Genomic DNA, 144,179 nt, shown 5'->3' with positions numbered 1-144,179 from the left:
AGAGGTATTTTGCAGAACACTAACAGGTTCAGACAAGATTTCAAAATGGCTTCTCCACATGCCTCTCTGTACTATTTGTCTATTTATTTTTGGGAGATAATTACACTGGCACTAAAGTGAGCAGTTGGAGAGGGATTGGAAGGATAAGGTCAGTGAAAGAGGTGATTTTGTTTATATGACTGTAAATCCTGAGGGAAGGCTACTAAAATGGAGGGATAAAAATGAAAAAAAAAAAGAAAAAAGAGATAATTATAATAATAATCTACTGGCAAATTTTGCATACATTTTTAGCAAAGTGCTGGATCCTCATGGATTTCATCTGATTCTTTTGACCTATGAAACTTGTCCCTGAACCACCTTCTCAGCAGGAGTCTGCAGGATGTTTTGGGTAGTGCCTGGGGCATGAAGTGTTCTTGTTTCTCCCAATATACACGTTCACTAATCATTTGCAAAGCCCACTCAAGATGATGGCAAAATATCTGTCCACTGAGGGGAGTGACTGTTGACCCAGTTTTCACTGCATAAATTACTGATTTCATCCTAGAGCTTGGCAAAGACACTCCATATTTTCCATGCAGAGCATACACACCGCTTATTTCTTCTGAATTGTTTTTGTGCTTTAAGTGGGAAAGTGGTAGGGATAAAGAGAAAGGAAATGAAAAGGACCAAACTCAGAACTCCTGCCAGCCAATACAGGATGGGCACCATTCCAGAGCAGTATGTTACCTGAAAAAGCCGTTGTCCCCACTGGTTCTGAAAAGACAGAGGGATTCAGGATCCAGAAAATGAAATTGTTATAGCTCCATAATTGCATCTTTCACAACTTTGGTATCATACTGAGTCTTGTGGACTTGGCATCGAGCCCAGCAGCAGATGTCTTGCACTGCATTGACATATAGTGTGATGAGGCCCAGGACGGAAGCATAATTTTGCAGCAGGCATGTGAAATAATTTTTTTGGTAGTCATTTTATGCAATCCTGAGGACTACATTTTGGAAGAAAGAGCAGGGCTGCTTTGATACCTGTGAGCCTATATGACTTAAGATGAAGACCAGGGCTGGGTTGTAGCACCCTTTTGTTGTGCTCAAGACTCACAGAAAGGATCTTGGATGGAGCGATGGCTGATAGCAGGCAACACAATTGTTTCAAATAACTCCTCTCTGTTTTTTTCCCTTCCCTTCCCTTCCCTTCCCTTCCCTTCCCTTCCCTTCCCTTCCCTTCCCTTCCCTTCCCTTCCCTTCCCTTCCCTTCCCTTCCCTTCCCTTCCCTTCCCTTCCCTTCCCTTCCCTTCCCTTCCCTTCCCTTCCCTTCCCTTCCCTTCCCTTCCCTTCCCTTCCCTTCCCTTCCCTTCCCTTCCCTTCCCTTCCCTTCCCTTCCCTTCCCTTCCCTTCCCTTCCCTTCCCTTCCCGGAACCTAACCTTCCCTTCCCTTCCCTTCCCTTCCCTTCCCTTCCCTTCCCTTCCCTTCCCTTCCCTTCCCTTCCCTTCCCTTCCCTTCCCTTCCCTTCCCTTCCCTTCCCTTCCCTTCCCTTCCCTTCCCTTCCCTTCCCTTCCCTTCCCTTCCCTTCCCTTCCCGGAACCTTCCCGGAACCTTCCCGGAACCTTCCCGGAACCTTCCCGGAACCTTCCCTTCCCTTCCCTTCCCTTCCCGGAACCTTCCCTTCCCTTCCCGGAACCTTCCCTTCCCGGAACCTTCACTTCCCCTTCCCCCTTTTTTTTTTCTTTTTTTACTCTTATTTGGATTGTAAATTTCTTTCTGATGATTATTAAGGACCAAATCTTCACAAGTATGCCTACTGATACGTTTTATTGGTAGTGCTGTGTTAATACCTTGGAGTTCTGTGTAACAGAATGTTCCTGTGTACAGCCAGTGTGTTCATTGTGTTAGTGAGCACTCCATTTACCAGCTTATGCAAACTAATCAGAACTAATCAGTTCTCCCCTGGGCTACAGTACTTTTGCTCCTACAGGTACTTAGTTTGCACAGGAAGGAGGAAAGGTTTGCCTTGCCATGTTTCAGGCACACCAGGAAGGCAAGTCAGAATTCCTGTTCCTTTGCATTACAAAAACCGTCTCTTGGCTAAGGAAGAGGACATGTTGGCTGTGGTCACAAACCTGCATTAACTGGTGCTGTCTCAGAAAACACAGTTTTGCCCTTGGCTCCCTTTTCCTTCTCTCATACCAGTGAATGCAATTCAAATATGGTTACTTGGCAGTTCTCCCCAGAGAGGTGAAGCAGACTAAATACTTCCTTGCTTTGGCCTCTTAGCTTCATATGGGACTTGCTTCACTCTGAGGTGAAAAACTCAGAGATCCACAGAATCACACCACAGGTAATGTTGGACAGGGCCAGTAGAGGCTGTTGAGTCCAACATCTCTACTCAAGGAGAGTTCCATAGAGCATGTTACTCAGGATTGTGTCCAGGCAGCTTTTGACTAACTCCAGAGAAGGAGATTCCATGAGATCTCTTGGCAGCCTGTTTCAGTGCTCAGTCACCCTCACTGTGAAGTTGTTCCTCATGTTCAGATAGAACATCCTGTGTTTCTGTTGTTCTGTCTTGAGGAGGTGGAGGGCTGAAAGGCTACCAAGCCAAGCAGTCAGCTTAAAGGCAGATGCAAAGCTGTTTATGCTGTTGAGAAATGGCAATGCCCATTTAACATGATGGTGAAATTCTGCCTGAGGTTCAGTCTTCAGTGCTCCCACAAATTGCATTACCTGTGACTGATAGCTTGTTTGATAAAGGGATGGTGATATTCCCCCACTTTTCTGTAATTTTTCAGTATAAATTTGAGAGGCTGAAGGTTGAGACTGTCTTCTCTTAGTTATTTGTACATCATCCTGCAAAACACAGCCCTGATCTAGGCTGGGCTTTTTCAGGCTCCTATGATGCAAAGACTAGAAGCCAATAAAAAGTGGGGAAATGGAAGTAGAGGAAGAGAGCTGTAATAATACACAGCACAGCTCTCCGCACTTGAAACAGCATTGGGGAAGATCTCTGAAAAGATTTTGAGGTAAATTTCTGTTTTGGGGACCTGTGCTCTTCTCACTATGCAGTCAGGAAGAAGAGATAAGTTGTACGTCCTTTGTGTCCAAAGAAAATATCAGGAAGCCTTTCTAGGAAGTACCCAAAGGGAAGTGACTTGACAGAGCACTTCACACATTAGGTGCATTCGGGAGCACAGGCACTGGTTTGCTAAGAGCTTGCACACGTATTGCAGAAATGGGCCATCATTAATTGCCTGTCTATTTCCAATATAAGGCAGCAGTTTCTAAAATCTTATGTGTGTGATGGGCAAAATGCAGAGTTCCTGCTTCTCTAGGGACAGGGCTATTACATTCTTCAATATAGTGTATAAGCAAGCTTCTTCCCATCCTGCATTGTTTTCTTTTCCAATGTGAAAATACATCTAATACCACATCAGGTCTCATAAACATTTCATAAGTAAAAACAGCAAGAAAGGTGAGGAAAAGAGGAGCCCTTGGTAAGCATTTATTTATTTAATGTGATTATTCAGATGTCCGATAGGAGAAAGCAAGACTTAACTTATCTGTACTACTATTGGAACATAAGTAATAATGTTAATCACATAGTACTTGAGAATAATTGAGACCTCAAGGGAAAGAATGATGGAGAAATATGTGGTAGGTAAATACAGAGTGAAAAAAATCTTAAATAAGATTGACAAGCAATAACATTTAATAATTTTTATGGGAAAAGTGAGAAATTACTTTGATACCATTTTAAAAGGAAAAAAATCCAATCTGATTTACACAGCTCAATCTCTTCAGGCATGAATTTTACCTGCTAAAAGGGGTATTTGAACTGGTGATTATTGTGGCTTCCAGCAAAAGTGTTATTTTGAAAAACCTAAATTAATGTTCCTTCTCTGTTGTTAATTTGATTTTACTGCTACTGAGCTGGCAAAATGTACATGTTGCTCTGCTGTGTTCTCTGCAAAGCAGCTGCGTATCTGCCAGTGAGAGAATTGTAAAAGCTGCTGATGTATAATGGCTGCTGAACTGGAGGCAGGTGGGTGTCCCTACCCTTGAGAGTCAAGTCCTGCACAAGCTCAAGAAGGGGCCCACAGGAATCCCATGAGGATCAACAAGGCCAAGTTCAAGGTGCTGCACCTGGGTCAGGACTACCCCAGTATCAGGGGACAGGCTGGGGATGAGCAGATGGAGAGCAGCCCTGTGAGAAGGACTTGGGGTGCTGGTGGGTGAGAGGCTGGACATGACCCAGCCAAGGGCACTCCCAGCCCAGAGAGCCAAACGTGTCCTGGGCTGCATCCAGAGCAGCGTGGGCAGCAGGGGAGGGAGGGGATTCTGCCCCTCTGCTCTGCTCTGCTGAGAGCCCACCTGGAACCCTGCATCCAGCTCTGGGGCCCCAGCACAGGGAGGACATGGAACTGCTGGAGTGAGTCCAGAGGAGTCCAGGAGTCCAGGAGAGTCCAGGACCAAGATGATTAGAGGAATGGAGCACCTCTCCTGTGAGGGAAGGCTGAAAGAATTGCTAGTTGGTTCCTGAAGCAGCTGGTTCCCACCAGGATGAATTAGATGAAACTGCTGGTGGAAAATATGGAATTGGGCAGACAATTGTGTGGTGTTGCTGGAGGAGACACTTCCATTCACCTCCAGACTCAGACAGCAGAGAGCAATCTTTTGACTTGAGGCTTATTTGTTTTGGACTCTCACAAATAATTTTTGATCTTTAACATAAAGGCTATATGCCTTCAGTGGACCAATGACACCGAAATACTTTTGTTTATAAGCAATAGGTGCAGTGTTTTGGTCATTATCTTGTTAATCTCCAAATATTCACTTAATTCACATCCTCCCCCTGGCTATGCTGGCAGGTAAGCCTGAGGCTGTGCATGGTATCCTTCAGCCAGGTGCACAGAGGAGAAGGGAGCCAGCTCCATTTCAGTCTCATTTTTCATGTGCTGTCCTGGGAGCTGGTGATATAAGCACAAATAAAGAAGCATTCTCAGGGCCAGAAAATTAATGTAAAACAAAAAATATACATCCAGACATGTACGTGACTCAATAGGAGTGAGTCCTTTCTTTCTCTGTTGCTTGATTTTGTAGAGATGCATGTCCAGAGGGGAGAGGCTGGCAAGATGGAAGAAAACACTTGAGGGACCTGTAAGTCATGCAACAACTTCCTCACAGTGATAGCTGGTGAAGACATCACCGGAGAGTCAAATGAACCCGAAACCAGAGTCCCTTTAGTCTGAGCTGAGGAAGCCAACCCTACCTGGATTGGAATTGAGTATTTTATGGGCTGGAAGAAAGGAACTTTGTGACAAGCAAATGAGAGATTTTTGGGGTGTTCTTGTGGTGCTGAACTGTAACACAAAACTGTCCAAGGAAAGCTGGTTTCAACAGATTGTCTTCTCATAGAGGCACACACAGCACAGAGATGTACAAGCCTGTAAAGGTATTTTACCTTCTGCTGCATAGGGCTAAGACACCTAATAACAGGTTACACATCACCATGAATTCTCTTAACAAAGGAATTGCATCTCAGGAAGAAAAATCCCACCTTCTTCATCTCAGGAACTCATATTTCTTTCTGAGCAAGTAGTAGTAATGAACAACCCTCTGCTCTGAGGGGCTGTTGAGTTACTGTGTGCAGCCAGGGCTCCCTCCCTCCCCAGTGCCTCTGTCTTGCCAGGGTTTGGAATCATATGGCCAGTTATTTCCTAGTGAGATCTGGGTGGCAGCCCCAGGAAGTACATGCAGGGATAGATGGAGGAGTGGTTGGAGGATGTGTAGCCTTAGTCAGAGCCTGTGCCCAAGAGGGAAAGCCTGGCCAGAGCTAGGGCCAGCCACGGCTGATCTGTCAGCAACTAAATATTCTGCAAAGCATCACTGGGACCAAGACAGAGGGGAAGCCCAGCACCCTCTGAGGGGCTGGTAAGAAGGGGCCTCAGGCCACACAAGAACTTAAGAATGCACAGCTCTATGTTTTCATGCCTGCCTTTCTTGTAAAACCAGTGAGTCCTCAAGGAGATTTGAGATTCTCTTAAGGTTAAGGTCTTTCTATAGGATAGAGGTGGTGAGAATAGGTACAGATGGAGGTGTGGCCTTCTATTCTGTAAAATATCTGGAAACCATCAAGGATTGATTGTCACACAAACCCATTTTTATTAGCTCTTTACCCCACCCCCCCCTTTTTTTTTTTCTCTTTTGATCTTTCTGATCTAGACTTCCTCTGAAGCTCTACTAAAGAAGGAGCATCTCCAAGCCTGGCGTCCAGCATTTTTTGCTCCTTGCATTACTGCTACATATCCTGAGGTGGCTTTTGGGGGTTGTTTGTCTATTTCAAGTGATAGCTGCAGTGCAGAGAGGCCAAAATTGATAAGTCATGGTCTCATAGTGTCAGTCTCCAAACGTGACCATGGTAATCCAGTGCAGACAGAAACAAGCTAGAACTAAACTAAACTAAAGAATACTGCCTTTGGAAGCTCCAGTAGGTACACAGATGTCAGCTGCAGAAACCAAAGTCTCATCTATCTCTGTATATTTCTGGAACTGATGGTTTTATGCAAAACCAAGCTAAATATAGCCTCTTCTAGCCTTTCTTCCACAACATAAATGATAAGGGCAACAGCAGAGGCTTGCTTTTATGAAGTTACTGACATTGAGAAAGATTATTACCTCAGGTTGCATGGATATTTCTGAGGCATTTTAGTTTCAACTTGAGTGAAAAAACAGAAATGAGGAGTATTTTATCCATATTGGTTCTACCCCATCTAGAGTAGTCCACCATGGTCAGTATAAAAATACTCCTGGGAGATACCATGGAGGAAAAAGAATCTTTTTGATTGCTGAATATCATTATTTAAGTATGCACAATGATACATACAGAATAATTGTAGCCTACGCACTAAATGTGCACATTCTAAATTCATTTCAGTGCAAAACTTAATGGAACTGTCCCTGGCAGTATGCATCCTCAGAATCAGTTTAGCTGTACCTGTGTGTCAATTAATCTCAGATTCATTACTCCCATTGACAAAAGTCCCTCCAGGCTAGCAGTGCCAAAGCTGGATAATGCAGGGGATTTTCTGTTGTGATTGTTGCCAGGTGATAACTCGAGCAAGTACAGGTCTCAACACTGTGTGTTCCCTTCTGTAGGCAAGAAAAGATTGCCAAAGAGAATTTAGATCACAAATTTTGTGTTCCAATATTTTTCCTTAAGTAACAGAGCAGATTAAAGGAGCCGGGATGACTTCCTGAAATTTAAGAGTTGGCTGCAGAGAAAACTTGTGAGTAACCACCCTCAGGACCTGTTCTTTAGCTCAGCTCCTTTGGCACTGAACCCCACAGGAATGGAGAAATGTCAACACTATTCTTCTCTGTGTATATGGAGCTCATGTCTGCTAATAAGGCTCTGTGTGGCTGCAGAGCCATTTGCTCCAGCCCTCCTGCTTTGCATTTTCAAACCATGTTGTAGAAGGATCACTCTCACTTGCAGGGAAACAAACTAAGTTCAATGCAATATCTTTTCCAAGGGGAATATGATATTTTTTTACACAGTCTTTAAGAAGTCTATTTTATAATTTCACTCTCCAACATTCACAAACTCATGAAGTTCCAAATATGTTAGTCCATGTGGTCTGGACAGCGAGGCAAAGGAGCACTTGCTGTCAAGTCCTCATCAGATTTTTGTGGTTGCTTTTGATAGGACACATCAAGCTTACTTTTGCATATTGCTCTTATATCCTTTACAAATCATCAGTTATTAAGAAACAGTCCTTTGGTTTGGATTCATGCTTACATTATCCTTCATAAATCTTAAATCAAATTGCTGCTTACTGTCTATTTTTATTTGAGTGAAATATGTTTGATATGTCTGTTCCTGCTAGACTAACAAAAAAGTTAGATATCTGTGATGCTCCACAGGTTTCTGGCCACCTTGCAGGTGTGCTGATTGCAGGGTCTGTAGGCTCATCAGGAGCACTGGGTTGGTGGTAGAGACAAAAATGGCACTTCCCTTGATTTTGCTGCCGGAAGTGGTGTCCTGAGAGAGATCTGTGTTTCTTCCAATAGTCACATTTGGAATGTCACGTACTCTTCATGCCTTCTTTAATTTTTTTGCCATCAGTCTTGACAAGCTTATATATAACTGATGCTTATGTAAGATTTTAGTGCTGGGTACATCTTTCAAATGTAATTGCTAGTTGTTAGGGAAGATGAAACAGGAAAGCCTTATAAATATGATTGTCTGGCAAAAAATTTTGAGAATATAGAAACTATAAGTGAGATTGAAACGAAAGCAAGCTTTGAGATCCCTTAGTTACTGAACAACTGGAAAACGATGGTGTGGCTGACTGAAGGTAATCTCCTTTTGATGAAACAAGACCCTCTGCTTGCAGGCAGCTCCAAAGGGCAGAGCAGACCCTGCCAGCAGTTTTTAGGGTTTAAAATGTAACACAGTATGGTAATGTAATGATTTTTATAGTCTGTATGTAAATACTATAGGATTCGTATATTGTACTAGATTGGTTAGTGAGAATTAGAATATTCAACACAGAAGAAGATTTATTGTATTGTAACGAGAACTTTGCTCTCTTACCCTTTTACTCTCTTACCCTTTTACTCTCTTACCCTTTTTACTCTCTTACCCTTTTTATTCCCTTATGCTTTTACACTCTTACCCTCTCATCCTCTCTACCCCTGTCTTCTCTCGGGCCTGCTCTGAGCTGTGGCTGGCGGCTCCCAGCGGGGCCCTGCACCCACGCCCTTGGCAATAAACCGCAAGTTCCACAGCCTGGCTGCAGAGATCTCCTGTCTCCGCCTGTCCCAACCGTCCTACCCTGCAACGCTCTGATGCTAGTGATCACTGAGGTCAAGAACCTAGGCAAAACATCATTTGAGGCCCTTAGGAACACGGCTACCAAAACTTTTATTGACTTTTTTGTATGCTAGTTCATTTTCAGAATCTGAAAGCTGTACTCTCTGATGAAGTAAACAAAGGCTGAGGAGTGTGGCTAATCACAGGACAGGATGGATAACTGAGTATATTCAAATGTAAAGTAAAGGAAAAAAAAAGCAAAAGATGTCCTGTGCTACTAAGTATGGAAAATAAAGTTAAACTTTTCTCCCCAGCTGACCTGAGTCGCAGTTAAACTACTTTTATCTGTACAGTTGTTTGAACAGAAAGGAACAGGAGTGGAAAAATCAATGATGAGGTTGTTCTGCATCATGTTCTGGAAGGTAATACCTCATACAATTATTAAGGACCTTTTAAGACAGACATAGGAAATCTCTAAAAATGGACTTTTCAAGATTATGAACCAGACAGCTATTGCTGGCAAGTACAATTATACGCTCAGAGGCTGCAACTGTGAATCTTTACAAGGTCAGTATCGACTTTCTTACTCTTTGTTCCATGCTGCTAAAACCCATTCTTCCACTCTGCTGGGTGTCAGCAAGACAGCTGGGTAGTATGACTCAAAAAGAGAAAGGATGAGAATGAAGCAAAAGTCTTGCAAAAATTTGCTCACATTTATCTGGCCTTCCAACTATTACAGCGTTACCTGATGCAGCTACTGTGCCTCTGGTCAGTTGTTTTAAAAATGAACTTTCTAATGTGAGCCAAAGTGTTTCTACTTGGCTACAGAAGGAATAGATCAAGCTCTCTCAGATGTCTAACCCTTACAACACTTCTTTTCACAGAAGTGTACAGAGAAAAACTCTGCAAAGATTCTTGAGTGATAAGGGGTTATTCTCATCTTTCACCACTGAACAACAGATATCCCTGAGGTTAAGACTGCAGACTGTAGTCTGGGCTGGATTCTTGACAATATGACTGAAAGCTTCTGTGGCCTTCAGTAAATCTGGGTTCAGTCCCAGTGTCTGGGTCCTGTGCCAAGGATCATCACAGGTGTTGTGTTTTGTCTAGCCCTATCTTCAGTGCTGGTATCTGCACATTCTGGAGTTAACTAAGCTTTCTGTTAGGCTGGCAGCACTGCTGAGCTAAGGCTAGAAGAGAGGTTTGTTACGAGAGGTATACTTTGTTTAAATGGCTTATGTGACTGGAAAACGCATGTAAACTTACAGACTAAAGACGCCTTTCTCAGTGATTAGGGAGACATGAAAAACTTGGAGCTAAAAATAAGGAAAAGTTATTTCCTGTTCAACGTTGGTTGCTGGAGTGGCAGGAAGTTACAAAAAAGGGAATTAGTAGTCATGGAAGTGAAAAATTATCAGCTCCTAGAGAAGGCAAAGGAGAGAAAGTAAACATCTATAGAATGGAAGAATACCCTAAATTCAGTTATTTCATTTACTGGATAATTCTGGGATGACATTTTTTTCCTTACATTTTCCATTCATAAAATGAAGATAGTAAGGACTTGGTAATGTACTGCAAATAAAAGAAATTGTAGAAGAAAAAATTGTTTTCTTCAATTATTCATTTGGGTATTGAAGCTAGTAATTTTGATCTGTAAATCTGGGAATAGTGTGTAATGGCTGCCTGAAACGCTGAGAACTTGGATTATTTTTATTGGAATAAACACACACCTTAATAGGGGGTTGCCAAGAAATGTTTCTAGTCTTTTGATCTGTTTTTAAATGTCAGGTATTTAATGCTTATGTTGTTAGATGAACTTGTGAGAGTCTGCGTGAGTTCAGCCTCTTGAGAGTTTTTGTTGAATTTGGAGGGATAATTATTTTTAAAATGTCAATTTTTAGTTATAATTTAACCAGGCTAAAACGCAAGCTCACATGGTTAAACTCTCTTTTCTTTGTCCCTTTACTGTGTTTTGAAATTGCTTCTTCCCAAAATGATGCTCAAACTTTGCCAGGTAGGGGGTGGTTGTCACCAGAAAAAAATGTGCCAGATAATGTTGTAATAGTTGAACAGTATCAATGTACATGTGCCATCCCTTAAGCCAACTCTGTTCCTCTTTAGGTTACAGCTATAGATGTAGCCAAAACCACCAGATTCCTATAATTATAATAGTAATAAGCTAGTTTAGTAAATGAGAACACATCATTGATAACCTTGTGAAAAGAAAAAAATGGTATTTGAAGGCAGGCACTACTACAGGCCAAGACAAATACATTGGATATAGGTGTGGAGCAATTGCCCAAGCTGCTTGGGCCTAATTCCTCAGTTCTGGCTTCTCCATGCTAGAAGTGCCTAATGAAGCATGGCAGAGTGGATTCATTCAGAGCACGGTCTCTGTATATTTCAGCTAAAACTCAGTCAACTACAACAATCAAATCTGCTAGAAATCAGTTCACGGGTTGCTCACGGGGCAATTTATTGTGCTATTGCCTATGTTTAGATGATTTGCAGAATAGACTTGTTGGTGCACAGTGGGTGGTACTGTCTGTCCTGAGGGGCTTGCTGAGGATGGTGGAAGTGCTGGAAGCCAAAGGCTAGGTTGGTGTGGGTGTCTCATCCCTCACCTTTCTGCTGTTTTTATTGTGCCTTTTGAGGCAACCTGGCTGGATGTGATAGGTGGTGCAGTAACCTGCCAGCTCTGCTTAGCTGCAAGAAATCCTGTGAGTTTCCAGGCATCAGCACAAGGCCTTGTCCATGCCAAATAATCCAGCTCTTCTGTCTCACTAGTAATTCCTGATCGCTGCGCTGGATAGAATTCTAAAGGCCCCATCCCAAACCTTGCTCCTGCTAGTTCAAATGGCATCATCAAGGCTCAGAGACAGAGTATTTAATTCCACATTCAGTGTTGCAAATTACTTCTGACTCTTTATGATACAAGCAAGATTATTCCAGAGCAAGTAGATTTGGAGAAAACCCAGTTTTCTACAGCAACGTGGCATTTTCTCAGTATCCTCTCACAGATCTTGGATTGTACACTGTCATGATGTTATTTACTTGGTCAAGAACCAGGAGGCCAGCACAGCCAATTACATTGACTGAAAACTACAATATAGGGTATGGGATCAGCTTCAATGTGACAAATCACCTCCAGAGTCAGATATTGCTGCCTGTCACCATCATATTTTTGAAAAATCCCCTTGCCCAGGATTCTTCTCCTGGGAAGTTGTGAAGCCACAGAGAAAAAGGAAAACAAGGTTTCATTTGCTTCTCCTGTGTTTTGCTGCTTTGGAATGTGGTCAGAGATTGTTTATCTAACAGATGGTTGTTTGATTGATTTCATGTGAATTGTTTTTCACTTAATGACCAATCACTGTCCAGCTGTGTTGGGATTCTGGCAGAGTCACAAGGTTTTCATTATTATCTTTTAGCCTTCTGTCTGTACCCTTTCTCTATTCTTTAGTATAGTTTTCTTTTTTTTCTTTTAGTATAGCATTCTTTTATATAATAAATATACCATAATATACTATAATATACTATAATATACTATAATATACTATAATATACTATAATATACTATAATATACTATACTATAATATACTATAATATAATATAATAATAAATTAGCCTTCTAAGAGCATGGAGTCAGATTCATCATTCCTCCTCCCTGGGGGACCTCAGAAAATACCACAGCAGCCTGTAACTATTGCAATTAAAAAAAATCACCATATCTCATTCTAACATAATTTCTAGCTTCTGCTCAGGATGACCTCCATACATAGCTAATATTCTAATAAAAGCTGAGGTGGTATCATGAAGATATTCTCAGATGTCTTACATAAAACACCTCTTAACAACTGTAAGCATATAAAACATGGTTTCATGGAGGAAAAATTGCTTTGTCTCTCAGAGTTAAGACCAGAGCTGTATTGCCTTTACACTACATGGAAAAGAGTTTATGTTATTTGCTTGGTAGAACAATCTGTTAATTCTGATCCTCAGGACCACTCACTGGATTGCAGTCTGCATGTCACAAAGATAAATTTGCGTTATATCAAATACTCATCTCATGTCACAACCCCTTACTTGTTCAAATCATAGATTTATGGAATCATTATGGTTGGAAAAGGCTGTCAAGGTCATTGAGTCCAACCTTTGGCCAAAACCCACCATGTAATCTAGACCATAGCACATAGTGTCATGTCCAGTCATTCCTCAAACTCCTCCATAAGTGATTCCACCACCTCACTGGGTGGCCCATTCCAATGCCTGATCACAATTTCAGTGAAGAAATTCTTCCTGATTGATGGAGATTGCAAGCTCTTTACCTGAGAGGAGAAAAATTAGTCATGCAAAAGTTGCATAAAAGGACCTGTGAAAACCATGCAAACCTTAAAGAGTTGGAGGCTATTATTTCTAGTTACAGGAAGAGCAATAGCACCTGTAACTTTGCCAGAATGGTGCTACCTCAGAGAAGATAACACTTGACATATATTTACATGTAATAGGAACACTAAAATAAAATATCGTGTGCTTTAGGAGACAAGGAAGTAATAGGAGATTCTGTGGCTGTCTGATAGCAAAACTTTAAAGGTTTTGGCAGAAGTTCAAAATAATGGTTATTTGAAGTTAGGGTGTTGAAATATGAACTGTTAGGTTTCTGGGCAATTCAGAAACATCAACTGCTTTAGGACCATAATGTTTGTGTAAATATCCAACAAATATAGCAGGTACGATGTGAACCGTGTTCAGCTGTGACAAGAAGCAAGAAAAGGATGAAACAAAAATAACATACTCCCATCTTTGGTTTTTGGCTTTAGGCTCCTTCCTGTTAGATAATTCAATCCTTCAAGGGAATGTCAAGAGACTACTTCTGGCCAATTACATTTCATACCTTTTTCCCTGGCTAACAAGGTCTGCAGTGCTGTGTCTTGCTTGGATTTTTCTCTATTATCATGTGACAGTTTAGACTATATACTGTGAAATATAGGCTAGAATTTCTTCTATGTTGAAAGTTGCAATGACATGTTTTGAACCTGAGTTGTAATTAAGTTTTAACTTGGTTTGATGTTTAGATTGACATTGAGGCCACTAGATAAGCCAAGTTAGAACAATGTAACTATCTGAGCTCAATAATGGAGTCACAGGGTCAACTGTATGAAATGTTTCAGAGCACACAATTTGTTAAAGTAGCAAGATCAAACAGAAGTGGATGCATTTCCAGAATACCTGAGAGGTAAAAAAATCTGTATGGAGAAGACTGGTGATGTATCAAGTAATGAGCTTATGAAATATTGAAAGCAAACAAGAATTTGACTCTTTTTTAAAAGTGACCAGGCCTAAGGGTGTTTGTGTACTATAGTGCCTGCTGCAAAAATTTAGTCTGACTGACAATTGGGCTATGGCCCATGTCCATTGTGCTAAATCTCTTACTATTGTTGTATCGGAAATCAGATTTAGATGCATGTGGGTAGCATATCTAATGAGTGCAGAAAGACAGCCAGGAGAAAACAGAGATATGAGTTATTATTGTATCTACTTTTTCATTTTGTTTTTCTTTGATTTCAACCAGAATTTGGCTGTTAAAAAAATTAATTTTAATATTATGTCTTTTTCCCCCTGTGGATTGTTGGTAGGTTTATAGAGCTTGAACCATTGTTTTGCTATTGGAGATTGCTATAAGGGGGCATACTGAAGGTGATTCACTTATAATTCTTAAGGCGCCTTTTACTAAAAGGAACATTCTTAAGTACTCTAATGCTTGCTCCCATTTTGTCACGTTTCTGGTGATCAAGTCTTTTGTCTGACTTTGTACCTTTTAGAAGGATTAATTTAGTTCTGATAATCACCTTTTCATTTTTAAGCTGCACTGCATTTTTCCTATCCATTTTCTTTCTGGACATCGCAAAGCTGCAATTAATTTATTCATACAGGTGCCTTTGCATATAGCCTGCCAGAGATCATGTCAAAAGTCTCCAGAAACTTTTACAATTAACAGTTGTAGCTATTTAGCAACCGACTATCATTAGTAGCCTCTCTGTTCAGGTTACTTAATTAGTTACAACCAATTACCAGTAGGTCGTTCTTCTCTTCTGTGCAATTTGTAGTTTAGTGAAGCAGCTTTTCCCTCACCCATTTAAAAGTCTGTTGTAGGTTGTTGTGCTTGAATGATTAATACCTGCCTGGTAGGAGGTCTGTAACAGGCACTTGATCCTGCTGTGGCAGGACTTGCTAGCAAGGCTTCCTCTAATGGCAGCACCAGCGCAATTCACTTCGCAGGCAGATCAGAGGGTGAGGCTCAGTGTGATGTACAGAGGCACTGGTGGGAGAGTCACCTTTTTCCCCTTGAACTGTGTGGATTTACGATAAAGCTGAGAGCTTTATCCTCCCATGCGTTTATAATAAAAACGACTTTAAACCAGCTCATTAAAATGTCATTGTGCTGCAACAGGAGCTCCATTTTTTCCTGGGCACATTCAAAAGATCAGACTTATCAGATCTGTGCAGGCAGCATAGAAAGAGGAAACTGATGCCTCTGGGGTGTGCTCCTCCCTGCCTCAGAGAGCATGTTAGAGGAGGGAAGAGAAGGCTCTGGGGAAATCTTATTTCTGCCTTTCAAAGGCAGCTTACAAGGAAGATGGAGACAGACTTTTTGGCTATAGTAATAGAATGAGAGGTAGTAAGTTTATATTAATTTAAACTCATTTTTTTTATGATGAGTGTGGTAAAGCACTGGAGCTGGTTTCCCAGAGAGGTACTAGACCCATTCCTGAACACATTCAAAGACAGGTTGGACAGGGCTCTGAGCAACATGATTAAGCTGAAGATATCCCTGCTCACTGCAAGGGTGTTGCACAAAATGACGTTTAAAAGTTCCTTCCAACTCAAACTCTTCTGTGATTCAACAATTCTATGATCTTTCCCTCTTCATCAGATATGTTTCTGCTTCCTGGAGAAGTCTGCTGTGACCACAGAAGCCTTTTCCTAACAGTGGCTAGAGGGCCTGCCAGCTTTATTTCTTGTAGGAGCCTGAAACTGAAATTCCCGTAAGAGGATGTTATACTTGCCTGAAGATGCCTGGTTCTCATCAACTAATTTGTATCACTGAACGAGCCTTCCTCTGTCCTGTGAAACACTAATTTCTTCAGAAAGCTGAAATTTTAGTGCTTTGATTTTAACTAGATATTCAGTGTGTAAACTTAGAAAAGCATTTTCTAGTGCCAGAAATGTGTTGGGGTAGATGTTTGGTGAGATTCTGCAGACTCCAGGCCTTTTTCAGGGAATGCTGCACAATAAAGAATACCGAACAGAAATTATTGAATACAGGTAAATTTTAATGAACAGCACTTGTGTGCTGAACATATGTAGAAAAAAGGTATATTTATGAAGGCTCACATGAGACTTGTTTATGGAGCTTCACTTGAGATTTGAACATCCCAATCTAAATGAACATTGCTGTTTTTGATATGTGCCACTTTGTCAAGATTTCTGAGCAGAGATGGGGGAGAGGAAAAGAAGCTTTCATTTAGCATAAAATACCAGTTTTATTATAATCCAATGAAACTGGTTGACCTTAAAAGCAAAGGGAAGCTTAGAAGAGAAGAGTGAAATGAAAAAATTGCAAATAATCACAGTAGTCTTTTTATATACTATGCCTATAGAGTGGCTGGATCCACTAATGTTTGCGCATTTCTTCTTGCAAGGCGGTAAGAACTTGCCTAGAACTAAAGAAACATTGGTGCTTTGCATGAGGTAGCTTTTGTAGCCTGATAACTTGCTTCTTTGTGTTTCTTAGCATATTATTTACATGGTATCTGTTTTACTTCAACTCATCAGAGCAAATGTTCTTTGTACTCTGGATGTGACTAAATAATATGTGTAAACTACATACAAAACAAATTATGATGTTAGGACTAATTATTGAGACAAGAAGTCAAATGGTACATATGTATAATTATTTTCAACATATGTATAATTATTTCAGAGACTGAAGTCATGGTACAGATTATGGTTAAATTATCTTCCTTTTACCCATTTATTTAGATATAAAACCAAAAAGGTTTTCTGAAAGTATACATTAAGTCTATTTTAGGCTCTCTTTGGAACAGTTTTGGATACTGAATATAAACTGGTATCAGCACTTTCCGTGATGCTGTATATGACTCAAGCTTGCAGATTTTTAAAAATTATTCTCTAACACAATAGATGCCCCTGTGTAATGACACTTGCCTGTATTTTCTCAAGTGGCACTTTGCAGACACATTTAGTTATAACACTAAATCTATCTTTTATGAATTAATTAAGATGGTATTTGTGTTTCTAACTCCCTCAGGGAAGAATGTAAATGAAGTATATTATACTTAAAGTATTATTGTTGAGTTGGCTTGAATATTTCAGTTTGAGATCCTGAATGTTGCTAGTGCTGTGTCAAGAAATAGAAGGTATCTGTAATCCCTTTCCTATTAAATACACACTCTACATTTAAAATAACTGACTGTAAATTTCTGTTACAGAAAAGAGTAAAATATTAGATAGAATGCGTATCGTATTCTCAGTAAAAATATATGTATTTGAAGAAGTTTTATAGTTAAGCACTCAAAAAATCAGGAAATCTGAAAACTGTTGACTGTATAGCTGAAATTTTCACTTTGTATTATATGTGGAGGAAAATTATTCCATTGTGTCTTGGTTACCTATAAAAATGATAGTGCTGAAGAGACACACACAGTACTTTAAACAGAACACATAAGGCAGCACAGAAGCTGAGATGCCAAACAATTACAACTATGTGTAGTTACATGGCCCTTCATACTATTCCTTTTTCTTTTTTAGCCCAGAATACAGACTTTTAAGTTCCTAATTTCTGTGCATATACCAGCCATATAGTACTCAGTTAAAATAAAATGGGTAAAGTTTATTGAAGAAGATGACTCCATGCCATTTTTGGTCATACAAGGTGTTTGTCTGTTACTAGATTAAGTGCTGTAATGAAAAAAAGCCCATTAGCCTTGACACTGTGACTGAATCAATTGTTTATAGATTTGTAAATGTGCTATCAATGAGTATCAAGGGATCAGTAGTACAGGCCTCTGCACTTGCACTCTCTTCTTCAATGGAAGTGCTCAAACACTTCGTGTGTAGATGAGTGTACCGTGGGTTTTAAAGAAGGAGAAATTAAGACAGGGGTCACTGGAGAATTTCCCAAGTAACTTTTAATTATTCATTAGTCTTGAGCACAGGAGCCTCAGAAGATGCTACAGCTTTAGAATACATCAGCCTTCTTGAAAATTCAAGTACGGACAATGGTTACATATCGAAAGGCACTCTTACAAATCTGGTTAAGGAATGGCCATCTGGACATGGCAACAACTTATTAGCAAGACCCTATTGTTTCTGTGTCTCAGGCTCTGACTGAGACATGTCCAAAAAAAAAGGGCATGCAATTATCTGTTTGACTGTAAATCCTAGAGTGTCTCTTTTTTTTTTTAAGATGTAGAAATGCAATCATGTTTCTCTTTTAACTGTGATTTAAGAAGGCTGAATTTTTCTATGACAGGCAATATCTTAGTCTGACCTAAATTCACTATTTTTGGAGCTGCTTTGCTGGAACAAGATGAACAAATGTCAATCCTTGTTTTCTGTTTTCATGGGAATAGATGAGAGTGGATATATTTCCACCAATAAGATTTGGAGGGTGATGTGTAATGTTAACATGCAAATCAGGCTGAGATGATATTTCTGTCAGGGGAAATAAAAACTCTTCCATGAATTTCCCTCATCATTCCTTTCATTTTCTGCATATAAGCTCCATGTAAAACTGTCAGGCTTGTAATTAGGCAAATTATAGGGACCTTCTCATATGAAAACTAATGCAATTTCCAGAGAGAATTTCAAATGAAGATGCCCACAAGGAAGGCAGAAGTCTGAGCTTGTTTTCCTTTATTGAGACTGATTTATAAGTATGCAGATTTTTCACTGTCTAAACTTGACAGCAGCAAGAGTATCTAAAGGTGGACTTTCTTGCAATGAATAGGTCTCTGAAAAATACTTGTCTTCCAGAAAGTAACGTATTTAAATGCAAGGTAAATTGTTGGAAAGTATTCCTGCTTAGCTCTGGTAAAATTGTGTAAGCTGTCTGCATATTGCATGATTTTTATGAAAAGTCATGAACTGGTGAAGGTTTATCCAAAATCAGCACAGACTTGTAAAGCTGGCAGCAATCTTTCCCGAGAGAGAGTTTGTGGGAAAAGCCAATTATAAACTAGGTTTCAGAATTTGCTACAAACTCTCTGTGCAGACCTCTACAGAGAAACAGAATTTCTCACTTTTAAGGACATGGTGCAATAATAAAAAAATGTGATCATCAGCCTTTGTCCTTTTAGAAGCAACAAATAACATTCAGTAAACAGAGAAGAGGCTGGGGAAAATGTAGTAAGCTGTTTAAGAAGGAGCCACCTCTCAAAAGAAGCAGGGGAAGGTTTTGGGCTGGTAGAGTCAAAAAGGTATACAATATATGAAATAGACTAATTTTTACAGTCAGAAATATATTGAAATTAATATTCTTATACTTCTGCTAGACATTTTTCTCAGTCCTGCATTATACCCATATAAAAAGATTAGCGTTTCTCAAAGTCAGTGTGTGTTGAATGAATCTAATTTAGAAGCTCGTTGTAAAACTGAGAAAGTTAAACCTGTTGGCATGTCATCCAGTTGACCATTCTTGGTTGAGGTGTCCAGGGATTGGTTTATAACCTATATTTAATACTTCTTCATCAGAGATGCAGAAGGGGGAATGTCAGCCGCATGCTTTGGTAGGTCTGTGAGGAAATCACCCTGGCCCTGAGAACTGACCTGCTCCATCTCCACTGTGCTGGGATGGAAACTCATCCCAGATCCTGCAGCCCACTGTTTCTGGTCCCTCTTTACAATTATTAAATCCTGTCTACCAAAATTTACAGCTCACACTGAGGTCACATTTTAAGCCAGCAAGAGGCTTTACTGAGGAGTGTGAAGGATGTTTGAGAGCAGGCCTTGCTGTCTATGTAATACAGTTTAAGCTTACTTTTTGAGCAGACATAGGATTGAGCTAGTGTCTGGGTGCCCAGAGACACTAGTGCTCCCTGTAGGGAAAAAAACTACCCAAGGCTAATGTCCTGAGGAGGGGACATCCCTCAATCACATTGTCTGGGTGAAAAGACAGCTAATTTAGACATTTAATCCATTTTCCTCAATCAAATACTCTTCTTAACCACTTCGGAAATTGTGAAGTGGAGCCTGAAAATACAATCATCTACTTCCAAATACTGGTCCCTGTGATCAGTCTGGGAACATCTTTGGTATTGGAAGATGGATTGCCATTTATGCTTATTATATTTCAGTGAAAGGTACTGAGGGCTGTTATGGAAACTAGATAGCCGTATTCTCATGAAACTGCTTGGACCAGTTGCTGGAGATGAAGTGCATTCACCTCAATTTATTAATGAACTCAAACCATGTAGAAATAACATAGGAAGGAAAAGCACAGCCAATATACAGGAGAAATATTTCATTTCCTTACTAACCTTTAATTAAGCTTTGAGCAAAATATCTAGGGACATCACAGAGTCCTAATTTCCTCATTGCTTGAAGGGTTAATCTAAGATGTGTCTGCAGAGTGTACTGCTGTTCAAGTGAAAGCTCTGAGGTGCAGGCAGGGATCAATGCATGAAATGATGTTATCTAGAGGGTAACATTAGACAGAGAAATATTTCTCTCATTTTTAACATGGCGTAAACCTATGCCTTTCACTAAACTGGAGTGATTTTATTTTGATGATTTGCATTTTGAACATTGGTCCAATTACCTCCACCATTAATGAATATGTTTACATTTTGACAGCTGAGTCAATAAAGTTAGGGTTTATAACATATTGTAGCTATGGCATTACATAGCATTTTCATTCTTAAATCCTTGGGTTTGGTAGAACTTGGATATAATGAAGTAGAATTTAATAACCACCTACAGCAGGAAGAAAGTTCACATTTTTATATCTATACAGCTGCAAGGATATGATGCCCTACTCACCTTTAAGTTTGTTACCTTAACAGCCAAATAGGAATGCCCTCTAGGAATAGTAATTCTATAAGCCTAGGGTAGTAAAGTGCTAGTTTTCATAATACAGCTATATTGTCTTCTCTTGGTGTTTTCATATATTTAGTTGCTGAAGAATCTTGCTGCTTTATCACAGTTTTTCTGGGAGATCAGAAAAACTGATTTCTTTCACAGATTTCCGGGAGATCTGCATCAGCATTAATATGTTTTTATTGCCAAAAGGTCTTACTCAGCACAGGACACTTAACATGTAAGTAGAAGAGCCAGATGTGCTGACAACAGATGACAGGTCTCCTTTCACAAGGACTAAGGGCATAGAGAAGTTTCTGCTGACAACACTGAGAGAAGGTGCTAAGAGCATGCTTATTATCATCTTGCCTGAGATCATCACTGTAAATGACAGGCCATAGTTTTGGAACCTTGTGATAAACTGCACAAGGTATTTTTGAGATCATACTGATGCAAAAATGGGGTCCTTTAAGAGGAACAGGAAAGGTCAGGTGAATCACTTTCTTCTGATGTCCATTGTGTTTCTCTGGCCCCTTGGGCTCGCATGCATGTCGGTGTAGGAGAATTTTCCTAACTCATTTTATCATTAAAACCTGAAATTATTTCCTGCAGATATGGGAGGTATTTACCATGGCATGCTTTCCTGGGAGAAGCAAGACCCTTATGAAAATACCCAAGCCAGCCCTTGATCTGTCTCACTGCTATGCTAGGCTGATTTGCAGTTCAGAGGTGAAGCTCCCAGTCCATATTCCTGCAACCTGGACAGTATATCAACATCCACAGCATGGTGGCACTATGTGGGCACTGTGAAGGATGGTGAGGAAAGAGTGAGGGTGCCAGGCAACAACGAGGCTGAGACACACAAGACGGTTCTTGTTGCTCCTGGATAATGTGCCTGTTAATTGGAGACCCATGCCTACATCTCAGCCAGCTGATGGACTGACTTACCTTCTCTCCCTGTTTATCTGCTAAATCTCTGACCAACGGGGAGCTTCCTCTGACTGTGGATGCTGCCATCCTCTGAGCTCCTTCAGCCCCCTCAGGCTGCCTCTATTCTATCAGTCACGGTCTGCATCCTCCAGGGTGAACAACTTTGGAAAATAATTATCAGTCAGGCTTTATCAGTGAAAGTGAAGATGAGGACTCTCAGGATAACTAATCTATCGACACAGAGCTTACTGGTGAATTTCTGAACTCTAGACTGTGCTCAGGTTTTCACCCAACAGCTAAATCAAGCAAATTCAGCATCCACAGATGCATCTAAGTAGTTTGTTTCATATGTAGAAACACTGTGTGTCAGGTGAGGAAGGAGAGAAAAAATTAGCTTTTTTCCCTGCTGGTGAGTTTGGGAGGAACAAGAGAAGGGTTTGTACCTGAGAAATCTCTTGCTGTTTTAGATAATGGAGCCATTTTTTTCCCATAAAGATTTACCTCTTCACCTTTCATGTGTGCCTGGGATGGGGAACCCTCCCACACTCTGCAGTGACTAATTATTGAACTGAGTTCAGAACAAGCTCTGTCACATGGCAATCAAATAGGAACAAGAAATTATTACAAATGACACTGTAGGCTAGAGGCAGTGGCAACAAGAAATCTTTAGTAATCCAAAACAAGAAAAAGAATCACTTGGTAAATACATGTGACATAATTAATTATAGAATCATTATGTCTATTTTTCTTGCCTGTGCTGGTCTTCTAGACCTAGATATTTTGCTTCATTTTAAATATTTTATTTACTTGTATGTCTTGACACAATTTTCTTCTTCTGATGTGCTTTCTTATCAAATCATTGAAGAGAGCTGCCTTCACTCTCCCTTTTCCCCCTTTCCCTCCTGCTTGCTTTTGCATAATTTTAAAGGCATACTTGCTATTTTTATTTAGAGCAGGACGTCAATATATTCAGACTGTGTTTGACTCCATGAAGAATTTCTTTTGCCTCTGTGATTTTAGAGAGCCTGAATTTATAGCAGAATATCACACACACACATAGATACACACACACACACACACATATATATAAATTAAGATGGGAAACTGTGGGGAGAAATGTCTTTGAACTGTCATGACAATATAATTTTATTTTTAAAGCATATTTGGAGACCCGTTGTTCACTGTTTTAGTGCAAAAGCTTTGCATTTGCTGATCTGGCCTTGGAAGCAGAGGCATGGGTAAAAGTCATGATTAAGTAGACTTTTGGTGTCACAGCACTTCTGCTCTGGAGTCTGCAGATCCACAAGCCAGACCTAGAGATTACTCCAGACTCCAGGCTCAAATGGGAAGGGTGATACTGCTTCTAGCTCATGTTGTCTGCTGTCTGAGCTGAGAAAGCAATCCTGTAGTGGGTGTAACCCAGAGGAGCCTTTACACCACAGCACCTGCTGTGTGGTCAGTAAGAGTGATGGGGGAACAGGTCAAAGGGTATTACCTTAATGTCCTTTGAGCATATTCTCAGCTACAAACAGGGCAGGCAGATGCATGTCTGTGCCTCTGTGCATGTCATAGTTAGATCATGCTTTCATGCCTCTTCTTGGATCAAGGGAGGGTGAAAAATCTCTGAACCTCTAAAGTAAGGAGAGCCTTACTTTGAAAAGGATGTGCAGCCCTTCCCTGGATGGAGACAGCCTTGGAAAAGCAAAAGGCTTAAAAACAAGGGAGTTCTGCCCTTTTTTGGGTTGTCTATGTCTTTACACTTCTACCAAACCCAGACTGTTAAATCTTTGGAACAACACAAGGATGTGAACCACACAGCTTTTGTTTGTGCCTGTGAAAGGAATGATCAGTCACCCTGTGGATTGCTCAAGCCAGCTGTGAAATGTTCTTTGAAACAGAAATAAGACTGTGAAGGTTTTTCTTTCATTATTATTATGCTGTCTGTTTATCTCAATTTAAGTACTGATTCAAGCACCTTTTAACATTTGCTCGGCAACACTTGTTTACCTAATTTTCTATTACAAAATTTTTAGTGTTCCAGAAACAAATTTGAAAATGAGTAAGGTGGCTAAAGATGTGGACAGACTTTGAAATTTCTAAACTTTGAGAGAAGTCACCTGCCTGTGAATTGTGTGTCTCATTGACTTCAAAACCCTGCGGTTTTGTAGAACTAAACTTCAAAGGCAAGATTTACATGTCCTTGAAAAGTTTATTTGGAGTTTTCCATTTGGGGAAAAAATTTTAATGACTGGGGATGATGAGAAAGCTGCAACAGCATAGCCTACAGAAGAGAAGTCTCAAGGAGGGATCTTTTTAATGGGTATAAGTACCTGAGGGGAGATTGCCAAAAAGATGGAACCAGGCTCTGTCCAACAGCACCCAGTGACAGGACAGAAGCATGGGGCAGAAAACAAAACACAGGAGGCTCCCTCTGAACATTTTTCTACTGTGGGTTGACCAAGCACTGTCAAAAGTTGTCCCAAGAGATTGTGCAGCCTCCATCCTTGGAGACTTTTGCAATATCCACTTTTTGAAGCTTTCTGGACGCTATCCTTGCAACATGCTGTAGGTGATTCTTCTTAACCAGGAGCCTGGGCCAAATGGCATCCAGTGGTCCCTTCCACATTCAGTCCCTGTGTCATCGTGTGATTCTCTGGTGCTGTTATCAAACTTAGATGTCATTTATACTGGAACTTCATTAACATTGTTATTTGTTATCTTGTCATTTTGGAGAGATACAATACTACTTTTGCCAGTTACTCATAAATCTGTATCTCATTCTATTGCCTGTTTCAGTTTGAAACCATTCATATTTCAATGGGTTTACATTAGTTTAAAAAGAATTTTGGCTCTTTGTCTCGAGTAATTCCCTATTCTTCATGTAGCCTGAAGTTTCTGCAGCAATGCAGTAATAGAAAACTAAAATCCATTACTACTCACATTTTTCCCAGCAGGTTTAGTTTGTAAACCATTAAAACATCCTCCTTTGCTCACAGATGAACGACAAATTTACCTTGAAGTTAAAAAAGTAAATCTCCCTTCTATCAGATTTGTTACACAGAAAGTAATTTCATTTTGCTATATAAATTTGAGGCTGTTACAGTAGCAAATATAATTTGCCCTTTCCTTTTCTTGGATGTTACATTTTGGTCGCGATGTGTTAGTAGGAAGACTTCAATGAAGACATGATTGTCCCACTCTGCTCTGCACTGGGGCAGCCTCACCCCAAGTCCTGGGGGCAGTTCTGGGTAACATAATATAAAAAAGGCATTAAACAATTAGAGAGTGTCCAAAGCAGGGCTAAGACAGTGGTCAAGGGCCTTGAGGGGAAGCCTTGTGGGGAGCAGCTGAGGTCATTTGGTCTGTTCAGCCTGGAGAAGACTGAGGGGAGACCTCATTGCAGTTACAACTTCCTCATGAGGGGAAGAGAAGCAGCAGGCACTGATCTCTGCTCTGTGGTGACAGTGACAGGACTTGAGGGAGTAGCCTGAAGTGGTGTCAGGGGAGGTTTAGGTTGCATTATCAGAAACGGTTCTTCACCCAGAGGGTGGTTTGGGCACTGCAACAGGCTCCTCAGGGAAGTGGTCACAGCACCAAGCCTGACAGAGTTCAAGGAGTGTTTGGACAATGCTCTCAGGCACATGGTGTGATTCTTGGGGAAGGTGCTGTGCACAGCCAGGAGCTGGACTTGATGATCCTTGTGAGTCCCTTCCAATTCAACGTTTCCTGTGGTTCCTAGCTCCAGGGTACTCTGTTTTCTCCCACATTGAGTTAATATAGATTGGTTCACAACTGGAATCATTGGCACTTAGGCTGGTGAGGGATTCAGCAAAGCAAAAAGCTGACACTAGCTGGTGGGGTTAAACTCCCCACCAACCTACCCTAGAAAAAGAGACAAAAATGGGGCAGACCAGCAGAACCAAAATTACAACAGATTAAAAAATTCCCTGACCACCAGTCATGTAGGTAGCAAGACAGAAAAGAAATGTTGTTAGACCAGTAGTTTGTGCTATTTGATAACAGGTGCAATGATTTCACATGATGCTTTTACACATAAAGGACCGTATTTACTGTGTGAATCCCACACAAAAACATCACATATCTGTTCATTCCTTGCAATAGTGAAATCACCATGCTACAGACTTCCTAATGCTCTGCCTTGACTGCTATCAAAGGGAAATGTCTGAGTCACATAGAGCATAATAATGAGAGGATAAACTCAGATGACCTACTTTTTACCCACTGCCTTCAGGCAGTAGTGTTTCTGTGCCTAGAAACCTTGAGGGCAAGCATCCCACAGCAACCCTGGGTTAAGAAAGTGGTGAGGTATTTTGGGGGTTAAACATCCTGATCAGGAAGAGGACTGCACCTTCTGAAAAGAGGTGTGGGAGGTGGGGTTTCTGGACTTTGCCTGATGTTCCTGGGGAGTTCTGCTGAGGAGTAGCACTTTCAGGAATTTAGAGACGGGAAGGAAAATAGTGTTTTGTCACAGGCATTTGTCACGAAAATAAGTGAATTAAGCCAACACACATGTACACACTCTGAGGAGCAGATCCAGAGACCTATTTACTATGGTGGCTTACTTTTGTATCACTCTGTAATTCACCCTGGGGCTCTGAAGGTAATGTAAATGAGCAGCAGTCATGACCATAGCCGTTCTCTGAGCCAGAGGTGGGGGGCAGAGTGCAAACTATCCTGTGTTTCCACTGAGAGGGTTAAAGTATGCTTTTGGCCGCTGCACCAAAGGAGGATGGCAGGAGAAAAGGAGCCTCTCTCGGCCTCTGCTCTTTCCCTCTGCATCTACCTCTGTCCATCATGAGGAATAGATAGCAAGAGAGACTGCAGGAGAAGATGCAGGAGAAGAACTGAGCAGACTGTCTGCTCTTGATCCCATAAATAATACACAGATATGTATAGTTTCAGCTGATAACCCCAAAGTGTGATTATGGTGAGGAACAGGGCAGGAAGGAGGGTGTTTGGTGTCTCACAGTGCTGCAAAACAGACCATGGTTCCTCGTGATGCTGCTAGAAATTTCTGGCTTTGTCTTCAGCAGAAACAGGATCTCACTTTAGAAGAAGAATATCTTCCTTCAAGAAGGATAAAGTTTCATGCCCCAGCACTTGGTAGCAGGTCCTTCACCTGCTGTTCCCATTTCTTCACAGGAGTACGAAGAGGAAAAAAAGGTAATTAAAGTTACCATCATTGCTTTTGCTCAAATACAGGAGATGGGGAAAAGCCTCATAGATTCAAAAGCATTTTTCTGCTTGCTTTAAAAGTAGATATTGTCATATTAACCTCACTTTAATTATAAATTGCAACTATTCTGAGGGAAACTGAGGGAAAGATACCAGTAGAGTATCCCTGGATAAATGTATTTTTAAAGGCTCTTTTTAAAGGCTGAAGAACAGCAGTGAAAAGATGATCATATTTCCTTGGCAGCTCCATAACCTACATTTTTTCAGCTTCTTCAAGTTACTAGGACTATCACTAGTACTAACAAATTGAAATTCATGTGAAGGACCTGGTTTCTTTCCCCCTCTCTGCCCCCATCTCTTCCATTTCCCTCCCTTTTTCCCTTCCCCTTTCTCCCATGTTTCTTTTTTTTCTCCCCCTTCCCTCCTCCTCTCCCGGCTCCTCTCCTCCTCCACCCACCTCTATTTCCTTCCCTTTTTATCTTCTGCCCCCTCACCTCTTGCACGTTCTCTGTCCTACCTTTTCTCATAAGAAAACATGTTGGCTGGCAAGAATCTTCCTGAAGAGCTAATTCAAGAATAAAGGATAATACTTATCTGGCCACAAGACATTTTCTTTCATTCAATTTGAAATAATAAAACATAATTTATACAACATAAATAATGTTAGCTTTCAAAATTCTATGGGAGAATTGCAGTGTGTCTTTGCTGAACACAATCTAAAACCTCTTGTGTGAGCTGATCAAATTAAATGAAGCTCCTGTACTGTAAAAGTTCGAATCTACTTGTGTGCCAACATTCATTCTTCAGCTCCATATTTAGCTTTGCAGGCAGACAAGGTCAGCTGTATCTGATTGATTCAGCTTCTGTCTTATAGCAATACCAGACGGTTGTTTCTCTAAGAAAAAGGGTGTTTTCCCCTATTTTCCTCCCACAGCAGAGCAGCTGATTTGGTCTCATTCCACCAGATGGCAAGCTTTAACCAAGGGAAAAAAGAAGGTTTTTTGCAACTATCCATTTACCTTAGGGGAGAAGGGGAAGCGAGCTGTGCTTAGTGGTTGTTTTTGCTGTTTTTTCCTTCTGTTTTAAAAAATGTTTTTACTATAAGAGGCTCACATCCATCTTCTGGCATGATTTGTAGTGTTAGAAAAATAAATCAATAGAACAGCATTTGCTGTCAGCTATTGAGTAACTGACAGGTGTCATCAAGAGAAGCAAAAAATAGTTTAGAATATGTGCTCCATCCCCAGATTTCACCTAACAGAGACAGAATCAGTGCTCCTAAACAAAAAAATGGGTATAGTAATTCCAGTTAAAAAATGAGATGATATTACTAAGCTCTCAGTGCTGCATAACCAACTCTGAGTTTTGGATATCCCCAAACCCCACATTAATCCCTGCCTTTGACTCCCAGGAAGGAGCTGCTCTGCCCTGTATTTCTGCTGTTATAACCTGTCCTTAATGCATGAACAATGCACAGAGCAGAGAACTCTGCTTGCTCTGCTCAAGCTACATTATCTTTTTGGTCCAGGGCAGCCTATGTCTCAGATCTCCTGGGAATGGAGCTAAAGTCTGCTTGTATTAGTGCAGCAGACTTTATCTGCTGTGTTAAGGTGCTAATTTTCACTCCTTCTGTTTTATAGACTGGCTGTTCCAGCTTCACAGGGGAAGCAGTTGTGTCACCAGGTTTGGCTTGGCATTGGTGACCCAGCCATGGAGCATTACAGTGGTGTGTGAGGACCAACTCTCCCAAGTCCAAGCTTAGAAATCTGGCCCTGTGGGAATGGAGATATCTGCTCTGTCTCCAGCAACAACAACTCCAGGGGACTCTGCAGCCTTTGGATTAGAAAATCTGGCACAGGAAAAATCACAGTTGCAAGTTCCTTCATTAACTACTCTTCTACGGTTTGTGTTTTGTTTTTTCTTTTTCTTTGTTAGCAGTTCTCTCCTCCCTGAGGTCATGGCTCCATCCCCTCTTGGTAACTGGGCTCCAGGTAAGTAGCATGGTAGGAGCCTCAGCAACTCTGGGGGTTGCTGTCCCCATCCCTGCAAGCAGAAAAGTGGTACCCAGTTGTTCAAGAAGACAGATACAATTGGCTAGCATCATGAAAATCTTAAAGAGTAGAGGGGAAATCAAACATACATTTCAGCTGCTGACCTAATGACTGGAGAAAAAGAGTTCCCATTTTTTCCTGTAGGTTCTTTTCAAGTAAATTACTCTTCCACTATAAACAGGTTTATAAGTTTGAAAATAGCTTTGCCTGTGTCTTTATATCTATTTCTTAGCTCTTTCTAAAGAATAAACTTCTAAAAAGTAAATCAATGCCATAGACATTTGTAGGATTATGCCAGATGAGCCTGAGGAAAATTTATGCAACAAACACAATTATGTGGCAGTTTGTGGAGTAGTCAAAACTTGTGAGCTCCAGTTCTGAGACTGAAAAATAAATACATACATTTTAGCTATTTTTGCAATTCCTTCATAATTCATGGTTTTAATCTTTTTCTCAACATCATGCGAGGTTGGAAGCCTTTGTTTTTCCAAAAGTGGGAACTCATTCTTCTGTTCTGACTCCTAGAACTGAGGCTTTACAAAAGGCTCAGGATTGATTATACTATAATGATTGGAGAGCTGCAGCAGTGCAGTGAAATGGAACAGCTAAGGAGTACAGGCTGTGGGTGTTTGGCTCTGTATGTATGCTATGAGGTCTTAGCTTGTGCTTCATTTCTCTCAGGGAGAGGATTATGGGCTTTGGAGTTTTGTACTGTGCCTGCAATTTGTGTAGGTTTTAGATTTTTTTTTTTTTCCTTTTGGATAAAGCTCTGCAATTTCATGCAATGCCTCTGCCAGAGCTCCAGGCATGCCTGGGGAAGTCATGAATACTCTCTGTGAGTCGGGCACCCATGACACACACATCTCCTCTCTCTGGAAACAAGCAATATCTCTCCAAAGCCATGTAGGTTTGACCAAGAGCACTACCCATGTCACCTTGCTTTGCTGTCACTCGCCTTACTCTCCACTTACTTTTCTGAATTAAGGGAGCTTTTGAAAGCATCACACCAAGGTGACAGAAGTGTAGCCAGGTAACAACTGTTCGGTGCTTCCATAGGCAGTTTGTCCTCTGAGAGATATGGGAGCCTCCTGCCCTTCCCAAGCTGCTCTCAGCAGAGCAGTAGTGTGCCAGCTTGGCATGCTTCTAGGTGTAAGGACAGCAAGGTCGTTTTTGAGCTGGGCCTCCCTTCTCTGCTGCTACTAAAAATGCCACTGCAGTGGTATACAGAGTCACAAGAAGATTTTTTTTATTTCTGCTCTTGCTGTGGGCTTTGGCTCTGTGAACTTTGCTTTGGTTTTCCCAGTGTGAATTAATTTAGAGATCACTCGTTTTTGACACAGAATGCAAGGGGATGAGACCAGTGTGATGATTTTGGAACAAGACCACAAAACCCAGGCCAAAATTGCCCAGAAAGAGAAGTATTTTTCCTTAATCGCATCCAGGAAGTTTGAATACTATACTAAAGTGAAAGTCCCCCAAAACCTTGAATGTATTAATGTCTTTTACTTGGTTTTAATTTTACTATTGGTCCCATATGTGAAACTCTGCTGAGTCTGAATTTCAGCTTTTGTTTTATAATTCAATTGTTGACATACAAACTGAAATAAAATCAGATTCTTTTTCCATATTCATAATGGCTCTGCAGTTCTGAAAGAACTTAACTGTAATAAACCAATGCAAATCAAAATTCTTTTCTCTTCTGCTAAGAAAATTCTGTAATAAAAGTTCAAGTAAATGTAAAGGATTGAACATCCACACAATACCTTTTCAAGGGTAGGAATAGATTTTGAGGTCATGCATCTTAGTTAAAAAAATGCTTTCAGTTCCTCTCTGAATGACATTTTGCAACCTGTAGGATTTGTTTAAGTACTAATCTGTCAAACATGGAGAGAGCTGAGATCACTGGTCTAAGTAATTTATGGAGATGAGACAACCCTTCTACCTTAAATAAATCTGAGCTTTCTTTGAAAGAATTGCTTGAATCAGAAGTGCTGGGCTAGCAGGTGGCTGAATCCACATGTGATGTTTGATCTCAGATATGGGGAAACCAGGCCAACAAAGGTATATAAAAGAGGTATCTGCAGTAGGCTCAGAAAGATTCCAGTGCTGCAAATGAAGGTGTGGTTGAGTTTTCGAGGAAAGTGCTGGGTGTATTTGCCTTGTGCTCAGTCTTTTCTGGGATTCAGCTTGCAGTCGGGCTGGAGTCAGGGTCCTGAAGTAGATGAACCTTTGGTATGAAATGTATGGCTTCTCTCATGTTATGTGATTGCAAACTTTTTCTATGTTGTTATCTGTTGACAATATTCTGAAATCTCTTATTTTACTTACCGAGATAAAAAACTTTTGCTACTGATGGCAGGCTCCTACTCAGTCTTTCTTCTTCAAATAAATGTTGTTTTGTTGTTACTGCCTCTCTCTGCCAGTGCTAAAATAAATCAGAATCCCCATCTCAATGCCTGTAGAGACAGGAACATTTAATTTATAGCAATTTCCTTTTCTCTTCATGGTTTCTACTAAACAGAACATGCTGGGTCTCAACCTGCATTTGCATTTATGCTAAATTACAAGCAGAACAATCAATACAAGTCCCAGTTCACGCTGCCCACAGCTGAACAGCAGCAAAAAAAGAAAACTGCCAAGGAAATCTTTTCCACCCAGCCAGCTTGTTACTTGTTTCTTGTTAATTTACTTTAACAGATGGCAATTAGCCATCTATTTATTTATCACGGTGGTCTTGGAGCACCTCCCAAGAGTTGTGGAGATGAAAAGAGTAGCTAATCCCTAGACACCTTGTGAAGGCAGTAAGGCAGTCCCAGATATCCGCTTCTCAGGGCAGGTCAGGACAGGCAGAGAGGGTGTCTGGGCAGTATCTCCTCTCTGAGTGCCCAAATAGATGAAGACAGGGCCTCCCTTCACACAGGACTGGTACTGGTGGGACCTCCACTGGGGTGGTTATTGCAAGCATTCATCCCTGACAACTGCAGTCCCCCTTGGTGTGTGTGCGCCTGCTCTGCCCCTCAAGGACGAGTGATCAGGCCCAGAGGGACTGGCTACAGGAGTGATCCTAGTGCTGGGAGGCTGCTGACCCTGCGTCCTGCTGTGACCACTCCAGCCCCTGAGTGACATCCCCTGTGTCCTGCCACCCACCTGCTGTGCTGCTACTCTGTGTGGCTGAAGGCCCTGCTAGATCTCTGCCAGCCCTCCTTGCAGAGCACACGGGGGAAGGTGTTTGCAGCTTTTGCCTTGGGACCCGTGCTGAACTTAAAACGAGCAGAAGAGCATCTCTGTAATCCTGCAGATAGCAGCCATATCCTGCAGAGCCACAGAGACTGACTGAATTGACAGGATTAATGTGACTCCAGGGGGTGTCCCTGCAGCTAATCAGAAGATGTTGGTCCTAATGAATGAAGCACAGTGGAGACAACTGGTATGCTAAAGGCAGTGAATGTCCCCTTTATTGTAGTTACAGTGCTAGTGATTAACGCATTACTCTGTGGGATGCAGCTAACTCTCATGCTAATTCTCGAGTTGAAGCAGGAGCAGCTCATAAAATGTCAGCTGCAAATGTAATGGCAATCACTGCTCAGGACACTTGTATTTTTTGATCAAGGGTCGTGCTGTAATTGATGCAGGTTTTGGGGACTATGAGTCCAGCTCCTGCCTGTCTCCCATGCAGCTTCTACTCAGAGCCTTCTCCACGTCTCAGAAACATGTAGGTTCAACAGAAATTAGATGAATTAATCATTTCCCCTCCATAAACTGATGCTTATAATCCTGGCTGTGATTTCCTGTTATGTCTTCCCTTCTGCAGAGAACTTTATTCCCTACTGAGATGAAATAAAATGAACCAAACCATTGTCAAAACAATTCAAAGAGCTCTGCTCCTTTGAGCAGAGGGATCAGCTCTATAGCCTACTTTGCCTGTTAACTCCTCAAACTGCTGAAGAAACAGATGCAGGAAAAATGATAGTATGTCTAATACTATATATTAAATTTAATGGATGCGTTGATTTTGCTGGTTACACAATATGGTGTGCAATACTCCTCTCTGTCCCGGCAAATGCCCCACCTTAGAATAAATCAAAATTTATTTTTGTGTACCTGCAGATTATTGGCCAGCATCTAAATGAGCTATTGAATAAACATACATGAAATAAAAGACACACAAAAAATAGCAGCTGTGAAGAATGGGCCCTGAGTCTCTGTTCAGTCACACAGTTAGACCAGTTGCTTAAACCAGTGCCAATCACACTCAAGGTGCAGCACAGCTTCCCAGAAGGCATCAGCCTGGGGTTCTCTGGTCTGATGACACAAAGTGTTTGTGGGTAGGTTTGGGACAGAGCCCCTCATAACACATCTTGATGTAGTGGGTAGCCAACCAGCCAGGGTCCTTGGTCAAACAGCAATCTCATGGTTGCTGAATTATGTATGTATGTAAGACCAGTAAGATTTGTTTATTTTGCACGTAAAGGCTTTTCTTTTTTAAAAAAATTTATTAAGTTGTTTCTTCCTATAGAGCTCTCTTAGCATCTCCCATTCATCTTTCCCCCAAAATCCTCTAAGTCTGTGAAGGAATAGAAAAATCTGTAATTTTGAAAAAGGCTAAATATGATAATGGTCATGAATGTGTTTTTAGCAGGGAATAAAATGTTATTATTCATCCCATCTTTAGCAAAACCTACTTTTCTCCTGTCTTGTATTTCTAGGGGTTCTTTCACTCATTATCTATATTATGCTAATTAGTTCCTAACTTCTACTTTCTCTTTTTCCCTCTCTCCTATTTAATTAACATGGTGGATGTTGTCTTTTGTCTTATGGCTACAATGAACAAGGCTCCTGTGAAAATGATGTTTTTTTTAAACCTTTTAAATTGAAATGGCATGAATTCAAAGATTGTCAGGCAGTTCTAGTAATTTTGTCACATGAATGCTGCTTTGGAGACTCTTCCCCTAAAGCACATTTAAAAACCCCCAAACTAGCTTTTTGCTTAGGCAGCAACTGTTGTGTGAAGGAACATATAAAAAGACAAGGAGTTAAAGAATAATTAAATATTTTCTAAATTTTGGCAGTTGCACATAGAATGTTGCATTCAAGTGTGGATGCACTCTATTCACACAAATATCCTTCTTCTAAGGTACAAAATAAGCCTGAGATACAGCCTGCTTTTAAAGATTGGTGCTAGGTTCCTGTCCAGTGTGTATTTCCATATGTAGTTTCCATAAGTTCTTTCCCCATGCAATGAAATCCTTCTCCTTACTGAGTGGGCTCTAGATATTTTGCTCCTGCAGGTCAAAGCACTATCCTAGTTACCAGGATGAGGAGGTGCTGGGGTGAGCAACCTCTCCAACCCCACTGAAGCTGGATTACTCATCCATGTGGGAAGCAAACTACCGGCTGGGGAGGACAGCAGGGAAATGACAGCCAGATCTCAGCCAAGAGGGGGTGGATGCTGATGGGTTGCTCTCTTACTTTGTTGTTGTGGCTCCTGTGATTGCTCACCCACCTCATTTCAGCTGAAATTTCCATGGCTTTGCCTATTTGTCTATATCAGACATTTTGTTCTCAAAGGCTGCTCCTGCTTCTGTGGCGTTTTTACTTTTTTGTCAGAGCTTTCCACCTGTGCATGTGTAGTGCATGACATTGCTGAGGACCTGTGGGGGATAACATTCATGCAGAGTGTGGCTGTCCCTTCATAAAATACATCAGCAATTGTTATTTAAGTTTTCACTGAAAGACAAATCTGAGCAGGTTGCAGTAAGAAGTTTAACAACAGCTTGTAGTAGATGCTTTGATTTTATTTTTTCTCTCTAGCACCCCATAAACAGCTGAAAAACTCGTTTAGGCATCTTCTGCTTTAAGTGTTACCTAGCACAGGGTGCTGGCTGCAGAGAGGAGCACCAAACACAGGAGATGAAATGCTGCAGTACGTTTTTCTCCACTTATACTGCTAAAGCAGTTGGGATTTGTTGTGAAAGAGGTCCAGGGTGAATCTCCTCAGAGTGAGCTATAGACCATAACTGCAGAGTTTCATTGATGCTAAAATGTCTGATTTCAAATAATGAGTACTGCCTTTACCAAAAGCACCAACAGCTGCACCAGTCTGCTTCATTTCCCCTTTCCAGAATCCAGGCTGGCAATCCATAAATCTCCTGGGTCTGGTGCTGATACCTTTGTAACAGAATAATAACAGAGGGCAATACTAAATCAAGGCCTCAGTCCAGTCATTATCACAGTTACTCACATTCTGAAAAAGTGTAACATCATGAATATCTATAGTGATTTTTATCACAGAAAAAGCCATGGAATTTTTCAACTGCAGAGATGCTTTGTGGTAATTCTAAGATTTGCTCCAGACTTGTTTTACTGCAGACACGCTCTGCAGACTTAACTTAATTTGATTCACTAATAGTCATGCCAGTTATAAAGTGGAGGCATTTAATTACAGTGCCTGCAGCTTGTGAGTTCTTGATTCAAAGCCCACCAAAGACAAAGGATCCTTTAAAGCTGAATGAAACAAATTCAAAGGACAGAATGGAACCCAAAGTAAGCTGTGACTACAAAATCAGGGTTGGAAGAGACCTCTAAGATTATCCAGTCCAATTGTTCACCCTTCACTGCCACTCTAAGCCCTGAGCCACTACACCACATCACCCAGCACCAGATCCAGATGCCTCCTGAACACCTTCAGGCATGGAGATTCCATCACCTCCCTGGGCAACCTATTCCAATATCTATACATTTTCCAAAAAAAGAAAAAAATTTCTGTTAAACAGTGCTTAAGTTTGGAACTGTACTTCTAATAATTTCTATTTAATGGGCTCCTGGCTTCTCCTTCCTTGACATAATTTTTTGTGTTACAATATTTGTTCCTTAATATGTAAGTACCTTTAATTTATTCAATAGTGAGAGTGCTCACAAATATTCTACACTGGATATTGGTGGATTTCTTGCAATTCTGAATTTAAACAAGTTGCTCTTATGAACTGAAAATTTTATTTCATGTATATTCTAATTGAGTTACACTTACTCAGCACTGGAACACAATGGGTATTTGCCTTCTATTCTATGTTTTTATATTTTATATTTTATGGTTTCTTTTCTCCAGGTTATTGTGTTTCAATAATACAACATGATCATAGAGCAGATTAAAATGCATTGTGAAGGTCTTGTACTTTGCTCTTTTGAACAGATGGCCAGGATATGGGTTAGTGTTTATCAGTGCAAACACAGTGAAACCAGTGGGAAAAGAGCATTTTATAGATACACTTTCTAAATATCTCAGAACTGTGAGATGTGATAAGGCTGGACACTGTTCTTGGTTACATCTGCTTTCTGTAAGCATTTATACTTGAGGAAGGGGCATGCAGGATTTCTACAGGATGCTGCAATTCTGACTGGGTAGAAGGTTTACTCTCTGCTTCTTTTAAAGACAGTGACCCGACCACAAGGTGGCATGAAGTAGACAAGCTTTGACAGCAAAATATGGTGATTCTGGTTAATTTTCCAAATCTTTCCTTATCAGTAAATGGGATAACAATGAGTAAAATGCCACATTAGGGGAGTGGCAAATCTTAGTTTTGACCTTTGCACATGGAGCAGTGATCCATAACTAGGAGAAGTAGGTGCAGAATTGGGTGGTGTAACTCTGAAGAGATTGGTTTTACCCCAGAGATTGGTGTGTTACAGCTGCTCCTTAATGGGCAATTTTTGTAAAAATGGGACTGATCAGCATTCCTTTGGCACACTGAAGGTGCTGTGGGAGAAGAGTCTTCATGGTTTTCCACATTAGAGGCCTTCTCTATTTTTTTCTAGCCTGACTACTGTGACATCCTCAACATTTCTCCAGTACTATTACTGCTCCGATATTTTTTGAATTGTGTATTGAGTTACTGCTAATCAGATGGAGGCACAGAATTCATCAAATAACCCAAGCTTCTTTAAAAAGTTATGCTAATTGTTAATGCTACCACAGTAAGGAACCACTGTACCTTGGACTCACCCTTGAAGGTATGAAGAACTTCCTTTAGTGTTGGAAGCCAGTACATCAACTTAACTGAAGTTATTTTGTCTTTTTTTATTTATGGGTTAGTAATAGCAAGTAAGTTCCTGCTGATTATTTAAGAAGTTGGAACTCTCATGATGTATCTTTAAACAAGTTTTTGCTTGGGCTTACACAATTAAAGCTTATACTTTGATTTGTGCAATGCAATTCTGCACAGTCCCAAAAGCTGGAAAGACTTTTGTATCTAGTACCTCTTTACTCTGTGAGCTGATCTGCTTGTGCTCTCTGGATGGGGAAGGGGAACTTGGAAAATCAGGAGACAAGTCTGTAGATCATCGCCACATATTTAGCTAGTGTACTCTTCTGGGAGTGGAAGGAAGTGCTTGATGAAGCTAAATTTGTTAAATTTAATTTGAAAGATCTCATGTTTGTAGAAGTTATTTGCATTTTCCATGTTTTAGAAGTAGTTCTGCTATCTTTCATACCTAAAGCCTTAGCAATTGTACTGTGTTTGAGTTCTGTAACTTAAATCATGGCAGAGATACTGTGAGTTATCACCTATTTTGCAAGGATTGCAGTTAGCTATTTTTTTATAGTAAAATAAAGCAAAAGTTACTCTATATTTGTCTGTAACACTACCTTTTAGACAGTCTGTTTCATAGGCAGTTACTGTGGCCCAGTTCCTTGCAGTGTCAAGACATGTACTTAGCATGAGTGACGTAATGGAGCCATCAACTTTCACATCATGAAACTTACTTTTTTTTATCAATACTGCCAAGGGTGAGAGAAAGTTCAGTGATTTACATTGAGTCTGGTATCAATAGAGCTGTTTTTTCAGAGATGTGCCTGTTCCTGTAGCTCTTTTAGGAAGTGGGAGCATGAAGAAGTTGTGCTCTGCTTGATTTCATCAAAACAGCATTTGATTGAGGATTGGACCTCACACTGTTTTGATAGGTGTCACTGCAGCTGAGACAATCTGGCTGTGGAGGGATCAGAGCTGTGAAATTAGTTTCTGCCTATTGATTGAGATTGTTCTGAATGCCACTAACACCCTTAAGATAAATAAATTCTCTAACACTGTGAAAAAAGGGAACAAGCATTGCTCTCAAATTTTTAATAATTATTGATGTTTCCAATATTCACATCATTGACTTACAGGATGGATTGTAAAAAGGGAAGAAACTACCCTCAATATAATGAAGAGCAACTAAGAACTGCAGAAGTCTTAGAGTAGTACTTCCTACCTGTTCTCTGCTACAAGAAAGATCTGAAATTAGGAAAAGATAGGGCAATATTGCAGTACAGATTGACTGAGACATTGAAGTGTTCCTTTTCATTTAGAAGTTGAATGAAATTATAAGGATTAATGTAGCTTCAGATGTAATTAACCTGATGCTGTTTCATAAACATTAACTCCATTAATCTTTGGACTGGAATTAACAAATGTTTGGGCTTGTAATAAAACAAAAAAAAAAAATTATCTCAGTTTTATGTCAAGATAATTTTAAGCAGACAAAGATTACACTGTTTCCTGGTACATGAGCTGTAAGAACACAGGTTGGAATGTTCTAAGAAAGAAATTGAGTGGTATACTCAAAAAATGGGATAATTGCAATCCAGGGAAGAAGTTCCCTGTAAAATTGAAACTGCATTCAGTCAAGCAAAGTAAGCAATGACATCTCCATAAAAAACACTCATATCCAAACAGATGTTAGAAAGCTGAGTATCTATATCCCATTTCCTGAACCAGACTGTTGCAGTGAAGCAGCAATGCAGAAGCATGCCCTTGGTACAGCATTCAAGTTCTTACATCAGTCCTTGAGCAAGATGAGCCCCATTACAATTTTTTTCCTGCTAGGCCATTTCACTTCCTTGGAATGTTGGATGAATATCTATGAACAGAGCATTAGGAAAAGATGTGCTGTTCATACTTGCATCTCCACAGATCTAGGTTTGCAATAACCAAAGGGAACTTTTAAAACATATTTTCTCATGTGGCCTGTTCATGCAAGAAATGACAGATGGGCTTGGTTACTAAGAGGAAAACCAGAGAATTGTGAGGAAACGTGCATGCAGACAGGTTAGGCTTACTATGAGGTGTGGCAGGTGTACTGGGACCAGTACCTCTGGAGAGGAGATTTGGAGAGGAGGCCCGTAGTGAAAGGAGAAAGAAGCCATCATGAATGGACATTTATTGACCCCAAAGTCAGAAGCAGGAGTTATGAAGGTGATGATCTAAGCTGGGACTTCCCCTGCTCACAACAGAGCATGCTTGTATCAACTCCGCTTGTCATCACAACTAGTGGCAAAGCGAGCGCTCTGGAGACAGCAAGGATGAGACAGAGAAAGGCACCGCTGCTTGAGAGCCTGATTTGGGGACTCATGAGATGTATTTTTCACAACACTAGAAAAGAAAAACTTGTGCTAAAAATAGCTAAGCAAAAATGAAAGATCCGTAGTAGTTTGTATGTGTAGTAGGAAAACATATATGTTTGGTATCAGTTTGGTATCACTGTGCCATATCTGGCTGGCACAAACTTATTAGAGTCAGGGAGTTTAGGGGTTCTTTGTCTGCTTCTTCTCTGCTCCCGGATGCAAAACAGCACCTCCACACCATGATAAGTCATACTGCTTGACTGGCCACTAGGTCCTGAGGGAAGCAGTGCCTGGCTCATTAACATAGTGGCATTTTCCTTGAAAATATCCAAACTTAAGACATGTTGCAATTTTTTGGCAAAGTACTATTTGCTAATACATTGAACTCTGGAAGAAAAAAGCAGGCTTTTCCTACAAGCAGCTCTCTGTCTGTGGAGTTCTTTTGGAAGACTGCCTTGATGAAAGCTGGGAAAATCTGGCTCAGTCCCCTCTGTCATTGATGCAAAAAGCAAATTTCTTCCATGTACCTGGTTGTTACAGAGACCAATGACAAATGTTGTGCTTACTCAGACAGCCTGGGTTAGGTCTTTTCAACTGTGCACAGCTCTCTTCTGTCTCCCCTGAATCTGATGAACTGCAGTGATAACACATCTCATTTCTTCCTGTTGGTGCAAGGCTGAAAGATTAAACTGGGCTAAATGCATAATCAGCCCCATGACCTAATGGCAGCTTCTTGCATTTTAGGGTGAATATATATGGATGTGATTTGTTTGCTCAGGGAAAGCACTCACAGGTTTCAGCCTATGGACTCCCCTTCAGATAGGCTGGAATGGGAATTTCCATGAGTAGAAACAGCTGGATCAAACTCTCTGTAAGTAATTAACACACAGGAGAGACAGTTGCGCTTGCACTTTATCAAGCCTCTTGGTAAGATTATGTACTCCAGATAATTAATCATTACATTTCCCTATACACATAATTACCTCTACTTTCTTGCTCTCCCACCTCCACACATATAAACAATTCATATGCATGTATTTACAGAGTAATTACAGAGTGCATATGCTGTGATTAAAGGCAATATAAACTGTGTATCCCTAATTACAAGAAAAAAACAACAACAAAAAATACCCAAACAAATGAAAGCTCAAGCAGGAAACCACACCACTTCTTTAACTGGATCAAATCCTTTTCTCTTCAGACTAATACAAAGAAAAAAAGAATATTCTGTGCTATGAGCCTGGCAAAAAGATGAGTGTCAGCCAGCCCAGCAGGTCCCTTGGTTGTAAATTATTTAATATATGGAACATAAATCAGAAAGCAATGTTACTTGGGACAAGATGAAAGAAATTCTGCATCTCAAAGTTAGAACACCATTTGGGTTTAGTTCCCTTCCACCAAATAAGAGAAGATCCTGCAGGTATAGCTTTGGTGGAAAACATCTGCATCCCACATGAAGTGAATACAGGCATGTTTGCCTTCTGAAAACCTTTGCTGGCTGTGTTTACATGAGGTGATCTGATGTGGCTCTTATAAAATGAGCAGCACTGCTCTCTCCTGCTGAAGTCTCACATTCCCTCATGATATTTTGTCTATGACCTGTGTGTTTTCCATGGCAGACTGCTCAGATTTCCCTCCAGAGATTTTGGGCCCAAAGCACTCCAGACTACTGGCAAATGAAGTAATTCTGTGGCATGGGGAGAGCAGGATCAAATGGATTAATTATGTATTTTCTTGGAAAATACCCTTTGGTACCTGGTGTGACTCTTGAGGATCAGCCTGCTGAGGGTCAGGACTTTGACTTGATGATCCTTGTGGGTCCCTTTCAACTCAGTGTATTCTGTAATTCTGTAATCCTTTTTGTCTGGGCTTCATGAGGCAGGATAGTAGGAGTAGTCAACAACAAAGAAAGGAGATATTGAAAAGACAAATTGCTTAGATTTGTTTCATCTGGCACAAAATACAAGCTATTGTAAGCTATGCCTGAAGAGGTCCTGGATACCAACTCCAGGAGTAGGTCAACTTGCTTTCTGGCACAAGAGGAGGACTAGGATCCATTGTCTCTATGGATGTCAATGAAATTGTTCTCTGCTATTCATACTGGGATACCACACTTATTGCTGTGGGCATTCTCTGGACCTGCCTTTGTAGAAGTGGATGCATTGCCTTGTGTTTTGAAGTGCTTCCTGTGCTAACATCCAGGAGAATTTTAGTGTGGTTAATGGAAGCCTTAATGTTGACAGACAAAATGAAGTAGATGTGGGACATAGCAGAGGAGGATCAGAAGCACAAAATCCTAGGGCTGTTAAAGAAAAAGAATGCCACAGCAGAAGATTGGCAAGGAAGACAAAGATACCAGACAAAGAAAGAAGAGAAATTAAGATGAACAGAGACAGTCTGCTGGCACAGGAGTAGGGATGGCTTTGAGCAATTGCAATGTGCTTATTGCTAGAGACCATAAAAAACCTTAGAGTCCCAGCATCCCCGTTGTGTCAAGCAACAGGGAGTTAAACACCCTGGTGTCTTACAGCAGCCAGCTGATGTTGATGGCAGAGCCTGCTACAGACACCATCTTGCGTTTTATCAAACTGAGTTTGGGCAATAACTCTCCACACCTTCACACTGCCTGTAACACTGCTCCTGGGGTGTGGGGGCCTCTGTAGCAATCCAATGAATGACTGTGAGATTAAATCATACCCTTCCTTCTTACCAGAATACTTTGCAGCTAGTGGCAGGAAGTTAGGGCTAATTCTCTGACCTTATTCTGGCATGTACTTTGTCTCTGAAGCCTTTTAAGTTAGTTTAAAGTAGTCATTACAACACCATTTCCTGTCTGTTTAAGAAGAAAAAAAATATCTCCCTGGTTGCCTGAAATTCAGAGCCTGATTCAACTTTCCTGCAGACCATGCAGCTTTGGATCACCACAGTGCCAGCCCCAACTCTTCAGTGTCTGGCCTGAGTAACAGTGTCTCATTAATTAATACACAAGCTGTGAAACGGGATTGGAGCCAAGTGGCTTGAAATTCTGCAGCCTTTGAGGGGAAATTCTGCACTGTGTAAGGCTGAATATGCTGATGATCCCAGCAGAAGAGAAAGTGAAGGTGTCTGTCTCCAGTTGAAACTATGCCTGGGATGAAACTCTTCTGTTTGAGCCAGGGAGGTAATTTAAGGTGATTTAAGAGTGCCATTACCTGAAGTGCAATTTAGCCAGGAAACAAACCTACACTTAGAAAAAGCACTTGATGATCTTTAATTATCACAGCAGGTCTGGACCTCAGCTTTCAATCTCATCAGGTAAGTGTTTGCCCTCTGATATCAGGCTGAGTCACTGGCTGAATGAAGAGGTCAGAAGAAGGAGAAGGTTTGTGCAATGTCAAAAGACAGAACATCTTCTTACAGACATCCTCTGTCTGAAGGGAGATTGGGACCATTCACAAACAGTAGTCTGCATCCCTTGAAATAAAATTCATTGGTCCTGTAGGGTCACTTGTAGCATTTGTGATGCTTTCAAAGTATTCAATAATTGCTTATTTGTTCACCAAGTAAATACATATTGGACATTGTATATATTGTTCTGTATATTTCTTTGCTAAGTCCTGTGTTACAACACAGATTTTTATTTGAAAAATTTTAATAAAGCTCTTGTGTTCCTCAGTGCATAGGAAAAGTCTCTTGCATACCAATACCTTGTATAATAAATTCATAGTGAGCAAATGAAAAAGGAAGCAAGGTCACCTTCTGGCTTGCTATGGTATCTGGAGTGAACACTGTGCAGAATTTGTGTTTCAGGGCCTTTGCTGAGGCGGTGTGATCTTTTGCCAAATGGGTCACAGTGTGACAAAGGCCCAGGCTCTTTAGATCACATGTAGCCTGGGTCTTGCTGGGGCACTAGAGCAGGCTCAAGGTTAACAGACTTGGTTTGCAGAAGGAGCAAGAGCCTCAGGTGTCAGCCTGCCCAAATAGATATCTTGTGCTCACAGCTATCCTCGTTGTCTAAATTAAACATGCATTCCACAAACCCACATATACTAACTGGGAATTATGTCAGCTGCAGACAAAGCAATTAGGCTAATTTTCTCAGTGCATATGGCATGTCAGCAGCTGGCAAACTGTTTGCAGGAGGGCTCCTAAAAGTGCTACCATTAGCCAAATTATTGTCATGGATAATCAGAGATCAGTTTCCTTACATTGCCAATGTAATGCACAGTTTGGTTTGGCTTTGAGATGGGAAATCTAATTGCAGCCAGAAACCTTTTTTATTTTACAGGGATACAGTAATAAAATAGTTTACCTATGATTGATCAAGGACTCCCTTACCTGTGTTAAATCTGATATCTGGACATAATAGCTAGAATTTATTTTACTGGTAGCAGTTCTCTAATCCCTTCATTTCTTCTGCAAAATATAATTTGCTCACTGTTCTGTCACATAAACTGTGTGACTAATGTTCTAGATTAAAACACTGCCCTGTTATTCTAACAGCCAAAAATTTCATTACAGTTATAAGTGTGATGCCAGAGGACTAAAGTTAAAAATGTCCCTTTCTTTCTCTTTCCTCTGAGACCTTCAATCCACAGGGATCGTATCCCATAAGACAAAAGGCGCTGGGCTCAGCCTCGTTGAATCAAAAGGGAGAGAAAGGGAAACGAGGATGGGAGGCATAGCTGCCTGAGCTGCCTGTATTATGTGTGTTGTGCTATTAAGTTTGAAATGCATTGCTGTGGAAAAGAGGACATTTGTTACTTGGAGTACGAGTCTTGGTCAGTTAATGAACGTGACTGGGGCTGAGGGAGCAGTGAGGAATACTTCTGGAAGGGTGCTGAGCAGCACTGAGTCACAGGAGCAAGGAGCGAAGAGAGGATTCTGCCTTGCTTCAAGGATCCATCCAGAAATGCTTTTTGGGTGCTATCTTCAGGTCAGCCCTTCCTCCTTTGGCTTTCAAATGTGGTGTCCAGTGCTGCAGCTGTGACTCAGTCCAAGCAGCAAACAGTTCTCACCTGGTGCTGTGTCTTTACTGGCATTGAAAATTGCAGACCCGTGCATTCACAATGCAGAATAGGCAGGCTGAACTCCTCAGTGTCTGTTTGATGGCATAACACTTCCTACATTTTGGGTGATGACCTGCTAGTCAGCTTACCACCTCTTGTGTAGTATTGTGTAACATTCTCACATGTGGGCTCTTGTTACATGATGGGGCGACATACAACGAGGCATCCTGGCAAGCCCCAGCTGAAGAAGGCTGCATAAATTACTGCTTTGAGTCCAGGCAGGGAGAGATCATAAAACACAAGCTCAGAAAAGCTCAGGTTGTGCCTGTAAGAGCAAGATAACATTGATAGAATAGGATTTGTGCATAGTTTTAAAGGACTTCTTTTTTACACACTGGACTGAATTCAGCTCTAGCATGCCAGTGATCTCAGTGCCACTCTTACATGATAATAATTGCTTGGGCTCCTTGAAATGGATTTGGGGAAGAAAAAAAAAATGCCACTAGGTTCAGCAGGTGTGCATTCAGCTACAACACTGTATTTGAAAATGTTGGTTTGTTTGTCATCCTGGCCCCTAGTTTTCTCATGGCTATTTTGATCTTCAAGGGCCTTTACAGTTATTGATTAATCTCAGAGTAGACCTGTAAAATAGTTGCAGTGAGTAACTATCACTTCTGCTGTAGAGGCTGCAAAACTGAAACAAAGGAATTTCAAGTGCACAAGAAGCTGAATTGGCCAGTGTAAGATCTTGGCTATCTACCCTAGCCTCACATCTCTTGATCATATCTCTGTCAAATAAGTATTCTACTCTTTCCTCCCCTAGCAAATATTTCTTTTGGATTAATTCTTGATCCCATGGGATACTGAATCCAATATCAATCTATTTTTAGTAGAAGAATTACCATCTGGAGTTAGCTCAGAGTGACTGGCTAAAGTCACCTGAACTGGATTACATTGTTCCTTCTCTATTTACAAGGAGAAGGGGTGTGGGAGGGCACATGCATAACCAAACAGAAACTGATGAGGTTTATTTGGGCATTTAAATTCATCTGCCAGCACCTTCTTTACTGGATATAAAATAAAATTCTCTGTACAAAGTTGTGAATTATACACAGAATATTGTATTGCACTGAACTGTGCAAGCAGTGTGTTGGGACAGTTAATGAGAAACACTATGAAGCTGATGTGTGATTTGGTAAAGAACCACAAAAAATTTGCAGGCAGCTGTCTTTTGTTGAGAAGCAGTTTTGCAGTGACCTCAACGGATTAAAAATCTTTTATGGGATGAAGATATGGGGAAGTAAAAAACTAGGAAAAGGAGCAGAAAAGTCAGTGTTTGGAATTGACATTTTGGAAGAGGTGCTGGTTTCAAAACATAGCTAGATTTTACTTAAAAAAGGAAAACCCTGTCAAAATGACTCATCTGTGGCTTCTTTATTGTTCCCTGGAGAATTCTGCTACCTATATGTTAGGCTTTCTGTTGTGGGGAAGTCATGAGGACATCTCACTTTGGAAGTTTTGATGTTACAGAATGAAAAACTTGAAGATGCCAAGAGGTATCTTCCAAGAAGAACTTTTAGCTGGTAACAAACTTAGCTTCTTTGACAATAACAAAACTTAGCTTCTTTGACAAATAACAATCCAGCTCCAAAGAGTTCTGGTAGTTGGCAGTTCTGGTGTAGGTGGTGTTTAAAAGTGATATTTCTTAAACTGATGCACCCTACAGATGTTTATAATTTCATCTTTCGCCTAAGCTAATGCCCAGAGAAAGCTAGTACAAACCTTTCCTCTGAGTTCCCTTTTCAAGGTTCAGGTGAGTAGTTTGCATTAGGTGATGATGAGTGATCTTTTGCAGCCAGCATACTACATTGAGTATTTAATTTCAATGTAGTATGAGTATTATTAGTAATCATGCTAATTATGGCACTACAGAATTACTTAAAGCTAACATTAAGGAAACACTCATATTTTAAAATAATTGGGGTAAATCCTGATTGGACTGATAATGGTGGAGAAATCTCTCAATAAGTGAGATTTGGTGGTTTGATTAAAAACAGTTTTCTGTAATCCGTGAAACCCTATGAAGTCAGAATTAGAAAAATCTAGATTTAAGCTACAAGTAATCCTATAAGTCTTTTCAGGTTTTATAACTCACGGTAGTCTGTGAGGTTTTTGACCATATTTACAGAAAATGAATTTGTTTGCAGGATATTGTAAAACTAAAAATATTTAAGGTTGGCAGCCTAATACATTCATTCAGATATGGTGATGAGATCTCTGGATTTAATAATTACATTCCCAGCAATCACAATTTTAAAATTATGAATATTATGCTTGGAGATAATAATGTGAGGCAGATATATTCTCTGTTGCTACCTGAATTTCAACTGGCTCTGTATCATTAAAGTCAAAAAATATTAATTAAATGCCTTTCCCTAACATTAATTTCTCTGAATACATTTTTGTCTCCATTTTTCTTCTCTTTTTTAGGAATTATCAAATGAAATATATTAATAAATTCAGAAATAAGTGTTTTATGAAGGGTATTAGGGATGTATCTGAAGAGTGGATATTAAGAGTGTAGCTGAATATAGTACCACAGGGAAAAAAAAAAAGAAAACCAGGTTTTTAATTTAGAAAAAAAGAGAACATTTTTTCTTTATTTTTTTTCCTAGAAAAAGACAGGTTTTTCCCTAAAGGGAAATAATGTCAAAGGATCCATGCATTAAAATAGGCTTTTTAGATTATGAAAGGGAAGAAACTACTCAGAGAGCTGCTTAAAAAAGATGATGATATATTGGTAAAATGGAATTAAATGTATCTTTTCTTTTAGTGCCTATTCTCTTGTTTCTCAAAAGAGTAAGAAATATGTGGATTTTCAAAAATGGTTTCCTGCACTTGAATCAGAGCACATGCATCAACTTCCTTCAAGGATCTAGTGAACTAAAAGGGTCACTCTGCAGCAAATAGCATCTCATTTTTTTTCAGAACTGATGGATGTTTGATTCATCCAGGGTGTCACAGAAAGCTAGTGCTAGAGTCCAGTTGCTGTAATAATTTGTAGGCAATTAAGGAAGTGTAAATAAGCAGCATATTAAAATAACCTTTCAGTATGATTTAGTAACCTCTGGTATTGCATCCCTCTCAGCAGTGCCACTCACACACTTCACTTGATATTAAGTGAATTGCTAATGCTGAAATTTCAGTGGGTAGAGATGTTAATTAACTACAAAGCCAGGGATGCAGTGAGGCAGGCACGGGTAAAGAAGACCTGTAGCTCTTGGAGCTCACAGGAGCTCCTTTGAGTGACATCTTTCTTGGACAATGTTTCTCACTTATTCTCTACTATCCATCTTACTAACCATATTTGTTTTCTCTGGTTTTTTTCCCCCCCTTTTTTTTTTTTTCCTCCAATCAGAGGCTGCACTTGTGGGCCCAAATGACAAGATATAGAACAAATACTGTGACTCTCAGAAAAAAAGACCTTAATCCAAACTCCCCAGCTATTGCAACCAGCAGAAATTTCCTGTTGGTATAGAAAGCTCTTTATCTGATAGCATTTTGTTTTTTCTGCTGGGACTCATTTCAGTATCTAACTCAAGTTTAAAGTAAAGAAGAAGCTTCCCTCATTCATCTCAGGAGAAGACTGCAACATTTTTAAACCAAAACTACCACAAATTTGAAAGGATATTTCTCTCTACGTTCATTCTTCGACACTTGGTGTTTGGCCCCAGATGGAAACTGATTCTGTGCTCACTACTTGGTTGCTAAGTGACCCATGCAAAATCTCTGAGTTGATTTTCCTTCTCCTGTGTTTTGACCATGAATGAGAGAACCAGGTAGTCAAAAGATGAATTTCATTCATATTCAAGATTTCTCAAAAAACATGAGAATCTTTTGCTATACTGCTTTCAGGGCTGCAAGGGAGAGTAGCAGCCTGGCTTCAAAATAGGGCTGATAATGTGACAAAGATAACCAGTCCTCACCTTCAGTGGTCTAACTCAATTTCAGAGGAGAGACAGGATAATAAAACTTGGAGGACAGTCAAAGCCCTACATTCTCTTTCTGGAGGGATAGCTGATTGATAAATGGCTGCTGATTTTGCCCATGTGTGTCTGATTTTTAAATAAAGCCTTGCTCTAGGGATAGCTGCTGAGTCATTTGCTAATTAGGTTCAGCAAATGACTTTAAGAATTGATTTGAGGCAGAAAAAGTGGGTAAGGATATCAACTGCCATTGTACAATCTAGTATTTTTCTTCAGAGTGGCTTTGACCTGTCTCTTTCCTCTTTAAGAATTTCATTTGAGCAGGAAGGCAATGACACAGAGAAGGAGTGGCAGAGGGGCAGCAACCTGTGGACACACTTGCAGCCAGGAGATGATGTGTATTCACAGCCTCAAACCACGCTGAATGGCCTGTAGCTCTCAAGCCAGCTGTTTGCAATGTTATGCTCCAGTAGGACCTGAGGATTAAAGAATCATCTGCAATGCAGATCAGATTGTCTTTCAGGGAACAGAAGAAGTCACAAAGTACAAGCAGGTGCAAGGTCCAGTCAAGAGGGCTCTTCTGTGGTCTGGATATGAGAAACAAGACTGCCACCCGAATTAACTCACTAAGCAGATCTATCACTACTATTTTACCCTCTATTTTATTAAAAAGGGCAATGAAGCAAAACACTGCCAAAATGCGCTGTATTAACAGAACATTGCCACAGCATTACCTTATAATGGGAATCAAAATTGGAGCCAAAGCACTATGTTTTTCTTCAATAATACATTGCCATCAGTACTTTTCCCTGCAGAGAAGCTGCATCTTCATGCCTCCCATGACAAAGAAGATTGTTTGGCACAGAGACAGTGTCATTCTTACCCTGAATCACACAGACCCTTTTAACCAACAGGAAAAAAAGCTGGATTACTTTGTTTTTGTTCTTTTTAGATGTGGGGCACAGCTGTGTACATTTTAGGCAACAACTGCCTGCTCTGATGCAGCATCCTGCACAGCAAGAAAACTAAACACTGTCGCTTCTCTCCTTCATTTTGAACATTGGCCTGTGCATTGGGAGCATCAGTGTGCATCTGCCTGCTTGTGAAACACTCACTGGATCATGATGCAAGTCTAGCAGTAGCCCTGTGAAAGGGTTTGGACTTGTGATTTACGATTGATATCATTCACTACCAAATCCCTGGGCACTGCATGTCTTTAAATTAAGACACATGTCTTTAAATTAAGACACAAAAATAATCACTAGTTCTGGAGGGGAAGCAACTTTTCAGCTTAAAAGGTTTATTGTCGCTATGGCTTTGATGCTGCTGTCTGGCAGGGCCTGAATGACTATAGATTACTATGAGCCAGTTAGTATCCAACAGCCTTCGCTGACCAGGTGTCTTGGTGTAAATGTCTGTCTGAAGGTGGCAGAATGAGGCAGTGCTGCAGGGTGACAGATCCAGGCTTCATTCAATTCCCAAAGGAGGTCTACAGGTGAATTTGGCAGTCAACAGTACACTACAAAATACAGTTTCATGTCAAAGAACTGTTCCAAGGAAGCAAAGAAAATTCTGTTGGTTTTCTTTTTTCTTTTTTCCATGCTGCAAATTCTCTAGATGTATTTCTGATTATATGAAGTCCAGTGAAAGTGGAACCTTGATCCTTACTAGAAAAGAAAGGATCACACTGTGACAAAGGATTTGACAAAATTTCTAGACCGATATTAAGATAGAATTTCTAACATCATCTCACTTGTATTTTCTTGCATATGGATTATGGTTTTCATTTAAATTGACATAACATTTTTTCATTTGGATTCAAATCAGTACAGTAAGAGCCAATCTCCCTAAGTATGAATGAACTTCAAAGAAATCAATGGAAGCAAAGAACCGACATACTACTAAGGTTTTGGGTGTTAGATTTTGCCCTGCAGTGTCTTGAGGTGTTTATACAGGTGTGGAACATCAGAGAAACAGACTAGTGGTGTACTAATTTTCATGAACAACAACGAAAGAAATATTTATTATTGAAAATCTATTTACAGGCCTCTGAAGTCAAGAATTGAAAAACAATGGCAAAAATATGTATATAAAATACAAAAAATATAAAACAGGTTCAGCTGAAGGCAAAGTGCATGAGAAATTTCAATGACAGTTGCAACTTCAAATAAATAAATAAATAAAAATTCAACAACGTTTGTGGATTCCTTCCTCTCTCTCTCTCTCTCTACTTTTGGATCCAAGCTATATAACACAGTGCTTGTTACAATTAAATGGATATTAGTATTTAATAGTTTCATATATGTTATAAACAAAAAGTCTGCCAATTTTTTTGGGAAAAAAAGAATTGCAAAACCAGTCAGACTAGTTGCTGGCAAGGTGAAGTTCTACCTGTTTGTAATTGTAATGACTGGTGGTTTTCACTAATCTCCCCTTTTGTATTGGTAAAGCCTGCCTGGAGCTAAATTGTACTTCTCCCCAGACAGTGAGGGAAGGGGACGTGGGAGGGGAGCATCAGAGAGAATGGAAAATAACCTCGGGACCAGCATGCCATGGGAACCTCATCAAACTTACCAAAAAGACCCCCAAAACAACAAGCCAATACAGAATTAAGAGATTAGAGTGAAGTTTAGACATGAGGAACAGAGTGCTGAGCCTGCAGAGATGCTGAGAACCTTTGTTCCCCCTCACGCTGAGCACAGATCTCATCTGAAACCAAGGCCATGAGCCAGGAGCCACTTGAAAATTGCAAAATCGTGGTTATGCTCAAGGCTCCCATGAGAACAGGACCTTCAGCTCTGCCCCCTAAGAGACAAAGCTGCACATTCCTCCTCCTCCTCCGAGTCACCCTGGGAGAGACTCACCCTGGGAGAGACTGAAGACCCATCGAGCTTCCCAATCTTGAGCTGATCATTTTTAATAAAGGCATTGAAAGGAGAAAAAGGCTCCTGCCCTGTTTATTTCAATACATATATATATATAAAATAAAATATGTATATAGAAATCATTGCTGTGCTATCTCTCAGGCTTGTTTACATAATTTTTTCCGCAGGCAGAAAGTGTGGCAGTCACAGGAGGCAGCTGAAAGGCAGCTGGGTTTAATGTCCAGCCTGAACACACATTTGTTTGGTCCAGCTGAGGATGGCGAAGTGTTCTGCCCTGTGCTGTTGTTAGGAAGGAGCTGAGAGCACCCAACAACACGCCAGGGATGGGGAAGGGAACTGGGACAGCTGTCGACACCCCTCTCTCCTGTAAGAGTCTTGAAATGGGAATGCTTTTTGCATCCCCTCAACAGCTCCTCTCCATTCCCAAAGTGGGTTCCAGAGGTACTTTTTACAAGAAGAGTAAAATGACCCCACCAGTGGGGCGACTGGATGAAAAGCTGCCTAAACCAGTGCTCCAGCCTGGAAAGATCCAACAAAAGCCCTCTAGTGCTCTTGGGTGTTTACTTGGCAGGAAGCTGTGGAGGATGTTAAGCAATCACCACTGCGGATACATGCATTATAAATGCAGAGTATTCAGAGCACTGCCTGGGATGCCAGATGTTCACAGCTCTTCTCTGTATTTTTCAGTAAGGGTTTTCCATGCTGTACAACTGTTTATGGGCTTTGCTCCCTTGGTGTTTGGGGGTTCCTGCTGTGCCTAAATTCTGCTAAGGCATCAGGACATCAGTTTGTTGATGCCAGCAGATACCTTCCCAGTGCTCATAATAAGAGAAAAAAAGTTAATTAAAAAAAAAAGTGAATTAACACTTTCTAAATTCAAAAATATTTTGATCACAGAAAAATCTGAGATACTGTGGAATTAGAAAGCCTTATTTTCAAAAGAGTAAAGAAAAGCTGAAGAAAATTTGTGCCACTAACTGTAAGCACAGAAATGGGGAGCTAGGAGCTTAACTCACCTCAGCCTTTCCCTTCCTATCTTTCGCTCTGTGTAGAGCAGTGTGGATGCTGATTTGGCATAATTTCTGTACTCACTGGGTACGAGTGGGGGCAGCCTTCCACGCCTCACATTGATTCGGCAGGGTCAGGCACCTCTTTCTTCTCTTCAGAGATTGAGAAATCCTTAGAGGGAGGTAGGCAGAGAAGGTTGAAGCTCTTTCTGTAGCAAAGACACTACAGAAAACAAGCAGCTTCACTATTGTGTTTTGCTGACTATCAGATTTGTGTCAGCTTCAAAAGCAGCTTCTGCTGAAAGGGACTATTCAGCAGGTGGGAAAGACTGAGAGGGCGTAGGTGTGAGTGATTTGTGCTAAATTTATATTTAGCCCTTTAGCTTAACAAGCTTTCTAGTGTTAATTAAGCCTGTGAATTTTTTTGTGTGACAGGATTCGACAGCCATTCTCACTTCATGTGGGGGCAAGCATCACAGGAAGGTAAAGACACCCAGTCATTAAACTACTGAAGTAAATAATTTTGTTTTCAAGGGTGCCATTGCCTGTTGTGTGAAAGCCAAGCTGTTCTTTCTTTTCGCGTTATTTAGCTCTCCTCCCCCCAATATATAAATAAAATCATGATCTTATGTATATTTCCTGACAGCTTTGACAACTCAGCCTGGGATATGAAGGTCAAGCCTGGTACAACATGGCTTGCATTATGTGTTTTGTCTTCTCACAGGCCACCATACAGGGATAGGCAGATTACACATACAAGGCCAGAACAAAGCTAAGGTTAAGCTGCTGAATTTTATTTAGCAATTTTCTAGCTTTCACAAGTTTTGTTTACTCACTAATTAGACTATTTAATCAGTATTTTAATTTAATTTTAAATATTTTTGTAAAGTCTTACATAAATATTTTATATGAGAATATTTTTTATGTCTATGTCTTGGGTATTTAAGAGGATAGAAATTCTGTTGATAGTAAATAAATGCATGTCTGGGCAATTCAGAGCAGTTTTAGGTTTTCAGAGGGAACTTATGTAGAATAAGAAGCTATTGTTATAAAATGCAGTCCCAGGTATGTACCACAAAAACCAAAATTCAAATCACCAGTGTGAATGGAAACTCTGGGCATCATTACCACATGCATCCCTGTAAGGCAGGGTTAACTCTGTTGCAGCAAATAAAATCTCATTGGATGTAAAATGGATATGTTGGGCTGGTAACTTCTGTGTGGCAAATAGCAGAACTCAGCTTGCTATGATGCTGCTACCTGGGTCAGCCCAGGGTGCTCATTTTGATAAAGGCAAGAACCAATATTTTTCATGATTCATAAACAAATAACTTTACTGGGTGCAGACACAGATGTAAGAGAGATGTAATTGCAGCTATTTACAGTACTTCTACAGTACTGCTATTCCTGGTTAGGACTGGTATTACAGCTATGCCTGCAAGAGTTTTCAACTCTGTCATCTACTAGAAGGAATGAAGCAGATCCATTCATTCAGATTTGGGCCCAGAATTTTTCTCTGTGAGAACTGTGAAAACTATATCCAGTGTTTTGTTGTATCATCATATCTCTGGCTTGCCACAGACATTAATGGCACAGGGAACGAGGTGGCAGAGGAGCAGGCTCAGAGAAGCGGCTGGAACAATTAAGCACACCTAGAAAAATTATCAGCTTGCTTTCTTTCTTTCTTTCTTTCTTTCTTTCTTTCTTTCTTTCTTTCTTTCTTTCTTTCTTTCTTTCTTTCTTTCTTTCTTTCTTTCTTTCTTTCTTTCTTTCTTTCTTTCTTTCTTTCTTTCTTTCTTTCTTTCTTTCTTTCTTTCTTTCTTTCTTTCTTTCTTTCTTTCTTTCTTTCTTTCTTTCTTTCTTTCTTTCTTTCTTTCTTTCTTTCTTTCTTTCTTTCTTTCCTTTCTTTCCTTTCTTTTCTTTCTTTTCTTTTTTTCTTCTTCTACCCCTCTGTTCATCCCAGTTTGTTTTCTGCCTGCAGTGAGTGCTTCTCATCCAGGGAACTGTGGGAAAATCAGTGATTGCCTGGTTAAACTGCCTGGAACCAGTGTTTCTGAAACAAGGTAAAGTGCTATCCCAGACGTTGTCTGTAGGCATTAAATGGAAGGGAAATACAAGAATAATATGCTTTCTTCTGCTTACAAGATTTATAATAGCTCAAGATCTTAGCTTGCAGAAGCAAAAGTCAAAAAAGCCAGGCTTAGTGAAGAAAGCTTGTTATTTAGGGTAAAGGGATTTAGTTATAACATTACAGATGTTGTGATGGTTTTGCTCTCTGATCCTTTCATCTTTTACCAAAGGATGTTGGAATGAACTAGATTCTAGAAAGATTTCTCGCAGAATGCAGAAATTCCAACAAAGCGAGATTTCCTTTCAAAGATGCAGTGTCCCAGTTTAGCAGAACAACAAATATATTTTCAGTAATGGGTGCTGTCTTGAACATTAGTGTCAGATTTAGAGTTTAGTTTTGATGCTTCTGTTATTCAGCTCTATCCATAACGGATGCTCTGTAGGTGGTGTTTTTTTTTCTCCTTCTTTCTTTACCCTTTTCTTTTTGTTTTAAAATAAATTGTCAGTCTTGTCAGAAGTTTTTTCATCTGTTCTTCAGATAGGAATGCTCTTTGTCAACAGCAAATCCAGAGGTCCTTTCTGACCCCAGGCTTCTGAGCAAAAGAATGCCTTTTCATCTCCAGGGCAAGTTAAGGCTGGTGACCCTGCTGCAGTCAAACAATCCTAGGCAGCACTAAATGAAATGCTGAATTGCCTTGCCACATTCCTTTCATCTTCTTGGATATCATCCATTCACAAGTTCATTCCCACGCCTGGAGGTGTACATGTGGCACGAGGATGTCAAGGTGTCTCACTCAGAGTCACTCTCTCCACACCTCCAAGAAGAAGTGCAGAAGGTCTTCCAAGTGTTCCTGCAAACCTGCTAAACTATGTGTCCCATGGGCTCAGCCCATCCTGTTCCCAGGGGAGCACTAATGGCCCTAATGGACTTGAAGTGGTCTTAGAGGTTTCTACCTGTTAAGGAAAAAATCCAGGATTTTTTACTGGCTGCCTGAGTTTTCTCTCTGGGATCAGGTGGTATGCATGACTGGACCCAGTTTCTAAGGATACAGGCTTATTGATACACTCATTGTAGGAGTCAGGACTCCATTTTGGGGCAGCCAGCCCTTATGTCTGGCAACCAGATATCAAGCTGAGAGAAACTGCTGATTGCCAAATAAAACTATTTTGAGAGAAAGCCCATGAACATGGAGAGACAATTAATTACATCCCCTTTTATCTATTCTGAGATTCCCTCATTGGTCCTAGAAGTCTTGAAGACATTTAGCTTATGGACAGTCAAGGCCATAGCTGTCAACACCTGGTGGAACACTTAATCATTGGAAACAAGGTAAAATTCATTCATACACAACTTCTAGAGTAAGGAAATTGGAACAGGTTACCCTTTAACCAACTAATTGTGGTTTTCACTGATGTTTGGAAGCAGAGGAATATTCTTTTTTCTCTCCAGTATAATTGCATCTCATTCATGACTGTTGAATAGTTTATAAAAATAAGAGTAAAAAAGCCTCCTTAAAATTGATGCTTCAGTAAAAAACAACAACAACAACAAAACAACCAAACAAAAAAGCCCAAGAAATTAGGAAGAGCCACAAATCTGCAATTCAAATATCTCAGCATGCCAGAAATATGATCAGCTGCATACAAGGGTTGCATCTGCTCTGCTTTATTCCCACAGACAGCAAGCTGCCCACAGAGACCACACATCCTCCCACTACTTCTCCTGTTTAAGTTGCTGAAATGCTGCCCAAAACCAACAATACAAAATTTGACTGAAGCACTTTTTCAGTGTGGCCCCATTACTCACTTCAAAAAGGGCATTTGTTTCCACCTGGTTGTGGATTGCAGGACATCAGCAGCAGTGTCTCTGGTTGTTTAACTGGTTTGTTGGCCGGGCAGAACATTCCCAAGGCAGCTGGCAGCACCATCATCACAGAGCTCTTTTGTAGTTTGATCCCTCTCAGCCCTGTGATGAATGCAGATTAGAAAGGAATTAAAGAGCTCCTGCATGGCCAGGAAAACCACTCTTGTTTATAGGAGGTTTGTTTTCATTGGTCCTGAAAAATCTATTACTTCTCTCTTTTAAGTAACCTTTCTGCAGAGATGCAATTTTAACAAAGCCCTGCAAAATGGCTGCAGCTAGAGGGAAAAGTATGTATGTGAAGGGGGCTTCAAAGGGAAATGCTTTTATTATAAGCCTTCCCTGGTCTCCCTCTGATTTAATTTTCTTTTCTGCTCTGGGTCACTCTTGGTTTATTTCTAAATTTATTGTCTTCCCCTCCTCCTCAGCTGAAAATAAATGTAATGCAGAATCCAATTTGTTTTGAAACCGATTGTTTCAAGTGAAATCTGAACACAAATACTTCATACTGCAGCCTGTTTTGTGGATGAAGGTGAATGCACATGGGATGAAACTCTTCCGATGTGAACCAATACCACACAGACTGAGAGGTTCATTCTGCTCTTCTACCAGCCTTTTTTTAACACTGTTAATATCTATCAGTGTGACACACTATCGCAGGGTGTCTTTCAAGGGAGGTCCTCCTGTGCACCCATGAGTTAGAAAATGAGTGACTGTGAGAGACATCTTCCTCAGCAGTTGCATGAAGCAGGGAGTGGGCCCTGAACCTGATATGTGTTCGGTCCTCCATGTGTTGAGCCAGGGGGGACTGGACAATCTTGGGTTCCTATGATCTCAGATTTAGATCTCTGCACCGTGGTGCAAGAGCCAGCCATGCTGAAGCAGACAGGGTGATAGCAGAAGAAGAAACAAAAATGAAGTCATCTTTCAAGGAGTCTTCCTCCTTGAAGTGCTCTTCTAAGGAGTTTGTGTCTCCTTACAGAGTTGTGCTGATGCCCTTTGCTGAATATGGAGAGCCTGAAATAAGAGTGGATGTGCTGATGGAGTTACTTGTCTTTTGTCACCCCAAAAAGATCACCTCTGGCTCCATGGTGACCCCTGTCTTAATTCTCCTGCTAGTCACGATGCTGTGATCAATCTCTCCTTTGGCCAGAAATCTGTCATCATCAGGAAGCATGTCGGCAGCCTTTATTCAATGGTGGAGAGTGGAGGGAGGGATTAGCTACAGGGAAGCTCTGTGTTTTGCTGAGCATTTTGAGCTTCCCATCCAGGAGAAATCAAAATGACAGCCTTTGGTCTACCCAGGTGGAAGGCTCTTAGCATTTTTATGCTGCCTGCAGGAAAAAAGAAGCTGTAACCAGAGCCAAAAAATCTGATCTGACTCTCCGGCTACTCTACATTTCTCCCTTCATGGAAAGAGGATTTCACCAAATTTTCTCCTAAATTTGATAGAAGTGGGAATAACAACATTTCTGTTTGTGAAATGATTGCCAGACTTATCTGCTGTCTGCAGTGCATGTGCTGCACCTCCTGGACTGCTCATTTCAAGGAGATCCCAGGACAGGCTGAGGGGCAGGCAGTGGCCATAGGGGAGCACATGCACCCCCTACACACTTGAAGCAGCTTAGTGAGCTGGTCATTGCAGCCTGTCAGACTGTTTCAGAGGCCTGATGTGCCATGGTAAACATATATTTAGGCTATGAAATTTGGAATTGATGTATAAATTAATTTGCATCTTGGTCAAACCCGAGTTTTATTCAATTTACTTCCCAGATTTTTGTGCATACTTCATTCAAAAAAGTTGACTCTTCCTTGCAAATAAAAATCTAGACCAGAGACAATGGTTTGTGTTGTCTGAATCTGTAATTCAAATTTCTGTTAAGACATGGAAATGTCACAGTTCTTTTGGACAAACCATGTCTGCTCTGAGTTAGTCCCATCAAGACCCAGCTATTCATAAAGCTGTTCTCTTCTCAGCCTGTGGGAATACAAGAAAGACTGACAAAAATAAGGCAAATATCATCTCCAAGGAACTGCAAAGCATTTAGAAGTGGAGTTTGCTTTCTGAACAGCTAACATGAAACATTTCAGAGCACTAGTACAAGGCAGAACTTTGCAATGGAAGTTGTTGAGGCCAAACACTTAATGACCATGCATCCAGCTGCCTACAAGTGGGATTGGGATAAGCATCCCCCATGGTGCCTCCCACAAGCTGCAAAAGTTCAGGAGGGGTTAGGCTTAACTTCTGAGATTTAAATGGCTTTTTTCTTTTCATAAACATGAGGATTAGCAACTGCAATGTTTATGCAGGGTTTTAGTAAGTAAAAAATAACTGGTTCTGTTTGTGAAGCCAAATACCATTAGCTGGGAGAGCAGTGGCAGCAAAACCAAGAAGAAGCCACAAATGTGCCTTTCTGATTCTGATTCTGATTCTCCAGCTATTGAAATGCAACTGGACAAAGACAGAAACCAGACACAATTCATATTTCTTCTGTTTCATTCAGGAATATCAGCCTGTTCACAGATGCAGTAGGTGGGAAACACTGCAGGACACAGCACTGGTGGCATCCCAGCAGATCTTTGCAGTACAAGGCCTAGGTACAAGGGACACCGGTGGATGCCATGTTGGAGAAGCCTGAAGATGAGAACAGGAATAAAGATAGGACCTTGAAATACGAATCAGAAGCCTAGCGGTGAAACTGAGGAAGAGATGAGTTTTGGAGCTGCTATGAGGGAAAAAAAAATAGCCTACATGCACATGGAAGGTCTGTGGATAAGGGCTGTATGATGTGGGAATCATTCATTTATTTTTTAGCCCAGATAAATAGTGCCCTTTTTTGATTCCATTAACTGGCTTCCCTACCTGTAAGTCTGGACCACGACTCTTGGCCTCACAACAATTTCAAATGCAATTTTCTTGAGACAACAGAAATTTGTTTGTTTCTATTTACTTGTGATTGTGAGAGTAATCTGTAGAGAATTAACTTGAACAAATGATGCAAAAGTAGCTGAAATTTTTGTCCATTGGTAGTTGACAGCATTCAGTGGATTCTCCAGGATATCCCAGAAGCTGCCACAGCAACTAAGGTGTTGGTCAAGGTGGGGACCTTGGCTGCATGTAGAGAACCACCATCCTTAAATCAAGCACTACAGGGACATGCATTTTAGTTGTGGTCATCGTGTTCACCAAGAAGTGACTATTTGTTTTTTGCAGAATAAACAAAGCAAGCTGCTCGGTTCCCTGTGCCTTCACACCTATATTTAGTATTTAGAGTATTATGGCAAAAAGAAAACAATTATTTGTTTCAAATAGTGAAGAAATTAAGAAAAAGAACTTATTCTAGTTTCCAACACATTATTTGTAACATTTGTCTGTCAAAACCAGTAAAATGGGTCTAGACTTTAATTTTATGCCTTTCAAAATATTCATGGCAAAACATACTCATCAAACATATGAACATACATCTTTCTCTCATTTGTGTTCTCTCATTTGTGACTTCTGTGCACAAATAGATAATTACCATTGTCTCATTTTCCTCTTAGCTCAATCATCTTATTTTTATCATGCATACATACCTACAAGTGTGTATATGCTTTTAAATAAAAACCACTTTTCCTGAGCATCCACCCTTTCTCCTTTCCTAAGCATGTTTCCATGATTTCCTCTCAGGTTATTAACAGGTTTTCTCTAGGTTTTCACTTTCTCATAGGAAGGTCTCTCTGTCTCAGAGATGTTTTCTTCCAGCAAAAATGAGCCAAATTCTTTGCAGGACTTCAAGTCTCTGTGGCTTACCTAGAAAGGCCAGGGAGGTGACCCTGTTAGGTCCTGGGGAGGCACCTGAAGGCACTTGCAGCTTTGGCTTACCCAGCTGTATCTGCAGGGGATGTGCATCCATGGATTTTTAACCCTGTGCCTTCACACCTTTGTCTTTTTGGCTGTTTTTCCACAAGGCTGTGATGTTATGAGGACTCTTCTGTATGCTCAGCATTATTCTCATCCCAAGCCCATCAAGGTGTTTTACTACAATGAGAATAAAATAGCACAGGCATGAACAAGTCCTATAGCAGGGGCTCAGTGCCAATTTGAAGGTAATTATCTACATACATATGCATACCAATAAATTTCCAAAGCACTTTGTAAAATTTTCTAGTAGAAGTCCCACTTCTCAGTTTTACTTTGATGCATTTCAGCCAGTGTAATAAATTTCCTACACTCATTGCTTGTAAGTTATTTAGTCCAGGATGCTATCTTCTCATTATTTTGCATTTACAACTGCTATTCACCACACAATTCATTCAGGCTGTTCTCAGCTTCCTTTAGGAAATCAGTTCTATGGTCTTTTAAAATTTATTTATTTTTGTGCAAGCACGGTGAGGATCAGCACTCTTCCTGCCTAACTGCCTGAGAATGCAGACATTTTCTTTAGCTATGAACATGGTGTCTCAAAAATATACATAGACCTAACTTAATTATATTTCCCTTAGGCTATTCAGAAAATGCAAAACGAATACTAATCCCTTTTCTCTCTCTTCACCCATCTCCACAGTCTAATCAAACAATTTTGTTCTAACACTGAGTTAGTATTCTCTCAACAAGATACATGCTATGTTCTAATGCCCTGGGTGTCATTAAGGCTTCTTGCTAAATGCCAAAATGTGAAGCCATCCTTCTAATGCTTTTTAATTATCTCATGTGTCATCTGAACTTGCCCAGCACTGAGCTCTATGAAAGCTCCAAACCCAGATTAACCTGGCTGATCCTGCAACCCCTCACAGTCTAGTCATGCAGTGATTGTTGTCTCCCATTGACTTTGTATTTTAATTGGTATGTTGTTATTAACAACTGACAGTGCAATGTGCTGACATCAAGGAATATACTAGATGGCAAATATTTATTCATGTAAGAGGGGAAAGGAAAAATAACTTAATCCCCAGACTTTGTCTGACATCCCTATTATCTCACAGTTTCTTACATTTTTTTATATAAATATAAAGAAATTAACCTTTAAAAAAAGAATAGCTTTGGATATCCAAATCTTTAAACTTTACATTTTTCTTTTCTTTTCTTTTCTTTTCTTTTCTTTTCTTTTCTTTTCTTTTCTTTTCTTTTCTTTTCTTTTCTTTTCTTTTCTTTTCTTTTCTTTTCTTTTTTCTTTTCTTCTTTTCATTTAGGAGGCTCTTTTAGAAGTTAGTAATAGAAGTTAGAAACTAGTAAAAATAGTATGAAGAGGTGATGATATTCCAAAGACTTGTGTTTTATGGTTTTTTGTTTGCTTTTCTTTTGCTTTGTTTTGTTTTGCATTTGGTTTTTAATTTTGGTTGGGTATTTTGTTTCTTTTTATTTTGTTTTCGTTTATGTTTTGGCTCCAGATTGTATTCTTATTAACTTAAATGCTTCTTAGAAATCTTGAAGAAAGATGAATGAATTTCCTTGTTTCACCCAATGGTTCTACGTGCAAAATATGATCACCTCACATTTGCAAAACTTTTAAAAACGTTTCACATTGACAGAAATGTCCAGATGAACTTAAATCACATGAAGAACAACAGGGTAAGGAAGAGAGCTGTTTTTTTCATAGCATGTCCAAATAGAGTAAATTCTTACCACATTTATAATATGTTTCTAAAGATGTTGTCCACAGAATTATAATTTTTAACATTATTAATGAATGAATGAATGAATGAAGGGTTTTATCAAAAGTTACTGATCCTATCTAGGCCTGAGGATTTTGTGGCATATTAGAAAGTGTTGTCCTAATGAATTTATGGCTGACTAGGTGTGAGCCATGCAGTGCGTGAAGGCACCTTCCTCAGAATTACTCCAATAAAACACTGACATAGATAATGGATTGATGAGAAAGTCTTCAGTCTGAATAGTCATTGTGTTGCAGCAATTTAATCTCAGGCATTTTTTTTATTTATACTTACACTACAAAATAAGTTCAGTTGAGGTGGTTTGTTTTTTATTCTGCAAATAGGTATAATGAGCTTTTTGTCCATCCTTTCCCCAGAAACCTTAGACTCATTAAGGAACTTTGAATTGACAGATACATGATGGTACCAAAGAAAATGTCTTCCTTAAGAAACAGAAAATAAGAAAACAAACTTTTAGGTGGAGATTACACCTATAGGTGCAAGTGCAGTATAGCAACCCATAATAACACAAGGTTTAACCTAATTCTCAATTCATTAGGCTATTAGTATGCTCATAAAAGAACATAAAGTACTAACATACTCAGAAGAGGCCATGCTTTGGCCTCTGCATGGATGGCAATCAGCCATGAAAGGCTGAGCTATCTGTATCTGTTTAATTATGCTGTTTTGGTTTTTACCTCTTTTTATTTAGTATATCTTCTCCTTATTCTTTACATATATATTTGTAACCTATCGTATTAGTGTCTACTTTTCCCAGGCCCTTTCCGTGGGCAGAAGGACAAAACATATTCCAAAGCTCCTATTCTATCTTGGTTCTTCCTGGCTAACAAGGCCAAAATCACCTCTTTGAGACACATATTTTTCATCAACAAAATACAATCCCATCTAAGGGGGGAGAATTTAGAAGGGGCTTGGACTGGGGGGAGGAAATTTCATCACCACTTGTGCTCCTAAATTTTTGCTTGTCTTTCAATTATGCTAATTTACCCAACTTATGAAATTGTATGCACACCCCATGGAGGAGTGGGTTTTGTGGACATTTTTCCACAACTGCCCTTGGAGGCCTTCAGTGAAGATCTACTTATATATTTCCTGCCATACCAATATTATCTTGGAAGTGTGTGTTGTTTCATTCCTAGGTTGAAAAAGGCATCGCTACTTTAAGTGGTTTTCTCACCTTAGATTTCCCATTCTGCTGTGCGAATAAGAGCATATGGTGCTCTCTTCTGCTTTGTGTGATGAGTTTAGCGTGAAAACAGAAATCTTGAGCTTCACAGCTGCCTTTGTAAGTGAACGTGTTAAGGGGTATGCAAGAGGCAGCTATGAAGGTACACCTTGCCAGAGGGGAAAAACACCAGTGGAATGCTGGGGAAAGTCAGTGGCGCTTTCTACAAGCTGTCCATGTATAAGCAGAGGTGGTACTGAGAATCTTAAATGCGTGTTAGAGAAGGAGATCATCTGCTGTGGGAACTGAAAGGTTTCTGCCTGACTGGCTGTCAGGCCAGAGGTTCTATGTAACTGTCAGAAAATTTGAGCTAACAAAAAGTCTAGTGATATTTAAATTTTTCTTGCTCTTCTACTTAAACCTTTCATTTCTTAGAGGAATAGGAATGGAAATGAGCTTTTTCTCTGTATTTGTTGAACCTGTCTCTCCTTACCCTTTTTTTCTTCATAGCTTTTCTCCTTCTGTTAGCGTTCAAAAACACATAATCACATAAGCGATTATATGCGGTGCTTTTTATTTAAGAGCTCTGGGAATCAGGGTTGTTTCCACCCAAATCTGATTCCGACCATGCATTCGAGGTGAACGTGTTTTATACTCTATCGTTATATAACTTTCATGTTAATTATTAAACTTATATTGTTCTATTGTATACACAGATTTCAGCTAAACATAGTCCCCTTTAAATTTCCAACATAGTTTCTCACGATTCTTCTTATGGTTATATAATAATTATATTTAATTACTAAACAATCATCACATCTAACAATTATATCTTTTATCATACTGCTTACGCAGGTGCAGTGATCTGAGAAAACACAAAGCCTAATATTTTCAAGTACTATTTTTAACATTTTCCAGGGCCCCACTATCACTACCTCTATCTCCTTTCCCCCTCTTCAGGATCTTTCTCCAAAGCTGATGTTGCTTTGAGGGAGCTAGACAAGATGCCCTCCAGAGATCCCTTCCCATCCAGCTTGTTTGATGGCTTTGTTGTTCAGTGTCTGTGTGGTTCTGAGATCAGAGTGGCTGGGCACACTGGGAAGAAACCTGGGAAAGATGGAGATGGCTACTGAGCACCAGCCAAATACTTTCATGTGTTTGTAGCAGTGGGAGTAGTGAAAGCTTTTCATTTAGGCATTGTAGAAGGCAGTTTCCAGGGAGTGATGGAAAAGGAATTTCCTATCTGAAATTATAGTGCTTTTTTTTTTTTTTTTGGTAGAGAGCTTCAGGGAATTGTGAGAGACTTAAAACATGAGCCTTGTGGTGGTCAAACTCATGTGTGTGCTGGGAACACTCAACAGATCGAGGGGACTGGCTGGAATGGCCACCATGATGTGAATCAGATACTGCTAAATTCTCTCCCAGAGAGAGAGACTGGTGCATTCTCCCATCCCCTGGGCTGGAAATATCACTGACCTCCACATGAAAGTAGCAGAGCAGACTTCTCACTCTGCAAAGAGCGGGATGGCTTCATTTTTCATATAAAAGTGACTAGGGGTTAATGTGACTAAGAACAAGAGAGCAGTATTGAGAGATATCACCTCTGATGTGTCATATGAAATGATGGGAGTGCGGGCACAGTCATACAGAAATGGACATCTTCTTTCATGTTACTGGAAACTTGACATAGCGACCTTGGGGAGCTTATAATACCAACTTTAGTTATTTTAACCTTACTAACACTGAAACATGGGCTGAAATCCATATTGCATGGAAACCCTAGCAATGTCCTTAGCAGTGAATTGCAAAACTCTTACAATAGTTACATATTCATAGTGAATGCTACCTTTCACTACAGCAACTTTATGGGTGGGAAAATACAGAAACCACTTTCCTTCTATTTCATGTTCATCTTGTCATTAGTAACATATTAATCTTAATTTGTGGACTACATTCATTTCAGAGAATATCTATGGAATATTTAAGTTGGAATAATGCTGGCATTTGTGGAAAATTCCCTGCTTCCTAGCACAATGATTTTCCCACCCAGTGGTTAATTCAATGGAAATTGCTACTGCACAGAATGCTAATACTTTCTTACCGATGTAATTTATAGATATAGAAAGATTTGCACCAATAAGACTTTTATTTCAGAAGCAATAATAGAAAATTCCATTGATAGATCTTAAGAAATGGTTATGCTTTATGAAATTTCACGGTTATGGTTCAGAGCATCACAGACAAAATTTCCACATTCATTCCAAATATGTAAAGAGCTGAAAAACAGGATTTAATTTCTCTGACCTGTTAGTAACCTCATTGAAGCTTTTGCAGGGTGTGTAACTATGTCTAGAGGGCAAATAGATAGATCGCTTCTGTATTCTGGTGTATGAACAGGCCCTGAGTAAATGGGCAGAAGGTCATACAAAAGAGGGATACATTGGGTAACATACACTGGATTAGTCACCAGATTAGTCACCACTAGCTGGCGTGTTCCTGAAGCTGATGCTCTCACCAGGTCTTCTGCATTTCCTTGACTCTGTCCAGAGGACACTGGTTTGTGCTGAGACTGGGCTGTGAAGGGTGGAACCCATAACTGATGTGCAAACCTGATGTTTTCCTGTACTAAACCATAGAGGTGCTACTCGATAGGTGTCAATGTCTTCCTTTCATGTTTTTCCATGAAGCAGCCTTCAATTTATGCTTATATGTTAGTGGGAAAATGGAAAAGAGGAAAAAATCCTACAACTTAGTTAAAAAAACCTCAAACACTTAATCACTCTGCATGTTTATTCTGCAGCAAACTCTTGGCACTGTAGTTGTGAGCAGTTTTGTTTGCTCATCTTTGAGACTGCAGAGGGCTCTCTACAAGTAGATGAACTTACACCTGCTCAGACATGATCCTTTGTTGGAAGGGAGGAAGAAAGGAATAGCAATGGGGAGGTATAAACTCTAAAGTTCTTAACCTAATGTCTTTGAGGGGAAAAAATCCACAGATTCCTTAGTGTTTATTTTCCCCTCCCTCTTCTTTGAGTGTAGTATAGCAAGAGATGCTTTGAATTGTGTCTCTTAATCTTTGCTTTTATTTTCACTCAAGGACCCCTCTGTGACATGGCAGTATTCCTGTGTTGGACACTGGCCTAATGTTCCCTGAAGCACTGGAAATAATTTTCACAAAAATTCAGACTCTAGGAGGTGGCTGCAAACCACACTGATGCATGCTGTGTGATATCAGAGTGAGAAAGCCTGGCTGCTTTGCTGTAGCAATGATTTGTTATTCCAATATAATTTATGATCAGGCTGGCGAAACCAGTTTGGAAGGGAGCTGCTTCTAAATACTTCTTCTAATGCTCAAACCTGTTTGTGGACTGAGATGAGAAAGATCATGTGTGACATTATGCTGTAGCTCTGAGGTGGCAGTAGCCTGTGATGTGTAGGAGGGACAAGCAGATGAGGAAAAACTGCTTTACCTAGACCAGCTGTGCCATATTCAGTGCACCAGACTGTGACAATTAATTCTTTCAGGGGTGGCTGGGAACTTCTTGGGAAAATCATGTTACTCTGACATCTGCTTGCACTACATGAAAAGCTTTCAACCTCACCTGTTTTAAAAAACTACCTTGTCTTTCATATGTGTGTTTTCACCTGCCCCCATCCCTCCCCAGCAGTACGTTTCTTTTACTGTGTAGTTATGAGGAGAGATCTGTGTTGTTAGCAAGAATAGCAACTGCTGATGTGGAGTCTTTCTGAAGGGATAGAATCTTAATTGCTCATTCTAAGTTTGTCTTTTCCAGGTACAAAATAAATCAATCTCAAGCTGTGTAGCTATTGAGAGGAGACATTTCAGTGTAATGCAGAATGCAACTTTATGTGTGAAAATGGCATACCTTGAAAATCAATTTCAAGTCAAAATGGGGTGTTGATTATTTTCACTTATTATATTTATGAGGCACTAAAGGGCAAGCCACAGTATGTAATTTGGTCAATACTGGTCTATTGCATGTGCATATAGCCAGTTAATTATACATTGTACTTTGCAATGCTAAATGTACCGCTCAGGTCACATAACTGCTGATAGATTGTATTGTAGGCTGAAGAATGGATCTTGTATTACAAGATTAAGATTAATCCACAGAATTAAGACAGATTCAGAACTGTGGCAATTGGTTTTGAAATGATTAATGGAGAATGTTATATGTCATTTTCCTCAATAATGACATTGTACTTACTTCCTTTGCTGCATAAAACATTCCAGGATGTGGATGTGTGAGGGGATTTATTTCATTCCTCTGCAGAATATCTTAAATAAGAGTGGGAAAAGCATACTGAGACCATTATGCTTTTGGTTGTCAGGCTGTGCAACCATTTGGTACACAAGAAAAAAAGGAGCCACATTCTTGGTACGCTTGAGGAAGAGGATAGAGCTGTGCATTGAGCTCTTCATAGAAAAAGTTTGATCTCCCTGTCTCCTGGAAGAGGAGTATGGCTCACTACCAGGCACCTGGAGTACTTCATGTCACCCACTTGATAGTCAAGTGGCCCTGCTTAGTCTTTTCTGGAGCACAAGGATACCCGAAGAATTATGGCAGGTTTGGGCCACACTATGAACTCCCTTGTAGACTCCTTGCTTGACCCTGGGCAGGTGACACAGGCTCCGTCTAGTATTGTACAGTGCATTCATGGGGTGTTTTTCTCCTGTGGCTGCATTCCAAACAGCTCGATAAGACCATGGCTGTGATCAATGAATTCCTACCTCCATGAAACCCTTCTGCCCCATAAAGTAACCATAGTTTTTTCATCTAATTTTTAGTGCACTTTGGGTTCCATCAGGAAGCAAAACCTATTCATAGTGCAACTTTCTGCAGTCCTGGCAGATTGATAGCTGTTGACTGGCTCTGTACTCTTAACTCCCTGCTAAAAGGAGGTGAAAATATGTACTTTAGAGGTATATGCTGTTTGTCACTGCAGTGCTTTCTCTGTCTTGCCTGCAGATATTCATCATTTCACAAGGCTAGAAGCCTCAAACTTATGTCTTTAGAATATTAATGTGAAAAAATCTCAGAGAACTCCTTGGGATTCACTGAGTTTCAGTCTGCAGGTTTCTATTTCAGTCTGTTCTTATTTTCTCTGTTGAATTTTATTTGGCCCTGGTGATTTATCTTTTTGTAATTACTGTTTGGGCTTCTTGAAGTGTGAGTTTTTTCAGAAAATCTGTTTGTGATGCTTATTCCTGAAGGTGTGGCAGTGTGCAACAGCAGCATACCTGGTTGTCTCTCTCGCTCTGTTCCTCACCACTCTGACCTCCTTCCAACAGCAACTCTGTTCCTTTTAAGATTGGGGAAATTATGGTTTTTTTTCAATCCCTATTACTACTACAACTTGCTGATGCTCTGAGAGAGTTGATGTGTACTTTTTCTGGGTAAATAAAGCCTATACTGACTATAAAAGCCAGAGATCCCACAGAGCATGAAATCCCCTTCTCCATTTTTTCTTCAATGTTATTTGCACAGCTGAGTTTCACAGAAGAGCACTGAAAGGGGAAGTGGTGGTGTTTTTTTTTGAAGGGGTGGGGTTTGTTTTTTTGTTGGTCCATATTAGGACAGGTGATACTTTGAATGTAGACCAAGTCTGATAAATGTTATGATGAGCCTTACCATAAATTCACATATGCCTGCTCCCTTTCATGCATGGACACGATTTTAGTAGGACTTCTTTCAGCCCCTGTAAATTTAAACATATTTTGCACCCAGTCATCCTTGTGTTTCTTCTGGTGTCTTTGAGTCGGATAAATTATCATTGTTGGAATCTCTTCTCTTGGAATCATTACATGGGAGTACAAAAGATGCAGCGATGGTTCTTCAGAAAATAATGAGTGACTGTCCTTCTCTACCCAGAAAAAATTCTTGGGGAGGTGCTAGACATCTCTGCTGTCAGCTGACATTATCACTTTAAATCAAGTGAAGCAGACATTGCAGATAATGTCTTACTGCCACAGAGCAGGTAACCTTGACAAACCTAGAGGTAACAATTTTAAGTCAGGACTGAGACACACACTGGCAAGTCCTGTAGTAAGGGGAGTCTGGTCTTGCAGCTGTCACCTGTGGCTACAGGCATTTGGACATGTGTCTCCAGCCTGTGAATTGAATGACAGCCTCCATGAATACAAAATTCTCCTTTCAAGTTTTGGGACACTATTGATGTAGAGCAGTTTCAAAGCACTTCTCCTGTTTTCTTTGTTCTTCTCCCTCCCACAGCAGTAAGTAAGTCTCCCCACAATAGCCTTCAGCCTGTCCCTTGCCCTTATAGACTCCTTTTGGGGGTCTCCCAGCATCTCTGGGAAGAAGCTTGCTAGTGTCAATTAAAAGTGACATTCACTGCCTGATTTATTCTATTTCCTTGTGAAAGGATTTGGAATACAGTGTGTTAAAAGCTGAAAGAAATCTGGACAAACACAGAGGAAAGTTGGAACTAAGAGGATTATGAAATTCACTTACTTTCTGAAATGAAATTGGCAGATTGGTATGTTTTTTGACATAATTGCAACACCAAACTTACAAATCACACTCATAACAGACTTCTGAGGCTTTCAGATGTTCCACATTCTAACAGTCCAAGCTATCATCCTCTGTATGCCTTTGGAAAGTGCAGTTATTGCAATGGAGAGTCGCATTAGCACAGTCTTGAGCAATGCCCCCTTGTAGGATTTATCTATTACAGTCCTGATCTGGAAAGATGGGGTTAACCTTCTGGAAGACAGAGTGTCCACACAATACATGGATTACAAAAGGAGTACTTCATACCACTCACTTCATCCACTAGTGGCCCTTTTCACCCTCTTTTTGAGCTGAAGAATACTCGAAGAGCTGTTGTAGGTCTGAGTCATGATATGAGCTCCATTGTTGACTTCTTTCTTGACCCTGGGCTTGTCAGAGATCACAGTCAAATTGTGGGATGTATGCCTGTCCACAATAACTTCCTGGCCATGAACATGAATCAGTTGGAATGAAACTGATCCTTTTCCACTAATTTGAGCCTAAAAGGCCTTCTGGCTTCCACGTGCTCACAGCAAGCACTTGACTAGTTAGTACCACAGAATAGCAGCAGCATGTTTGGGCATTGAAGGCCTGAACTGTTTGCTCTCCCCACAGCTCAGAAAAGGACAATAACAGTATCACACCTTAGAAATGTGTTGCTGTGTTGATGGGGAAAAAGTCAGTCAATTTCACTTTCATAGATGTGTAAGAATGCCATATACAACCCACATAATAATTTATCTCCTATGCCCCATTTCATGTATTGACTGCTACCAGGAGTCAATTGGTGTTAATTTACCTAGAGGAGAATACCCTTCCTAAACATGCTGTGGTTTAAGCAATCACCAAATGAAGGGATTTTAATAGCAAAGAAGCTAAACCTGTTGATGAAAAGACTACTGCAAGTAGCTTGAGACAGTTGGGCAACATGATGGTAAATTACATTCATTGTTACTGGCTGCAAGGGAATACAAATCAGATGGAACAAATTAATCTCCTTATATACATCAATGGCTTCTGAATTAGTTGTCACCTCCCAGGGAAAAAAAATAAGCTATGGTTTGCATTGTGGGAAGTTCAATGAAGATATCTGCTCAATTTTCAGCATCAGTCAGAAATTAATAAGCTGTTGAACACCTTTAAACAGAGGCTAGGGAACAGCACAGCAGCAATGTTCTGCACTACATATTTTCTGCTTTGTGTACATGTATATTTTAGACTCCTCTCATTGCCCTCTTAAAAACAGAAAAAGTAAAGCTCCTGAAAAGACATCAGGGAGACATGCCTGGACAAGCACAAAACTGGGCAAAATTGTTAATTGCTATTCAAGGAATAGTTGTGCAGGGGCCATTTTTCCCAAAAAGTCAAGGAAGGAGCTGCATATCTTCAGACTGTAGTCAGCTTTGGATTGTTGTGATTTGCCTTGTGACAATCAGACTCATGGCTGAGGTAAACACCCCTGCCCAACTCTACATTTTCAGTTATGAGAAACATACTTGGTTTAAGCTATAATATCAGAAAGAAAAAAGTGAGTAAAATTCCTTTTCTTTTAATTTTTTTTTTATTTAATGAAAGCCTTTACTGTTACCTTTTTCTAAAAAGATTCTTAAAATTGTTTCCTGTTATCTGTTTGAATCTCTTAGTTTTATTGTTATTTGATGGTAAAGACTGCTGACCAGTGGTTAGAAGAGGTGCATTCCTTGTTATAAAATAAGTGCATATTTTGTTGTAGGATAATGTTTCACCCCCCTTAAGCAGTGTTCTTTGGTTCTCTCTAGTGGGAGACATTTTGACAATTTTGTATTTCTATTTTCTTAATAAACAAAAAATTCTTATGTTTCTATGAACTGCAACTTAATTACAGTCTCTCTGGGAAACTGATGGGCTTTCATACAGGATGTTTTCTTCCTGCTCTTGATGTTCTTTCAAAAAATCTTGTTTTTTGGCTGTCAACCAAAATACATGAATGAATTGGGTTTTTTTCAGCTTTATTTTATTTAAACCCAGAGAACATAAGGTATCAGAGAAGAAATTATGAGATCCTAAAGATTAAAGGTTGAAGTATTCCCACAATGTATTAAAGATTACAAGATGATGACAGTCCAGTGGCAGTCTAAGAAGAGGGAAAGTTAATGGACTGTGAGATTAAATTATGCATCTAGAGAGTGCTCAGCTTATTACTGATAGGTATTGCTTTCAGAAATAATTGTTCATTTTTAAAGGTGTTTCTCTGCTTTGTACTGAACTGATCAGCCCCCTGGAAATGGTCATTTAAGGGCATCAGCATATGAGTTACTTTTTTGCATATAGAAGATTAGTGATGTAATAGGATAGTTGGTTTTTATAGATTTTTAGTGAACAGTAATTGGGTAGAATGGCAGCTTTGCTATCAGACATATTTTGACGTTATGTTAAATTAGAATTGAATTTTGTGACTGATATCAAGAAGGCTGAATGCTCTCAAATCCATGGGGCTTCAGGATGCTCATTCAACGCTCTTTAGGGAGAAGCTTTCAGTGCTTTTCATAAAAACATAGAGTTGTGGAAAGTAATCTCTGAAGGTCCACAGTATAGCCTTCTGCTCCAAGTGGGATTTCTGTCAGCATGTCTGTGTCTTTGCCTAGTCAAGCTGCTTTCTACTATCATTTTTCTTTGGAAGGATTGGACAAAATCAATAGGACTCATTCAAAAAGAGGGGACTATGTCTGCAATTTAACTCCTCTTTTGCTTGTTTTGGATATATAGATTAATTTTCTAGGCAGGCATATTGATTTGTTCAGTTAATTCCTTTTAGGTACAAATCATGTTGCTTGAGCTTCTTTTATTCTCACATTAGGCTCTATTACCTTTTAGCAGGGGTTTTTGTTCATGAATAATGCAGAAATTGAGCACCTAGTACAGGCAGCATCTGGATTATTATCCTTACATATCTGTGTTTTGTAGAAAACGCAGAAATAAGAAATACAAAAGCCCTGCCCCTTATAAAGATCTGTAGTGATGCTGACTCATACTTAGCATGCAGAAAGACCTGCACTAAATGCACCTTTTCCATTCAATAAATTTTGAGCTTCTCTTGAATAGGTGACAAAGATTTACCTCTGTGCTTTGAATTGCTCTGAGAATTGGATGAGGCCATGCAAATTACTGTGGTACTTGGTGATTATGGGGAAATCTCAAGGAGTGTTCTCCTGAGGTGGTCTTGTTGGACATGGTTTGTCTGTTTCAAAGCAGACTGCATTCCGGCACCTTGCCGGTCCCCTGATGTTTAAGGATGTGCTGGAAGTCCGGGCCACCTGTATGCCCTTGCTGCAGAGACGCTGGTGGCACAAACCTGCCGCAGATGCTGTGGTACAGGGACCATGCAGGTGCATTCTCTGTTGGTGCATCCACCTTCACTGCTTGCCACTTGCTTGGGGCAGATGGGGAAGGTGCTTCCTCCTCTCTGATTTAGTGTGTCACTCTGTCCCTGCATAAAAGCACCATCCCTCTTATTTTTTCCTCTTTGTCCCCTTCCTTGACTTTTGGTATAGATACATCCAGGTAATAATCTTTCCAGCATTGCTGCTGTGTTAGCAGCATGAGACAGAGGGAAGAGGCAGATACAGAGCTGCAATCCTGCCTCTTCTTCCCTGCTCCTGGGAAGATGCATCTGGGCAGTGATACAGGGGCCTGATCATCATCCCCTTTTAGATTTTCCTTCCCTGCATTTCACAATAGACCTCTAATGAAAGTGCTTATACAGCCCATCTAGCCAATCTGATGTATTTTTCACTCCCACCTCCTCAATTGCAATGTTTCTTAATGATCCTCCAAAGGCCTCTGCAGTGATAGCGTCATTTACTGGGACACCACCATGGCCTTTTTAATGTACGAAACCAGGTGATTGACATGAGGGGGAAACCAGCAAAGCAGGTAATACACCACCTCTTCTGAACCCTCTGCAGCCCTGCCTGAGGAAAATAATCCCTCAGCTGTGTCAGGCACTGTGGAGACAGATAAAGTCTGCATGGGTGAGCCTCTAAAGGGACTCCCTCCAGAAAGACAGATGAGGAATGTCTAGGGGTGGGAGTAAAGTGTGGCAGCTGTATTTACTCTAGTTTGCTCTCAGTATTAGTTTTATGACTTGAAATTACAGGGCAATACTGCTGTGAGGAGGAGATGTCTGAAAAGCTAAGCGAGGCTCTTTTCAAAAACAGCTAACAGCAGGGGATGTTCATTGCTCTGTGCCTCTGTGTTTTCACTGAAGATAAATTAGATATTCTGAAACTCTCAGACTAGGGGACACAGTTGCATTTTTAATAATTTTACACAAATATACGCACATACACACATATATATGTATATATATATATATAAACATGCATTTAAAGCTTTGCTTCTGCTCTCAAGATCATTCCCACTTCAGAGTGACAGTGATGTGCAAAGGCATGTGAAGGCTCGAGGGCAAAATTCTCTGCAATTAAGATGTGCTAACATTGCTGTCATCTCTCCTTTTCTCCAGCTTCCCCATTACATTTTTATAACTTTTCTGCTTCAGAAGTCAACCGTGGTTGTACCTCCTGGCGGAGAAAGGCACTGGGTAGATCTGACAAGTTCTGCTCTCAGGGAGGAGGAGACTGCAGGGCATCTCACTGCAATGAGATCTCTCCCCTGCCCAGGAAGCCCCTGCTGGTACATCATTACTGTACTTTGTTGTGTTGGTATATCCTTCCCATACTCTCTGGAGTGGCTGCGCCCCAATTCCCTATGGAAGAGACCGTGCCAGCCTTGTCTGTGTGTGCCTCCTCTGCAATCTGCAGTCTGGCCCAGGGCACTTTGCTGTGTTTTACTGCCTGGCAAAATTTGCCCTGATAAGGTACTGAGATTGCAGTTTCATGGATTCAGCTAATTGGAAGAGGACAGCATTGCATCCACTGCAACTGAAAACAGCTTGACATTGACTTCTTTTTGGGAAGACTGAGAATGAAATGTGTAAAATGCAGAAAAGATGACCGGAGACAAACTTAGTAAGTTTCAAAATTACCTTGTTTTAAACCATGTCTTTCAGAACTTAAAATGGGGGAGGTCCTTGAAACATTTAAGAGGACATTTTGTCATTTTGCCCAACATGGTAGAATACCTTCTTTCCTAGCATTTTTTAATTCATATTTGTGGAAAAAATAATTTCCTAAATAAATCTTCTGTCTGTATTTTCTCAGATGTGGTATAGGAAGGTTAGCCCAAATATAAACTGGTATAAATAATTTAAATATTTCTTTAGCAGCCTTTCAAAAATCCTATTGAGAACTCTGCAGATTCAGCTACTACAGTCACAAGCTCAGGAAATGTTAGCATTAAAACTATGACAGAGCTAGTATTGACTTCAGTGGAAAAGGTCTGGATGAATACAGTTTTAGTCAGCCAGCTCTTTTTTGAGGTTTACTATATGACATTATTTTCCACCAAGCAAAGTCTCTAGAGGTTTCTGAAAACCTCTCTTCACTGGTTTCCATTTTGTCATCATTCTTATTTTACAGGCAGAGAGTTGAGACAGACCAGACAAGTGAACTAGAACTATCTGGTAGACAGTGGCAGGTTTGGGACTCTCTCCCATGTTGCCCCTCATACTTTGGTCCAGAATTCCATTAGGATGGCTGATGAAATCATGGCCCATTTACCAAATCTTGGCCTCTTCTTGGTTGGACAGAGTTGTTCCTTGGAAAATAGTATGGATGACAAAATCTTAGTAAGTGAACAGAGGAGAAGCAGTTCCAAGAAACATAAGCAAAAGAAAATCAAGAATGTAAGTAATTGTGAACTGGTTATTGGTGAAGGATGAGCTTGAGGCAAAAGCAAAGGAGAATTCTTTGTCCTGCTCATTAATTTATGAAAGGTGAGTCGTTGTTACACAAAGAAGAAGTTCAGTGAATTTGGGTAGGTTTTTTTGGTGTGTGTTGAAGTGTTTGCTTTTAATTTCTTGCACAACCAGGCACAGTCTCAGCATGAGCCACTTCATCATAGTAAATTGTAAACTTGCCTCCCTGGGACTTTGGGCAGGGCTGGGTACGATGGTGTGCCTAAGGAAAGCATGAAACAGGGCAGCTTGCAACTTTACATGGATTCCCCTTCTTAAGAGAAGCAATTTCATTGTGGACTGAAGAATGTCAAGAGAAAAATGAATACAAACAACAAACCCCATGCCAAAATGAAGCACTTGCTAAAGTCAGGGCTCTCTGCAATGATCCTGATATTCTTCCAACTTCTTTTATATCACTGAATCTTTACTGATTTCAATGTCATTAATTCTGATTTATAGCACCAGTGTAGGCACAGGGAATGGCGTTATCAGTTTGCAATATCAGGCTGCTCCCTGAATTTGCACCCATAATTATGTTTTTAGAAGCAAGTTAAAGTTTCCTATTATATCCACAGCAAGATCCATTTAAGAGATAGCAGTTGCACATAAAGAAAATTTATACCGCTGAGGAGTGAATCAGCTTGGAAAAAAGATAGAGAAGATCTGTATCTCTTTACATCCTCACAACTCACAGAGACAATTTTTCAGGTTCCAGCAATGCTAAGAGCTTGATTTTTCTTTCTCTCTTCACATAAGAAAATCCCTCACTTTTGTTCTGCATCCCAATTCTGAAACATGGTGTCCTGGAGCGTGATATTTTACGTGCCTTGCAGAATACTGTGGACCTAATCTTATCAGATAAAATCCCCATGAGCTCCAGTGGAAGTCAGGATTAGAGTAGAAGCAGGTGGAACAGAAGGAAGTGTGAGCTGGTGTGTGTGTATGTGTGTGTGTATTAGCCATCACACAGGATTTTTATGTGATAGCTGATGCTGGTAGAGGGGCAGGTAAACAGGGTACCCCAACTTTCCTTATGTCACCTGATAAATCTGCTTTGGAAAGGGTTCACAGAGAATCTGAAAATATGCTGACTTCCCCAAATTTCAAACCACAATGTTACTGTTGGGATAAAAAAAAGCTTTTACTGCTACTTTGATGATTTCCTTGAGATTTCTTTTTGCTGGAAACAAGCTCAAACACCTTTCTCCCATTTCAGCTGTTATCATTCTTCTTTCCTAAAATTGCCCATCACTTGCACCTTTTTTTGTCCAGCAAAATGTGAATGCTTAAAAGTTTTGGGCCGTTTAGTCTTTAATGATATTCTAGTTTGGAAATATTTTTATGAAACAGCCAGTGTAATTTCTATCTTTTTCATGTAGGAAAAACTCTTTTCAGCTCATTTGGTCTGGAAAAGAGAGGAATTTGTAATGTATGTCACAGATAGCTTTGTGCTAAGACCATATGTGTTTGAGCAATAATCTCAAAAATTCAGCTCAAGTTCTTTCTAAAGACAGAGAAACAGTTTGTAGATGAGGCATTCTCTCCCAAAGATTACTGGTGCTGAAATATCATTACATGATCTCTATAGCCTCATAGTCTGACATTTTCCAGAGGAGAATTTATTTTAAGGTTTTCTGTCTGGTAGTGCTTTAACATGCAGTTGTCTGACTTATGACTCCAGGATTATTTTTATTTTATATGAATCTGTAAAAATTAAGAGGTCCTAAGTAGAGCAGTCTGGCAAAGGAATGCTCTCACTTCTAGGAAAATTCAGCTGACCTGTGTTCTCCTGATCCCTGTTCACCTACCAGGAATGACAGTCCCTGCTGTGGTGACAGGGGCTGTCTGAACAGCAAGGCCCATCTCTGTGCCTCTCTGCCCTCCACAGGGCCTGCAAGCTTTGGAAACCTCTGTGTGCACAGCCTGAATGTATCCCACTGTCCCACCAGTGGCTGGAGCTGTCAGGGGGTCAGCTGCTGGGTACAAGCCTCCCTGGCTCCTGCAGATGCCAGCTGGGTTTCAGTGCTGCTCTGTGGATTTGGCCTACGGTTCAGTAGTTGCATCACAGGATCAGCAGGAAGACACATGCTCTTTCACTGTCCTTAATATTCAAAAGAAACCTGATGATTAGCCAATCCTTTTTTTGATGTTCACTTGTGGGACACATATCAGCTCACAACAGGGACCTTCTTCATGTGCTTTTATCCCTTGGCTGATGCTCCAGGGATTCTGATCTGAATCTGTCTACATATAAAAGCAGGAAGGGAAGAGAGAGAGTGAATCCCTAGCTCCCATCACAGATGGCTGGTAATTAGTGTACTGGTTCCATCTCCTTAAAAACATAGCAAAGACAGTTATCTAGTGACAGTGTGATTGACTTCAAGCTGTTTTGCATCACAGTAATCCTCTTTGAAAAACACAGAAAGAATTTCTACCTCTGAATTAAAAAAAAAAAAACCACTTGAAAGTTTATTTTTACTTATTTATACTGGGTCAAATATTACATGCCCTTCAAATTTATTACATGGGAAATTTTGTCTGAGTGGGATCTGCAGACTTATGGAAATGGAGATATATTAGTAATAACAGTCTAATCTTTTAGACACGAATATCATAACAGACCTTAAAAGTAAATATATGCTAAATTAAAAGCCATAGATGGCTGAACTATGACCCAGTTTAAGATCCTGGTTTAACACTCTCATCTTCACACATGCTCTGCTCTCAGTCAGGAATCACATTCTACTGTGGTGTCTCCTCGTTTGGTTGATTCAATCCCGTGGCTCCAGGTGTGCATGGTCCATCCCACCACAACCCTCACGGATACAGCAGTGTTACTCACAGGCAATGCAAGGTGTGCAATCTTCTAATGGATAAACTGTTACCCATTCTCAAGTATCTACCTCCACCTTCAATACTTCCCAGACAAAAAAAATCCCCAAGCAGTCTATGGTTTACAAAGTTTTGTGCATAGCACCAAGTTATCCAGTGAGGCAGGACATAGGGCCCCATTCCATGGAGTTCTGTTTTCCTTTGCAGTGCCAGTCTTGATCACATCCTTCAGCCTACACTCTTCCTGTCATCATCTCTCCCCACGTTAAAAATGATGTCTTTTATTTATTTTTCTGCCTCACTTTGTTAATTACATTTCTGCTAAAGGGAAATGGGGACCTTCTATCACCAATAGCTTTGATGAAGGATGAGGCTAAGGCCAGATCCTTTTACCACTTCTTAAGCCAGCATCTCACTGCTGGGAATTATCCTTTTCCTCGCTGCAGCTCGGTTGAAGAAGTTACACAAAACAGTACAACTACTTGGATGAAAATGCTGTTAAACTGGCCTTCAGTACGGTCAAGAATAATCTAGATGCTACTGTAGTTCTAAGTAAAATCTAAAATTTGCTGTGAAAGCTTAATTTTAGTTAAATATCTGTGGGACAGATTCTGACTTCGCATCTATTAAGAGATAGCTAATGCCAACTGAGATTAAAAACTGTCAGCCTGGTCTCCCTCAGTGAAGACAAGATGAAAAATAACCAGGCTATGCTGCTTCTGGGACCTGTGCATAAATCCTGCAACCTCAGCAATGAGGCATAGACTGGTGCTGTATGTTGTGCAAACAGCACAAAACACAGTCTAATCATGCCAGAAGCAGCCCTGGATTTGACCTCACTTGGTAAAGATCATCTGTGTGCCTTTGGGCATGTGTGTGTCTCTGGGTTTAATGCATTACCTGAACAATCCAAAAAGGCTTGTACTGAGGATTGAGTAATATGCTTTGATCCTGTTGTTGTGCTTTAAACTCAGATGGAAAACTAAGCACCATGCAGTATTTTGCTCAGCACTCCATTATCACTTCCACCCCACAGTGAATGGGGAGGAGAATCAAAAGTGAAACTTGTAGTTTGAGATAAGAACAGTTTAATATTTAAAATCAATTTAAAATATTTAAAATCAAAGTAAAATACAATAAAAATGGTAAATAATAGATGATGTAATAATAATAATAATAATATTGGGAAAGGAAAAGATCCAAACAAGTGATGGACAAGATAATTTCTCTTCCTGCTCTGACTAATGCAAGATCCTATTCCCAAATCCAGAATGGCCACCCTCTGGTGGCCACTCCCTCAATTTATATAGTGGACATGATGTCCCATGGTGTGAAATATCCCTTCAATCAGTTTAGGTCACCTGTCCCAGCTATGCTTCTTCCTGATTTTGTTTGAGATAGGGAAAAAAGAAGTCCTTGATTTAGGATTAACATGGCCCAGCAAAACCCAAAATATCAGTGTTATCAACACCAATCTCATTCTGAATCCAAAACACAGCACTGGCACAGTTACTGAGGAGAAATTAATGCTACCCTGACTGAAACCAGGACACCTGTACATGTGTTGAGTAGGACTGAGATGTGATCAGATTTTCCCAATGAAAGAACTATTGCCATAACAATTTTCTGCAGTGTCTTCTTTTTTTCAGCTCTTTATAATTTGTGACAAGTGCAATTGATGTCAGTTAAAAGCCTTCTTTTTATTCACTTAATATTGTCCTAAAGTGCCTCTAATTCATTGTGGTCCAATTTTTAAAGCCTTCCATGAATGTGAAGTTTTAGTAACTAAGAAGTACTGTCATCATCATCAGATTTTGGAATTGAAAATCTCTGCAGTTATAGACGGAAGCCAGTGAGTGACTCCCTAGTCTCTACACGTTATGACATTTGCTTCCAGGCACTTATAATACATCAGACCAAGGTACAGGCTTTTGCTTCTCTGGAGTTAGACAGGAATGGCTCTCAAAAAGGAAAAAAAAGTCTCTTGGTACACCTATGTAACAGTTTACTGGCAGTCTCAAAATCTTTTAATCTTGTTCATTTATGTGTTTAAAATCATGCTATTATTAATTTAGTTGGCTAATGTTTCTGCCCATTATTTTTGGTAAATCACCATATGGGGAAAATACATATATGGGAGAAAAACTCCTTGCCAAGTTGAGCTGAATTCACTGGATGCTGCCAAAACATGAACCAAACAATTAAAGCAGTGCTTGGAAAAGATTTTGGGAGACAGATTTCTGGAGTGCCCATACTTTTGGAAATGCAATGAGGCAGTGGACTGAACAGAGAATGTTACTGAAGAAGGTGCTTTCTCAGTGTGGGCGTATATGGTTGTTTCTCTCCCAGAGCAATCAGCGTTTAGCAAACTGCCTCCAGCTGGGGAAATATCTGTGTAGCTCCAATGTGGCACTCTTCTGGAAGTCTGAATGGGCTGCTTCAGATCACAGTCAAAGAATGCAGCAAACACTGAGCTTGTTGTATATAAGAAGACTTTTTCCTGTCTTTGATTTTTTTGTTTTGATTTAGGCATGTGACAAACAAGTGTCAGACTGAAAATTTTTGATTTCTTTTATTTATTTTTTAAGCTGGTAATTTTGGATGGTTCTGGCAAATAGATGCAGGGAAATAACAATTTGCATACTCATTTTGAGCAAGGATGTTTAGCAAACGGCATGCAAGTGAGATTTGTTCAGTCAGAGCAGTTTGAGAACAAAGGGAGGGTTCACTGTCAGGCATTAAATATCCCAGCTGCTTGCCTTTGAAATCACATAAGGCACCTTCTAAGCATTTTTGTCATTATCAGCTTACACTCATTGCATTGGACAGGAACTGAAGAGATTGAAGTAAATCTTACTGTTGGAGTAAAAATAAGGAGCTGTCACGTGATCCATTTCCAGCTCCCAGTTTATGGACCTGTCTGTTCCTGAGGACGTAATATATCTTTTGTGATGCAGCATCCTGAAGCTCTGCTTCTCTCAGTGGAAAAAGGATCATTTTCTCCTGGGCAGATAATTTCAAGCGGGTATAAGTGCTTTTTACTGTGCAGCTTTTCCACTCAGGTATAACTTAAGCCCATTGGTTTAATGCAGCTCTTGGAAGACAACTGGCTCATCTTCTGCCAGACCTGAGTCTCTGCAGAATGAGCCCTCCATCAGCTGCAGCAGGTGGAATTGGCATGACGAGCTGTTTTTGAGGTGACAGTGCAGATTTTTGTCTTGTAGTGCCTGATAGGAAGGCTGCAAAGCCTCCCATTTCCTTGCTATGTCCCTCAAGGCTCCTGCAGGCCCTGTGCCACCGGCAAATGAAGCCTGAGCTGCAGTGCAGCTCTGCAGTCAGACCTTTTAGAGGTATTGGCCCACCATTAAGGACTCTGCAGTGTATTTGAATCTTTCCTCTGGAATGAAGGAAATGAAAAGAAAGGAAATGAAAGGCAATGAAAGGTAATGAAAGGAAAGAGTCACCTTTAGCTGACTTGAAAGCAGTAGATGAAAACTGGCTCAGTTTTTCAAAAACTGTAACTGTGACATTCTGCATGGAAAGTTCCACTCGCAAAGATGAATGTTTCATTAATTTTTAAGGATGTGAATCTGTACTGGAACATTAACTAGAGCTTTTGCTGTCTAGCCAATGCACTAATACCATGCAACAGTCATATTATTTTACTCTGTTAAAATAGTCATCAAAAACTTAGCTAAACTTAAAATGGTGAAACATCAAAGTGCAGTTTTATTCGTATGAGTGATTACTTAGAAGAAATTGCTAGTTTTCTTGCTGAAAAATGACTGTGAACTCTTCCTCAAAAAACCCTTGAATAATGTAAATCTCAATCTAAGATGCTGCCTAAAAGAGATAGAGTAAATTATATTATTCATAAACAGTGCTCTGTCTCTGGAAATTAATTATCTCTAAGCCTCATTTTTCTCTATTACTTCTCAGTACCCTGTTAGCAGACAAACAACACCTGGTGGCTACTTCTGACCACTGTAATGATGCAGTGGTTTCCTCTCTTTCTCTGAAACAAGTTTCTCAAATAATGCTGGAAATAACAGGAGGAAAGAGACCTGATTGTCTTTTCCCTTACTTGAGGTGTTGTGTAGTCATCCATATAGTCCAAAAAATGCATTAAACTGTCTGACCTTAGGGAAGTGGTTATATAAGGCAGGAAGCAGCCAAAAATAGTATTTGTAAAGTTGGCTGGGAGCTTGTTATCTTTGAAAGCTTGCTGAGTGTATCTGGTTTCACTAACAACAATTTTCCTAAATTTTTCCTGTGGTTTTCAGTTTTTCAGTTAGTGTGTATCCTCTCCTGGCCCAGTTTTTGCCAGAGAAAGGCAAAGGAACTTGGCAAACCAAGAATGCAGAGTACTGTTGATATATCCAGGAGAAAACACCACTGAAGAATTTTGGGGAAGGATTCCTACCTTACACTTGGGAAAATTTTCTATTAAAACAAAGCTTGTGTTACTTTAATTTTGGTATTCAGCTCCTTTCTAGAGTCTTAAAAGGAAGAACCACACATGATTTCCATAAGGACACTTGGAGTAGGATGGAAGTAGCACATTCCTAAAAGGTATATTTTATCAGCTGAATGCCAGTGCAAAAAGCATTTTGGGTTTATGTTATACCCTTGCGTCTTGGGTGCTGCACAGACCAACTTAAGTATTAACTCATTCTGTTATGCATAATGATCCCAAGAACATTAAGGCAAGCATTAAAAAATTCCAACAAACCAACAATAAAGCAACCCAAACCAACACATAATTGATGCCTTTCATCTCCAGGTTTGTGGAATCCAGGTGTGATATACTGCACACTGTAATCCAAGCATGAAAGTTAGAAATGTTTCTGGGAAAGACCAGAGGATGATGTGGTTTTTGTGTGCCAAGGTACAGTATCTAAGTGTCATGCAAAACTAATTCAAGAATGTTTTTTAAATCAGGAAATATCACAAAAGAGACACCATCTAATCTGCCATCGGAGGGAATTTTTTTCAACCAATCTACAGCATCCTCAGCACTGCATAAAATATCTTCTGTTCCCTTAGTACATTCTATTTTTTAATTGTGACATTATTTGTTAGCCTCTTTTGTACTTCTTGGCAGGTAGAAATCAAAATTGATTAGACTTTCATAAAGCTAGATTTTTTTATTCTGTTTATCCTTCCAAATACAAGAATGCAGCCCGTGTAGAAGGAAAGAGTACAGCTGCACTGCAGGAAGATATGAAATGCACTTATGAAAGGTATAATGCTACTTCATCCAAACCTACTCATATTTTCCTGCCTTCCGATTACTTTCTGCATTTTAAATATATGTTATCCCTTTTCCAGAAGAACATTCTGGTGGTATTCTGAAATCCTCTCTTATTGAAATAGAAGCCTTGGAAGAAATCTTTGTTGTTGAAACCCATTTTCTGGTTGGCTTATGATGTTATAAAATTTTCTGACCTCTAGTATGAGCATTGCAAATTCTCCAAAATACATTCTGTCACTGAAAAGTTGCTAAGCAACTAATCCTGTCTGATCTATTGTAGTTCAAATAAATGAAACAGACATATAGAAGAGAGTTTATAAACCTAATGGGTTGTAAAAACAAACAAACATAAACCCATAAACAAATAGATATATGATGTATTTAAAAGCAAAATAAATAACTGAAGGAAAACAAAAAAAAAAAAAAACTGCCAAAATCCCCCAGCTCACAAGAAGTATTTGAAGACATTTTAAGCAAAAGCAGAAAAGGGTCAGCATGTCACTTCGTAGGTCCAGATTAGCCGTCACTTCCGTCTGCTCTTTGGCATCCTTAATGGTTGTTTAATGTCCTTTTTGCTGGGTATTTTTCCTTGCATGATATAAAAAAGTGTTCCTTAGATAATTAAAAGCAAGCTGTTATTTGTCTTTCAGATGAGCTGCCATGATTTTTTTTTTTTAAATTTAGCTCTAGAGTCAGGGGGAAGATTTTCTGTGCTTCCATAATTTGCTTCCCATTGTCCTCTTGTTGCAATCTGGCCTCTAGATCTGGGCAGTTAAATCCAGAAGAAGGAGGAGATGCAGCTCCTAGCTGAAACGTAGAGGAGGTGCCATTGACCTGGGGGAGCCCTCCAGACACCCATCATGTTTGCAGCCAAATAGCTTTTCCTGTTTGAGGCAAACTACACACATTTTTCATCAGCTTGGGTGATCATGAGGATTTCTTTTTCTATCTTGCTTTGCCTCCTGCAGGTTCATAGGGTTGGATGGATAAAACTTTAGCTTTTATTTTGGGGCCAGGGCCATACTTTTCTGCCCTAATTACCTGTGCCTGTGATTTTGAGTCTCAAACTTCTGTAATTTATAGTAATCACTGTAAGGTTATCCCTATCACTATAACCCCTTAGATGCTTTCACCTCTACTAGCCATTGTGGATTCTTCCTTTCCATGACCAGGACTTCAGTGCAAGATAATTGTCATAAAATTTATTGCATATTCTTAAGGAAAAGGAAGCTTTTCATTATACTGAATTTTCTTTTGGTTTGATTTCAGGTCTTTCAGGCTCTCACACTCACAAGTGCCAAGATGTCTGTGGTCTGGTTGTGGTACTTGGTTGAAGCACAAGATTAGGGGGTTCTGTCTGCATCTTTTGGCTACTGCTTGGCTGGTAACAACAAAGGTGTTTTGGACAGATGTTTTACATCCAATAGGAAACATCAGCTATAATGTTCTAATGCTTTGTCTCAGTTCATGCTTTCTTCACTTTTCTTAAATCCTGTGTCAGGTTGCTGTCTGTTGACTTTTCTCCCTCATGTTATATGTATGAGACATGTCTATAGCCCTGTCCTGTTGGTCCTACAGGCAAAAAAGAGGTATAAGGGATACATAACAGCCTTTTAGCAATTCTGCTGGTGTGAGGATGGCAGGTCTTCTGCTGATGGACTGTCTGGCCTGTGGGCTTATCTGCCATAAACAGGATTCATACCAACTCTAATTCTACAAACTGTTGCATATTTCTGCACTGATTTATGATCAGAGGCATAGTTCTTTACTTACAGACTGTAGGTCTGGGAGGTGTCTTTGAAGTGAAATGCTGGTAATATGAAATCAGAAAATAAACCTCGTAGCTGTACTGTGAAGTTGAGTATTTATTTATATGCTGCAAAAACTACATTGGAGGTCTTAAATGTCATTATAGAAAGACAGAAGAAAACTTAAAAGTGAAAATAATAATTTTAAGAAATTTTAAGAACACAAAAAATCCCAGTAGCCTTCTTTCACCATACCCAGTAAGATGGTCTTTTTCAGACCTGACTAAAAGCTAGGACTTTTCCAATGACTTGTTTGGGCCAAGCCTCTGTTTTATTTCAGTGTAAAAACTACTTGATCTAAGGTAATATGTAAGTCAGGGCAATACATAAGTCAGAATTAAATAGCCACCTCAAATCACATTCTTTTCTCATTATGATTCACTTGAGAAACAACTTCTTTTCCAGCCTTGTTAAGTTGTTTGACAGAGAAATCAGTCACTCCTCAGAAAAAAAGGAATGGAAATGAGTTATTTCTATTTTCTCCTGGTGTTTATGCAAGTTTCCCCTTAAGCACTTACCAGAATGAAAGCTTTTCATCTAACACTTTAATTCTGTACACCTTTTCCCTGGGACCAAGAAAATAAAATAATAGCGGCACTTGATGAAAGGGAAAAAGTAATCACTGGAGAGGAAACACTCCAGGAGCAGATAACTCTCACAACTTATTGAATACAGTCAGCATAATTATTAGACCATTTTAATGACTATCATTGCATGTAGACTCTAATAATGGAAATTCCAGGTGTTCATCTGGAAAGAGTTTCTCTCACAGTGCAGGGAGAAGGAATAGGGATTTGCAAAGCGTGTTTTTTAAACAAGTTTTCTCTCAGCATGCCAAATTTTATCATTTTAAGGAGATCTTGGGAGTGAAGAGCTGGGCTGAAACTCAGATATGTATGAAATTCTTATGCTTTGCAGATACTATGTCTTTCAGTATCTTAAAGAAACTTTTTAGTCTGCCAGGTATTTCACTTACCAAACATGTGTCTCACTGATTTCTCCTCTAGTGCTGATCATTCTGGGCTATTAAGTTTGCCACTACTTTGGGAAAGTACATGGCACCTTTCATTTTCCTTGCAGAAATCCTCATCCCTCTGATGCCTTCAGATTTGATCTCACAAAATGTTGTTCAAAGACCAGTGAGGAAAGGGTCCCCATTGGTGCAGCATCTGTGTGAGGCTCCGCAGGGAGCAGAAACACATGCTGGGGTTAGTATGGGGGGTCCTTACAGCCTCTCTCATGTTATGCCTGCAAACTGTGTCACCACACTTCTTGCCAGCAGTGTTCATGAGGATTGTTCTTCCTGTGATGATCATAGCCTGCTTGAAAAGTAATCTCTTGAAGCCAAATGAGTTGAAGATGTATGCCAACATACTTTTGCTTTTTTCTCCCCTTGTCTAGCTATTGCTTCCTCTCCTTTCATAATATCCACTGCACCGGTGTTCATTATTTTCTTGATGCCTTTCAGATCCATTTGTTCACCTTCATCCAGAAGAAGGAACGTAGCCTGCCCCTACAGTAAGCAAACACATTATGCTTTCTGCCTTCTTTTAAGCTTCTGCTTTACTCAAATCTGTAGCCTAGTAGGCTTTCATTTCCTGAGGCCTTGCAAATGACAGCAAATGACAAACCAGCAGAACTTGTTTGAAGAAAATTTACCAACGCAAGCCAAGTTTTGCGGAGTCCTAATTCATGGTCCAGTGGCAGGCAGAACATGACTGACAGACTTTGCTGGTAGTACTGCTGTACAGCAGTAGTACTGCTGGTCCAGAACAAATGAGCAATTATGTTTCTTGACTAATGAGCAATTATGACTCTTGACTAAGAGTCCTGCCTTTGGTTCCTCACCACTAGCCAGCAATTGTGCTTAACACTCAACTTTTGCTTGAAAGCTGTATATTAGAAATTACCTAGAGACTGGGTGAAAACCATCTGCTTTCTTTTTGTTGCATGCACTGTATGTGGACTGTTACTGTGTGATGTCTTTTGGTTTACAAAAGCTGAATTTAGTCTTCAGGAAGAGCATGTTTTGAAATTTAATTTTTCATGTCAGGGTAAAACTTCTCTCAGGAATTGTTGATCTGTCTTCTGGTGCAAATAATTTAGAGTAGTCTTGTCTTGGCAGTAGAGTATACTTTCACAAACCCCAATGTGATTTTTTTCCTAGTGCAAAGCCCCATTCCTGCTGCTTTCTACTAAGAGGACAGGTGTTGTGAGACAGTGGAGCAGCAGACTTCAGCTAAGCCTGCTGCTGCATTTTTAAAATCAGCCCTTGTCTAAACCAATTAATTCCCACAGTCTGTGTCTATGTCTGCCCACAGTGCTCAATACTCTGCTATGGGCAGTAATAGAATTTGTTTTATAACCTGAAGGTCTACATGAAAAAGAGGGTACGTAGCCCACTAAAAGTATCATGTTGGGGATAATCAGAAGCTTCTCAAGAGCTCTGCCTTGAATATGGGGTATGGATATTTTCTAATTGAGGCTGACATCCACGCCTTGCATTTTTCTGAGGATAAAACAAATCAATCCATCCATCCATCCATCCACCAGAACTCAACTTCTGGCCACCTTCACCATTTGGTATTCAACTATAAGATGCAGGAACCCTCTTGGTATAACCTTCTTCTTGTCCAGTTTGTATGCTTAAAGGTACCACTCAATATCCTGGTGGGCCAATCTGACCATTCCTTCCAAAGGTGGTCCTGGTTCCAGAACTGATTGAATAAGTACATAGCTAAATCCCTTGTAAGCAGGCATTTAAAGCTGTTCATGCAGAAGAAGTAATGCAGTGCAGCCTTTTGTACACGATTAAGCTATTTAAGACATTTTGTGTTTGGTTTATAAAATAGGTAGTGATGGATTATGTTTGTGCTTGAGTGGTCTCATAGGAGTGTAGCCAGCTGGGCTATAGGGACTAAGAAAGGCAGAGATATGAGTGATATCTCTTGACTGAGCTCAAGATGCTACTGAAAGGGCTCTCGCTGCAGAGATAGTTCTCACCATCCAGAAAACAAGCCTTATTTGGAAGATTTGATTTCCTGAGCGAACATTTTCTCTTGCCAAGATCTCAGTAAATTTATTTTCCTCTGCAACTGGCTGTATGTGATGGTTTGTGCAGCAGCCCTTAGGTCTGAGTCTTCATTTTTTTTCACCTTAAGCTGATACTGATCACTTCAGATATCATGCCTCTCCTGACACAACAATGTGACAGCAGACACAAAACTGACATCGTTCATGAAAAAATTACAAGGACCCTGTTCTCGAGGACTGGCTTCTCTGTCTGCCCCCTGCCCAGCCTTTTAAACTGATAATTTCTGTAGATTTTGTGTTGGAGGAGGAAAAGCCAATAGCTTTCTCAATGAATGGAAGTAATTTAATAAGAGATGAGGAGGAGTGGAAGAAATTGGGTTAAATTTTGCAGCCATTCTGCTGTTACAGTTAGACACCCTCTCTTGGGCCTCAGTATTTACAAGGACCCCTGCTGTTGGTACAAACAGCCAGAAAACAGGACCCTCACCCATCCACAGTCTCTCCAAACCAGCGTCCTCATCTCCAGAGTGTCTGAGCCCTCCCAGCTGAGGTGGGTACCAGCTTTTGTCAGCTGAGAACGGGAACCATGGTGAGCTGGCTGAAGAACAGCCTGTGCAAAGTCTGGTCGTGCAGCAATGACTGTGACAGGTGGTATCTGGGGATGCACTGGTGTCAGCTCTCTCAGTACCAGCTCTGAAAGTTTCTAAAAAAGTTTCTCTGTTCCTGCCTGGAGATGGGGGTTGACCTGGGATCAAGTGAAATATCAGCAGTCTTGCCTTGTGCATGGCATATTCAAATGGTGCATTTCACTCCTGAAAACATTTCTTGGTGCTTCCAAAATAGTTGGAAGAGGGAGACAAAGGAGCACAGAGCTTTAAAAAGAGAGCCAAATATCTCTCATACCTGCTGATGTGTCTTAACCTAAACTGTATCCCAGAAACAGACAATTTAAGCTTTTTACACAGTGTAGCCAGTTGCTTGCCAGGTTGCTAATATTTTATTTAAAAATACAGCCCTGCACATGAGACACAGTGGTTCTGCGAGCATCCTGGTACAGGCAGAAGTCTCCATTTATTTGCAAAATTCACACAAGCAGCTCCACAGACCAACAGGAACATTTACAAAATTTCTTAGCCAATCTGGCCTCTGAGTTTGGGTGAGGTGTTTAAACACCCTGGTGTCATTATGAAGTGTTTTCAGATTATCTGTGAGGTAGCTGAAGAGCTTCATGAATATGTCCTGAGAGTAAAGTACTTTTATGTCTAATCAATGACAAGCAGTAGCTTTATTTTAAATAGTGGCTTTCTGTTGATTTAAACAATGAATTCACTTCACCCTTGGTGATAAAAGAACATGATTAGGAGGTTCCAAGGCCAAACACTTAAACAGTACAGTGTCAGAATTATGTCTCCAATCTCATTTCAGCTGCCACTTTATATCTTCTGATACTGTAATTACATGCACACTTGTTTTTCTTCAAAGTGACCCATGACCAGTTGGTGCTTGGTTACATGAGCAGTTATTTAACATTTATTTTATCTTCTTTATTGTACACACTTCAAACTCTACTGTGAAGACAGAATAATTAATTTCTTCACAGGCTTTTTAAAGGTGTCTGTCAATGTGTCATTCTTTTTAGGTGCTTTAAACATAAAACTTCATATGTTTCTGTGAATTAAAAGGAGTATTTGAATCTGTTTCACTGATGGGAGAATGATTTTAACAGCAACTAGAAAAACACTTATAGTACAATTTTTGTTGCTACAAAGTGGTTCACTGTCATATGCCACAGGAAGATGTCAAAGACCTGTTCTCATTGCCTTCAGCTGCAGCCCTGAGAGCTCCGCTGTTCTACATTCCCCCATGCTCAGTGGCACTTGAAAAAATGTGTCATACACTTAGAGATTTGTAAAGTATTGAGGCAACTTGTCTTGTGTTGCACAGGAACTCTGAAGTAGATACCAGAGCTGAAATGCAACTCTTCAGGGCAGTGTTGAAGAGTGTAAATGAAGAAACCTCCCTGTTACACCTACAATCATGCATCTCATTTCACAGAACTCGTCTATCAGCCAAACAGCTCAGCATGCTAAGGGACCCAACTGCATCTTTGCAGCTGATCTTATTACAACTCTGATTTCTGTACACCCAGTTCTTCAATCTGAATTACTGCTCCTGTATTCCTCTATTTTGGCCCTTCCCCAAATTGTCCAAATATTCTCCAAATTGTGTCCTGAAAGAAAAAAAACCCTAACCAATTAAAGTAAAAAATATGACTTTACTGTGACCAAATTCCTTAAAAGAAGTGGACTCTTCCTACATTAGTTTGGTAATGGCAAAACAGCCTAGATCATACCCACTTGTAAATGATAACAATTTTATTTCATATTATATATTAGCATTACAGCAATTATATGGACATGTGTTGAGTTAAAATGAATTATTTTATATGGCTTTGTAGTTCATCTTTCTTAACTAAACTCGAGGTCTTAGTGTTATTATTCCTGGAACAATTTAATCTCTCAAGATCACAGGTTGAATATTTGTTGTGACGTGATGTATATTTTTATGAGAATACCTGTTTTCTCCCACTGCTTTTATCCTTTTCCTTTCTTTTTTGAGAACACTAATTTGACCATCTAGACATATTGTTGTCAGGAATGTTAATACTAATAATGACAACAACAGTAACTGGCAGCAACCATTAGGAAAATTGATGCCACAGGTAAGTCAACGACTTCCTTGAGCAGCTTACTCCAATTCTTAGTATACCTTTCAATGAAGAAGTTTTTCCTATATTCAGTATAAACCTCATGCCTTCATTCTTTCACTCTTTGTTTCAGTGCCTCTTTCTAGCTTATGTTGTAGTCTAGTTCCACTGAACTAGGTGGACTTTTGTTCTGGGCTTTTAAGGCAAATCTTGCATCATAGGTTTATAAGCTTATTCTAAAATATTTGCTATCTAGGTAAAAAACTTATGCTTCTCTTTTATTTTCATCTGGTGCAAACAGAGATGCTGTTTAAATATTAATTCCTCTTTCTGCTGGTTAGACATTATTAGCTTCTATCTAAATCTGGTGAACAGCTTCCCTTTCCATGATTCAGTCTTCAGCTAACAATGCCATATGGTTACCCACCTAATGGTAAACTCTAGCAGCTAAAAAAGTATTTCTCTTCCTTGACAAAAGAGTTAATGCATGTGTCTAATTACATTTCGTAATGTATTTTCATGAGGCTTCTCCCATGCAGAAAGAAAATACTTGTCATGGCTGATAGATTAGGTGTGTTCCCTGGTTAGCTATTAAAGTTGCTTATTCTGCTTCATCTGCACTATTTTTGGGATGTGAGTTCCAACAAAAATGTATGTTGTTCTTGGATATCTCATTAAATAAAATGCATGAAAAGAGCAGCAAAAGATGTATGTACATCTGGTCAGAAATATTGCCATGTAAAAATACCAAAAATTGTCTGGATAGAGTAATAATTCTTCACAAAGTCAGGAACAACAGTAATATTAGCAATTTTGAAAGTAATAGTAATAATAAAAGATTGTAATTCTAGTAATCCTTGTGATAACAGTAGTAACTTGCAGTGTCCCAGGCACGGTTTTGTGTAAGACAGCAGATAGACATACCAGAGACTTAGTTTTGATTCTTTCCTGTCTTAGGGGATATGTGGATCTGCAGCTTAGAAGATCCACAGATTGTTGATTGTTGATTGTAGATCCATGCTGGAATGCGGCTAACAAAGATTTTGCCATTGTCTTAAGCAGAGGCAGAGATTCCCTCTTGATCTTTTTAGTAAAAATTTTCCATTGCCTGTATCTGCTGTACAAGGCTGAGACCTTATATCGAAAATGGGATAGGAGCTCAGATCCCTTTAAAATCTTGAAAATGTGCCCGGGTTCTTAGGTTATTTATGCCTGTTTACTTAGGCTGTAGATTATTTAGGGTAAAATAAAATAAAGTAATAATTGTTAATTCAGAGGGTTGTGTCAGGTATTTGTTCAGGAGACTCGTGTGAATGCACATTTTTCTTCTATTACTTACTGGGATTTTTGTCTGTAGGTTGTAGCTATCTGTGAGACTGCTGTGATTAGAGCTAAGCTCTGTGTTCTTAGAAGCATTCAAAGCAGCTACTTCCCTGCAGCATCAAAGCACTGGGAATCAACATACTAGCAACTAATGTCTTGAGGAGTTGCACAGTTTCTAATATCTTCAGTGTGCTTTTTTCATAGGGCCCCAGACACTAAGACAGTTGGATATAATTTCATCCTTGCCTTGCTTCAACATAAGCTAATTAGGAAGCTCATTATTTATTTGGCACAAATTTAGCACAACAAATCAATTTAACAGGGCACAAGAGAGAAAGTAATTTAAAATGAAAGTCAGAATCAAGATGAAATAGCAAGATGGAATATTTTAATTTCTAATAATGCACTAACATCCTAATGGCTCTGTGGGTCTCAGTGGTGTTTCTGACATGGATAGGTCAGCACCAACCTCCCACAGAAAGGCAGGGTTCACTGATCAGTATTTTCTCTTCTAGATGGCACCAGCTCCCCTCCAGTCATTCCCATCCAATGTCACTATGCCACTACTCCAAACAAGATGAATAATCTGAAAGAGGGAAAGTATCTGACTTGAATAGAATCAAATAGCTGGAATCTATAATTAATGAAAATATTTTGGTAAGTTATGCAACTATAGAAATTTCAGTGGTCCCTATTCAAATTGTGTTGGAAACAGATTTGTTGGGCTGATGTGGAACCCTGGTAACGTACACACTGTCCCTAGGATTAGTTTTTCTGTGATCATGAACATTTTGTTTTAAAATTAGAAAGTTTGTGATGAGTTTTTTTAAAAATTTATTAATTTTTTTATTGCTTTACTTTACTTAACCTTAAAAATTAGTTACCAAGATTATGTAGAGCAAAATGCTCAGCTAGTGTAAGTATCTTTGAAGTCAATATAATTATATTCATTATCACTGGGGGCAACTGGGCTCCATCTACGTTAGAAATTTCACATAACTTGTGTCTACCATGGATCTAACTGTTCTTGCATGGTTTATGAGATTTAGGGACAGTGCATTTTCCGACCAGTGTGGAACCTGGAATGTTTCCCTGTCTGTTCAAAGCATGTAGGAGTTGTGAACATTTACAGTTCTCAGCATGATCCGTCTCACTTTCCCAACAGATGTGATTCATTAGAAAAGAGACAATGAGACTTGTTTGACAGATGTTGCACATGAGGGACAGAAGAAATACTTAGTCTGTGCTGAAATCCTGCACAATTACGTGTATTTTCCTGGTATCTCTCTGAACAGGTGAAGATTTTTGTGCTTTCTGGAGATAAATTTGCCTGATGCTTTTTTACTCCTACTTACCTCATCAAGTCCTAACACTAAACCCTGGGCCAGACCCAGAGCTGGTGCAAAAACAGAACAGAGGATCTACACAGACTTACACCATGGGGAGAGGACTGGGGAGACATGAAACAGTGGAAGGGATCATCAGAAATACTTACAGCTCAGTGCTGTGGTGTGAGGGTGGTTTTTGCACCATTCATCCAGAGATGGAGACACATCCACTCCTGCCGATTTCATGTGCCAAAGCCAGTGAGGAACAATGCAAGGACTTGCTTGCCTCTCTTGCTAGAAAACTCTGATCTCAGAGTTTGAGGTTCCCAATTTCTAAAGCTCTCTCAAAATGTGACATGTCTGTTATCCAAATATTGTATCTGTGATGAATAAAATTAAATTGATACAAATTCTTTGGCATTCACAATAGTTTATATTTCACAAATAGCAGATATGTTCACAGAAATGTTCTGAGAAGTCATATTCTTATTCAAATATGGGAAACTCTTGCTATGATTCAGTAAAAATATACAAATACAGAGTGCAGAATGAGTTTCAGCTGAGATCTTGAGTGTTCAGGTACCTGTGGTGCAGGATTTTAAGTAGATGCCTTTCTCTATTTTATTTAGGAGGGTGGAGGGTAAGAGAGGTCTTCAAGCAATCTTTACAAATATAGTAACCCATTCCTGGCCACATTTTCTCCACAGTTCAACCAGATTTTTGACTGATTTGGTTATAGATTTTTCCGTAGTATAAGGAAGCAGAAAGGCATGGTGTACTTACTACCTTCCTTTTCTTGAAAGACAAAAGAGAGGAATTTTTCTGCAAGTCATCTGAATTTGGGTGATGATTTCTAAGAAACAATTTTACAGGTTTCTTCTTCCTTTTTTTTCTTTTTTTTTTTTTTTCTTTTTATTTATACTTAGTTGCTCCAGATTGGAAAGAAATGACTTCAAGATAGGCAAGGAAAAGATCCATAAAAGAGAAAAATGCAACTATTTTACCCCATTGCTCTTTCCTCTGACAATATCTGTATTTTGTGATAGTACACATACATTCCTCGCTAGAGAGTACTTACACTGATTTATAAAAAGGTACATTAAGGGCAAAAGACGTTTTCAGATACAATAGTAAGCTGCAAACGACACAGCAATTTCACCACCATCTCTCCATTAGCTTTCATGTTTGTGCATTTAAAGAGAAAAGGAGGGTCTGGAGACTGCTGTTGCAGGCAGTTAAGAGGCTTGTAATTCCTGACTGTTGCTGATCTGTCCACAAAACTGAAAGACTGTAATTGGTATTGGGGAGCCAAGGAAGGATCTGCTTCTACAGCAGAGGTGGGAAATGGTCACAGTCCCAGGTGAGGGGTTTTTGGTAAAGAGAAGAATAACATTCCAACCTCATAAAAGCCTGTAGATGGAAGTCTTAAGTAAGCTGCAGATCTTTGCCTCTGTGTATGTGCATGTTTTTCTGTAGCACTGAAAGGAAAGGGATTGCTTTCCACACTAAACCATCTTGTTATCTCTGCTCTGTGAGATCACCTCCTGTAGCACCTTATAAAGTGGTTTGTTTAACAATATGAATTATTTTGAACAAAAGAAGGTTCTTCCTACATCAGAGCAAATGAACAGCCATGACATAGACTTGTCCAAACTTGGAAAAATGAAGGGAGGAGCTATATCTGTACCAAGCTATACATCTAAAACAATTTCATCATCTTTAACATAACCTCTTAAGAAGGTATAAACCTTATTCTGGTCAGAAACAGAGAGTATTTTTAGGTTTTTGCACTGGTCTTCAGCAAGATGATGTTTGGTGAACACTTGATCACTTTTAACCCTGATGCTGCTTCAGCAGGCATTGTTCCTATTCATTGAAATGCCTAATTTTGAATTAAAAGTTTCAAACCATGCAGTTTTTTGGATCAGAGATGCACATTTTGAGGGAGAGAGGGAGGGTGGGAAGGAGGGGAGGAAGTGGCAGAAGGAAGTGGTGGAAGGAAGGAAGTGGTGGAAGGAAGGGGTGGAAGGAGGGAAGCAAGGAGGGAGGGAAGGAAGGAAGGAAGGAAGGAAGGAAGGAAGGAAGGAAGGAAGGAAGGAAGGAAGGAAGGAAGGAAGGAAGGAAGGAAGGAAGGAAGTAAGTGGCGGAAGGAAGTGGCGGAAGGAAGTGGCGGAAGGAAGTGGCGGAAGAAAGGAAGGAAGGAAGTGGCGGAAGTGGCGGAAGTGGCGGAAGTGGCGGAAGTGGCGGAAGTGGCGGAAGTGGCGGAAGGAAGGAAGGAAGGAAGGAAGGAAGGAAGGAAGGAAGGAAGGAAGGAAGGGAGGAAAGTTTCAGATTTCAAGAACAAGGAAACTGCCAGCAGAGTAATAGCCACAGCCAGGACATTGTAGGGATGCCACATCAATAGTATGTAAAAGAAGGCTCATTCTGCATTACTTGATTCCTAAGATTGCTAGCTTGGTGTTTTCTCAGCCCAAGGATATCTTTTCCAATAGTCTTGAGTCACTTTGAGTGGCCCAGGACCCATGTGCTGATAGCAGGAGTAGATTCAGGCCCAGACCCAGCACTTCTGGTAATATAATCTACTTTTTTGCCCGACTATTGTGGTAATGCACTGAATCCTACCTATAACCTTACATGTTTCTTTCTGAGATATATTTAGGTACAGTGACATGCTAGTCAAAACTTCAGTGCAGATGCACAGACTGTTACATGCAGATACATGCATGAAATTTGTCTGAGAAGATCCAAATTATTCCTGTTTGGTTCTGAGTAAAACAAAGAAGCTACAAGTGGTGTTTTTTTCTGGATTAATCTACAAAAAATACACAGGCACTTGGATAAATGACCCTTTGGTGTATGAAGACCCTTCTCAGTGACCTTAATCAGAAACAGTCACCATTGATCTAGATAATGGAAGGGCACACAGAAATATAGATGTCCAAAGAGAGTTTTTGTTTTTCTTTTGATTAAGTTCTGTGGCAACATTGCCAGTGGGTCTTGTGGAAGAGTGTTTTTGCCTAAACTACTTGCCTTTACTCTCTAACATCAGTAAACAAGAAGATTCTCAGGGTCCCATTTAAGGTATGTATAAGTTTATCTGAAGTGCCGAATCAGCTCCTAGATAAGGATATAAAAGTACTGTGGCTGAAATAACAGGAACTGACACCCTTCCATATATTCCTTGGGGCAGAGAAACACACTGATCAAACTGCTAAATATTTCAGCTCCCTTCCAGTAAGAATTCCTGGCAACCCATGTTATTGGATTTCTGTGCAGATGTTCATTGGGTAAACAAACACAGAGCTGCACTCCCAGTCCTGTCTTTAGCTACAGGGATAGTAGCCCTCCTGCAATATAAGACCATCACTCTTAATTACACAGATGCCTTGATATTCTTTGCTTTTCTTTTCTAGATGCATTAGGACACTGCCAGGTCTCTGCAGCAGAAATGGAGATAAGAGATAATTTGCAGTACCCTCCAAGAAAAATAGTCTGAATTTTCTTCCTTCTTGCCTTGACTTGTCTTTCTAAAGCAGTGTTAATGAAAGGGAAAACAAGGTTTCTTCCAAATTTCTGCTGACTTTCAGGCAACCAAGTTTCCACCTTGTGTCGATGTCATATGAACATGAGAGAACTTAACACCTTGAGCTCCTGAGGCTTAATGGCGAGTTATGCAAAAAGAGTGGGACAAAACTCACAACTGAAATGATACCTTGAGGGCATGTAGTTCAAAGTTTAATATATAAATACCTTATTCTTCTGCTGCCTGAGGTCCTAAATTTTTCTGGTATATTCCCCCAGAATTTAAATTAATGTTTCTGACAATGTCTTGGTGTGCTGGTTATGTAAAAAATTCACGCAGTGTCTCTGTTGGGATACACAAAAGTGTTCTTCTAACCATCTTGACTGATAAAGATTTAAAGGAAATAACCACCCACCTCAAACCCAATCATTATAAGTATGAAATAATTTGCCAGAGGAAAAAGGTGCAAAGGCAAAAGAGTTAAATGTGGGAATATGGGTCTGGAGAGCTATGAGAATGCAAGAACTGTGTAGGGAAAGTCACTGGGGAGCATGAAAGAGCAGTCCCAGGGCTAGTGGTATTCAGCTGCATGGCTGGCCTCCTGGTTATGGTACTAGTTTGCTAGCTGTGAATGACTTATGAGAATGAGTTATTATAAACAGCTAGATATTTAAGTATCTTGCTAGCAAAAAAAAGTTTTTGGATTTTTAAAAAAATTTTTTGTCATTTAAACCGTAAAAGATATGAATGGATTATCCAGGTATGAATGGAAAAACAATTAGCAGACCAAAATAGGGACGAGTGATTTTATGGTTCCTTTTAATGCATTTATAGGCCAAGTAGAAGTCTTTTTTAACACTTGTCTTACGCCATGTCTCTCTAAAAGGTACCTTGTTATTTTAATTTTAATTTAATTTTAATTTTAATTTTAATTTTAATTTTAATTTTAATTTTAATTTTAATTTTAATAGAATTCTACTGAAGAGGACAGGGGATATAAACCAGACTTTTTGGGTCTTTTTTCTTCCATGTAGCAGTCATTCAGAATACTCCTACTGGATTTGCAGAAATACTCTGCAGTTTATGTGACTGGTTGTGAATATTATTATATGTAGTGTTTAAGAGTAGAACAAAAGAGAAACAGGCTCTATGCAGGGAAGAGAGAAAATGGGAATGTTAAAAAGGTACAGTTATGCTGTGGAAAATAAACAGGTTTTTAAGCACTTCCCTGTGAAAGAAGAGTGCCCATTCGTTTCACAGAACAATGGATACTATATAATAGAGATTCTCAGAATACTGTAGGTGTTATGGAGTGAAACCTAAGGATGAATACCTGTTATTATTAGGATTATTGTGGGAGACTGCTGAAATATTTTGTGCTTGTTTGTGCTGAACATCAGAAAAATCAGTGGCTGGAATCAGAATGGATTAAGGAAAGTCCTTAAAATTGGCCTATTCATTAGAAAAGCTAGGTCACTTAGCAGCCCAGAAAGAAATTTTGGAGCGGCAGCCACAGAGAAAAAGATAGTGAATAAAAAGAAAAGAACAATATTGCAAGAACACATGAAAGGGCTCATAGTACTTCAGAAATTCAAAGACAGGATAGGGGGCAGATAGCAGCAAATATAATGTAAAGCTGAAACTCCTAAATTAGCTGATCATTATGCAAAAATCAAAAATAGCTACTGTATCTGCAGGAAGAAGTGACATGTTAGACTGGGGACCAATGTAAAATGCTGACTTTTTGGATGATATGTAGGAACAAGGAAAGAGACAGGGCTCAAACCTGGACGGCTATCCCAGGGGAAGGTAGTGCTGACAACTGCTTTTGCCACTCAGTAAAAAAGATCTCTAGAGGATGTGAAACGCATTTCTGCAAATCCTTGGCCTTTAAAGGAGAGCACATCTGGGGATTAGAGTGCTGTGCTGTGCTATGCTGTGCAATGAAAGCACCTGCAGTGGGCTCTGAAAATGCAGCTGGGCTTGACCCTTGGAGCTGTGATCAAAAGGCAAGAATAACAACCATCCTCCCAGCCATGAAGTCTGGTGATGGCAGCATAAGACATGACTTCCCTCCCTGGCCTCTTATCCATACTGAGTGAGAGCTGGGTAAATTTCCTTCACCACTGGATAAGAGCCTGGCTTGTCTCTTCCTCTGGAGTACGTCCTCATGCCCAAGTTTGATGGAAAAGAGGACTTATTTGGTCATGTTTCAAGCAATCAGGGGTTTACTGAAGTACAAGAGTGCAATTTCTTTTTTGTGTCAGGGGTGTTCACCTGAATGCAATCACAACCACTTTTACCATCAAGGATTGCTGGTGTGTGGTGGAAGCCCACAGATCTTCAGTTTTCTCTTCCCTCCTTGCAGCGGAGCAAATGCTGTGCTTGGACTGGTTGGAGTGGAGAGCCACTGGCTGTGAGATGGGTCAGACTTTTTTTACCTCATTTCTGTTTCGAGAAAATTATTATTATCTCAACCCTGTGATATTTGCATTTTGTGCCTCCAGCTCCTGTCAGCCTCCCCCCATTGCATTCCTTTTTTGTTGCTCAACTGTGATCACACTGAAACCAGTGAAGGCCCAGTGAAGGCCAGAGTGGTATAAAAGTGATGAAGAAGAATTCAAGAATCAGCCTTAACTCTTTAGTTAAGTTAATTTTCTTTCCTTTTTGATGGTGAGCATTGCAGCACTCAGAAGAATATGATATTCTTTGTCATAGAAGATGTGAATTGTATGTACTACCTGGAATCTTCACAAAAGGCAGACAAAAATATCAGCAAGGATGATAGCACAGTTATCAGTCAGCTTTTTCTGCTGGTTGCTCCATGTATTGCAAAAAGCCAGAAGGTTTAGAAATCAGCAGTCAGGGGGATGATCTTGTCAATTAGCAGGTTTTAACATCTTCCTCAATGACTTTCTATCTTGCAACAGCTTCAAAAAAGGATTTTCTTACTGTTGGCAAATTCTGGGAAAAAGTAGACTTGAGAATGTTCACTAAATTTTCATAGCTTCTCTCTTTATATGTCTCTGTATTATTTTCAGATTTGCTTGTTTGAATTTTACTTTTGACCCAACTGCAGTAAACACAGTCTGGTATACCAGCTGAAATCGTCCCACTGCACATGGTCTTGGAATTCAGATGGTAGGGCTGTCTTTTTACTTTCTTGTCCTTCTCGACCTTCTGAAACTCCTTCCAGTTATTATTTCACTGCTTTAAAACCTTTCCTTCATGGTCTTTTGAGAGTTTTTATGCTATGTAGAAAGATGCAGTCTGAATCCAGCTGTGTAAGCACTAGCAGTGCAGAAGGACTGGAAATAGGGATAAGAAAAGAAGTTTGCTAGATAAATAGCACTAGTGGATGCCTAGCAATGGAGCTTAAAAATGCTGGTTTCAGAATTATTACAAGCACTGTTAAAAAGAGAAACTGTAATGACATAGATATTGAAGTCACATGTGGAAGCAGATGTTACTCTTTTACAGTGCCTGTGAAGCATTGCCCTTTCACAAATTTTGTTTGGGATAGGTCAGAAAGCTCTTTCCTGCTTGTGAAACCTCATCAACACACAAACCACTGCTTATTCTGTGGAATAGTCAAGGGAAGAAAATTACAGCACTTCTAACATTGCTTGATTTGGAGGAGGAGAAATTTTCTCTCCTGAAAAAGTAACTATAAATCCATAAGAATAATACAGAATTATTTTTCTTATTTTTATGTTATGAATATTTTAAAATATTTCTTGGAGAACAATACCCAAGAAAATCCTAGACCCGTCATCTCTGAGTATGGTTTGAGACCTAACGAGACCAGATCTGCAGTCTTTATTCTGTTCAGATTAACATCTGTCTGTTAATGATGAGGGTTTATTTGAATGAGTGATGTCTAGAAATGTTATCTGTAAATTACTATATAAACATTTTGGGTTTTATTTCTGTCTTGTTTAATATACTGAAGATGGCAAAGAAGTAGCTATTAGAATTTCTCATTCTTTATACTGGCAAAGAGTAAAACCTTCCATTGTGATCAATTAACATAGTGGCACTGAAGTATCACATGGAAAGAAATTCTGAGTAGAAAACACTAACTCAAAGTTGCTGTGATTTATTGATATATTAGTAGGACATAATTAATCAGCAACTTAGTGAACTGTACATTGAGGATTGATATCAGAAACACAACAGATGAACTACAATAACAAACACTTAAAAAACCAAAGGAAACACATACAAATTTGCAAAGACCTTTCTATGGTAAATGCCAAGAAGGTCTAATCTAACCCCACTGGTGCAATCACACAGCTGCACACACACCCCTGCCCTCCAGAGGCTCTGGGCAGCACATGGCTCTCTTTACGAGTTGTGTGGGTCCCTTGAGGTACTGACCAAAGGTGGGCCATGACAATTTCAGTGTAGACTCCCAGGAATAGCTTTTGAAGGCATGGATTACAGATTTATAGGATGAAAACAATAGTTAAGGAGCTACCACTCCCATTGCATGCAATACTGCACCCATGAGACTCTGCTTTTGAAAACCAGATTACCCCAGCTCTTCCTCTACTTGGGGATGGCCCCTTCCCATGCTCCTGCACTGTGTAGTGTATATGGGCACAGCCAGAGAGGGAGTTTTGACAAGGGAATGTAGTGAGAGGACAAGGGGCAATGGCTTTAAACTGAAAGAGAGAAGGTTTAGATGAGGTATTGGGAAGAAATTCTGTACTGTGAGGGTGGTGAGGCACAGGAACAGGTTGCTTAGAGACACTGCGAATGCCCATCCCATGGATGGTTCAAGGCCAGACTGGATGGGTCTTTGAGCAACCTGGTCAAAGTGGAAGGTTCCACATCCATGGCTTGGAACTAGATGATGTTGGAGGTGTCCCTTCCAGCCCAAAGTGTTCCATTATTTAATGATCCTATGGCTAGTTTGATCCTATAGCTAGTTTGATTTTAGTTTAAATTCTCAAAGCAGCTCAGTTTGGTACCCAGTGAGCATGGGAGGTATTTGATTTTGTTTACTAACTCCTTTTTTATACATCTCCCACTGCAAAGTCTCTGTGGGATTACATAATTTCAATGCTCCCTTCAGGTTTTACAAGCCATGAATCCATGCTCTATGCTTTTATTGAACTTTGCAGGAATGAATAAGTGTGAGAAACAAAAAAAAAAACCCAACAACCCAATGAATTTATTTTTCTTGGTATTACTAATTGCTTTTTTTTTCATTTCAGAAGTGGGATTCCTTCATCAAAGATTATTGAAGCAAAGCCATCTTAATTTTTCTCATTATTTAGGAAGGCAGAATGGCAGTGTGATTGGAGAGACGAATGAGACTGTAACCTGGGTTAATAGTAGCCAAGTCCTCTTTAACTTCTTTGTCTTCCAGTCTGCTCTTTCCTTGGTGTCCAGTCCTTTAACTATTCCACTTCTCTCCCCGGTTTGATTAACTGCCAAGAAAGCCTTAAGTGTTGGCTTGGATTTCAGCATAGCAGCTCTAAATGTGTGCTTGAGGATGTCTTTTAACAAACTGTGCAAGTAACTTCAGTGGCCATGTCATATTTCTCAGGCACCCTTCTGCACTGCTAATGTGAACCGAGTCTTGATTTATGAGTACACCTCTAACCCACTACTTTTTTCAGCTGTGAGGATGTATTTCTTGGTTTAGTGTCAATTTCATTGTAAAATATATAAGGTTAACCTGCACTGACACTGAATTTTCGAGTGTGTAAGTAGAATTAAAAATGAAATACAGTACATCTGCTTTAGTCCTATCTGAGAATCACTGTTATGTTTTACAAGATGACATCAATAACAAATGATGTACAAACAATAGCACATTAATTTGAAAATGCAAATTCAGGCAGACATTCCCAGCATAAGGCAAATGAATTTGAATGGCTCTGTTCAAGCTTTATTCATCATCTGATTCTGGCATCAGTGAACAGTGTGGTGAGCACCTCTCCTCCAGGTTTTCTGCAGAGAGAAAATCTAGGGTGTTTTTGGTATAAAATATAAAGTTTCACAAAAGCTTTCAAATGAAAAAAATCAGACAGTTTCAAGGAACAACTATTATTTTTTGACAGAAATAAGGGATACTCAAATCAATGTTTTCTAGGTATCAGCAACATTAAATGATGACTAGGCTGAAATCGCTTAAGGTTTGTGTTTGTAAAGTTTTTTTTTTCTTATTTTGTGACTATGAGAAGTTATGTGTCCACTGAAGCTTGTAGACAGATGAAATCAGAGAACTTCATACTATGGATACATATTGTCTGTCACAGAGCATTTAAGCAGACCCAATAAGGCCTAGATTAATTTCAGGTCAAATTCATGTTGAGTTTTATGTTTTCCCCAAGCAATTTGAGTTACAGCTCATAATTTAAGAAAAAGCCTCCAAAAGACTTGCAAAGACATAAAAGACATTAAAGACAGCTCTATCTCAGATTATAACTAACATCACTTAAAGAGGAAAATTTCAACACTTCTACATAAATTGATCCACTTTGCTGAGGTCTAGTGACTATGGTTAAATTTTGGAAGTAGTAGATCAGATTTTAAAGAGATAATTAAACTCTTTGTAGCACTCAAAGTAATCCTGTGCTTTATAGAAATTATGACTGTATTTTGCCAGAAATGTGTGAAGCAGGTGACAGTAACAATTCTCCTTCTGCACTGATTGTATATGAAATGCACTGGCATGTCTCACTTGTGTTATGAGATTTTCTGGTATGGGACACTGTCAGACAGTGGTCTTGACTGATTGTTGTGGTTTGAGAGGAAGTAAGTTTTCTGGGATATGCTGTGGTCAAGCCAATGGGTGTTCATATTTGAATATTGGCACCTGGTGTGGCCACTGGGGACATGGATACGCCTCCGAGAACACGGGGTTAAAAGCAGAGAACAGCCAGGGGAAAGCAGGTCAGACCTCCCCCGGCCCAGCTGCTGGCTGGGCAGGGGAGGGGAGGCCATGCAGCCGGGTGAGGTAGGCCTGGCCCCGAGGATGGAAGGGTGGAAGAGCACCAGGAGGCATCAGGTGGAGCCCCCCCGCCCTCCTCAGGGGGGAGAGAGAGAGAGAGAGAGAGAGAGAGAGAGAGAGAGAGAGAGAGAGAGAGAGAGAGAGACTCCTTTCTTGAATAAATACTGATCCTCCTGGATCTGAATGAGAAGAGAGATAGAGATGAAATGGAGGAGGAAATGAGCAAGTGTGATTAAAGTTCGTGCAAGTGAAAGATGTCGGAAGAGTGGAGAAGAATCTCAGGTGGGAACAGATGATGGAGTGGCCTTGGCTGGACTTTTCTTGTACAGCCATGGACAGAACCATGTTTCCTGTGACATGGAGACTGCATCCAGGGGGAGGCAATGGTTCAGAGCCAAGAGAGTTCAGTGCTGAGACCTCTCAGTCCCAGGGGGTGAAATTTGGTGGGGACAGGCGTCCCGAAGGTGAGAGACTGTGCTCTTTTTGGAACGGGACAAAACATCCTTAAAAGGAAAAACCCTAGAAGCAGCTCAGCTCCATGTGCAGTGGTGAGAGCACTGGGCATGGAAGGAAGATGTCATGATGGCAAATGATCTCTGGGTGGTGCCATGACTGACATGGAAACACTTGAGGTTTCAACTGTGTTTCCAGGGGAAGTCTACGGCACAAGAAGGACTCCTCCCCTCTTGATGAACTGAGAATTGATTATCTGAAGGGTGGTGATGGACCAAGAGCTGGTGATCTGAGGGATGGATGTATTGGAAATGTGGTGGGGGGGAGGAGGAAATGTTTTTGGAAGGTTTTCATTTTTTCTGTGTGTTTCTTTTTACATATAGTCATAGTTTAGCTAATAAAGTTTTCTCTATTTCTAAGTGGGGGGCCTGCTTTGCTTATTCCTGGTCACATCTCACAGCAGACACCAGGGACGGTGTATTTTCATGGGGGCACTGGCATTGTGCCAGCATCAAACCATGACATGATGTAGGGAAAAAGGAGTTAAACTTGCTTGTCTTTTCCAAGTTCCTCCAGTAATAGCCACTGCCTCTCTTGGCCTGCAGGTTTGCTCAGCTATGTATAACTGTTCTCTGTTTTGCTTGCAGTAAGAATTTGTGGCCTTGTTTGCATTAAAGATCTATTCTTTAGTATTTCCATGAGGAAGTAATGAATGAATAAAAATGGTTGTAAATAAAGCTGGTCAATATTTTGTGCTGTCTTAGAAGGATTGTTCCAGGTCCACTTGCAAATGCTGCAGCTTCAGCAGTCCCTGCTGCAGCTCCTGGGCAAATGTATGTCCCTTAATTAATATTTGCATGCTGTATCTCAGGTTAGCTGTGAGGACTGAGCAGTAGCAATAGAGGCTTGTATCTTATCAGACTTAATGACTAGTACAGACTAGTTACATGGCAGTTACTTCATACAAAGCACTATTCTGCATTATGTTATGTGAAATTGCCATTAATTTTTACATGTTAATTGTAAATCTAAGAATAATAGCAAAACCCACCTATCTTCTTAGTGTATGTCTTCAGACCACAGACAAATTAATAAATTAATTGGTTTTGCTACAGCAGCTCCTACAGTTTTTTTTTTTTTTTTTGTTCTGAAGTTGTATAATATATTTGCTGTAGTTGGTAGATTATGATTAGAATGATGTGGTGCACTGCACAGCTAATTGTTCAGAATATCTCTGGGGGTGCCCCCATGCTTCACCTGTAGCACTGAAAGGTGATTGTGGATGAAAACTGGAGACGTGAAGTCAGAAGTAATCACAGAGACACTGCCTGGGTCTGTCTTAGTTCCTCTCTTCACAAGATAAGATTGTAGATATCTCTCCCCTCTCCAGTGGGAAAGTTGACTTCACTTGCATAACTAAATAAAGCTAAGCTTACCAAGTCTGGGGTTGTAAGCCCTGGTGGATTAATTTGGATCTGCATGCGGGGGAAACAGGTAGGTGGCCTGAGGGGAATGCAGGTCCTGAGGTACTGCTTCAAGATCTGTGCTCTGGTGCCCTAACTGATCAGCCTGTCAATTGTGCAGGAGGCTGGTAAAAGACAGTGAAGGCAAAATTCTGCTTGAAGACAAGGTGCAGGACTTAGGAACAATAAGCAAGCACAGAAGAGGAGAGTTAAATGATTCTGTTGCAGCACTGTGGTTTCTGTTTTCTTCTCTGAAGTGTCTCTGCTGATCTCAGTGATAAACATAATTTTTCATCATATATTATTATCCTTGTGCTTTCTCAATTGCTTCTTCTTAAAGATTCAAACCTGAAAAGTAAAAATACTCCCAGATTTACAGGTAGTTGAGCATGGCCTTTAATTTCACTTCTCAAAGTGACCTAAATGTACAACTTTCTCAAACCCTAGTGCCCCTTTTTGTCCTTCATCTAGGATTCAGTTTCAATACATGATCTCTCTGATAGAAGAATATTGGCGGTTCCTCCTTGTGGAGGAGCTTGGTGGGAGGTGTGTGGCTGGCTCAATTCTCCCAAAAGGAACTGAATGGTGTCTATGGGAACTGTGGGCAGGGTAAATGCAGGGCTGGTAATTCAGAAAGATTTAGGGTCAGACTCCTGCAGTAAAATTTGTTTCTTGCTTGCAGGGTTCCATAACTGCTTTCCTGCAGCAGTTATGACTACTGATAATGATTGCAAAGCTCCTTCTCATGATGCAGTTAGAAGAGCAAAGTTTAAACTCAACAGAAAAATAACACTTCTCTTATCTGCCTTAAAAAGCCAGGGGTGGCTGCTGAAGGCAATGAAGCATTCCAAGTGAGAATGAATTGAGAGTGTCAAAAAACTATGCAGGTAACATATAAAAGAGCATGTGGACAAGGACCCCTAACTCTGTGTTGGTGTAGGGTATATAATTAACAGAAGATATGAAGATATAGGTAGTTGTCTTTCATGTTACACATATGAGTGACTTTTCTATAAAAAAAGGCTACTAGAGGATGTGTTATCCAAAAGATACAAATTAGATCAGGAAAAACTACCATGGCATATTTTAAATAAAATCTAGCTCATGAAGTATGACAATTGATGTCTTGGCAAGTGAAGAGAAGACACAATCTGGAACAGGGCTTATTCTGAGAGTTACCTGTTTGTACAACAGTAAATAGCCACAAATATTCAATAACTAAGTACGTCTTTTATGAGTGGGGCAGCCATTGCCCGGACAAATGTCAGTGAGGTAAATGTCAACCCATGCGTAAAGAGGATGTGACTCAGTCTAAATCTTGCACACAATAACAAGTGTTTTAGTATGAGGGTGACATGTAAAGAAAGTAAGGTCCTTGAAAAATGTTTCGGTTATTTTTATTTTAGTTGCATAGCAATATTTGTTCAATAGAATCACAGCAGGACCAAAATCCCAAGCGATTGTGTCATTGGTGATGCTCTTTCCAGCCATAATCCTGGCTATCCAAAACAAACAGGTTACTGGAGAGGCTTAGCAGAGCCTTTGTTTCTCCCATATTTAGGTTTCTTGTGAAGGCAAATCAGAACATTGGTGCAGACACATACCTGATGACCAGGACTGTTATGCTCACCTGAGAAGTCAAGTGAACTTAAAGCCCACTGAATACAGGGTCATGCAATTTGAAAAGGAATATCTGGCATGAAAATATACAGTCTTAAAGGCAAACAAAGATTGGAAGTGGAATAATGTCAACGATGGTAAGAGATCAGCCTTCTTCTCCTTGCCTGCCTTAACGTACGGAGGTGTCATCAATAGAATAACTTAGTTCTTATCATTACTATTTATGGAAATCTCAGAGTAGTTCAATAGTAGGCAGCAAGGGGTTTTTCTTGTAGTTTGTCCTTCCCAAAGCTTATGCTTGTATTCAAGTTTTGCAGATAATCTTCTCTTAATCTTTCCCACACATCTTCAGGATCCATTCTCTTGTTTAGCTTACTGAGTTCCATCCCCTTTTCCCTACCTTGAAAGTCATTACAAGGAGTGAGATATTTAACTCTTACTTATGAGGTTTTAACTCTCATTTATATTCTTTGTGATTGGCAGGTCACCTTCTGCAGTACTTCCCTGAGATTATTTCTCTAAAGAAATAGATACATGTTAAAAAAATCTATTAATTAAATCCTGTCATCCTCTGTTTAAAAGTATTTGGTTTATTTTGATGCATTAACTATAAATTTAAGAAGTCAGGAAAACACACTTTCATTTCTTTTTCTCTTTGTTCACTATGATGACAATATGATTGGGGTAGAATATGTGGTAACATTTCCTATCTCCTTTAAATGCAACTTGTCCTTTTTCTGTCACCCAAAAATTATTAAAAAAATACAGAAAGGGTAACTGCAAATTTAGGAAAACTTCCAAGGCTGGACCCTAGATTACCTTTTGTTATTTGATTGTATATTGTTTTTTTAATTGATATTACTGATATTACACTGGCTTAATTCATATTCTACAAATAACGGAGGGAAAATAAAAAGAAAAATCCTCCAAAAAAAGACTCCTAGACACACAGCCTAAGCTAAGGTATTGCCCTAAATTACTTTTATTATACATATATTTTTTAAAAGGTTAAATTTCAAATTAAAGGTTCCTTTATTCAACTACCCATTCAACTACCCATTTTATAAAGTGAACTTTACTTAATATGTCAATTTTTGCAGCTATTCAAATTCAAGTAAAATCCATTCTAAGCAGTCTGCATTGATATGATTTATTCTTTCATTTAAGAAAGAGTGAAAATTAAATTCAAAAGCAAGCACCTATCTCTACCTGTTAATCTATTCATAAAAATATTATCTATTGCATGAATATTCATTTCTTACATTCTTGCTGATAAACGAATGGTTTAATATTGTTCAGGCTTTTAGTCCCATTTATACTTTTTCCAGCTTTGTCAGTGTGGACTATTCAGCAGTTTAATATCTAAAATGGCAGTACCTATATATATAGATTAAGCACTTTAAATTTACCTGATGTGAGGTGACTTAAATAAACATATGCAGGCTAGCTCTTATTTTGATTTCACAGGATTTTGTGTCATTTCAGAATACATGCTGTATAACCAAACTTATATTTAATTACCTAGGAGGGGCTTGGAAAGCTGTCTTTCCACTTTTCTTCAGACTTTATTGTGGAGTTGATAATGAAAGGTTTTCAGGATTTTTTCTTCCTTACACAAAAGACCACTGGGAAGAGACTGTCTTTTGTACAGGTTCATATGGCAGCATTACTAAGAATGAAACGTATTAAAACTCATTAATATGGGTAACCTCTAGTTCTTTCATGCACATATTCTCTAGGGAAGGTTTCTGGATTTGTTTGTACACATCTGTTTAAAATACATGTTTCTGTCTGCAAAGAGACCAGAAAGAGTTCAAAAATTTTCATCAGCATTTACCTTGAAAATAAGAGCAATTGAGCCTAGTTGTGGAACAAGTTTCTCCATGTGGAACCTCTTCCTAAAGGGTGTAGGAGGTTTTGCAGAAGTGAGGCAGGATGAGATCTAGGTCAGAAAAGGGAAATGTGCATAGAAATCTCCTTTCCCCCTTTTAAAATGATGGAGATTTTAATGTCTTTTTTTTCACTGCCAGTGTACTCTCTACTCTGTTTTTTGGAAAATCTTTTTTAATTTTGGTTCTGGAAAAAAAAAAAAGCAAGATACCTTGAAATTCTCTGGGGAGACAGTTGCAGAATACTGTTCCAGTCCCTTAAACATATTGTTCTGAATTATATCATAATACCTAAAGTACTTTTAAAAAACCCTTGAAATTAAAGATAATTTTAAAATGAAAGTAAAGTAAGTAAAGTATCCCTGGAGTTTCCCTGAAATGTTTAAAATATTCTTGCAAAATATTTGATTTTTCCCCCCTTGAAATCTGAAATCCTAGGCTATGATTTCAAGTGCTACTTAAATTCATGAAAATATTCACTTTCTAGGCAAGAAAAATTCTTAATATTTATTATATTTATGCCTTCAAATTTCATTTTTCATAAAGAACTTCTTCAATAGGGCAAAGAATCCTAGCCTGGACCCTTTTTGCTAACTCTGAAATCCTTGGTAGTGTTCCAGTTTACTTTGACTTTTCACCTGTATCTTTTTCTGCAATCTGCCTTCTCAGAGTCACTTGCAAGTATGAGGATATGACTGAGAAAAACAGTAGGTCTATTTTAATGTGCCAGTTTTGGCTGCTGGGTTATCTCTGTGTCATCAGGTGCTTGTTCGTATTTTTCTCTGAGCACAGGCTTTTTCATTTATCAAAGCTCATTTTATTGCCTTCTATTCCTGCTGCTTTCAAATCTGTGGCACCTGAATGCTTTGTTCAATTGAGTTCTACTTTTTACTGCTACCTGCAAATTTGTCCAGAGGGGCAGTGTGAAACTGAGGCATGGATCATGGTGTCTGAGACCTACTTGTTGGCAAGGACAATGTATTTTTATAATAGGTTTTACTACTAGCCACTAGCAAACATTTCACCATTACTTATTGAAAGAATAATATTGAAACATGGTGAACCCAAAACCACAGTTGCCATTTTTCTGGTATCTCACCTGTGCAATATTGAAGATATTTTTAATTAAACAGAAGATACACCTGTCTGGTAAATTGCATAACCATTTTTAACAAATAAAGCAGTTAATTATCTGGACTGAACCTATACAAACCTAGAATGCGTGTACATTTAGTAGGTTTTACCTTTATTTCAGTGTTTGTAACTCTAAAGAAACACTCATTTTCAGCAGTTGTTACCATGTTAGTCAGGGATATGGACTCTGTCATCATTCCATGTGCTATTTCAGTATTTTTAAGGCTTATCAAAAGCATTTGTCAAAGTGGCACTTGTTAAAGACAGGTTGAGCACCACTACATTTTTATGTTAAAATGGATGGGGCTGCCACATGGCAAACAGCCAGGATGGAGAAAGGCTTGAATATTTGAGTAAGAGCAGCTTGTTCCTATTAGGAATGCAATGAATACAGAAGAATTTGTTTCCACTTTTCCCCACACTATGTCTTATCTTCCTTTGAGCACTTTGCACAGGAGGAAAGCATTTTGCACAGTCTCTGTACATAGGGAAAGGGAAGACACTGAGAGCCAACCTGTGCCACAGCAAATCTAGGAAGGTCCATGGTCTCAGCTGTTGACCCTTCCCTCCTCTGCAAAATGTCTTTGCAGAAGCTTCTGTCAGCTCCACTCCCTTTGAATCCCATGTTTTCTGGAAACTGGAGCTCTTATTAGGTGCCTGCAATAAATTTCTAATGCATTCCACTTGCTGACAGGTCTGTAAATACCACTTTGTTTCCTAAGTGAACATATTGATGGTGAAATATGTCAGCATGTCATGTGGAGAAAATGATGCTGTTCTGGTCACCTCCACCATTGCTGTAACCCTCAGGGCACAGGTAGAACCTTTGTCTTGCTCCTGAAGTCCTGCCTCCCTCCATGACTCTGGGCACTGCTGTTAAATGGACTTCCTGTCCATTTGCATTTGGAGGTCCACATGGTTGCCAGTGAAGTGAAATTGCAGTGTTCACTTCACTTTGAATGCTCTGGCCCACACATTGAGGATTTTAGATCAGAGCAGACACTTCTGAAAGATTCTCTGCCTAAAATTTCACACTTTGTGAAAATTCTCCACAACTGGGGTTCATAATAAACATTTTTGCCTAACTACCTAATTTGTCTAGCTGTCTACTGGTGCCTGATCATTTGTCAAAAACGGCTATTCAATTCCCTAAAGTAACAGATATCTGCCTCTGATGCTTCCTATGCCTGTACCACTCTGATATTTCTCCAATGCTCCACCTGCAAATGAATATTGAGGGAGGAGAAATGTGTACAAGGAGTTGCAAGGTTACCCTTCCATCAGCATGAAACAAGAGTTTCCCTGAATGTCATGGGCACTGCATCACCTTGTGCTTGATGAGTGCGTGGTGGTAGGAATGAAAGCTTAGGTAATACCTGATTTCTTTATTTTGGATGAAAGCTCAAGGTAGCCCTGAGTAATCTGGCACTATGTTCTCTGCAAAAGGAAGACCACAGTTACTACCAGGATTATGGAGCAATTTTCTCTTCAGTCCTGAGTGATTGCTCTCACAATGCCAATCAGAGAAATGGAAATTATCTTATTTTGTTAGAGAGACCACTCAAACAAGTTTTGGAAGGGGATTAAGGGAGAAAAATCCAGTTAATGCTTTTTATTTTTTGAGTATTTTTGGTATACCTTTTATCCTGATTCAGCAACTATGCTCTTCATCATTGGCTGTTTCATTGGCAGCAACATTGAATGGAATTTGTCTAAACCCACTCACAGTTTTTCCTACAAATCCTTTTTCCCTTGTCACCCCTCAGCTTCACACTGGGTCTCTGACTTTTATCTGACTGTTGACAATGGGAATACTTACATGTCTTGGTTTATATTGGCATGGATATTCATGCTGGAGCAAGTACTCACTCAGGACTATAATCTGTACTGTGGAAAATTGCCTCAGACTGTACTGTAGGCAAGAAAGCTGTCTGGGCTTTCTCATGTAGAGAAAGAGCCCAGAGCCCAGGTCTGCTGGAAGGTGCTGATGAAGATGCTTGGGTAACAATAACTACACCCATCAAGATACTGTGGGAAAGGGTAAGATGTTCCTAGAGTACTGGAATATTTTTGGTAGACCTAGCTGGATTTCAGCATTATGGGAACCTCTGAAAAGGCCTCTGGTTCCCAGCAGTGGGGCTCGAAGCTTGAAAATTCAGGTTTGATGAGTACCTGAATTCTGAAATAAAATAAAATTACTCCTACCAAGACAATGCCAAGTTGTTCTACTTGTCATTGGTCTGGAAGTTAGCAGAGACATAATTCCTGGTACTGGAATGCATTCACATTTTCTCTCCCTTAAATGTGTTTTTACATTCCATGTTCAAATATATTTTCATTTATTTTCTTTTTTTTTTTTTTTGTATTTAGATGCTTGTATGATTTTAAACATAATAGATCCTTTCTATGTCAATGACAGCATCTCCATTTAAATGCAGAATACCTCTTGAAGACAATTGTTTGGTGGAGAGATTGGAGATAGAAATAGAGCACAGAAATAAATTGCATATTTCTTTGGTTTTGATTTTTTTTCCCTCTAAAACCTGCATTTCATCTGAATGGAGATGCATAAAAATCCCATTAAAATTGGTTCCACTTCTTTGAAATATGCTGTAAGACTAATTCTGACAAAGTTGACATTTTATAGGCTCATATCATGACTTACAAAAGGTAATAAAAATAAATTCTCTTGTATAGTCACTATAAAACCTGGTATGAGATGAACATTAGGTTTGATACAGATATACTTACTGCTATGCCAGTAAAAAGAGACAAGGACCCTATCAAATACACCTTTTACTTTCACTTGGCTAAACTTTCAGCTTTCTTGTAGGCTGAAAACATTCTTTACTAATATCTTTCTTAGTGGAAAAATGTGACCTTTAAACAATTATTTAGATTAAACCAAAATTAATATTCTAATTGATGGATTTCTCCCAGTCAATCAGCTGAAGAAGAACCTACACCTTCCAAAATATTACCAATGAGTTAATGAAGACAGTCTGCACAAATTCCATTCTTTTGTGTAAGCTCCCATTACAGGTCTAAAGAGGTCTGCAAGCTGCTCACACCAAGATAATCCAATGCTCTCAATTTAAAGAAGTTGCTGTATGTGTCTTTGGACAGAACAAGTACTTCAGAAGTAGTCCTAGGCTCATAACATCATTGTTGCCACAATGTTTTTTTTTTTTTATCCTAAATTGCTGCTCAAGTGAAAATGTAATCAACAATTTTTTGCATGTGATCATGCTGAATCTCTCCTCTATAGCCAAGTTTGAGTACAGGATTCAACAACACTCAAACAAGTACATCACTGCTGCAGTGCTCTCAAGAAAAAAATGATATTGAGTCCAGAAATGAGTCTAGTCATTTGTAAAAGTACCTCTGTAATTTAGGATGCTGAGACTGACTGATCTTAAGATTTATCAGAAAATTAATTTGAAAGACCTGTATCAGGTGATGTATACAGATTTTAAAGTATCAATATGAAAAAAAGATTTCCAAATTTTTATTCACATCTTACTGCTTTATGGCTGCGCAGTTAGATTCATTCACTAGTTGGGCAAAAGTTCACAAGTAGAATGCTACATGTTGCTAAGATCTGAGTTTTCACATGCAATACAATGGAGAAAACTGGCCCAGAAGGGCTCCAGCCCAATGTTTCATGAAAGACTTCTCTTGAGGAAAAAGCATTCTACAAGGATTCCATTTTCTGAGGAGACACAAAGAACAAACTTTACTCATGAGAAGTTCTGACAAGTTTTAGTGTCTTGTCAGGTCTTCATAACTTCCAGATAATGTATGCAGGCACTCCTCACTTCCTTCCCGAAGAGAAATCTGTCAGCTGAACAATTAAAGGGCCTATATTTCAAATTAAAAGTCTTTTTATAACTTCAGAAAATGTCCAGAAACCTTGCATATGTTTTCAAACACAAATGAGAGTACTGCATTCACATAATACTATTGTAGCTAGTGATGGTAGAAAACGATCAAAACCAAGTCACAAAATACTTTAAATGTCAAGGTGACTTGAATTTCATGATATTCAGCCCTTTCTTAATTTTTTGAAGGTTTTACAAAGTACCATTTCTTCAAATCTGTTTTTATTACTAACTGCAATAAAGACAATCAAAAGAACAGAAGTTCCCTTTTAATTGTAATTTATATTTTTCTTTTGCCATTCTGTGTCTTTTAAAATGTTCTCCAATTTTGGAAGTGACAGAAATATGGAAAGTGATTTTTTCCCCTCCTTTTTTCATAGTTTGATATTCTGTATTCATCCAGTCACAAGGTATTTCATAGAAATTACAGACTGACAAGCAAAAAAAAGGAAGGGAAAAATAAAATTTAACAAGAAAAAAGGAAAAATCTTTTAGTCTGCATTTTTTTATGTTCAATTCATAAAAGGAATGAAAGAGGGAAATACATGAAAACACCAAACTCTTGACATTTGATTTTGAATATTTTCAACACCAGTGAATGTGTGGAATCTTAAAAGCAAAACCAAATAAAAGCCTGAAAACATTTGATGTGCTTCCTCAATCACAAAAAGGGTACTTTTGGTGTGGCAAATGGAGCCAGGGTAGACAACTGACAGACTTGCATTCAAACACGTCAGTAATGGTAAATCAGTTCTTGAGTAGAGTACATTTTCTCCATGAATAGGAGCTGGTAGTCATACCTCTGTTTGCTTCAAGCTTTCCATGGGAGGTATCAGTCTCATGCAAGGCATTATCATCTCACTTTGGTTACTATGGAAACCGGCTGTGCATGGCTGCAACTGTAGGCACTGGGTCCAACCAGGGTTTTTTTTATCTTTTTCCATTTGGGCTGTCTTAATGATCTTGTAATATATGGCATGTTGCATAAAACAGTGTTCTTTATTCTCAAAGAAGCAATGCACTTTGCAGATTTCAGTGTTTTAGAAATGGCTTTCCAGTTGGTACCCAGTCCTTCTGCTGCGTGGAGTTTTGAGTGCCTATTATAGCTTGATCCAGAAGAAACAAAGGTTGGTTTTGGTTTCCTTCTCCCCTCCCCTCTCCCCACATATTACTATTGAATTTTTACCATTTTACATGCAGTCACATGCAGTCAGGGCTTTTCTTGGAAAGTGGACAAAATCAGTGTGAATTCTCTTTGACTTGGGAAAGATGTACTGCCAACACCAGCAGAAGGATTTGGACCAGTGAAAGGAGGAATGATACCACTGATACCCATTTACACTTTTCCTGGATTTGCCAGCCCAATTGGGTGACACACCAGCTGCCACCCAGTGGAGGTGTCAAGAAGGTGTGTAGTAGTGGGGAAGCTTAATGTAAAAGTAGAGTTGAGGAAACTGATAAAAACCACTGTTTTTTAGAATGGTTTTAAAGGTTTAAAGAATGGTTTTTTGTCTTATGCTATGTGTGCCTTAATCTAACAAGGCCTTTAAAAGTTCAAACTCTCAAAACAAACCCCCTTCTGACTGCTTTAAATAGATTTCACCATCTACAACTTCTCTGTACATGGGCTACAGGGGAAGTAGCAGCTGTTTTACAGAGGCAGCTTTGGGGTTTGTCTGTGCCACTGGGACACTTAGAGCAGTTCCTGAGGGTATGGCTTTGAGATCCTATATCTTTTTATAGGAGGCCTGTAAGAGGCTTAGAAGATTGTCTAGTCTGGTCTAGTGAAAGGTTTCTTGCCTGTGGCAGGGGTACTAGAATGAGATAATCTGTAAGTTTTCTTCCAACTCAAACCATTATGTGACTGTGATTCTAAGATGGGCTTGTGTAGCTATAGCCTAATGCCATGGTCACCTCTAGACTTTGTCTTGTTCACACAAGCCTGAACAGACTAGCTGGCCATCTTGATGTGAATTGTTGCCCCTTACAGCTCAGCTATGCTCCCTGATCAATCTGTATGACAGCCTGTGTCATCCAAAATGAGTTTAGTCAGCTGCCTACACTGCACAAACACAACTTTGACTTGTATGGCTCTCTGGTCCCACTCCTGGAGCCAGATGGAATGAGCTTCTCTGACCTTCTGGGCACATCAGAGCTGTTCAATGCCAGTTATAGCTTTCTAGAGCAGTGAATGCAAAAAAAAAGTATACTGTTGACATTTTATTAACTTGAAGGATTATACTTTCCGCAACATTCCAGAAAATAGTTTATCTATGGTGTATTATCTGTTACACCCGCATTTGAATTTCAATACTCATCAGTTCATAAGCAGGAACAACTTCAGAGAAAACAGGGACAGCATTTATCATGTTGTGCTGTTTACCACTGTAAAGAAAACAGAGGAGCATTCCTATTCTGTCATACCTATATTCTCTTTGTCACATTACAGTCTCCTGATGAATAGCTTTGCACACTGCTTTTTCAAGTTTTGTCCACACACACAGGTAAAATGACTTATCACAAAGGCAGTGCTACTGAGGGTGCCAGTTAGTCTTTAGGTCACTTCAGAGACCAATCCTGTTTTTCTTGTCCATCATACATTTTGAGCAGAAGCTTTCTTTTTCTGAGTGCCTATGCATTGCATAGCAAATAGAGGGTGAGGGGTTTTAGATAGCTCTGCCAATATTCGTCACCACTGCTGCAATTTCCTCTTTCATGCTGCTGAGTGTGGTCTATTTCCCCAAGGACACTGAGACCTCTCACCTGGGTACTGGCTCCCAGTCAATGTTTAGTGTTGGTGCTTCTGATTCCCGTGTTGAACTGGTGGTCTGGTATGATCTCTGGCCCATTTGTTCTGCCTCGAACACAGAGATGTAGAATCAGCTAAATGGAAGTTATGTTGTAACTCATTTCTTAATATCTCATTTAGCTTTATGGGCACCGGGAAGTGCAGAAAGGAAAAGAGGTAGGCTGACCTGCTTTTGTTCACAAAGCTTGCAAGCTAAAAAACAGTAGTTGGTACACATCACAGTATTTTCTGATGTGTTTCTGATATGTTTCCTCACGCTTTTCTGATATCTTTTTTCTGCATTGTGGAAAAAAAATCAGTGTAGCTTCCATGTGTGTACAGATGTGAGGGGGAATTCTGTTGCCCCCCTTCCCCATCTCTCTGATGCAGAAGACAGAAATCAGGGAAAAAAGCATTCAGGAGACTAAGTGAATGGCAGCAAAACCAACACAGCAGGAGGGCTGGGGGGGTAGCAGCAGGTGGAACAGGAGAGAGGACAGACACAGACATCAGAGAAGGAACACACACATTTAGGAGCAGCTTTGAAAGAAGGATTTTGTTAAGAATTAACAAGTTAATCACTGCATGCTAATTACTGTTAATGAAAAGATTCAAAATAATAAAAGCAATTTATCTCATTCCAAAATAATTAGCCTTAATAACTTGTTTGTACAGCATATAGAAAGAGATTTTGATGGGAATACGCCCAACACCTGTGTATGCATACTGTATATATCAGCAATAGGTTCTTGTAAAATGTCTGACAGATGTGGGATCATCAGCTTTGCTGAGACTTTAACAGGGTTTCGGAGATCTGAGCACCAAATTATTCTGATTTTCTGTCAGGTTTGCAGGTGCTCATGTTTCTGAAAATGAGGATCATCTCTCTGTACTCTCCCTTATATATGTATGTTGCATTAGTCATGCTCTATGTCTTGGGAAGCCAAAGAGACCTTAAGGGACTTCATCATCATGATTACAGAATCACTGCTGGGCTTGGGGTCTGCCTTCCTGGCACCTGTGGCAAGATTTATTTGGGTTTCCAATCCTGCATGGCTCATGCATACCACAAGTTTGAGCAATAATATTCTTCTGATAATGCTGGCATCAATTCCCTTTGTTATTATTGTGAAGTGATTTAGCTGGTGTGTAGTTCAGTTTCTTTACACACAAGGAAAAATTAATGTAGCACTTACTGCCTCTTGTATTCAGTCATAATAGCAGTCAGATCACTGGTAAGGCAAGCTGAGGGGTAAAAGTGTGAAATAGCAGGGATTTCTCATCCAGGTGTCTTGAGTAATTGAAGCTATCTACAGAGAAGTCTTGCTGAGTAAAAAAGGGCAGAATATTATTAACATCATTATGGCCCTTAAAGCACTGAATGAATGATAAAAGTGTTGAGGAGGATAATAAGTCTAGGTGAGTATCACCTGTGGAGATTCCTTATTGCATAACTCTGCTTAAACCAGAGCCATTTGTTGATGGCTCTGACTTGCCCATATGTTGCCATCCTGGCTACTGCTGGAGAGTTGGGCAGTCCAAGTAATCTGAACAAGCAGTGCTTGCTACCACTTTGAATATTCCTCTGCATTTAGGTCTTCCACACATCAAAGGAGTGCAGCCTTCTTCCAGCTGTCCTCCTTCAAGTGCAAATGTCTCCAATGACAGCAGTGTAAGGGACCCCCCATAGCAAGTTGCAGCAGCATGTGATCAAGCTGATGCAGGGCACAGTCTTTGTCCTAAGGAGCCTTATCTGAGTTGCTCTCTTGCAAATTGTTTTTAGGTGGAGATATCATCTGCTGCACCTGGATAAGTGGGGTTGAAGCCTCTTAAATGCTGATGAGGGGGGTTAGCTGGAGTGAGCAGAATGAGGAGAGTGGGGGCTGTGATGGGTCTGCCTTCCTTGTGGCGCTATGAGGATGCTTACTGTAGGTCCTTTGCTCGATCTGTGCTGGGATTCCTAGGCTTCATCTTCTGGGGTACTGCTGTAGCTCAGATGTTTGGTGGAGTTTCAGTGATCCTGATGTTCAAGAACTACAGATATTTATTTCAGGAGCCTTACTTGTCTCTCCCTGGTTGGTTGGCTCTTGTAACTGCACTTGCATTGCTACCTACTGGAGTTTTGGCTGCCTCTATTTCTGTTAAGTGTTCCCGCAATCAGCAAGGGACTTTCATGTACTTGCTGCTGCTCCTTCTTTGCTTAGAAATGTCTTCAGCAGCTCTGGCACGTTCCTACTGTGTTAGGACAGCTGCTCAGCTGGAAAGTGCTATCAGTTACCTTGTTCACCAGCACAACTGGACTTGCTCTCAGGATCCTGGAAACAGTGCTGTGGATGTGATACAGAGGAAGCTGCACTGTTGTGGGGTCCACAACTACACGGACTGGCTAAAGGCATCATCTTTGTGTCATCCAACTTGTGTCCCTGAAAGCTGCTGTAAGGAGAAGCATTCTCTCTGCACGGGAGACTTAGGCCATGTGGAGCAGCTCTCTGAGGAAGGCTGTCTAAAGAAGCTGAAAGACCAGTTGTGTTTTTCCATGCTGTACATTTTTTGGTCTTGTACTGTGCTCAGCATCCTGGAACTCTTGGCTGCTGTCAGCAATGGCATCCTCATGAGACGTCAGCCATTCCGTGAACTTCGTATTCTGGACTCATATATCTTCTCGCAGGACTATAGGTACTAGCTGCTTTGCTGGACCTGCTACGTTTCCTTGGCTTTTTACTACTTTGTTGTTGCATTGGAACAAAATTTAAAAAAAATTACATAAATAATAATAATCATGAATCAAACTAGTTGATCGCTGCTGGATTTTTTTTTTTCTTTAGTGTCATGATCTTAGATCAGTTTTCCCACAGGTTTTTTTTCAATAAGCATTCTTTATGTGAAAATCTTCTGGGGACAAGTCTTCAGTGTGTGCAGACAAAAAATCACTGTATGTGAGTGCAGGGGAAGCAGTAAGAAAAGGTGTACCTGGCTCAGGGCCATTTGTTGTGAGGTCATGAGCTTTTGGACTGCATCTTAACTGTACTAGAATCTTGGAGAGCAATTAATGTGCAGATTCTTCTACTTCCAAACTTGTGTTGGAAGCTTTGGTTTTTCTATAAGAAGTCCTTTGGATAAAGTTTAATATTTATTTTTCTTGCTAAAATGCTGGTTTAATAACTTATTCTTCAATGAAAATCCATGTCAGTTTTTGAAGTGGCGTGAGGGTACAATCTAAATAGGTTTGACAGCAACAGAGTAAGTAATATGATGATGAGCAGCAGGAGGCAAAGCAGTCTTGGGAGTTGCATAGGAAGAATTCCCAAATAATAGAGCAAGGAAGTCTGTCTGTATTTATTCATTTATTTCATGATAGAGCAAGGAAGGAGTCAATTATTTTTTGCCAAAAAAGTAATGCGGGACCACGTGTGTGCTTGAATTATGCTAGAAATACACTGCTTTTTCTTAAGATATGTCTGCCCTTCTAACTAAATCCACTTATTACCACTTATTAGTTTTCTGTCAGTCTCCCTCCAGCCTGCAAGTGCTGAAAGGGACTAACCTAGCATGTGGAGTACGCATATGCTTGTTTATGTCAGTGCTATTGGTGTTTAGAGAGGTGCTGGCAAAGGCTCTGCTCCACCTGCGTGGGACTGTGCAGTCTGTGCTTGTACGTACGTATCTCTTTGGAAAGTCTCTTAGGCCCCTCTGCTGACCTGGGAATGGGCACTCCAGCAGCTCTAGCCTTTGGTAAGTGTGTGTAGGAGATCTCCAGGGCCTACAACTGCACCACATGGTTTTACTGGACTGGAAACAAGGACAAGGCCTGGGTCACAAAAAGTGCTGGACCTGGCAATTCCTTTAGTGCTTGAAGTAATAATCAATTCAATCATTATTGCTCTAAGTTTTTTACAAAACTTCAGGTAACTTAGTGCAAATTTCAGACCCTAAATCACCAGATGCTGATTTTCACAAGCAGAAAAGAGAAAAAAACAGAGAACATTAGGTCAGTTCTTGAATGTTAATTATTAGCCATGTGAAACAATAAACATGAAGTATACTGCAAAGCTTCTCCAGAATTAAAAAAAAAACAAAACAGCAAACCCAAACCAAGCAAAAACCCCACCAAAATCCATACACCTCCTTCCAAACCTACCTCAAACAATTAAGGTATTGCTTTACAAAAAGGAAAATAATTAATTCATTAGACAGAGTAGTTCTTAAATAAAGAGGGAATGATGTGGGATGGGTATGGCAATGAATGAAGTTTGTCTAGTTAAGCACCACAATAGGGACTTTGTGGTACCCTGGCACGTAAATGCTTTGTAATGCAAATTACTGTTATGACATTAAAAAGACACAATGAAAATGAAGTGACAGCAATAGGCCCAGGGAGAAAGAGTTTATTGGAGAAAGGAAAGTGGAAGAGTGGAGTAGGTAAAGTACCTTTTTACCATTTGCCTTTATTAAGGAGGTTATTAGTCTTAAATCTTATACCTTACAACTTATTTTACACTTTGAGCCAGAGTCTCTTAGAGGGGAATGCCCATATTTTTCATCACTAAGAAGAAAGTAATAATTTCAAGGTGATTAAAGAGAGTTACTTATGTGGATATCTTCATCTGTTCTCCTGTCTGCTAAAAGTTAAGGTCATTCATGAATCCCTCTATTCTTACTGTACTAAGAAAACGAAAATATAAATATGAAATTAATTAACTGGACATTAAATATATGAAATAGCTTTTAGTAGTTGTTTTTTCCCTTGCATATTCTTCCCTGTGGAAGAGCACATCTTAAACTTGGTAATAAGTGTGAGGATGCAAGAGATAGACACAATCTGGCTATAAATGGTTGTTAGTAGACTAGAAGACAAAACAATAGGTTTATTGTCCCTTTGATGTTTGGCAGTTTGATTCTGAATACTTACGTCTGGACAGGAATAACTTCTTTTGAAATAAAAACGGTACTATTTCTAAGCAAGTGTACTTGGTTTCTATATTGTAAGATGCATAAATCCTTGGGTGCTATTGCATTCTATGCATTTTGTAGTCTTCATTCTGAAAGGATCACCAGCTGTTTTTCATAATCTAAAAAAATTAGCAGCTGTATAGAAAGGCAGCAGATGACTTACAGTTAACATTTCTGAAAAGTGCGTTGCTTTAGATTTGAAGGGGAAAAACTGATATCCAGCACAAAGCTAGAAATATATTCTGTGATTACTCTTTTACAGAGCTTTTATATATATATAGATATAGATATATATCCCATATCTTCCATGCATAAGCTGGTGATTATACTGTGATATCTTTTGTAGAAGGCAACAGTCAGAAAAGTAGAATTTTTTCTGAAATATAAAAGACATTATTGCAGCTTTTTCTCAACTGTCTTTCTGTCTTTCCCTCTTCCTAACTTTTTTTTCCAAGAACTCTGTATTTTTCCTTTATTCCTCTACTGTGAATGATGGCTTGATTTAACTCTGAGTAGAACATAATTCAGCTTCTGAATTATGAGTTGTTCTTCATCAAATCTCTTGTCTTTTCAGTTCAAAATTAAATTCTGTCTCACAAACACAAAGTAGAAAATCGAGGCTTTGCTAGAAGGTGATTGAAGACTCAGTCCCTGCCTATCTTATATAGATATTATTAAATCAGTTAAAATGACTCTTTAATTGAAATTATGGCTTTTGTAGTCTGTTGTAGAGTTGCACTGTGTAGAGTAGCAGGAGGTTGTAGAGTTACACTTTGTATTTTCTTGAAAAATTCGGCTTGTACTTCTAGGTTAGCCTCCTTCCTAGAAGGTGGAATTACACAGGGTAATAAAGAAGCTGAGAGAAGAAAGGAAGCCTAACTCTAAAATATCACAGTATCGTCCTAGAAGATGATGCAAATAATTTTTGACCTAAGAAGTACAGAGAATGAGCTAAACTACTTACTCAATTATGTCAAATGATCAGCATTCATTTATTAAATGATGTAAAGTGAAATTCAATTAGAGCAAGTAAGTGATTACATTATGTAAAGCAATTTTTAAAACTGGGTAACATGATAACCGTTTATTACATTAGGTTCAGAATATTGGATATTGGTACTTTTATTAAATTAATGGAAATGCTTATGATGGACTGGTTAAAAGAGTTTGCAAGTGAAACCATTCCTCCTTGTATTTCTTTTTTAGTACTGAATGTGCTGCTATTGTTTTCAAAGCAAAGGCTCAGATTTTACTATGACATTGTTCTTATAAGTAAAATCTTGTAAACAGCACTTGTAAAGCTAATTAGTAAGATGTCCAAAATGGGGAAAAGGATCACCAATTAACTATCTTAGCAGAGGGGAGGCAAGGGGAAAAAATTGAGTGCTAAAATTGCAATCTTATTGGAAACCTACTAACATATTATGGAAATAAAATATCTTAGTATCTTTCTATAAGACTAGATTTTCTATTTTGCAGACAAATAGGATGAAATAACCAGATTGGAAGATTTTATTGAGACTTTTATGGAGTGAGAGAATGAGATTTCAACCTCTGTGTGCTGACAAGAGAGTCACATTTTTTCATACTACTCTGTTAGCACATTTTCCTGTGATTATCCTTGACTAAGGTGAAGAAACCCCCTCATCATATCTCTTAATGTGTCCTCTTTTGCTACCCAACCATTCATGTTGTAGAGCTGGGTTGGAGGTATAAAAAATATTAGAAATAGGATCCATTATTAAATGGTCTTTTTTTTCCACTATACTTAGTGAAAGAATATTTGTCTAAGGACTCAAATACCAATTTTTTGCTGAAATTCAGGAGTTCTTGTAGCCAGAACTTTTTAATGTCTTAAGGAATGTGTGCTTACTGTATGAGGCAGGTGCAAAATCCCTACGAGCTTATAGAATTCTAAAATTAATCTTAAGTGTGCAACTTTATGCTGATTACTTGCAGAGCTGTGTGGGAGAAAATAGTATTCCAAATTTTAGGCAAGAGTTACTGTGCAAGTGGCTCAAAACCATGTGCAAGAAGAAAAGGTAGTATTTTAGGACATCTGGACATTATTTTAAATATGTGGAGAATTTCCCTTGGCTGACAGAAGCAAAAAAAAAAAAAAAATCCTGATGTTTTTGTTTTGTTTTTTGTGGTTCTCTCTGGCTCTGCATAGGATTTTCATGCAGGAGGAAGGTGGAATGTCTGCATGAGAAAACCTCTATAATTTCACTAAAAGAAGAGTTCATTTTCTTACGAGGACAGTTTGGTCTAAGTGGAAAACAGCGTAAGGGTTTGTTAAAGATTGTGTTAAAGACCAGAAAAAGATAAAATAAGAAATTAAATAGGGAGAAGAAGCAGCGACTGTTGGGCTCTAATTGAGGAGAAAATACTGAAAGTACTGCAATAGTGTGAATGCAATAGCGACAGCTATACAAATAAAAATAATGGAAAACAGAAGTTTTTTATTTCTGTGTCTCAGTAATCATAGTTGTCCAGTGCTGTTAATAATTTGAGGTTAAAAAACTCCCCACAATGAAATTTTGAGATTGTAAAACATGTTCTTTAATCTCATATCATAGCAACTGCTGAAATACCTAGCCGCAGGATACCTGTCTAATTTAGCATGGTCTGAATTTATCTAAATTCAAACCAAAAAAATTTATTTTCAAGTTATAAAATGAAGAGCTTCAACATTCTGTAAGAAAAAAATACATGTAAATAATCTTTTATGTATGGTGAGCTGTATTTTTTTACCATGTAGTTTGGAAAATGGATTAGCATGGGACAGATAATCTACAAAGTAAAGTATTCATAAGTACCTCATTTGGCTTTGCATTAGGCCGGGGGGGGAGAAAGGAAAAAATGTACAGTAGGCATAAAGAAATATTGAAATTCAAAGTAGGTTTTTATAGTGAATATGAAAAATGACAATGAAATATGATGGCTATTGAAGAAATTTCTTTTAGCAGTTTTAATATTTAGCAGCCCTGTCTTATGCAAATTTATGGCCATTATTATCTTCTGGCCTAACTAAAGGTTCAGAATAGACTATGCAATTGATGACCCTAAATTAATACCATGTAGTAATTTCTATAAATTAATTTCATACAGTATATTTTCAATGCCTTGTATAAAGAGGAGAATCACAGTAGTAAAAGCACCGTTGCTCTCTGAGCTAATAAAATCTCTGGTGACAGTGTGTTCTTATGAGTGGAGGATGTTGGCATCAGTCTCAGCTAAAGGAAGAAGAAAACCACAATCAAAATCCAAAACAACCAGACCAAAAGCCAAAACCCAAAAAACCCCAAACCACCACCACCAGCAGCAATAAGAAAAAGTGGTGTAAAAGCTTTTAAAACAGGAGTGGATCAAAATGATTCACTCAACCTGCTGGTGTAATGAGGGCTTGCGAAGCCCAGGCCTTGCTGACACCTCTTCTCCTGCCTCATTTTTCACTCTTTTGGCATGTGATATGAACTGGCACATACCCTCTGAGGGTAGTGTTGGAGTATGACAGCATCTAGTACAAGTAGCATCCCTGCCTTCCTGATACACAGTCCTGACTCCTCAGGGCTTTTCATCTTTCCCTGCATTAAAAGCTTTTCTGGATGCTGTTTACATGAAGATTAATGGCTTAGGCATCTGGGAGGTCTGATTGAAATGTACAACAGGATCTGTGCAGGTATGTTCAGGAAGAAGCAAACCCAGTTTTGTTAATAAGAATGAATTCCTTGAAACTTTTCTGACTGAAGCAAGATGAGAAGATTTTGCAGTTTACCTAGATGTCTCAAATACCTAAAGAAAATGGTATGGGTGAAATACTCTCACACTGATAACAGGCAATGCTGAAAAGCTGCTGTGCCTTCACACTGCACCCCTTTGATACTATGGTCTCCTTCAGTCATACCAACATGAAATTGGTTTCAGCTGTGGGTCCAGGTATCAGAGGAGAGTATCTAGCTGTGACTTGTTGGCCTTGCTGCATCTCCCTTCAGACCAACTACTAGATGGAGTAAGCTTGCACAAACTGGGCTCATGATGCCATGCAATATATAACTAGCTAATCAGTCCAGCAAAACAAAGGACTCTGTTCTACTCTGCTATGTGTCTTACTCTGGGATAAGAAGAAAGGAATTTGGTATGTTTCTTCATTAAAACAGACTTTTCATCCTGCATTAGGCAAAACTCCAGGGAAACAACCTTTCCCCACCCTTAATTAATCCAGAGAGTGAACAGGAGGATGACTAGACAGATGGGACATAATTTGAGTATGGAAAAAATTGTCATCATCCCTCTTTAATTAGTGTTATAGGATGGCTCTCTTCAGATATAAGTAGATATGACAAAGATGTGTTTCACATATTCAAGAGGGTAATTAAACTGCCACATGCTCAAACCAATATACATACAGATCTGATTAAAAAGCTGACTCTTTGAAAACAATGATGGATGAGGTTTTAATGCACATGGGTATTAGGAAAGCAGCAAGAAGGGATTGCTGTGAAATGAATTGCTGCAGTTCTTATCTGTAGAGGGAAAAAGAAAAGGGAAAATATATTAAATTTAAAAGAGGGAAAGGCTATAAGGAGGAACTGAGGACACAAGAGAATGAATTCATGCTATACAGTTTAAAATAATGCTTTAATTATAAAAACAGAGGAGAGCAGGCAGGCTGTACCAGCCATCAAACCACCACATACATCTCTGAATAGTTATGCAGTATGCACCATGCAGACTGCTTTTTCCCTTCCAGACCATATGGCTGCTCTTCAAGAATGCGTGGTAGTTTAGGAGTGTGTATTTCTGGAGATGAGTTTCAACATTTGCATAGAAACAGAGCAAAAGGAAACCTAGTCTTCAGTTGCTCTACTAGGGAAGGAAATTGTTTTTTGGGTTTCTGGCTGTTGTCTCTGCCTTGCTGTTGACAAGTGTTTTTACCTAGTAGTAAAACCTTTTTTCACCAGTTTAACGTAAAATCAACAAAAAATATTTTTTGTGTATGGAACAACACTTTTGCTAATTGAACTCTTGGTTTAGCCTGCTTTCCTCTGGTGAAATCCATGTGGACTCTTGGAGACAGTGCAAGAGTAGGTACACAGAGGAAGAAGCCTGCAGAGCTTCCTAAGTTGATCTATAGTTATCTAGTAGATGTACATGACCCATCTACAGGTATATCAGCCCATGTAAGTTGATTTTCTGAAGGCTGCTCCTTTATGAGACAAACCTTGATGCTGTTTTGACATTTGATTTCCAACTACTGTCATTGTGTTGACAGAATGGCCATTGCGACTCAAAATCACAGAATAATGGTCTGTGGTAATATGAAATTGACATCTTAATGCAACACTAAAAAAGTCGTGGAATGAGCTTGGTAGGCAAAAAAATTAAGGGAAAAAGGACTTAAATATACTCATGGTTTCCTGTCAAAATATTGAATAAATCTATTTGCATGTGAGAAAGTCAGAGAAAAACAAATGCCAGTTCTGTTGGTTAGGGGAAAGCTGGCATGCCAAGTTTGTGCCCCAGTCATATTGTGTTCTATTTTCACTATATCTGCTAAAATGGACACTGTATCAAAATAAAAAACTTGTATGGAAAGTGATGGTGCAGTTACTTTTATCTGTGAGATGTAAAAGGAGGCAAAGCAAATGGTAAAATTTTTGGTCTTCCACAGATGCTTCCTCATTCAGCACTCTTGAAGGTTTTAGCTTCAAATCTTATCTTTTCTCCTATGGTGAAGCTTGTTTCATTGTGCCACTTCACCTGATTATTTAATTTTTTCAAAGTGAGGTGCTAGTTTGAAAGCAAACCAGTGGGAGATCCCAAGTCACAGCTACAATTTAATAGGAAAATGCAAATAAATGCAATACTACAAAAACACTGACAGAGTCAGGATACAACTGACACCCTGCTGGTCAGGGTGGTGGCAGCAGTCCTGCTGAAATGATGGATGCAGTTCTGTTGAAGCAGTGATCCTGTAGAGGGTTTGGCCTTCTTCTGAAGGTCCAGTGGTTGTTATGGAGCTCTTGTCCCCTGGGAATTCAGTGGATAAGGCTTCTTGTGGTGTTCCAAACATCAGATTATATCCGTGTAGGAATGCTTGGCTCCTCCCCCTGGGCGGAGTATCTCACAGTGGGATGATGTAATTTTTATCAGTCATTCAGTGAGACCAATGGCCCATTAACAGAAGATATCTCCTGGAGAGAGGATTGGTTGTAGAAGAGATAAAGAAGAGATAAAGAAAACTGCCCCAGCTGGTTTTAACAGATGGTGATAGAATGCATATTTTTGGTTACATCTTACACTGTAGCCTAAGACAAGTGAATACCATGCTCAGTGGCAGATAAATATTGTTTCCTGGACATATTTAGCTTTACTTTTGACTTTGTACCTACCCCCCTGGCAGAGGGGTCCAGCTAATGGGCAATTTTGACAGTGCAGAATGAGTAGATGTTCTCTTCATAACCGTATATTTTACTGGAAGACTACAGCAGTCCCCAGCTTCTTTTATTTTTTTCCCCCTCCAAATTAGATATATAGTTACATTCTGAAGGCACAAATGCCTGACACTTAATATATCTGAACAAAACAGAAATCAGTATCCATTAAAATTGGAGCTAGGGTTAAATAACTGAAGTAATATAGAAAATCCCTGGAACCTGCCTCAGATAGAAATTTCAACTCCAGACACTCAGCCAACAGAATTGCCCTTTTATTTATTTCCTGCCACTTTCATTATGATTTATTCTTTTCTATATAAATAATCCCTGTACCATACCCAGGGAGTTGTTTCATTTTTGTGAGGTAGAAATCATTCATTTCCTGCCAATGGAAGCTCATAAAACAATATATTGACAATTACAGCCAGCTGAGCTGGTGATTATGAGATTAATTATTCTTGTGAGTGATGGCATTTTATCTGCTTTAGATTTCCAGCTCTGTTGTGTTGGGCATTTTCTGTGGACAGGAGGCATCTGTGCAGAGGCCGCTGCAATGGACATGGGGTCAGGCCTGAGAACTCACAGCTCTCCTCCAAATGGGCTGGGGCATGATGGATTTCGCTCTGGGATTTCCAGCTGATGGCTTCCTGACAGCTGACATTTTGTGAAAATGCCTCTAGTAAAATCTGGGTCAAATGCTATCTTTGGAAAGGAATGTCCAGGTTTTAAGTGTGGACAGGAAGCTATTTTCACTTTTATTTACAGCAGGTTGCTCAGGATGCCCCACAGCTAGTGGTCACTGGTTTTCCCTGCAGTTATCATGAGAAATTAATGTCATGACAGCTGTGTTAAGAAACTGATCTGCAGAAAAAGTAAACAATCTCAAATATTTTGGGCCATGTGCTTGTCAGAGACTGTGATAGCTGTCCCAGAGCTGTCCCTATGTGGTGACGCTGAAAGCAGTTTCACTGAACAGGATGGATGCTGCTTTAGAAGCCAAAGGAGAGAAAATTTAAGTGACAATTTTCTTTCTTCTTGTCAGGGAAAGTGTGTCACTGGACATGTATTTGCTTCAGACCTCATAAGATCTTTGCTTTTGCCTCAGCTCTCTGGGAAAAAGTTGGTGGTGGCCAAGCCTGGGGTGAGCCAGTGGAGTGTGTGCCTTGCACTGCTATGGACCTGCACTGAGCACAGGGACATCATGGGGCAGCCCAGAGACAAATGCCTGAGGCACTCTGCTAAAAAGGAATGTTCCTCTTAAAGAGAACAGTGGAAGTGCTGCATTACAGGAAGCATCTGCAGGCTGGGGACCTGACCAAAGAAATGGCAAGTGTGGATGCCCAAATCAGTCACTCAGCCCGTTCAAATGAGTGACCTTGGGGCAATGTGCCCCCGATGCTGAATCACATCACATGCTCTCTGCACTGTCAGACTGTGCAGGCCTGGGTTGGATTGTGGTGCCCCTTGTCAACATCCTTGGAATGGATAAATGCCTAGAGTTGCCACATAAGATGAAAACGTACAGAAAACTTCACACAATGACCCAGTGAAACATCCAAGGACACTTCATGTTCTAGGTAACCTCTAAAAAATTAAGTTTCATGTCAACATACAGTGATTGCCTGGTTATATAGATCCCTGAGAAAGGAATTGCTAAAGAAAACTTTATATATATATATATATATATATACACACACTTACGTACATATACATTTATATACACACATATATATATACATATGTACATACACATATACATACATACACATACATGTACGTATAATGCATAAATAAACAAATATTTATAAAATATAGTATAACTTTAAAATAATATATAAGATATACATAAGATATATATATATATATATATGCTTGAAGGGAGAGGAGGGGAGGGAGAGAGAATATATATGTAGAATACTTGTACCTTCAGTTGTATTTCACTTCCATGGACACCAGACCTTTAAACTCGTCTAAATGTCAAAGTTTTTGTCATTTCTGTTCCTTAATCTATATAACTACCAACAAGAGCATTATGAGATATTTAGCGACTTATTACATTTTGCTAATGATGCCATTTGGTTTATCAAAAGGTAATAAAGGTAATTATGATGAAATTTTACTGGGAAGCAAAGGAACATGATCTGTGTGGTGGACGAGAGAGCTTGTTGAGAAAGACTGATATCTGCAAATATCCAGAGCTCTAACTTGGTAGCTGGTTTTATATTATCTCAGATAGATATGCATCAAGTGTCTTATATTTTAAACAGGCAGTGCAGGAGATAAGGAATAGTGTTAATGTTAAGGAAATACAAAATTAACAATGAAAGTATCATCACTGAATGATACAAAAGGGGAGAGTATCACCCCCTTCTCCACTAATGCCCTTTTATATGCAAATATTTTACTGGCAGCAGCATTTAGGGAGAGATCTGGGAGGTGTCTTAGCGGATGACCAAACTTTCTTCAATTTCTAGAGTGTTTGGATGCTGTAAAAATCCATGAAAGTCTTTGGTTGTCACAATGATAGGTGATGTTTTGCAGTCTACCTGAAGGCCCATGCTAAACTGCAGAAAATGACTCAGGTGCATTGTGAGGAAACAGAGAGTTCAGCCACTGTGAGCAGTCCATACCAGCTGTTCTTCTCTTGAGCACTGCAGTTACTTGTCAGATAATTCTTAGCACAATCTTTAAGAATTCATGCAACTGCAGCTGTTTTTGTTTGGGTTTTTTCTCCCTTTTGAATATGCTTTCTTTACAGTTGAAACGTCTCCAAAACTGACATCTGGCCTATTGAAAAAAAAAAAAAAGAAGACGTTTCAGTGTTGTGTTGTGTTCAATTGTTCTGTTCTGCTCCCCCTATGTTGTATTATGTTGATTTGCTCTGTTCCCCCTATGCTTTAATGGTTCTGCCCTGGTTCTTCTCCCCTCCCTCACGCTGCCCATCATCCCTAGTTGTTTAGTGACCATTGTATCTCTTTCTAGTTCCCTCCCCGGTTGCCGCAGCGACCAATGTATCTTTTGTTTGAACTTCTCCTTGGTGCTCTGCCAGTCACTCTGTGCCCCCACCTCTTTCTCCAGAACCTTCTAGTCAGGGCGCAGGATGATTGGCCTTGGGGTCAAGGCCCCTCCCTTGACTTGTTCCTATAGGTTTGCTTCTTATGTCAGTCTGTATCATCCCACTCCCTGTTGTAACCCCATTCGTCCAAGGACTTGCTCGTCCTCCACACCCCGTTCCCTTTATAAGTTACTGTTCCCGCACTCAGGGCTCTTCTGTTGCTGGATTTATTGGTGTCCGCGTTTAACTCGGACTTACCCCAACTGAAGAGTCCTCTCTTTCTTTCCTGCCGGACACAGCTAGAAGCGGCCACAGCTGATCCCAAGGAGGCACAGCTGCTACGGCGCAGGGTGCTCTCCTCAGGCGCTGCCCTGAAAGCACAGCTCCAAGGGGTAGTGCCCCTGATTTGCTGGCGGTGCTGGCCTGCTAGCCTGGGCCTTTGAGGACGCCGACCCTCCTCCTCTCTAGCCATGCAGCCACATTTCAGCTATTGCAATTGGCCTTAGCTTCCTCATTCAGTGTTTTGTTTTGTGTTCGTGTGAGTATACAATCCGTTTGTTCCTTCTTCGAAAAATATTTTCTCACTCCCACTGAAAGATAAAAATTTCATACAAGATGTAGAAGAATGACCAATCCCAGTTACCCAAATGTTCTCTCAGTGTGTCTGATTTGACTCTCTCAAAGTTTCATTTTAATTCCTGAGCCTATGCTGGGGTGCATAAAGCTCTGGTTTGGATTGTAGGATGGAGACTTACGGAGCTATGCTGTGGTGTGGTAACACTGCACATATAACAAAGTATTTCATCCTGTTCTTCCAAAAGAATGAATAATAAAGAGCAAAATAGATTCCCTCACTTTGCTTTGGTCTTGAATACTGCTTTAACTGGAGACAATGCATAGGCAGGAGTGAAATTTTTAGTTAATTTATCTTTCTGAAAGGTGCTTTGCTTTAAGGGAAGAATTTTCCTTCTATACTTCAGTTTCTGTCCTTTAAAAGTACAGTCCACTTTTCTGTGCAAATACTATAAGTATATAAGCCAGAAATAGCTTTATTTGACATAAAGTTTTATTCCAAAATTGCACCTGTTAAAGCAGAACAGTTTTTAAGGAAAGTCAGGAAAGGAGTTTTCCTTTGTACTTTTAACCTTCTTCCAGACTATCACAGTTAAGTGGGTTACATTTCCCATTCCTACCTCGAGCCATATTTAATCAGGATTAGACATCATTGCAAACTGAAATAAAAATCACTTGTTCTGTGAACCCCTCTGTTTCCATTTTAATTTTTCCAGTCAGCAAATCAAATAGCAATAATTTGCCTCCATTTATTTCCAGTTGATGCCCTTCTCGTCTGAAATTGCTTGTTTCTTTGAACAAGCACTAATAAAGAAATGTTTTTTCATCTGGAAGAAAAACAGTGGAAACATTTCAGAAGAGAGCATTAAAATGTGGCAGATTTTGGTTATGACTGAGCTAGTCTGTGTACAGTGGAAGCATACAAATATGAAATGCTCGTGGTTTAACATTGGCAAGGCTGGAGAGAGGGGATAGTTTGACAGGTATAAGTAAAGGAGTTGGACTAAAAGCCTTTGCGCATTCCCCTGCTCCCTCCTCTGTGCTACCCACTATTTCTTCACAAATGTCTGTAGGGTTTGCTAAGGATGATTTTATACCTGCCAGCCAGATTTCCCCAAGTAAATATTGTTGTATTGACAGGTATGAGATGAGATGCGATACACTCCAATATTTCATCTGAAGCCACAAAGTGGAATATCTGTTCATCATATTCATAATCTCATTCTTTGTGAAGAAGAGCAATTCCAAAAAGAAATGGAAGTATTTAGTTGCATTACAGTCTTTTCTTACAAAGCAGTTGGTTTAAATCCCATATTGGGTAAAGTGTGAATAGAGGAACTGCCTTAAGTTGAATAGCACTTTTCAGTGATTTATGAGTGCTGAAGTTTTTTGATCTGATTAATGATTATTTCATTTTTGGTCAATTATAGGAATCCTGTTAATAACAGATGCTGTCATGAACTGTAAACATTTCAGTAGAAATCAGGGTATTTATTCACTTAAGAATTACTTCTTGCATCTGATAAATTGAGAGCAACAATAATGCATGACAGACTTGGCCAATATATCTATGTACCTTCAGCAAACAGTTTTCAAGACACTTAAAGTTTGGTGGTCTTGGGAGAAGACTAATGAGCTACAGCACTCAGCTGCAAAGAAGCAGTGTGGTAGTGGAAAAAAAAGATGCCACGAGGGAAAATTCCTTTTGTTTCTAATTTATAATTTTCTTTTAATAAATTTCCCTCATGAAAGACCAAACAACATTGTAGGGTCAATAACTCTTGACCAAATCACCAAATCCTAGATCTGCTCAGTACTGTGGAGACCAGAAGTGTCACAATATCAGCAAATAGCAGATAGCTTCAGCAGAATCCAGTGTAGGGTATATAGCATATGGCTTTTTGCTGGCTTGTTGGTTTTGACATCAAAACATTTTACAGAAAATTAGAGCTTAAATATACAGTCATTAGGAAGATAGAAATAGTAATTTAATTTAAATCTTTAATACTAAATCAGTTATTTTGCAACTTAGGTTTCTAGTAACACGAGAGGAGCTGGTGTGCCAGAGCTAATCTTGCAGAGATTGTGTGGCTATCCAAATGCATGTCTCAAGCATGAGAATTGTCACATCTATGGAGCAGCTTGGCTGTTTGCATTATTTTGGGATGCCCAGACATTTTTATGATGGAACAAAAATTGCTGTACCTGAATGACAGCTATAAATTTTCAATGCATAAAGACAGGATACTGAATAGTCTGGGGTAAAACTATCAGTTTCATCTTTGAGGGAACATTGAAAAGGGATCCACACCTCCATGAGAGCACCTGTGAGAGAGTGCGGAGGGGTGTCTGCTGGTTTGTAGGTGTTTCAGAACATTTTATAAGTGTCTAGGGTTGCTAGTATTGGTCCTGAAAGTATTTCACTGGTTGCTGGCTGTTTGTGTGCTGCTAAAAAATAGGTGCATTCTGATTTAAGTATGTTAAGGTAGTTTAAGCTTTGTAAGCTGAGCAGTTCACCCTTGTAATATATATGTGAGTATAATTTCTGATTTTATTTCTGACTTACACCTCTTAATCACATAAAGTCTGTGGTTATTTCCTGACTTTGCAAGTCTGATGCCTCTTATGTAAAGATTACTCTTCTAAAGGAGTTACCAGTGTTCTGTTTATTTCTCCGAACACCAACACCCCTGTTTATCTATTTCTTTCTTATAGATGGATGGCTGGAAGTAAACATGCAAAACTCTTGTAAGAATACTGCTTAGAGAGACAATTTATTTATTCAGTATCTTAACTTTTCTGTATTAAATACAATTTTCTGTTAGCCTCTGTAGATGCCTTCTTGCCTTGTAAACTTACCTAGTTCATCCTGTCAATTTGAAAAGGGTACCTCCATGGAAGGAGAGAAGAGATGCAGATGTCTGTGTGTTAGTCTCAAGTCTGACTCCTTGTGCAGTTCTGCAGCCAAAGGAGATCAGACAGCTATTGGCCATGTCCTGGTGAGATGTGCATGGCCATTGTGTTGCACGAGGACTCCATGGTGAATGCAATTTGAATCCCTCTGGACAAACATTTACTGCAAGTGTGATGTAATTTAAGCTCTTCTCTTGGGAAATCCATATGTATGCAACTACTTCCTTTCTGTTTTGGGAAATGGTTCTTGCCACATGGGTGAAAAGAGACCAAGAAATGCTTTGCAGCCAAATGCATGCATAAGGCACACAGAATGCAATTCATTATTTAAAATCTTTTTCTTTTCAATTCACCTAATATTGGTGAGATGTCTCTTAATAAATGGAAGCTGTCTGTTTGTTTCTTCTGCGTGGAAAAAAAAGGCAATAGTCCTGTTGGTTATTTCTCTGGTTTGTTTACTGCAGATATTTAGCAACAGCAAAGAGCAGAAACAATGACTTTCCTTGACTTGTGGCGTTACACAGCATCAGTTTTATTTCTGCCTTTTCCAAAGCTGAAGTAATTAGTGGAACAGATTCAAATGCTCAAATGATATGCTTATGTGCAGCGACCTGGGTGTCACTGTGGACAGCCTATGGTGCATTTAACTGCAACATTGCTTCACTTGCCTGCTTTTCGTTTGGAGTGACTAGTTGAAGGGAGTCCCTAGATTTGATTGTGCATGAAAGAAATTACTGAAATCTTCACAGCAAATGCACTGGGAATTTGTTCTAGATTCTCAGGCAATCCAGCCAATCTGAACCTATATGCCTCATTAGTCAAAACAAATTTAAAACTCTTGGTATAAACCTTCTTTATCTTGCAGCCTGCATTAAAAAATTCCAGTGTATGAGTCTGTGGCTATTTATAAGACATCCTGGCCTTTAGTGGCACCTCACAGCCTTTTTGCACATTAGAAGGAAGTTTACAACATCACATATTTTCCTCCCAGGCTAACAGCTTTTTCTTCATGGGCTTGAAGTACTTTGATGTACCGTATAATTCTTTGCTGCCTTTATGTATGCAGTCTTGCACATAGAGGTTGCTATCCTGGTTCTTCTAACTGCAATACAGATTTCTACTGTGTGCTGACAGAAAAATTAAATAGAAGGACCCATTAGTCCGCAACTTAGCCCTCCAGACAACAATTAGGGTAGTTTGACAGTAATGTGGAGCTGTTTTGATTCTGGATTGCTTTATTACCTCTTGTACTCTGAAGAGAAGGTCGCCTGTTGCAGAGGGGCAGGCAACAGCACCAGCTTCGGACCCTGTCCATCCTGCTGTTTATACACCCCAGGGAAATCTAATGAGCCTTTTTATTACATTCTGTGTTCACCTGGTCAGACCCTAACCCTCAGTTTATAACTCCAAAATATCTATTTGTCTGAACCATACTCAGTAGAGAATTGGTCTTATGCGGTGGCTATGACAGTTGATGGCAGTTCTTGTGACCCTGCAGTGCAATCGAAATATAAGGGATTTAATTAACTCTGAAACTTGCCACCTTAAGCCATCAGCTGAAGTGGTCTCCAGCTGGTGGTTTCCAGGTTGTGATTTTCTGTTCATGCTTTGCTGTCCAATCAGTTTTGCTCCCTTATTATAGCCCCTGCATTTCACTTTGACAAAATAACATCACTGTGGAAAGAGCCTCTGACATAAGACTGAGCTGAGGACTTTGGTTTCACCTGATTTCTTTCCCTCATCTTAACCACTGTTACTTTCTTTATGCTTTTCTGATCGGAGAACAAAGCACATGCTGGGTGAGTGGTTGGCTGACTACGCCTTCTGAGCTATCTGCAATTGTGCAACACCATTTCCACTGGTGTTGTGTAATTGCAGCCTTCTGAGATTCTCTTAATTGTGCAACACCATTTCCACTGAAAAACTCAGAAAAGCTGAAGTTTCTAATAGAAAATCTAAGCAAATACCTTTTACAGTCTTCAAAAAGCTAATAATAAGAAAAAACCCCATATAAAAATAAACCAAAAAGTGCAAAGGTTTTCCCCAAATGCTTTTCTAATTAAGTGCCTCACATTTTGATTTAGTGACTCCCCGGGGGTTTCTTTAGATGTCTAGACTACAAAGCTTAGGATCTTTGAGTTTTTTTTTCCTGCTTCTCCACCCTCTACTTTTGCACTATTACTATATGTGTATACATATACATTACATATTGCTATCACTATATGTGTATAAAATCCTACCCATTGTGGGCTTGTCAAAATAATATTTTCTTACTGATAGCTACCACAGTAATCTTTCCTCTTTTTGAGTATGTCTATGCTCACTGAGTACCTGAGTTATAAGTTTAAGGCTAAAATCCTGCCAGTTTACTGAATCCTCTCTCCATGTGTGACACTTGTTCATAAATACAGTCAAAGGCTCAATGGACTCTTTCCATTACTTACCACATTCTTCATTTAGCTGAGTTTTTTGAGAGAATAGTTGCACTGTTGGAATGGAGTTGGCTCATTTTGGTAGATGTGCATTGGATATGAACCTGAGAAATCCCATAACCTTCATGGGATTTAAACAGCGAGTGTTCTTACCTTGATTCATGAAGGGAACCCTGCAATTAGCAAGTGAAGCACTTGTTAATTAAATAAACATTAAATGCTGCAATAGATGTTTTCATCAATATTCTCTGACCATCAGTGTGGATAGGGAGGGAAGGCAATTTAATGCTGATTGGAGTTAGTAGCACGTTTTCATCACAGGTGGTCATAAATATAGTTGACTGAATAATTCATTGCAGACAAACTCATGCAGGAGCCAGCCCCTTGTTCTCTGCTCCTAGTGATTCACAAGCTTTGCCCGCATGAACAACGTCAAGCCCCATTAAATCCATGAGGGAAGGGCAATAATTTCTGGAAATGTGTTTTTCTATTGCTTTGTATTCGCTGACTAGCAGAGGTTATTTTATAGTCAATTCACAAACTCCTTACTTTGACAGTCTCTCATTTAGCATTCAATGAATGAACTTGGTCAGCTTAAAGGGATGAGGCTAGAACTTTGTGGAAACAAATACATTTGGTTGAAAACTTTTATTTTTTGAATAAAGATTTTTTTATTACAAAACGGAAGAGTGGAGAATATATTGTATAATAATCAAATTATACAGTATATCTCTAAGCAAATAGGTGTTCTATCAACAATAGTTACTCCTCTCCTGGAGTTTAAACTCATACTAGCCCTGTAACTGGAAATGAAAGCTGAAAAGCAAAAGTTAGATGTGTCATGTTTTGACAGTTTTACTTTTGTAGACCTTGCTGAAAGTAGCAATTCTGCAGACGAGATACTTTTGATAATGATGACACTTTTTATGTCCAAAGTACATATTTTTCTAGAAAAATTGTGACTTAATTTACCTCTGCATGACTGGTGATTAAATAATCTTCTGTCTCCTACATTTTTTTCCCCCTGGCTTTTGTCCACTTATGGACACCTCTTCATTTTACAATTATCTGATGACAGGTCACACTGAAAGAGAGGTGAAAGAGATGCTCCTCATTCACTCAAACAGACCATTGCCCAATGGATATCTGCTGAATAAGAGCAGTACTTTGTGCAGACCAACAATGTAGCTTCAAGAAAAGGGGCAAAATAGTCAATTTCCCTTGTCTGTACATATGCCATTCTGTGTTTACAGTTGTTGCAGAAAGGATGTTGTGTACACAGATGTTATGTTACAGATCTCTATCTGTCCTTCTTTTAAGTATCCATTTAAGGGACAATTAATAAAACTATCTTAACCCCTATCTGAACCTTCCAATACTGACTTCCTCTACAGAGATCTTGGATGCTGCATTCTAAAATTTTGCAATCCTCTGTAGAAAGGAACATTTTTGTGCATTTAGAGATGATCTTCTGCTATTTTCAGTGAATACCTTGTTGTTTTCTTGTATTTTTGTCTATTTGAGGAAAAGGGAATACAGTCAGTTATGATTCCTCAATTTTTTTTCACTTTTGATTTTTAGAAAATTTATCAACAGTGTCAGACTTATTGCTAAAGCAAATGATGTCATCCTTTCCTGGCGTTAATTTTAGGACAGCTGCTTCTTTCTGTTGACAATATCCAAGCACAATATATGACTACTATAAATATGTGGGTATAACAGAAAAAATATAACCTTGTCTTGTTCTCTGTACCTGCTTTCTTCAAGCCAATTTTTTTTTTTGAGATGCCACTGCACATTAGATCTAGGACTGTGAAAAAATGTCCAAAAATAAGTTTAAAATCTATTCTGAGATATGGTGTAATATATTGGGGTTGCACTTCCTCTCTCACAAACTTTTTCCTTATTTGTTTATTTAAACACAGAACACCTTTCTTTTTTTTAGTTAAAAATTTTAAAGGCTTTAAGTCTCTCCATAAAAGAGGCAATTATTCCTTGTGATACTGGACCTTCATGAAATAGCCAATAAACTCATTGAATAGCTAGTTTAAAGTAAAAAAATTAATATTATTTTACCTCATGTTATCCTTACAAATTTAATTTCTAGTTGTTCTTCAAAAGGCCAATGGAAGAGATACTGGAAAATAGATGCACTGGTAGATATTGGATATTATAAACCAGTTGTAAAGCCCAACTCAGAAAGCTGTGAAGGTCTATTATCTAAACTCTGAGATGTTATCTTAGAGGAAGCACACAACCCAGCGATTGTATTTCCTTCAAGCAAGTGATGCTGCTGGTCTCATCTGCAAATTTATATTTGTAATCTGTATGGATGTACAGATTACAAATATGCTGAAAGCAGCTACTGATAGGCTGAAGATAAGCATCTTGACCCATTGTAATTAAAATCATAATAGTAGAGTGTCTGGTGTTTTTGGCCAGTACAGAGTTAATTTTTTTGCAGTAGTTGCGAAGCAGCAGAGTTTGAAGCCATTTGGTTGTTTCAGGGTTGTTCTAAACTGCTACACAGAAGTATACAGTAGTTGGATATCTACAACATTAAAGCCAGTAATTCCTAGAGTGAGTGCAGTTGCTCTAAGCACAGTTTTTCACTAGATGTTTGCCCTTCTACCTCTTAAAGTAGTCTGGGACACTGGAGTAGCTAATGTACCCTGGACATGAGTACACCAGAATTGCAATTCTTAGCCCATGACCACCTTAAAGCATGCTCAGACTGGAAGGTTCATGCATAACTAATTATTTGTCACTAGATTTAAATGAGTAAAGTCTTAGGATAACTTATTTATTATATTATATGCCTTTCTTTAGGTTTGGAAGGATCTGCTGAAAAATAAAAAAAATGAGTGGAATTTTATTTCTGCCATCCTTTAACTGACCTTATATTTTTCTTTACACTAACATCTTTTGTTAATATACATCACTGCTCTCCTTACTGAAAGGATGCCATAAAATTGAGATAGTAGTGGCTCAGTTTAAACAAAGATACCTAAATGCCTGACTTTAAAAGGGAAGACAGCGTAATTTTTGTTCCACTGTAATTGAGAATTTAATGTTTCAGGAATGAACTGTTCATTTAGGTAATGTTTATGTGCTTTAAAACATTTAGTGGACAGAATGAAAGAAATTGTTCTGGAAGAACATCTAATTTCTCTTTATTTGAGTATGGTTCATTGGCCACTATATATAAATGTTATCCATTGAGGAGAAATTGGCAGTTCGTGAATTAGAAACAGGGATAATTTGGCAGAAATTATTGTTTTCACAGAATCAGAGAATATGCTGGGTTGGAAGGGACCCAGGAGGATCATCAAAGTCCAACCGCTCACCCATCACAGGACATCCCCCGATATCACACATGTACCTGAAAGCATTGTCCAAATGTTTCTTGAGCTCTGTCAGGGGTGGTGCTCTTCCTTCTGTGAGGAGCCCATTCCAGTGCCCAGCCACCCTCTAGGTGAAGAGCCTTTTCTTGATATCCAGCCTAAATCTCCCCTAAGTCATCTTCAGGCCATTTGCTTCAGTCCTGTCAATGCTCACCACAGAGAAGAGATCAGTGCTTGTCCCTCCTCTTCCCTCACAAGGAAGGTGTAACTGCAGTGAGCTCTCCCCTCAGTTTTTTCCAGGCTGAACAGACCAAGTGACCTCAGCCACTCCTCAAATGGCTTCACTTCAAAGCCCTTCACCATGTTTGTTGCCCCCCTTCGCACATTCTCTTGACAGCTCAATGTCTTTTCTTTATCTGTGGTACCCAGAACTGTCCCCAGCACTCAAGGTGAGGCCGCCCCAGAGCAGAGCAGAGCAGAGCAGTGTAGAGCAGAGCAGAGCAGAGCAGGACAATCCCCTCCCTTGCCTGGCTGTGATGCTGTCCCTGATGCACCCCAGGACACGGGTGACCCTCCTGGCTGCCAGGACACACTGAAGTGCACAGAGGACTATTGATTACATTACTATGGTAATATTTTGCATTGGCATAGCAGGAGCAAAGGAATGGGTACTATGTCCCACTACTCTCTAGAACAGCATATAGCAATTCTATAAATGTGGTTCTTCAGTGGTTAATATGTTGCTGGTTCATATATGTTTTAATAAACACCTGCTTAATTTATTCCTACATCAGTGAACTGATTGAGGAAAGCAAGAAGTAATTGTAGTGCGGCAAGAATTTCTATAAAATGAAAGGTTTTATTGTTCAGGAAGTATGGATACGAGAAAGCTGAAGAACACAGAAATAGCTATAGGAGACATAGGAGAATGGATGTCTTGATGGCTCTGATGATCTGTACGAATTATGTAGTCACAAAACAGGTTTTACTCCAAGTTGCTAATATCCTGGAGGAGACAACAAATTTTGTCCAGCAGAAAGGTCAGAGAACAGTGGTCTTTGTTGAGTGCTGCAGTAGCTACTGTATTACTAATAGCTGCTCATGGCTTAGGCAGTTATGCTCTGGGTTAAAACTTGGCTGGATGGGTGGGCCCAGAAAGAGCTGGTGAATCTTGTCACAACCAATTTTTGACTGGTCATTTAGTGGGGTTCCCCAGGGCTCAATATTGGAGCCATCCTGTTTAATATCTTTATCAGTGATCTGGATTAGAGGATTGAATGCATCCTCAGCCACTTTGCAGGGACACTAAATTGGTCAGGAGTGTTGATCTGCTGGAGAGTAGGAAGGCTCTGCAGAGAGACCTGGACAGGCTGGATTGATGGGCCAAGGCCAACTGTATGAAGTTCAACAGTCACCCCATGCATAGCTTGGGGCACAGGGGCTGGAAACTCAGTTAGAAAGGACCCTGGGGTACTGAGATGCTGGAGCATGTTAAAAGAAGAACAATGATGCTGCTGAAGTGTCTGTAGAGCAAGTTTTATAAGGAGAAGCTGAGGGAACTGGGGTTGTTTACCCTGGAGAACAGACCTCATGCTCTCTACTGCTACCTCTACTGTTGAGGTTGATGTCAATCTCTTCCTGGTAACAGGTGATACAACAACAGAAAATGGCTTCAAGGCACTCCTAGAGGAGGTTTAGATCAGGTATTAGGAAATTTCTTCACCGAAAATGTTGTTCAGCATTAGAATGGCCATCCTGGGAAGTGGTTGAGTCACCATCCCTAGAGGTATTTAAAATAGTAGATGCTTTAGTGGTTGACTTGGGAATTCTGGGTTAATGGTTGGACTTGATGATTTTCCAACCTAACTAATCCTATCATACTATGACAACACAAAATCTCTTTAGGACTTGAATGCAAAATCCCTCATTTATATAACTACCAAATGCTTTAAGTGGTCTTTTTACAGGGTCTGTAACTTCAGCAACAGATCTCAGTTTTTAATCCCCTTAAGTACTTTTATAGAGCTTGAACATCACCAAGCCTCCCACTTGTTCTCCTAACCATTATCATCTTCTACTGAGTAAATTAATCTTATCATGTACATCATATGCTCCATTAATATTTTTTCCTGTTAAAAGGATATCAAGTCCTAATCATGAAATATTATTTTAAGTTGTAATCCAGATAGCTTCTCAACATTGTGCATATTGTTCTTTTTTCATCTAATGGTTTATTTTTTTAATGATATCTTAAAAAGTCTGCCACACTTACTACTTAAGCCAACTTTATGTGCCATTTCTTGTTGAAGTTGAATGAGATCCTAATCTACAGAGATATTTTTGCAAGCTTGGATTGTTATTTGTCCCTCTTTAGTACTATTGGTTTGACAGGAAGCTGAAACCCAAAATATACTGATATGTGGTAGGACATTATTTGTTCCTTCATTTAGAATGTCAGAATACCTGAACCAAAATCTAGCCAAACACATATGCTCACATTATGTCTTCCAGAACTGAGAAGATGCAATGTGAAGTATGCTTCAGAAGAAAATTATAATTATTTTTGTCGTTAATACAGATGTTTTTAAAGACTTGAGATTTTATAATTATGCCAATATGCGTAATTAATTCCTTTGTTACCTTTATATATATACACACGTATATATGCACACCACACACGCACGCGCGCGCACATACACAGAGACATACACAAATATATATATATATAAAAAATTATATATGTGTGAATATATATATAAAAATCTTTGACACACACACATATATATATTCCTCTATCCAAATTTTGTTCATTTAGTCCTGTAGAGATGGGCCATATTGCTGAGTGAAACCTTGTTTTGATTAAGAAAATAGCGTTTGAAAGCAGAAAATTCTACATTTTCTGCTCCTTCAACAGAACTGAATGGAGGCATTTTAACTCTAATATACATCACACATGGTAACATTTTTTGTTATTTAAAGACTCATCATGTCACCAAAACTGTTGCTGGACAACCTTATTTTCTTGGTT

The 144,179-nt window shown here is 39.5% G+C and overlaps 1 protein-coding gene and 2 long non-coding RNA genes across 3 annotated transcripts; all 3 read left to right on the top strand.

The window, feature by feature from the left end:
* Positions 1–26,694: 26,694 nt before the first annotated feature.
* Positions 26,695–50,547, top strand: LOC143692045 (uncharacterized). Its single transcript, XR_013179914.1, has 3 exons — positions 26,695–27,014; positions 28,667–28,928; positions 47,862–50,547. It is a non-coding gene; the product is annotated as an uncharacterized LOC143692045 (long non-coding RNA).
* A 20,477-nt stretch (positions 50,548–71,024) lies between these two features.
* Positions 71,025–93,880, top strand: LOC143691955 (uncharacterized). Its single transcript, XR_013179763.1, has 4 exons — positions 71,025–71,133; positions 86,804–86,853; positions 92,914–93,055; positions 93,694–93,880. It is a non-coding gene; the product is annotated as an uncharacterized LOC143691955 (long non-coding RNA).
* Positions 93,881–119,311: 25,431 nt separating this feature from the next.
* Positions 119,312–120,127, top strand: LOC129133191 (tetraspanin-3-like). Its single transcript, XM_054652815.2, has one exon. It carries the CDS (start codon positions 119,312–119,314, stop codon positions 120,125–120,127), a length of 816 nt encoding a protein of 271 aa, XP_054508790.2.
* The last annotated feature ends 24,052 nt before the right edge of the window (positions 120,128–144,179 follow it).

This window comes from Agelaius phoeniceus, chromosome Z, assembly GCF_051311805.1.
Source record: "Agelaius phoeniceus isolate bAgePho1 chromosome Z, bAgePho1.hap1, whole genome shotgun sequence".
Lineage (NCBI taxonomy): Eukaryota > Metazoa > Chordata > Aves > Passeriformes > Icteridae > Agelaius > Agelaius phoeniceus.
The sequence above is the reverse complement of the archived record's forward strand: the minus strand, read 5'-3'. Positions and strand labels throughout refer to the sequence as shown.

What these genes read in the sequence shown, in the direction of transcription:
- LOC129133191 (XM_054652815.2), top strand. Translation starts at nt 119,312, where the DNA reads ATGAGGAGAGTGGGGGCTGTGATGGGTCTGCCTTCCTTGTGGCGCTAT.